Below are 143,714 nucleotides of genomic sequence, written 5' to 3'. Positions count from 1 at the left end.
GTCCTTACGGGCCTGCAGTATGTCTTTTGTTAGGAATTAATTGATACTGCATTCTCAATACCATCAGCTGCATGGCATTGACGCATTCCTTATTTTTAAGGGGCTGGGAAGGTGGCTCAGTGGTAGAGTGCTTGCCTTGCATGCATGAGGCCCTGGGTTCAATTCCTCAGCACCACATAAGCAGAAAAAGGTGGAAGTGGCACTGTGGCTCAAGTGTAGAGCACTAGCCTTGAGCTGAAGAGCTGAGAGACAGTGCCAGGCCCAGAGTTCAAGCCCCATGACCGACAAAACAACAACAACAACAAAAAAACATTACTAGTCGATTTACAATGCAAGGCCCTACTGTGAACACAAGTACCAGAATGATAATGGGGCCAACAGAGTGGATATTAAGGTGGTTATCCAAGGGGAATAATTAACCATGATTCAAACCATCCTTCTTGTTGTTCTCTTTCTCGTTTTGTTAGTCCCTCTCTTACTTTAGCTAAAGACTCTTTTACAACTCCAAAGTGATTAGTGTAGAAGCAGCATTCTTCCCCGAGGGCAGCGCATAGACTTCTTTGCTGTAAGAAAATTAAGTCCAGCCCTCGTTTGTTCTGTAACACTACCTGGGCTAAGGAGTCATGGGATTTTTTTTTTTTTTGTCGGTCATGGGGCTTGAACTCTGGGCCTGGGCGCTGTCCCTCAGCTCTTCAGCTCAAGGCAAGCGCTCTACCACTTGAGCTACAGCGCCACTTCCGGTTTTCTGGTGGTTTATTGGAGATAGGAGTCTTACGGTCTCTCCTGCCTGGGCTGGCTTTGAACCGCGATCCTCAGATCTCAGCCTCCTGAGTAGCTAGGATTACAGGCGTGAGCCACCAGCGCCTGGCTAAGTCATGGGATTTTTGAAGGTAGGCTATAGAGCTTTCCAGGTTTTTGATATCCTCATCTATAGCGGCACGAAGGCTAGCATAAGATGTTCTCTGAGTAATTAGGGATGCCACCCCAGTTCCTAGTCCAGCTAAGCCCACTAGGACCCCGATTGTTACTGCTGTTATTATTTCTCTTTTAGCTCTTCTGGGCCAATAGCTTGCTGCGGACATTTTTATCATAATGTCTTCCTGAGAGCAGTCGTGGGATAAGTTGTACCGTGACACAAAAGCTGTTCGTCCTGTTTAAAACTTCTAAGTGGACGCAGGGGATTAGGCCATTTTAACATGCCCACCAAGCATCTTGGAGAGGTATCCTTCCCCTGGAATCCATTCTTGGGACTGATTACATAAGTGAGTAAAGTTAGTTGGTATTTATCCCACACATAACCCTTGTCCTATAATTGCCTGCAGAGTGAGTTTTGCTTCCTTTGGTTCCCACCTGCATGATTTACTTGTTTTAGCATTACTTCCATTCTGTACCACTGCAATACCCTCATAAAATGGAGGCCTCATATCATAACACATCCAACAAGAACTTGGAATATCAGCATGGGTCTGATTGATCCCAGCTGCCATAGGGAGTCCTCCAGCAAGGGGATGTTCTCCCTGAGAGGGTTTCCTTTTTTCAGAGGAGATGGGGTCACTACAACCTGGGGCTTTTTCTTTTCACCTGCTATGGGTTTTATGGCAAAGACTGGTTTTAAAACTGTGTTTGGTCCCATCGTTGAAGGCTGTGGCAATTGCTTGTAGGCTTATGAGAATGCCATCATGTGTCTCTCCCCATCTGTACAATCTTAGTCCCCAAGTCTTTCCTAATTCCAATCCTAGGGCTTGTTTGCCCTTGTCTGTGAACTGAACTTCCACTCTGACATCAGATTCCTGGGAGACCCTAATTTGTTGGTGCACAGGCATCCCATTAAACGGGATGCCCACTGGTCCTGATTTGATGGATGTAACAAGGTCTCCTCCCTTTCCTTTCCATTTTCCTGAGGTACTTGTTTCGCAGCCCCAGCTCTTACAGTAAAAGTCCTCTGGTCCTCCACAATTATAGTCCTCCCTTCCCCTGGGCATACACACCAGTGTCTCCATCTACATTCCATCAGCCTAGGTCCTTCCCACACTCCATCAGTGAGCTGGCACAAGTTAAATGTAAGCTTGTCTGGAAACTATAGGGACAGTCCCTCTCTCACAGCCAGAGGGAAATGTTTACCCATTTCCTGATTACTAACAGTCCAAGTCCAATTATATGGGCTATGAGGATTGCTGGCACTTACTATTATGCTAATACAATTTCCAAGTAAGGTAAACATAAACAACCATTTCATGACTAAGTCTTTTTACAGCTCAATTTGAGCTTTAAAGGATTGTCTTTGGAGTGTGAAACTTGCCACTCTGGGTTCTCTACAAAATCCACTATGGGATCTGCAGGCTTCACATGCGAATGGTGGATCCAGGTAGCCATGCCGTCCTCTTTGAGGGCTGTTGGAGTCATCAAGATGACCACATAAGCTCCTTTCCACCGTGGCTCCAGGTTTTCCTGTCGGTGTCTTTTTACCAGGACCCAGTCACTGGGGCGGAAGTGATGTGGGATGAGTGGAGGGCCTGACTTGTACAGCTCCCTCAGTCTAGGCCAGACATCAAGGTGGGCCCTCTGCAGGGCTCTGAGGGAGAACAAAAGTTCAGACTCATCATCTTCTCTAAGCAACTGTTCTGACAAATTAGGAATTATGGGAGGGGGCACTCCAAATGCAATTTCATAAGGAGAAAGACCAATTTTAAAAGGGGAGTTGCATACCCTGTATAAGGCAAAGGGAAGGAGAGTTACCCAGTCACCACCAATCTCCATGGTCAATTTGGTCAGAGTCTCTTTTAGAATTCTATTCATCTTTTCTACCTGTCCTGAACTTTGGGGGTTATAAGCACAATGCAATTTCCAATCTGCAACAAGAGCATTTGCAAGTCCCTGACTTACCTTGGACACGAAGGCTGGTCCATTATCTGATCCTATCATAAGAGGGAAGCCAAACCTGGGTAAGATCTCTTCCAGCAACTTCTTAGCCACCACCTTTGTAGGAAAGGCTTCTACCCATCCTGAAAAGGTATCTATAAAAATTAACAGATATTTATATCCATACTCGCCAGATTTGATTTCAGTGAAGTCCACCTCCCAGTAGGTTCCTAGTCTATCTCCTCTTATACGACTGCCTGGTCCCGTCTGGTTTTTCCCTGCATTAGTCAGTTGACATGCCTTACAGTCCCTGACAATCTGTTCTATTTTAGCATGGCTATTTTTGATCCTAAGTCCAGTATTTCTCACCAGATCTTGCATCTTCCTTGAACCCATATGGGTGCTCCGATGCAACTTGAGCAGTATTTTACTCCCTAACTGCTCTAGCAAGATAATGTTGCTCTTGGAGTCTCTCCACCAACCATTTAGGCATTGTGCTATTGGTAGTTGATCAATCCACTTCAAGTCTTTTGTGGTGTATTTTGGAGTGTCCGAGAGAGTTCTTGCACCAGGGTCTGGAAGGTTTACCATCATTATAGAGTCTCTTTGTAATGTCACTTCCTGGGCTGTTCTGTTGGCTAGGTTATTGCCTTTACTCACAGCATCTTTAGGTTTTTGATGTCTAGGGCAATGAACAATGGCTACCTTCTTAGGCAACCAAAGAGCAGTAATTAAGACCAAGATCTCATCTTTATTTTTGATGGTCTTTCCCTCTGCTGTCAATAATCCTCTTTCTTTGTAGATAGCTCCCTGTATATGAGCCATTGCAAATGCATACCTACTGTCAGTGTACACAGTCTTTTGTCCTTTCTCAGTGTTAGTGCATGGGTCAGGGCTATTAACTTGGCTCTCTGGGCTGATGTGCCCACTGGTGGAGGTTCAGCCCAAACCACATCAGTCTCAGTCACTACAGCTGCTCCCGTATACCTCTGTCCCTGATGAACAAAGCTGCTCCCATCTGTAAACCACATGAGTTCAGCGTCCAGTAATGGCTGATACCTTTTTTTTTTAATTTTCATTTTTATTTTTGTGAACATACTGTACAGAGGGGTTACAATTACATGGGCAAGATAATGCGTACATTTCTTATCAAGCATTGCAGCCTCCTCCTTTGTTTACTCTTCACATCCCTTTCCAGCCTCCCCCCAATGGCTGATACCTTAAGTCCTCTCAGATGTTATGAACTTGTGCCAGGATCTCTAAGCAATCATGTAGCGGCATGTTTAGGTTGGATCTGGTAGCAGAGTCGCCAGGTTGAGAGCGGAGGGAGCCTGGAAATTAATTCTGAGAGGATTGAGTAGCAGTCCTTGGTAATGGGTTAGTCGGGCATTGTTGAGCCATCGATCTGGTGGCTGCTTTAATACACCCTCAATAGCGTGGAAGTGGTCACATAGTTTATCTGCATCTTTTACCATTAGAGCAGTAGCTGCTATCATTCTCAGGCATGGTGTCCATCCTGCTGCCACTGGGTCTAATTTCTTTTATAGATAGGATACTGGTCTTCTCCACAGGCCTAAATATTGGGTTAGGACTCCTTTCACTATCCCATTATGTTCAGCCACATACAGATAAAAGGGTTTAGTAGCATCAGGGAGTCCCAATGCTGAGGCTGATAGTAAGGCAGTTTTTATCTGTCCAAAGGCTTGTTCAATGGGGGGGGGGGGGGGGGGGAGGCTGGGAAGGGATGTGAAGGGTAAACAAAGGAGGAGGCTGCAATGCTTGATAAGAAAGGTACTCATTATCTTGCCCATGTAATTGTAACCCCTCTGTACAGTATGTTAAAGAAAAATTAAAAAAAAAAAGGCTTGTTCAGCCTCCTCTGTCCATAAAAATGGCTGCTCTTCTTTGGTATCCTCATAAAGAGGTTTAGCCAGCTCCGCAAACCCAGGAATCCACAGACTGCAAAAGCCGGTCGATCCCCAAAACTCCCTTACTTGGTGCTGTGACTGGGGTGTTGGAATTTTAAGGACAGTTTCTTTTCTTGCTTTTGTGAGCCACTGCTGCCCCCCTTTCAATAAATAGCCCAAATAAGTTACCTCCGATTTGCAGATTTGAGCTTTCTTGGGTGATGCTCTATAACCAAGGCTTCCCAAAGTCTGGAGTAAATCCTCCATTCCTCGGATGCACTCTCTTTCAGTTTCACCCCCAATTAATACATCATCCACATATTGCAACAAAGTCAGGCCAGGGTGGCTTCCGTTAAACTCACCTAAGTCCTCATGCAGGGCTTCATCAAAGAGTATTGGTGAGTTTTTAAATCCTTGAGGAAGTCTGGTCCAGGTCAGTTGTCCATTAATACCTGTTTCGACGTCTGTCCAAAGGTGAAGAGATCTTGACTTTTAGGTGCCAAGGGTAGGCTGAAAAAGGCATCTTTTAAATCTAATACCATGTACCACTGTCAGAGGTAGGGTGCTCAGGAGGTTGTAGGGATTGGATACAGTGGGGTTAATGTCCATTACCCTTTTATTGACCTCCCTTAAGTCCTGAACTGACCTATATTCATTGGAGTTGGGCTTGCAGACCAGTAGCAGGGGAGTGTTCCACGCTGTCTGACAGGATTGCAGTATACCCAGTTATAGCAGACGCCTAATGTGGGGTGTTATCTCCACCCGAACTTCCATGGACCTAGGGTACTGCTGGACTCTGACTGGGTCAGCCCCTGGTTTTACCTCAATGAAGAGAGCTGGTCTAGCCGGGCGCTGGTGGCTCACGCCTGTAATCCTAGCTACTCAGGAGGCTGAGATCTGAGGATCGCGGTTCAAAGCCAGCCCAGGCAGGAGAGACCGTGAGACTCCTATCTCCAATAAGCCACCAGAAAACCGGAAGTGGCGCTGTACCTCAAGTGGTAGAGCGCTCGCCTTGAGCTGAAGAGCTGAGGGACAGCGCCCAGAGAAATCAAATCTTTGGGATTATCAGAAAATTTTGCATTTTGTGTTTTCCAATTATATAAGTCACTTGTGGAGAAGGGCCAATATTGAAGTTGGGGGTCTCTGGTTTCGCTGGTGGTCCAATTTCTCTGAGTGGCAGTGTCATGGTTGTGTCAGGGAGTCGCAGGCTGGCAGCCCTCTGAACGTGACCATGAGTTCTCCCTCTCGCCCTTCCAAGCTGCTACTGGCTCCTGACTCCTCACCTCCTGCCACCTCCCTTCTTCTAAGGGGGGGCAGAGGAGGCAACAGTGAAGGGTCGGGAGGAAGGTCAGAGTCTAATGAAAGAAGAAGATCCTCACTCCCTTTCTGTAGAATAGTTGACTTAACTTTTTTGAATGCTAAAATCTTGTTTTTATCGACAGGAGGGGGTAGAAAAGGAGACAGCCAAGTTGGTTCCTGCACCAAATTTTGCCATATCAGAAGATAGGGAATCTGATCGGGGTGCCCTGCGCTGTCTGGGAGAACTCTATGTTTAACTTTCCGAATCAAAAGTTCCTTCAGGGGGCCATCCAACCACAAAAGTAGGCCACTCCGACTTGCACAGGATAATTAATTTTTCCTTTTTAACTTCAACACCTAAATTGTTAGCTCTTTCCTTAACATCTTTAAAATTGGTTGTTAGAAAGGTAAGAGGGGTAAGAGGTGTACTTTGGTTTTTACCCATTTCAATGTATATCAATCCACACACAAGACCAGAAGAAAGGAGGAAAGCAATTACAAATGTCATAAAGCGAAACAAGCGGCGCTGTTGGGGATTTATGATATAACCACAGCTCAGGGTGTCCCAAGGAGAAAAGTGTGGATTGGCTGGTCTAAGATCCCAAAGGGGTAGACGGAGACACTTGACGATGTTTCAGCAGTGCCATCCGGTAGAAGACCGCCTGACTCCAGCTTTGCATCAAGTGGGCCAACTTTCTAAGCCAAATTTCACCCTTTGAAGTGGAAAACAAGAGTGTCTGAAAGAGAAAGTAATTATTATTGGACAAAGGACAGAATGAAGACTAACAGCTTTGAACTGAGGCGAACAGGGTTTCCAGGCATCAGTGTCAAGATGAATCTGAAGCAGGAAATGTTTTATGAAATTCACAATACAAACATACAAACATAAAGACAAGACACATTTAACAGCATGCGTGTGGTAGACTGTCAAACAGAAAGTGCCGGACTTCAGACGGTATAAATCTCAAATGTCCGCACTAGTGGACAGTCTACCCAGTAAACTACCAGACAGAAAGTGCCGGACTACAGATGGGCCCAAATGTCCACACTAGTGGATAGTTTACCTTCCCAGAGATCCAGGGGACATCTCCCACCAGTCCCGTTGGCTGCCTTATAGCGCGTCCACCAAGACTTCTTGCCAAGTCCAATACCAATCCTGCAGGCTACACAGATATCAGACAGTTACAAAGCGGCAATACCTTAACTTACCGGCCGTCCTTTGCAAACACTCTGATCAGGTGTCTGGGTGGGCTTATGAGGGAGATCCCGGACGAGCCCCCATCTGTTATACCTGCACTCGAAACCCCTCCTCCCCCCGAAGACCACCAGAGACCATGACCAATGCAAATTACAAAAGAGTCATTTATTGCGAGCTCGAGCTTGGTCCTCCTTGAACCCGGTAACCAGTGACACTAAGAGACCCCAAGCATAAAATCAGCACAGTTTTTATAGTATTGAACGAACAACCTTAAGGAATTGTTACATGAGAAATTACATGATTGGCTAATATTTTAAGCAAACTAAGCTACACATATATGATTGGTTATTATTATTATTGATGTGTTGTTGACGGGAACCATCTGGCCACTGGGTCACCATGTCCTGCATGGCCACCCAGTGTTTGGTCAATGCATCTGGAGAAAATTCCTGCTTGCCCAAGGATTATTTATGTCTCAGTTGTCTGGGAATTGTTTTCCTTTTTGTGTCATTTCTAGGTCAAACTCATGTTTTTTGTTTGTTTATTGTGAAAATACCGTACAGTGGGGTTACCATTACATGGGCAAGATAACGAGTACATTTCTTATCATTTCTTATCAAGCATTGTTGCTTCCTCCTTTGTTTCCCCTTCCCATCCCTTCCCATCCCCCCCCTTTCTATTCCCCCTCTCCCCCGCCAAAGTTGTAAAGTTCGTTTTTTGACATAATGATTTGTACATCTCATTGTTGCAATGGGTCCACCTGTATCCCTATTTAAATGATTTGTTTTTTTTCCTTCCCCTCCACAAATCATACCAACATCAAATACAGTGAAAGCAGAGGTTATACCATGGGGGAGGGACATACAAAGCAACACAGAAATCATCTTATAAATATGTTAGAGGGGCTGGGAAGGTGGCGCAGTGGTAGAGTGCTTGCCTTACATGCATGAGGCCCTGGATTCGATTCCTCAGCACCACATAGGCAGAAAAAGTCAGAAGTTGCACTGTGGCTCAAGTGTAGAGCGCTAACCTTGAGCTGAAGAGCTGAGGGACAGCGCCCAGGCCCAGAATTCAAGCCTCACCACGGGCAAAAAACAAACAAACAAACAAAAAAACCCCAGTAAATATGTTAGAAACAATTGCATGAAAGCGAAAACATTTGAATACTTATCTTGGGGTTCATTTCACCTAACCTTTTCTGCTTGCCTCAGACATATACTAGTTATTGCAAATAAGGGAAACCATGGGACCTATGTTTCTTTGGGCCTAGCTTACTTCACTTAATATAATTTTTTCCAAGATCTTTCCATTTCCTAACAAATGGGGCAATGTCATTCTTTCTGATGGAGGCATAGAATTCCATTGTGTATATATACCACATTTTCTTGATCCATTCATCTACTGAGGGGCATCTGGGTTGGTTCCATATCTTAGCTATGGTAAATAATGCGATAAACATAGCTGTGCTGGTGGCTTTATTTTATTTTAATTAATTAATTTATTTATTTATCTTGGGTCCAGTCATGGGGCCTGAACTCTGGGCCTGGGCGCTGTCCTTCAGCTCTTCAGCTCAAGGCTAGCACTCTACCGCTTGAGCCATAGCACCACTTCTGGCTTTTTTTTTTTTTTTGCTTATGTGGTGCTGAGGAATCGAACCGAGGGCCTCAGGCATGCAAGGCAAGCGCTCTACCACTGAGGCACCTTCCCAGCCCCATGCTGGTGGCTTTAGTATGGTCTTGTTTGTGATCATTTGGGTAAATGCCCAAAAGTGGGATTGCTGGGTCATAGGGGAGCTCTATGTGGAGTCTTTTGAGGAACCTCCATACTACTTTCCAAAGTGGTTGAACAAGTTTACACTCCCACCAACAATGCAGTAAGGTTCCCTTCTATCCACATCCCCTCCAGCATCTGTTGTTATTAGAGTTCTTGATTATAGCCATTCTAACTGGGTTGAGGTGGTATCTCAATGTTGTTTTGATTTGCATTTCTTTTATGGCTAGAGAGGTTGAGCATTTCTTCATGTGTTTATTGGCCATCCTTTCCTCTTCAGAGAAGTTCCTCTTTAAGTCTTTAGCCTACTTATTTATCGTGATTATTTTTATAATCCATATCTCACAAGATAGTTGCTAATCTGTAATGGAGTTACTTAGGCCTTTATTGTGCCTCTTTAAGCCTTAGGCTCTTCACTGGGCTCTGTCCCTTAGCCTCTCTGTGCTCAAGGCTAACGCTCTACTTGAGCCACAGCACCACTTGTGGCTTTTTCTGTTTGTGTGGTACTGAGGAACTGAACCCAGGGTTTCATGCATGCTAGGCAAGCAGTCTACCACTAAGCCACTTTCTCAGCCCTAAGATTGAATTCTAATCTAGGCTACTGCTGGGCACCAGTGGATAGGTGATAGAGTACCTGCCTAGCAATGAACTGTAGATCTGTCAAAAATCTAAGTCAGGTGCTGGTGGCTCATGCCTGTAATCCTAGCTACTCAGGAGGCTGATATCTGGGGATTATGGCTCAAAGCCAGCCTGGGCAGGAAAGTCTGTGGAGCACATGGGCCCTAAAGATGGTGCAGAGAGGGAGTTGTGTGGGCAGAGCTCGATTTGTTTACATTCAGTGAGTAAACAGCTCATGGAAGCTTAGGTGATTGATAGGGTGTGACCTTTACAGTGATTGGTTGGTTCCTTTTCCTCCCCGTGCCACCTGGTCTTTTTTGCTTTTAAAAAGTGCTTGCTGTGTGTTAATAAACGAGCTCCTGCTTGACTTGACTCCCCACTGCATCTGATTGTCTCCTGGGCTAAGAGAGGCATCTGATTGTCTCCCTGGTTAAGGAAAGCTGGGGAATGGGTGAGCAGTGCACTTACCTTTCCTCGGACCCTGTGCCTCTTTCGTGGGATGGAAGAAGACCCGACAAAGTCTGTGCAATTCTTTTTTTTTTTTTTTTTTTGCTAGCCCTGGGGCTTGAACTTGGGGCCTGGGGACTGAGCTTCTTTGCTCAAGGTTAGCTTTTTCTGTTTATGTGGTACTGAGGAATCAAACCCAGGTCTTCATGCATGCAATGCAAGCACTCTACCTCTAAGCTACATTCCCATCCCTGTCTGTGAGAGGCTTATCCCCATTAACCACCAGAAAACTAGAAGTGGTAAAGTGGTAGAGCACCAGCCTTGAGCAGAAGAGCTCAGGGATAGTGTCTAGGTTCTGAGTTCAAGCTACATAACCTACAAAAAAAAATCTAGGCTATCAATTCAGGAAATGCCATAGAACTTCTGGATAGGGTGTTTTTGTCCTGAGACTTTTTTTTTTTTTTTTGTCGGTCTTGGGCTTGAACTCTGGGCCTAGGCCCTGTCCCTCAACTCTTCAGCTCAAGGCTAGTGTTCTACCACTTGAGCCACAGTACCACTTCTGGTTTTTTTGGTGGTTTATTGGAGATAAGAGTTTCATGGTTACCTTGCATGCATGAGGCCCTGGGTTCAATTCCTTGGTACCACATAAACAGAAAAAGCCAGAAGTGGTTCTGTGGCTCAAGTGGTAGAGTGCTAGCCTCAAGCTGAAGAGCTGAGGGACAGCACCCAGGCCCAGAGTTCAGGCCCCATGACCAACCAAAAAAACCAAATCAAAACAAGAAACACAAAATACAAAAACAAACAAAAAAACAGAAAAGAATTTCATGGACTTTCCTGCCTGAGCTGGCTTTGAACCTCAATCCTCAGATCTCAGCCTCTTGAGTAGTTAGGATTACAGGCATGAGCCCCCAGCACTGGGCTTGAGACTTTCATAGGAAGGACTAAACAACCTAGAGGTGCAGAAACCTCAGTGAGCTCACAGGAAATGTTTTTTCTCAGGGATTATCTCATTTCAAAGGAGTAAATAGTTTGAAAGTGACTTGCAGATTGTAACAGAGAACAGAGACTTAAAGGCTTCACCTTTTCATAGGTAAACAAGGGCATCATCTGTGGAAGCCAGAAGAAAATGTTAGATCTTCCTCAGCTCTGTGGGAAAGGAAGTCTCTCATGTGTGTGTGTACAAGTATTGGGCTTGAACTCAGGTTCTCATGCTCTTGCTTAGCTTTTCTGTTGAAGGCTAATGCTCTATGAATTGATCCATACCTCCCTTTCCAGCTTTTTGCTGGTTCATTAGAGATAAGAGTTTCATGGGCTTTCCTGCTAAGCCTGGCTTTGAAACCTCTATCTTCAGATCTCAGCCTCCAGAATAGCAAAGATTACAGGTATGAGCCACTGGTCCCTGGCTATAGCAGCATTTCCCTATACGAACGATTTATTTATTTTATTTTTATTTTTTGTCGGTCGTGGGGCTTGAACTCTGGGCCTCAGCGCTGTCCCTCAGCTCTTCAGCTCAAGGCTAGTGCTCTACCACTTGAGCCACAGTGCCACTTCCAATATACTAACGATTTATTGAGAAAGCAATCATGAAAGGACTCTTATTCATAAGAGCTACAAAAAATAAAACACCTAGGAATAAATTTAAACAAAGTAGAAGACTTCTATAGAAGTTACAATACACAGATAAAAGGAAATCATATAAAAATGGGAAAACTTGTTACATTTACGCATTGGGAGAAATAATAAAATGTTCGCTAGGCACCAGTGACTCATGCCTGTAATCCTAGCTCCACTGGAAGCTGAGACCTGAAGACTTCAGTTCAAAGTCAGCTAGGGCAGCAAAGCCCATGAGACTCTTATCTCCAATTAACCACCACAAAGCTGGAAATAGAGTATGGCTTAAGTGGTAGAGTGCTAGTGAGGCAGGATGGACTAGGGAAAATGAGGCATAGTAAATGACTGCCTGAATTCAAAAAAATTTAAGCTTAAAACAAATACAGTAGCTATTTATTCATATACTTCCCTTATGATTAAGGGACCAAAGTCATTTTAGGGGAAAATGAGGCAAGATGGACTGGAAAAAAATGAGCCCCAGTGAAGGTAATTCAGAAACTAGGTATTTAAAAGCTCAGAAACACTATCTTTGCTTCTAAGAGAGACAACAGTATGCTTTCCTTATCTCAATGATAAGCATGTTTTATGGCCAGATGCATTCTTACCTGGAAGAAATGCCCAAAACATCCAAAAACTCAGAAAGTATATCACCAGGAATGATTAGAGCAAAGATAAAACACCTGTCTTTGCATGACTTTGAAGTCAGCCCCAGGCCTTTTGTTTGTTTGTTTTTGGCCAGTCATAGGGCCTGAACTCTGGGCCTGGGTGCTGTCCCTCAGCTCTTCAGCTCAAGGCTAGCGCTCTACCACTGGATCCACAGTGCCACTTCCAGCTTTTTCTGCTTATATGGTGCTGAGGAATAGAACCCAGGGCCTCATGCATGCGAGGCAAGCCCTCTACCACTGAGCCACCTTCCCAGCCCAAGCCCCATGCCTTTGACAGGCCTTTGTCAGGCCCCTTAAGCCTGACAGAACTAAGGTCATTTTTGTTCCCCAAAGGAAAAAGGCCCCTAACCTCCAGAGCTGTTGTTTGCTTAGCAGTTCTGTGAAAAACAAGTTGTTTGTTCAGTGTGTTCTGTAAACCCACTGTGAGCCCACCCCCCAAAAAAATGTTCCATCCCTGTAAGTCTAAATTTACTATTAATGCTCGGTTTTGCTTCAGTATGCTTCAAAAAAAAAAAAACCCAAAAAACAAAAGCCTGTACTTCTTTATCAAAAGGGATGTAGTTATTGCCTTTAAAAGACTAGCTCTGAGCTGTCTCCAGGTTGCACAATTTGGAAAGTCTTTCTTTTCTTTTCTTTTTTTTTTTTTTTGTCGGTCATGGGCTTGAACTCTGGGCCTGGGCGCTGTCCCTCAGCTCTTCAGCTCAAGGCTAGTGCTCTACTACTTGAGCCACAGCACCACTTCAGGCTTTTTCTGAGTAGTTTATTGGAGATAAGAGTCTCATGGACTTTCCTGCCTGGGCTAGTTTGGAACTGTGATCCTCAGATCACAGCCTCCGGAGTAGCTAGGATTACATGGGTGAATCCCTGGTGCCCAGCTCTGAAATTTTTATTCTGCAATCAAAGTCAAGGACCCTAAGTGAAGAGTCCCTGCTTTAAAGGAAAACTTCACAAACCTTCACCGCATCTGATGACACTAGCCTTGAGGGGGGGAAAAAAAGCTCAGGAACAGTGGCCAGGCTCTGAGTTCAAGCTCCAAGTTTTCACCAGCCAAGGTGACTTACAGATTCAATGCAATCACCATCAAAATAGCATGACATTCATAGAACTAGGAAGCATAAGCCGGGCCCTGGTGGCTCACACCTGTAATCCTAGCGACTCAGGAGGCTGAGATCTGAGGATCAAGGTTCAAAGCCAGCCCGGGCAGGAAAGTCCATGAAACTCTTATCTCCAATAAACCACCAGAAAACCAGAAGTGGCACTGTAGCTTAAGTGATAGAGCACTTGCCTTGAGCTAAAGAGCTGGGGGACAGCGCTCAGGCCCAGAGTTCAAGCCCCAGGACTGACAAAAAAAAAAAACCAAAAACTAGGAAGCATAATCCTAAAGTTCTCCTATAACTACAAAAGACCCCAAACAGGAAATGCAATCCTGAATAGGGCACTGATTTTATCTAAGGACTAAGAGGTTGAAATCTTTAGATCATGGTTTGAAGCCAGCCTAGCAGACAAATCCAGATTCTGATCTCCAGTTAGCCTACAGAAAAAAAGCAGGAAATAGAGCTATGGCTCAAGGGGTAGAGTACTAGCCTTGAGGAAAAAAATGCTAGCCTGGCACCAGTGGCTCACACCTGTAATCTTAGCTACTCAGAAGGCTGAGATCTGAGGATCTCTGTTCAAAGTCAGACCAGGCACGAAAGTTGGCCACACTCATATTTTCAATTAACCACCAGAAAACCAGAAGTGATGCTATGACTAAAGAGGTAGGGTGCTAGCTTTGAGCAGAAGAGTGTAGGGATAACACCCAGGTCCCATGACTCTATCTCTCTCTCTCACTCACACACACACACACACACACACAAAGCTAAGGGAGAGTGTTGCTATGTGGTAAGAAACAGAGAAGCCACCTTTTGAGAGATGGAATCCAGAGTCTATTAGAAAGCCAGCACCTGGGGGTTGGAAATGTGGCTTAGTGCTTGCCTAGCATGTATTAAGCCCTGGGTTCGATTCCTCAGTACCACATACACAGAAAAAGCTGGAAGCGGTGCTGTGGCTCAAGTGGTAGAGTGCTAGCCTTGAGCAAAAGAAGCTCAGGGACAGTGCTCAGACTCTGAGTTCAAGCCCCAGGACTGGCAAAAAAAGGAAAGAAAAAGAAAAACAAGTCAGCATCTTCAGGCCAACTCCTGTCTCCAAGACTTGTAGCCCCAAACAAAGCCAGCATTGATTTTTCTTTTATTTATTTTTTATTTTTTTTGCCAGTCCTCAGGCTTGAACTCACCAGAGCTTCTTTTGCTCAAGGCTAGCGCTCTACCATTTGAGCCACATGGCCACTTCCAGCTTGTTCTGTTTATGTGGTACTGAGGAACCGAACCTAGGGCTTCAGACTTGCTAGGCAAGCACTCTACTACTATGCCACATTCCCAGCCCCTAGTACATAGCTTTTTTGTTGTTGTTGTTGGTCATGGAGCTTGAACTCTGGGCCTGGGAGCTGTCCCTGAGCTCTTTATAGCTCAAGGCGAGTGCTCTACCATTTAAGCCACAGCACCACTGCCAGTTTTCTGGTGGTTAATTGGAGATAAGGGTCTCTCCGACTTCCCTGCCCTGACTGACTTTGAAATGAGATCCTTAGTTCCAGCCTCCTGAGTAGCTAGGATTATAGTCCTGAACCACTAGGTGCCCAGCTAAGCCTGGGCGCTTTAAAAGACGAAAACCACACGTTGCCAGTGTCGGTGGCTCACGCTGGTGGCTCTTTATTCTTGGACTCTTAGAAGGGGTTTATTTAGTTACTTCAACATACATCTCACAGTTGTGGGACAATGCTGCCATCAGGTGGTGAAATCTACTTCATGATTTTGAACCTGAGACACAAGACTTCTACATTCTAGAGCTCTCTGCTGGAACTTCCTGCCTGCCTTCCTGCCTTCCTTCCTTCCTTCCTGCCTTCCATTCTTTCTACTTTCTTTTTTTATTTTCTGTGTTAGTCCTGGAGCTTGAACTCAAGTCTTAGGCACTGACCCATTCCCAGGCTTTCTTTACTACCCTCCTCTTCTTTACAATTCCTTGAGTTTCTTTGTGGCTAGAGTTTAAAACTGCCCATTTTTCCTTTGGTTTGCAGAACCAAGTAATCTCAGAACAGCCTCAAGGCACCACCGGGATGGAGAAGCTTGCTAGATTTTAAGGCTAAGAGCAGGGCTGGATCTCATTCCTTTTACTACCTGCCTTGATAACACACACTCAGGAGCAAGCAGATTATTACCATACCAGAGCCAAACTAGGCTGTGACTATAGAGTGGATTTCCAGTCACTATGCCCTGAAGTGCCTGAGGCAAGCCAGTGATATTCTTGTTGCCAATATCCACTGTGGGAGTAGAGAAAGTTACTGGATATCACCAAAAAAATGTCCCACTGAAGAGCCTGAGGCCTGGGTCCATCTTGAGCTAGTGATCATCTTCTGAGGTATGAGTTATGCAGCTGACCAGGAGCCCGACCTGGGAATGAACAGAAGAAACAATTCCTAAGAACATAAACAACCCTTGGGAAAACCACAAGCAGGCAGGTGCTGGAGGTCATGGTGACAGTCAGGCCTCAGGTGGTGTTTGTTGAGAAAGGAACCCTGCAGTTTAGCACGCATCTCCTTGAGACTCCCCTGTGGTGCAAGCCAACCAGTTTAAAGTACATCAGCCCTGAGATCTAATCAACAACTTGTTTCTGGTCCTTTCCCGCTTTGTAGTGCACCAATCATACTATAAAATTGTTTTATGATTTTCCCGTGATGTGTAATGATTTGTTACAGGGTACTATGGTGTATGCAAAGCCCTTGCCTTCCCTAAAAAGTGTATAAAAAGTGCTGTAACCCTGGGCTCGGGGCCTCTTAGCGTCACCAGTTACCAAGTGCGCGGAGGACCGAGCTTGAGCTTGTAATAACCGACTCTTTTTGCCTTTACATTGATCTTGGTCTCTGGTGGTCTCGGGGGTATGGGGGGGGGGGGTGTCTCGAGTCCAGGTCTTTCACCACAAGATCTTAGTTTTGGCAGCTTTCAACAGGGAAGCAGTCTCAGGTGATGGAATCAGGCAGGAGTTCAGTCTACTTTTACTATGGTTGGAGGTGGTCTGGGTGATGATGTAGATTTCCTCCAGGTGATTGTCAGGCTGTCGTTAAACTTTACCCATTAGAGTGTGCTGCTGCAGCACTCTCTCAGTGGCTCCAAGGGACTGTCACACCTTGTGCTGGGCTGCAAATTCCTACACAGACTGGATAAGGATACAGTACATAGACCTGGCAGGCTGTGACCCCACTAGTTTTTAAGACCATTTAGACAATAGCCCAGGACAATTTACCAAGATGACAACTTTTTAAACTAGATAGTTTTTTTTAATAAGGCTAGGATTTTCTAGGCAGATATAGAGGGCTCAGGCCTGTACTACTATTTCCCATGCCTTTTCCTTCTGTCTATTTTGCCACATTTTTTCAAAAGTGACTTGTTCTTTAAAGGGGATGATGGGTGAAGATTCATCTTCTGTCACTTCTTCAAGCTGACTCAGGGGTGTTGATCCTACCTAGCCAGGAACCTATAACCTTAGCCTATTTTACAAAGAGGTTTCCAGGGTTAGATGTCAGTAAGAACAATATTTTAACTCTTGACAACTGCACAGACCTTTTCTCTGGCTATAGCAGTGTAGCTTGTTTAGCACTCTGGTTTGCAAAAGCATCTTTCTGGATGGCTTAGGAATGTGATCTCTAGTGACCCTAACAATGCCTAAGTTACCTGTGCAGGCCTTCAGACAGATATCAATAGAAACACACTCTCAGGTTTACAAACTTTTTTCCTGAGCAGATGAATTTCATGTAGCTGGTGTCAGCTCAAAAGTTACTGCTAATTAGGGCTTTTGGCACATACAGGGGTTGGGATTTAAACTATCTTCCACATTTTACAACCTTAGCTTTTTAGTACTATCACAGATGACTGACAAGTTCCTGTCCCTTCCAAGGTAGATAGTCATGGACATTAGGCATGCTTACAAACTATCTTCCCACAACCTCCTGGCTCTGACCAATTTTTGAAGGGCCACGCACAAATGACTCTAGGATCTGACATTATTTCTGCCATCTAAGCAGTGGCTTACTGCTTCTGGATGCTCCTCCATTGCTTTTGTCCCACGAATGTCTTCTCCACACTGGGAAAAATGCCTCATTGGCATTTCCCTTAGTTGGTTGCTGGACTTGAACTCAGGGCCTGAGTGCTGTCCCTCAGCTCTACAGCTCAAGGCTAGCACTCTGCCACTTTGAGTCCTAAAGCAACTCTGCTTGCTCTTTCAGTCTTCTGCTGGCTGGTAGAGGTGACAGTCTCACAGGGACCTTTTTCAGCTCAGGCTGGTTTCGAACCAGTTTGCAAATCAATGAGTCTCATGAAAGGCCACTTTACTCCAATTAAAAGCAACAAGGTGGTCAACATAGAAGTAGCTTTTAAGTATGCTCTTACCTGAAACCTATTAAGAGCCAAAGTTACATCTGACAAACTTACAAGAATCCTCACTCCTTTTTGTGGGCCTGCTGGGAACTGTTACCAAAAAAACTATAAGAGTGAACTGAAATAGGAATTAAGTAATTATTTTGGTAATCTTAATTTTTCCTTTTTGCACTTTGAGGCAAATGTTTAGAACAATTTTACTTTTAAACTTTATATATAGAAATCAATTCCTAATTTTTAAGCCTCCTATAATCTCTGTTTTAATATTCTATACTTTAGATTTTAGTTGCATTTTGAAAAATCCCTTGAACTCATGAGGCAAGGTGTCACTCATTTCCTCTTGGCTGCTTGTTTTAAAACAGATAAACATTAAAACTTTTAAATGCAAATGACAACTTTTCCTTAATGTAAGAATTACAATCACTATCACTGTACCAAAAAGCTAAACTTAACACCATTATGCTTTAAAAAAAAAATCCAATTGCAGAATATCATTGAGAGCAAATCACATTATACAGATAAACTTTTTTAACCCTCTTCTTAAGGCCTTCTTAATCTTAATTTTAACACATCCAAGGGGCAGTTTTAGCAATGCTATCAGATCATCACATCACTGTTTTTTTTGTTTGATTGTTTTTGTTTTTTGGCTGGTCATGGGGCCTGAACTCTGGGCCTGGGCGCTGTCCCTCAGCTCTTCAGCTCAAGGCTAGTGCTCTATCACTCAAGCCATAGTGCCACTTCTGGCTTTTCTGCTTATGTGGTGCTGAGGAATCGAATCCAGGGCCTCATGCATGCAAGGCAAGCACTCTATCACTGAGCCACCTTCCCAGCCCACATCACTTATTTTTACCATTATATTTCCAGTGTCTATCTGCAGGGAAAAGGGACAAAAAAAAAAAAATATGGGCCACTTGGCCCCTCCTATGGAATGGGCGCGTACCAAAACCGACTCTTTAGAGTTAGATGAACTGCGTTTGTGCCAGTTTGCCTCTTTCACCATGCGTGGACTCCTCCCAGGGCCTGTTCTACCATGCATGACCAGCTGAACTGCATTTCAGCCTGTTCACCCCTCACTCCTAAAGATAGGTCTTCTGTTGGCTTCTAAGTTTCTCCTTTTTTTTTTTTTAAAGCCAGATATCTTAATTACAGTGTAAACAGCCTTATGCATTCTAGAATATCAGATTTTCTAATTTTCAAGTTAAAGAATCCTTAATAAGCCATTTAAAACAATGTAAAAATTCTTTAAAATTTTTTGGTGATGTCAAACCTTATAACCTTTTGCAAGGCAAGTGCTCTACCACTGAGCCACCTTCCCAGCCTTAAACCTTATAACCTTTTGAATTTTAAGCTTAAACTCACCCAATTGTTACAGCTTGTTGACAATTTTTATCTTGAACATATTCACAAACACATACAAAGCACACTCACACAGATCTTAAAAGCGTGCAAAACTCAAAATCAGTTGTACATACATTTTCTAAAGTTTTTAAACAAAAATTTAAGACAATATTTCTTTTAAACTAAGTACCTTTGTTGAGCTTCATTTTCCCAGGGCTTGCTTGTTTAACAAGGCATTTCACCAATTGGTCTTTTGAATCCCTTCTGTTGGAGGAAGGCTGGGGGTGGGGGGTTACCTGAAATTCCCCCAGAGATGTTCAAATGAATAACAGAAACACAAATAAACACAAAAAAACAAGGATCCACATTTAAACTGGTACCAATTCTAAAACAAAACTAGACAACAATCAAAGGCTGAGTTGGGGACTAATGGGCCCCAGTTTATCCCTACCAGAACTCTGTGCCATTCTCACTCAGCAAGCTGAGTCCAGAGTCTGCTAAGTGAGCCTGCCACTCTCACCCAGAACTTTCCTACCTCAGAAAACATAGAACAGAGACCACACCAAAGTAAACAAGACAGACAAGTGATCACAAGGATAAGTCAGGTCTCAGTGAATGGGGTGACATCTCACCAACATTTACAAGTGGGGCTCAAATCCCATCAACCCCTTCTACTCACCTCCAGAGGATTTTACTTTTAGATTCCTGCAAATGTTGACCCAGGAGCCTTCCAAGGTGGAAGAGAAGTCCCAGTCATCTTGGGGCAAGGGAAATAAGTCCCTAGCGACTGTCCCCTCAGACTGACAGATTCTCCCCCATACTCAGACCCCCCTGGGCCAAGGCCTAAGGTTAAGATAAACCACAAATGACAAACAGAACACTCAACACAAAGACACAACTTAAGACAGACATGCTGTGTGTTGTAAATTGCCAACCAGAAAGTGCCAGACTACAGGCGGAGAGTTTCCCCAAAAAATGTTCACACTGAACAGACCACCGATGGAGAGTTCCCCTCCCCCCCCCAAAAAATGTATGGTACCAGACTAAAGATGGAAAACTTCCCAATACAGATGGAAAATTTCCCAAATAATGTCCACACTAAACAGCAATTTACCCAGAGGGTCCTGGGGACATCTCCTCACAGACTCCATTGATAGTCTTTTAATGCATCCGCCAAGACTCTGCCAACCAGAATACAGAACCTACAGGCAATCAGATTACAGATACAGGTAGCAATGCCTTAACTTCCTGGCCTGGTTTTTGCAACTCTGTGGTGGGGCATCTGGATGGTCTTATGAGGGGAATCCTGGACGAGCCCCCAGAAATGTTGTACACAAACTCAGGATGCCCGAAAGGACCACCAGAGACCACATCCAATGCAAACAGCAAAAGAGTTGTTTATTTGCAAGCTCCAGCTTGGTCCTCTGCACACGGTAACCAATGACGCTAAGAGGCTCCGAGCACAAAATCCGCACAGCTTTTATAGTATTGAACAAAAAAGTTTACGGGATTTCCACAAAAGCAGTTACATGATTGGTTAATATTTATAAAGATTGCATAGTCATTTTTTATTGGCCCATGTATAGAGGTTTGAGTCCACCCTAACCGCACTGCCCTTTTTCTGAACTATTGGTCCACGTTTGACGGTTTGATGGTTGCAAAACCATTATGTTCTGTTCCTGGAACACTTGGGCAATTGTTCTGTTTCTTAAGGGTGGGCAGGGTTGGTGGCAACCTGTGGTTTATCTGAGAGTTGTCTTTTTTCTCTCTCTTGGGGTTACTCTGAGGGCAGCCCAGCACAAGATGGTGGGGTAATCTCAAAATGGATTTACTTTAGTTCTTCAGGTATTGATAACTTCTTGAGCCTGTCTTGAACTTGCCAATTTCCTGCCTCTGCCTCTGCAGAGGCAGAATACAGGCAGGAATTACCAATGCCCAACTTTTATGGATGTGTGTGTGTGTGTGTGTGTGTACTGGAGCTTGAACTCAGGGCTATACACTCCTGGTTAGCTTTTTTCTTTTCCTTTTTCTTTTTGCTTGTCCTAGGGTTTGAACTCTGGATCTAGGTGCTGTACATGAGATTTTCTGCTCAAGGCTAGTGCTCGGCCACTTGAGCCACAGCTCCACTTTTGGCTTTTTAGTGGTTAGTGGGAGGTAAGAGGTTACAGGCTTTCCTGCCCAGGTTGCCTTTGAACTGCAATCTTGAAATCTGAGGAGCTAGGATTACAGGCATGAGCCACCAGCACCCAGCTTGTCCTGGGTACTGTATTGTTCAAGGTTAGCACTTTATCACTTGAGCCACAGCTCCACCTTTGGCTTTGTCTCCTGCCTCGGCCTCCCCTCCCCTGCACTCCCCTGTCCCCGTTATGGGGTTTGAACTCAACTCCTGGGTGCTGTCCCTGAGATTCTTTTTCTAACGCTTGTGCATTACCACTTAAGCCACAGCTCCACTTCCAGTTTTTCTGAGCATTTTATTAGAAGAATTTCAAGGACTTTCCTAGGCTGGCTTTGAATCTAGATCTTCAAATCTTAGCTTTCTGTATAGCTAGAATTATAGGTATAAGCCATCAGTGCCTGGTTTGGCTTGCTTGATTGCTTGCTTGTTTGCTTTCCTTCCTTCCTTCCTTCCTTCCTTCTTTCCTTCCTTCCTTCCTTCCTTCCTTCCTTCCTTCCTTCCTTCCTTCCTTCCTTCCTTCCTTTATTTATTTTGGTGGTTAATTGGACATAAGAGTCTTAGGGACTTTCCTTCCCAGACTGGCTTTGAACCATGATCCTCAGATCTCAGCCTCCTGAGTAACTAGGATTACAGTTGTGAGCCACTAGCACCTTGCTATCCTCACCTAGCCATTCTCACCTAGTCCTCATCTGGAATGTGTCATATGCAGAGGAGAGGCTCGTGCAGTCCTTTTTCTCTCTAAACTCCTTCTGAGCTCTGACCCATACTTGAGAACGTTTCATGAACAGCTGATTTTTTCCCATCTTCTCCAGTTGTGCCTACTGATTCAATTTCCCTAAGCTTTAACACAATCTGTGTTATTTGTTGTTTGTTTGTTTTTGTTCCAATCCAAGGGCTTAACCTCAGAGCCTGAATGCTGCCCCGGTTTTTGGTTTTGTTTTGTTTTGGGGGAATTTTTTGCTCAAAGCCCATGCTTTACCATTTGATTCAAAACTCCACTTCTAGTTTTTTTGGGTAGTTTATTGGAGACAAGGCTTACAGACTATCCTACTCAAGCTGGCTTTGCCACAGCACCACTTCCAGTTTTCTGAGTGGTTTATTAGAGATAAGAGTCTCAGGGATGGGAAGATGGCTCAGTGGTAGAGCACTTGCCTTGCATGCCTGAGGCCCTGGGTTCTATTCCTCAGCACCACATAAGCAAAAAGAAAAAAAGCCGGAAGTGGAGTTGTGGCTCAAGTGGTAAAGTGCTAGTCTTGAGCTGAAGAGCTGAGGGACAGCACCCAGGCCCAGAGTTCAGGCCCCACGAACAGACCCTCCCCCCCCCCAAAAAAAAAGTTTCACAGCCTTTCTTGCCTGAGCTGGCTTTGAACCGTGATCCTCGGATCTCAGCCTCCAGAATAGCTAGGATTATAGGCATGAGCCATGGACGCCCAGCTGCAAATATATTTTGTTAATAGACACTAGATAATATTTCTAATCCAATGTATGTGCAGAGGGAGATAAAGTTTTATTTATATATCTGTTTATTTATTTAATTAATTAATTTATTTTTGTCAGTCATGGGGCCTGAACTCTAGGCCTGGGTGTTGCCCCTCAGCTCTTCAGCTCAAGGCTAGCACTCTACCACTTGAGCCCCGGGGCCACTTCTGGCTTTTTCTGCTTATGTGGTGCCAAAGAATCAAACCCAGGGCCCCATGCATGCAAGGCATACATTCTACCACTGAGCCATCTTCCCAGCCCCTTTTCATTATTTATTTATTTATTTATTTATTTTGGGTCCGTTCATGGGGCCTGAACTCTGGGCTTGGGCCCTGTCCCTCAGCTCTTCAGCTCAAGGCTAGCGCTCTACCACTTGAGCCACAGCGCCGCTTCCGGCTTTTTTCTTTTTGCTTATGTGGTGCTGAGGAATTGAACCCAGCGCCTCATGCATGCCAGGCAAGCGCTCTACCACTGAGCCACCTTCCCAGCCCCTTTATTTATTTTTATATGTGTGCCAGTCCTGGAGCTTGAACTCAGGGTCTGGGGCCATCCCTAAGTTTTTTTGCTCAAGGCTAATACTCTACCACTTGGAGCTACAGCACCACTTCCCATTTTCTGTTGTTAAATTAGAGATAAGAGTCTTACAGATTTTGCTGCACAGACTTTGAACTGCAGTCCTCAGATCTCAGCTTTCTGAGTATAAGGTCTGCCCCGTGTCATGCAGGCCCTGTACAGACACTTCCCTACCTCTTGGCTAAGTTTCTACCCAGTATCAGTGTGATCTAGGTAGCTGGCACACCTGGAAGCAGTCACCTCCTCCCCGTCTTAGTCACATCCTGGGCCACCTCTGGTCATGCCTCCTATCTGACCAGAGGAGAGTCCCAGGCCCTCAGGTCACACCCAGATTCAGTGTGGCCACACCTGTCCCCCACTTGGCCACACCTCTTCCTATCCTTGGCCTAGATAAGTCCTGTCCTGGGAGTGGGTCTCCCCTTTCAGCCATGTCTCTCCACCATGCATGGTGGGGGCAGCAGGTTGGTAAACAAATATCTTTTCTTGCCTGAATACCACGTAGTGTTCTCTTCATTGGTTACCTAATGAAACCTACCTATTATACCTTACTCTGAATAGCTAGGATTACAGGCGTGAATGACAGGCCCAAGGCTTAGCAATAAGTTTTTTTTTTTTTTTTGGTCCAGTCGTGGGGCCTGAATTCTGGGCCTGGGCGCTGTCCCTCAGCTCTTCAGCTCAAGGCTAGCGCTCTACCACTTGAGCCACAATGCCACTTCCGGCTTTTTTCTTTTTGCTTATGTGGTGCTGAGGAATTGAACCCAGGGCCTCATGCATGCAAGGCAAGCGCTCTACCACTGAGCCACCTTCCCAGCCCTTAGCAATAAATTTTTTACAGTGAAACTGTTGTACAATTGTCTAGTGTCTTTGGTCCCCACCTGCTAAAAGAGATGTCCCACCAAATTCCTCCTCCTGATACCTAAAACGGAGTTTTAGAAATTTCCAATTTGCTCTCTAGGGGGCAATGCTGTCACCACAGAGAATAGCTTGTGGGAAATCAGAAGTTCAATGTTGTTGTCTGGGAGGCTGGCCTTACCATCCACAATAAAATGAATGTGTGTGTGTGTGTGTACACATATATATATGTATATGTGTGTGTGTGTGTGTGTGTGTGTGTGTGTGTGTGTGTGTGTATATATATATATATATATATATATATATATATATGTTCCCTAGGGAAATCAGAAATAATGCTGGGGGCTTTACATATACAAATGTCTAGGATTACACTTGACAAGTTTGTAAATTTTCCTAGTTGTTTGTCTGGAATAGAAAGTTAGAGACAAATAGGTTGGGATCGTGGTTCAGCAGTAGAGTTTTTACTGATCATGCATAAGTGTTTACTCCAGCACATCAATGAAAGAAATAAAACTCCAAGAAAACAGCTTCCATTTCGATTGAAACAAGATTTTCTTTCCTTCCTCTCTTCCTCTCACTCTCTCCTCTCTTTTTTGAAACACAGCCCCATTTTCTGGCTTTTTAGTGATTAACTGGCGGTAAGAGTCTCACCAACTTTCCTGCCCTGGCTGGCTATGAACCTTGATCCTTGATCTCAGCCACCTGAGTAGCTGGAATGACAGCATGAGCCATCTGAACCCGGCTTGAAACAAGTCTTTTGTATCTAGTTTGGCATCTGTATACCATCATTCCCTAAGTCCCAGCCCACAAGATTATTTAATTCCTTTTGTGCCCATATAGAGCTTGAATTCAGGGCCTCCTGTTCTGATTTGGTGTTTCTACTCTAGGCTGTTGCCCTACCTCTTGAGCCATGCCTCTATGTCTGGCTTTTTGTAGGTTAATTGGAGAGATAAAGAGTCATGAACTTTCCTGTTCCAACCAATTCAAACCATGATCCTTAGATCTCAACCTCCTGTGTAGTGAGAATTACAGAGGTGATGTTACGGGGAAGAGTCCACCACACAGAGACAGCCTCATGTAAAAAGATGACTTTATTGGAGAAGTGAACAGCTGACCGGCCAGGGACGGAGCACAGACTTGGGGGCAGAAACTGCAACCCCAAGTGGCCCACAAGCCTTAAGCAAAAGAAACACAGGGACAGAGTTCAGGTTGCAGAGTTCACACACACTCTAATTGGAGGGGTTAGAGGCATAGCTCAGTTGTTAGAGCACCAGCCAATGAGAAAAAGTATCAGGTACCAAGTTCATGTCTTAGTCTTGGACCTGAGAGAAAGAGTGAGTGAGTGAGTGAGAGAGAGAGAGAGAGAGAGAGAGAGAGAGAGAGAGAGAGAGAGAGAGAGAACCCTAATGGAGACTTCACCATTAAGTTAGTTTAATAGTCATTTTCTCCCTAGATTGCTGGTTCCAATCATGAACAGTAATTCTCTGCCACTTGGGGCAGTAGTAGTACAGTGTGAAAGAGTCCTATGTCTCACCATGCAGGCCTGGAGAGAGCATGACATGAGCAGCTTGTGCCTTCTGAACTGAGCTTCCAGGCTCTGTTCATCTTTGCATGAGGTTCCTGGGTCAGGAAGGCAAGCAGGGAGTGGCAGGATGGCATTTTCTGGCAGGTGGCAGGAAATTCAGTAACAAGGTTAATCCTGTTGGTGATGCAGACAGTGGCAAGATGGTTTACTTTTATTTTTCCTGGTCCTGGGGCTTGAACTCAGGGCCTACACGCTGACCTTTTGTGCTCAAGGCCAGTGTTCTACCACTTGAGGTCCACTTCTGCTTTTTTGCTTTTTGTTGTTGTTGTTTTTGCGTGTGTGTATATGTGTGTGTGTGTGTGTGTGTGTGTGTGTGTCTGTGTGTGTGTGTGTGAGTGTGCCAGTCCTGGGGCTTGATAGGGCTTGAACTCAGGCCTGGACACCATCCCTGAGCTTCTTTTGCTCAAGGCTAGCACTCAACCACTTGACCCACAATGCTACTACCAGCTTTTTCTCTTTATCTTGTACTATGCTAGGCAAGCACTGAAACCGCTAAGCCACATTCTCCCAGCCCTGGTGGTTAATTGGAGATAAGAATTCCTTGGACTTTCCCTTCTGGGCTGGCTTTGAGCCTTGATTATCTGGTCTCTGCCTCCAGAGTAGCTAGGATTATAGGTGTCAACCTCTAGCTCCAGGCTGCAAGGATATCTTATCCTGGAAAAAACAAACACCTGGCAAAATTACTCCTCTTAAAAAGATATTCAGAAGTTTTACTTTTCTCAAGGACTGACACCTGTGCTGAAGGGAGTTGGTGACAAAAATCCATCTTTTTTTTTTTTTTTTTTTGCTAGTCCTGCAGCTTGAACTCAGGGCCTGGACACTGTCCCTGAGCTTCTTTTGCTCAAGGCTAGCTAGCACTCTATCACTTGAGCCACAACACCACTTCTGGCTTTTTCTGTTTTCGTGGTACTGAGGAATTGAATCAAGGGCTTCATGTATGCTATGCAAGCACTCTACCACTAGCCAAATTCCCAGTCCCCCAACCTTTTTTTTTTTTTGGAAAGGATGTCCAGACTTCAATGACCAACGTTTAACAAGCTAGTCAGTCTTAAAGTCTTTGAGCCCAACTGATAAAATGTAATAATGTATTTTAGCCAAACCTGGACCTCCTTTCTACCATAAATATCCATGATGTTAAAACTCCCAGTGTACCCAGATCTGGTGATATATTAGCTTTCTATCTTCCCTTCCTTTCCCTTTACTAATAAACTATCTTTGTCTCTACTTTTATATGTCTTCATTTTTTTAAAAAAATGATAACAAGAATTCAGTACAAGCTGGGTGCCAGAGGTTCATGCCTGTAATCCTGGCTACTTGGGAGGCTGAGTATCTGAGAGTCAAGGTTCATGCCAGCTCGGGCAGGAAAGTCCTTGAGACTTTTTCCTTTGATCGTGGGACTTGAATTCTGGGCCTGGGCACTGTCCCTGAGCTCTTCAGCTCAAGGCTACACTCTAACACTTGAGCCACAGTGCCACTAGCGGTTTTCTGGTGGTTTATTGGAGTTAAGTCTCTCAGACTTTCCTGACCAGGCTGGCTTTGAGCTGTGATCCCCAGCTCTCAGCCTCTTGAGCAGCTAGGATTACAGGCGTGAGCCACCAGCGCAACGCTAATCCTTGAGACTTATCTCCAGTTAACCACCAAAAACTGAAAGTGGATCTGTGGCTCAAGTGGTAGAGTGCCAACCTTGAGTAGAAAAGGCTCATGAGTTCATGCTTCAGTACCAGAACAACAACAACAAAAAGGAACCTGCAAAATGTGTCATTTTATTGATCAACTGTGTTTTCATTTCCACTTAGTTCTTGGCTTTTATGTCAAGAGTTATACTTGTAATGAATCTCATTATCTATAGTATTTATTTATATTCTTGTGATCATCCTCAATGCAACAAGATGATCACAAATTCCTAAATATTTGTCAAATATTCTAGCCATTTTTTTTAATGTGTGCTGACCTTAGGGCTTGATCTTGGGCCTGGGCACAGTCCCTGAACTTCTTTTCAAGACTAGCACTCTACTACTTGAGCCATAACTCCACTTCTGGTCTTTTTGGTAGTTTATTGGAATTAAGAGATTCATAGACTTTCTGCCTGGGCTGGCTTAAAGCCATGATCTTCAAATCTCAGCCTCCCAAGAAGCTAGATTTACAAGCATGAGCCACCAGCACATAGGCTTATTATAGACTCTTTTGTGTGTGTGTGTGTGTGTGTGTGTGTGTGCCAGTCCTGGGGCTTGAACTCAAGGTCTGGGCACTGTCCCTGAGGATTTTTGCCTAAGGCTAGGGTTCTATTACTTGAATCACAGCTCTACTTCTAACTTTTGATGGTTATGTTTACCTGCCCAGGCTGACTTTGAACTGTGATCCTTAGATCTTAGCCTCTTGAGTACCTAGGATGACAGATGTGACCACCACCCTGGGCTCACTCTTTCTTTCTTTCTTCCTTCCTTCCTTCCTTCCTTCCTTCCTTCCTTCCTTCCTTCCTTTCTTTCTTTCTTTCTTTCTTTCTTTCTTTCTTTCTTTCTTTCTGTCATGGGACTTGAACTCTGGGCCTGGGCATTGTCCCTCAGCTCTTCAGCTCGAAGCTAGCACTCTACCACTTGAGCCCACAGTACCACTTCTGGTTTTCTGATTGATTTATTGGAGATAAGAGTCTCACAGACTCTCCTGCCCAAGCTGGCTTTGAACTTCTATCTTTAGATCTCAGCCTCCTGATTAGCTAAGATTACAGGCTTGAGCTACGGGCGCTCAGCTCTTCTGTTTATCTCATAAAGATATTCAGCAGGGCTGGGAAGGTGGCTCAATGGTAGAGCGTTTGCCTTATATGCATGAGGCCCTGGGTTCGATTGCTCAGCACCACATAAGCAAAAAGAAAAAAGCCGGAAGTGGCACTGTGGCTCAAGTGGTAGAGCACTAGCCTTGAGCTGAAGAGCTGAGGGACAGTGCCCTGGCCCAGAGTTGACGCCCCATGACCGGATCCCCTCCCCCACCCCCAAAAAAAGATATACAGAAAACACTAAGAAATGGCTGTGTTACTCTTTTAATTTTCCTATGTACAAAATGTGGGCATTCATCAAAGTTCTATTACCTAAAATAAATACATCTATGATTATTGCTTAATCCCAGCCTTGTTTTGGTCTGATAGACACTACAGTCCCTGAGTTCTGTTTTGCTGAAATACACAACAGCTGAGTCATATTTTGGTCAACATCTAATGAACCAATGCTGAATGAAATAACATTAGATATCTGTTTTTTTTTTTTTAACAGAAGGAAATTTGCTTAAAATATAATTTCCTTTTTTATATTTGTTTAAACATAAGCCACATGATTTTTATTTATTTATTTATTTATTTTGGTGCTCATTCTAGGGTTTGAATTCAGGGCCTAGGCATTGTTCCCTAAGCTTTTTTGCTCAAGGTAGAGCTCTACTACTTGAACCGTGGCTTCACTTTGGCTTTTTTTTTTTTTTTTTTTTTGTCAGTTGTGGGGCCTGAACTCTGGGCCTGGCACTGTCCCTCAGCTCTTCAGCTCAAGGCTAGACCTCTACCACTTGAGCCACAGTGCCACTTTTGCTTTTTCTGCTTATGTTGAGCTGAGGAATCAAACCCAGGGCCTCATGCATGCAAGGCAAGCACTCAACACTGAGCCACCTTCCCAGCCCGACAAAGTTTATTAAAACATCATATGCTTATAAATGGCATAGGGTCATAGAAAGTAAGTCTGTAGTCATGGGACAATCATGAGACAGAAAGTTGACCTTAAGTTATTTTGGGGGAGGGCTGGGAAGGTGGCTCAGTGGTAGAGCGCTTGCCTTGCATGCTTGAGGCCCTGGGTTCGATTCCTCAGCACCACATAAGCAGAAAAAAAAAAAGCCGGAAGTGGCCCTGTGGCTCAAGTGGTAGAGCACTAGCTTTGAGTTGAAGAGCTGAGGAACAGCGCCCAGGCCCAGAGTTCAGGCCCAAGACTGGACCCAAAAAAAAAATTATTTTTGGGGAATGTGGACAATTAGCAACCTTTCATCAGTGAGCAGGAGAGCTGTTCAAGATAATAAAAAAGGAAGCAAGGTGCAGGTGGGGTGCCATTAAAAAAACAAAAAAGGAATCTTGAGGCATTGTTCTACATGGTTAACTAGGAGGAGCAAGAATGGCACTTCCAGCAAACCATCACCTGAGTCTGGCACTGGGGTGCAGGACCCTTGCCCCGCATGGAGGAAGGGGCGTCCCTTTTCCTCCCACAGAGGGAATGTATGCTAGCATGCACCCTCATGGCACACTGGAACTCCGATGGGGTCATGCGAGCCGATGCCTCTAACAATAAAGGTGATCTACAAAGGAGTTAGAGTTACATAAGTCAGGTAAAGAATACTGTTATTTTATTGTTGTTGTTGGCCATGGGGCTAGTGCTCTACCACTCTGAGCCACAGCTCCATTCCAGTTTTTTTATCTAGCATGCATGAAGCCCTGGGTTTGATTCCTCAGTGTAAGGTCTACACAGGGACACCTCCTTGTAAGGTCCGCTCCTGGATGGCGAGCAGACTCCACCCTCCTCGCAGTCAAGTCTCCACCCAGCACCTGCGTTACCTAGGCAACCGGGACACCTGGAAGAGGTCACATCTGCATCCGCTGAGGTCACATCTGAATTTGATGTGGCCACACCTTTCTCCGCCCATACCCTAGATAAGGCCTAGCGCAGGCCCAGACACTCTCTCTTCTCGTTCCCAGCTCTCCCTCTTTCCCAGCTCTCCCTCTTTTCTAGCTCTCTTTTTCCCAGCTCTCTCTCTTTCCCAGCTCTCTTTCCCAGCTTTTTTCCTCAGGTCTTTTTTTTTGGTCAGTTGTTTGCCTGAACTCTGGGCCTGGGCACTGTCCCTCAGCTCTTCAGCTCAAGGCTAGTGCTCTACCACTTGAGCCACAGTGCCACTTCCGGCTTTTTTCTTTTTGCTTATGTGGTGCTGAGGAATTGAACCCAAGGCCTCAGGCATGCAAGGCAAGTGTCTACCACTGAGCCACCTTCCCAGCCCCTGTAACAATTTTTTTTAATTTGAGACTGGGACTCAAGCTTTGATTATAAGCATAAGCCACTGGTGTCAGGCCTGGAATACTTTTGTTTTTTTTTTTAATTAAAAAATTAATTAATGCTGGGTGTGGTGGCTCACACCTATAATCCTAGCTACTCAGGAGGCTGAGATCTGAGGATTGTGGTTCAAAGGAAAGTCTGTGAGACTCTTATCTCCAACAAACTACTCAGAAACCTGGAAGTAGCACTGTGGCTCAAGTGGTACAGCACTAGCCTTGAGCTGAAGAGCTCAGGGACCATGCCCAGGCCCCATGACCAACCAAAAAAATTAATTAATTTGCTGGACACTTGTGGCTTACATCTGTAATCCTAGTTATTCACCAGGCTGAGATCTGAGGATCCAGGGTTTGGGGTTTTTTTTTGTTGCTGGTCGTGGGGCCTGAACTCTGTCCCTTAGCTCTTCAGCTCAAGGCTAGCGCTCTACCACTTGAGCCACAGCACCACTTCCAGCTTTTTCTGCTTATGTGGTGCTGAGGAATCGAACCCAGAGCATCATGCATGCAAGGCAAGCACTCTACCACTGAGCCACCTTCCCAGCCTCAGGATCCAGGTTTAAAGCCAGCCTGGGCAGACAAATATAAGAACTCCAATTAATCAGCAAAGATCTCTAAGTAGAGATGTAGCTCAAGTGGTAGAGCATTCACCTTGAATGAAAAAGCCAAAGGACAGCACCTAGGCCCTGAGTTCAGGTCCCAATGTGAAGCCTGTACAAAATATAATATAGACATTCTAAGTTTAGATTCCATTCTGTTAAGGCACTATAATAAACTCCAGGAACTGTATCAGCAACTCCTCTGGAGCCCAAACTCCAGAACTCCCTTTACGATAAATCCCACTAACTACAGCTAAGGTCCAAATGTTCCTGCAAGATAAAGACCACTTGGTCACAGCTCAGATCATCTGCTTTAGCCAATCATTTTGAAGAGCAACAGCCCCTTGAACCAGCCAACCCCCAGTCCCTGGTTGGTTCCCGCCACTGGTTAAACCAATCATCTTTCAGAATTATTTTATGAATTTCCCGAGATGTGATATGATTTGCTAAGTGATGTTGTGGTGTATAGAATGTCCCTGAAACCCTATAAAAACCCTGCTAGAGGAAGAGTCAGGGCTCTCAACTCTGCTGCATAGGTGACAGTTTTGAGTCCAGGCTTGAGCTTGTAATAAACGACTCCCATGTGCTTACATCAGTATCGGCTCCTTAGTGGTCTTTGGGGATCCTTACCTGGGCATAAGACCAACACTGGCACTAAGCAACAAAAACTGATGAAAAAAAACCAACCTCAAAGGGAAAATAGCACAGATGGAAGAAATAAAGTAAATAAGTGAATCAATGAATGAATGAATGTAATGGCTGAATGCTTAAGTTAACTAAGCATGTAGATTGAAAAAAATAAGAGATGGTGGCTGGGAAGGTAGCTCAGTGGTAGAGTCCTTGCCTTGCATGCATGAGACCCTGGGTTCGACTCCTTAGCACCACATAAACAGAAAAGGCCAGAAGTGGCCCTGTGGCTCAAGTGGTAGAGAGCTAGCCTTGAGCTGAAGGGCTGAGGGACAGCGCCCAGGCCCAGAGTTCAAGCCCCAAGACTGACCAAAAAAAAAAAACAACCCAAAACAAAACAAAGAAATGAGATGATATTCCCTTTTATCAGTCAAATTAGTGGTGGGAGTTAGAAAAGGAATTGCCTTTGACCCTGATAAAGACTTGTCAGGTCTACACAGGGACACCTCCCTACCTCTTGACTAAGTTTCCGACCAGTATCTGTTACCTAGGTAACTGGCATACCTGGAAGCAGTCACCTTCCCTGGTCACAGGCCTTGCAACTGATCTCAAAAGGGTCCCAGACCCTGAGGTCACATCCAGATCTAGTGTGGCCACACCTTTCCCCCACCTGGCCACACGTCTTCCTGTCCCTGGCCTAGATAAGTCCTGGCCAGAAGTGGATCGCCCTTTCCTTTTCAGCCATGCTTCTCTACCATGCATGGGGGGTGGCAGCAGTTCAGTAAATAAACTTCTTTTCCTGCCTGAATAGCTCGTGGTGTTCTCTTCATTGGCTACCTAATGAAACCTACCTATTTAATATACCTTACAACGGCTTTCTAGAAAAGAGTTTATTTGCATTCCAATTACTATGGCTTAGTATTCCAATTGCTAAACTTTCAAAACCCACACTCTCTTTGACCTAGTAAGTTTTCTTGGAGAAAGTTCTTTACAAGGTCAGACTCCCACAATAGAAATGATTGCGATGATTTCTTTTAAATTCTTTTTTGTGTGCTTGCTGGACCTGGGGCTTTGAAATGTAGTAGGAAGACCCCTTACTCAGGCAAGCAAGCCCACCCGGTCATCCCAGACACAGCCCACCGCAACAGTAGTTAACAAAGAAGCAACTTTATTGAGAAGGTTCCTACACGGACAGGCCAGGGCAGAAGCACAGGCTCAAAACGACCCTGAGTGGCCCAGGTACTTTGTTCTTTTTTTTTTTGTCGGTCATGGGGCCTGAACTCTGGGCCTAGGTGCTGTGCCTCAGCTCTTCAGCTCAAGGCTAGCGCTCTACCACTTGAGCCACAGCGCCACTTCTGGCTTTTTCTGCCTATGTGGTACTGAGGAATCGAACCCAGGGCCTCATGAATGTAAGGCAAGCACTCTACCACTGAGCCACCTTCCCAGCCCACAACTTAGTGGTTTTATGGGTCAGTCTTTAACTCAATAATCAAGGGTGGGTTAGGTTGTTAAGGAGAGGGGGACCAGATGCATTTTTTTTTTTTTTTAAATTCTGGAGCTAGGCCCATCAAGTCTAAAATCCCTAAAACAAAGGCAAAGCACAAAATGGAATCAGACCAGCTTGGGCCCCATCTCAGGGTCCACTTCCGAAACAGCCTGAGCAACAACACTAAGCTTTCTCTGCTCAAGGCTGGTGCTCTACCACTTCAGCCATAGTTCCACTTCTGGCTTTTTGCTAAATAACTTAATAACTTAACAGTCTCATGGATTTTCTTACCCAGGCTGGCTTTGAACTTCCATCTTAGGTTCTCAGTCTTCTGGGTAGCTAAGATTTCAGGCATGAGGCATCAGCTCCTGGCTTCTTCTTCAGTTAAGAACTGAAATTCTTTGCTTTACATGGTAAGAATTCTATTATTGCATGCAAAAAGATAGTAAAGGTATCAAAAGAAAAGTGGTGTCACTAGTTAAGAAGGTGTTGCTATGAAAATAGGTGCTGATGGTTCATACCTGTAATCCTAGCTATTCAGGAGGCTGAGGTCTGAGGATTGTGGTGGAAAACCAGCATGGGCAGGAAAGTCTGCAAGACTGTCATGTCCAATTAGCCACCAAAGAGAGAGAGAGAGAGAGAGAGAGAGAGAGAGGGGGGGGGAAGAAAGCAAGCAAGCAAGAAAGAAAGAAAGAGAGAGAAAAAGAAAAGCCAGAAGTAGATCTGTGGCCAAAGTGCTAGAGCACAAGCCTTGAGCACAAAAGCTCAGCGACAGTGCCCAGGCCCTGAGTTCAAGCCCCAGGACCAACACTAGAAAAGACAATTAAAAAAAGCTGAGCACTAGTGGTTCATGCCTGTAATCCTAGCTAGTTACTCCAAAGGCTAAGATCTGAGGGTGACAGTTAGAAGCCAGCCCAGGCAAGAAAGTCCGTGAGCCTCTTATCTCCAATTAAGGATCAAAAAGCTGGACGTAGAGGTATGGCTCAAGTGGTAGAGTGCTACCTTGAGCAAAAGTTCAAGCTCCAGGATTAGAAAGAGAGAAAGAAAAAGATATTGCTATTGTCCAAGAAAAAGAAACAGCTGGCCTGGACTGAATGACTGCAGCAGGGGTAGATGGACTGAAGATTTATTGGAGAAAAGAAGGAGAGGGGAGATAGTTGAAGGCTGGATGTGAAATAGGAAAAAAAAAAAAAAGGAATTATGAATCAATTTTAGTTTAGACTTGGGCAACTGGCAAGATGGCTTACTATTCTGTTCAGTGGGGATGTCGGGGAGTTACCACTTAGTGGGGTGGTCTGTCACCTGCTTAGATATATTAATTTTGGTTATAATTAGTTTTGAACATATTAATTTTAAAATACTTTGGAAGTATCAAAGAGACTTTTTTTTTTTTTTTTTGGTCGGTTGTGGGGCTTGAACTCTGGGCTTGAGCACTGTCCCTGTGCTCTTCAGCTCAAGGTGAATACTCTACAGCTTGAGCCACAGCGCCACTTCCAGGTTTCAAGTGGTTTATTGGAGATAAGAATCTCATGGAGGGCTGGGAAGGTGGCTCAGTGGTAGAGTGCTTGCCTTGCATGCATGAGGTCCTGGGTTCGATTCCTCAGCACTACATAAGCAAAAAGAAAAAAGCCAGAAGTGGCACTGTGGCTCAAGTCGTAGAGCATTAGCCTTGAGCTGAAGAGCTGAGGGACAGTGCCCAGGCCCAGAGTTCAGGCTCCACGACTGGACCTCCTCCCGCCCCCCCCCAAAAAAAAAGAATCTCATGGACTTTCCTGCCAAGGCTGGCTTTGAGCCTAGATCCTCAGATCTTAGCCTCCTAGGATTACAGGTATGAGCCATCAGTGCTTGGCTGAGACTGTTTGATTAAGATCAGAATTGAGAAGACTGTAGGGTCAGACGCTGGTGCTCACACTTGTAATCTGAGGTACTCAGGAGGCTGAGATCTGAGGATCATGATTGGAAACTAAACCGGGCAGGAAAGTCTGTGAAATTTATATATATATATATGTAATTATTTTTGGTTGTTCGTGGGGCTTAACTCTGGGCCTGGGCACTGTCCCTCAGCTTTTCAGCTCAAGATTGGTGCTCTATCACTTGAGTCACACTTCCGGTTTTCTGGTGGTTTATTGAAGAGTCTCATGGACTTTCCTGCCCAGGTTGGCTTTTTTTTTTTGTCAGTTGTGGGGCCTGAACTCTGTGCCTGGGCACTGTCCCTCAGCTCTTCAGCTCAAGGCTAGTGCCCTACCACTTGAGCCATAGTGCCACTTCTGGCTTTTTTTTTTTTTTTGCTTATGTGGTGCTGAGGAATCAAACTCAGGGCCTCAGGCATGTGAGGCGAGCACTCTACCTCTGAGTCACCTTCCCAGCCCCCCAGGGTGGCTTTGAACCATCATCCTCAGATCTCATCCTCCTGAGTAGCTAGGATTATAGGCATGAGCCACCAAAGCCAGGTGCCTGGGAAATCCTTATCTCTAAATACTCAAAACAAAAGCTGGAAGTGTAGCTGTGGCTCAAGTGATAGAGCACTAGCCTTGAGTAGAAAAGCTCAGGGACAGCACCCAGGTTATGAGTTTAAGCTCTAAAACTGGCACAAAATAAGAAAACAAACAAAAAAAGAGATTGTGGGGCAGGTATGAGTTTCCTCTGGAAATCATTCACATAGATAGTATGTAAATCCTTGGAAACTGCCAGGCAGATGTGGCTCATGCCTATAATCTGCACTACTCAGGAGGATGAGACCTGAGGATCTCAGTTTGAAGCTAGCTGGGGCAGAAAAACCCTTGAGACTCCTATATCCAATTAACCAGCAAAAAGCTGGAAGTAGAACTGTGGTTCAAGTGGTAGAGCACTAGCTTTGAACAAAAAGCTAAGTAAGAAAATGAGGCCCTGAGTTCAAGCCTCAGTGCCTACACACACACACACACACACACACACACACACACACACACACACACAAAGAATAAAATAAGGGTGTTTTCTAATGTGGGAATGTAAAATAGTACAGCAGCTCTGGAGGTTCCTCAAAAATCTAAACATGGATTTTTCCCACGACACAACCACATACCCCTGGGCATCTACCCTAAACATTACGAGCCAGGATATGATAAGGACACCTGTACATACATGTTCATTGCTGTACAATTCACAATAGTCAAGATATGGAAATAACCCAGATGCCCCACCGTAGGTAAGTGGATCCAAAAAACATGGTACCTATGTAGAATGGAATTTTACATAGCCATTAGAAACAATAAAATAATGTCATTTGAAGGGAAATAGATGAAACTAGAACAAATCATGTTAAGTGAGGTCAGCCAAGAACAGAGAGACAAACAGCCCATGTTCTCTCTGATATGTGGAAGTTTGATCTAAAAACGAACTGGGTTATGACAAATGGTACAGAATTCTAGATACATACACTGAGACCAAAAGAGAATACTCAGAAGAAAATCACAAAGGTGCAATGCTTAAGTTCCTCTTGATATTTGTATACAATAAAATACATACTGAAATGAACTCCAAGGTACAAAAGACTTTTTTTTTAAAGTTTTTGATGATTCTGTCTCCTTTACCTTTTACACGGTGTGTTCACGTGCATATCTTCAGGGGGATGGAAGGAGGGCACAGAACTCGAGGAAAAAGGGTGAAAAAGTGCAGCAGTGGCGCTCACTGGACACTGATGAAAGTGGACTCTACAACTTCTCGGAAGGAGATGGGAAGGAGGGACTGGAAGGCAGTGAGGGAGGAATTGTACTCATTACCTGACTCAGGTAATTGCAATCCCTCTGCACATCACTTCTAAGAGAACCATAAAGTAAGCATCTTACAAAGTCAGGATGTGTTGACAAGAAACGCTAGGAGTAACGATCGTGCCGGGAGGGGAACTGGGAAGCATTTTCTCTGTGCACACAGAACCCGTGAGAACCCGTGAGAAGCTGAGCTGGAAGAGCTGGGAGACGCCAGCGGCCGGCGGCTCATGCCTGTCATCCTAGGTCCTCAGGAGGTTGAGACCTGAGGATCTGGGTTCAAAGCCAGCCGGGGGCAGGAAAGGGGCAGGAAAGTCCGTGAGACTCTCATCTCCAATTAATCACAGAAAAAAGCCCGATGTGGCGCTGTGGCTCCCAGTGGTGGAGCTCTGGCCTGGAGTTCAAGTCCCAGGGCCGATGAAAAATAACGAAAAGCAGCTGGGTGCGGCCGGAGGCGCGTCGCGGAGGCTGCCGCGGGGTGACGGCCAGGGCGGGGCGGATCGAGGCCCGGGGGCCCGGCCTCGCAGGTGCGGGGCTCCGGAGGCGGCGCGCAGCCGGGGTGGAGGGGAGGGGGAGGGCGCTCCGCGGGGTGGCGGCCGGCGGAAGGTGCGGGTCCTGGGCGGGCGGGAGCGATGCGGGGCCGGCCCCCGGCGTCACCTGGCGGGGGGACTCGGAGGGCGGGCTCCGCTCCGGCCGGGCCTGCGGTCCCCCTCGGTGGGGGGGGGGAGGCTTCCGTCCGGTCCGCCCGTCCCCGGCCTCCCCGCCCCCTGCGCCGAGCGCGGGCCCGGAGCCAGCGGCACTGCATCATTTCTTTCTTTCTTTCTTCTTTTTTTTTTTTTTCCAAGGCTGCGGCAGGGCCCGCGGGGAGCAGGTGGAGAGAACCGAGCCGGCGAGCGGGCGCGCCGGACCCAAAGGAAGACTGCAGTGACGCGGGGGCCCGGAGACATGGCGGCCTCTGAATAAGCAGAATCCCGAGGCGGCCCCCGCCCCGCCGCGCCCCCCGCCCTCCCCGCCCACCCCGCACCATGCCGGGCGGGTGCTGAGCGCAGGCCGGGCCGAGCCTCGGCCCCGGGCGGGGAGCGGCGGCCCCGGGCCCGGCGTCGGCCTCGCCCGTGCGTCCGTCCGGAGCCCCGTCCCTCCCGCTCCCACCGCTGCGGTCGCCGCTCCCGCCCCCTCCCCCGGCCCCGCACCTCGGCGTCCGCACCCCGCGCCTGGACTATGGCCGCTGAGGAAGCCGTGCAGACGGCCGAGCACTACCGGGCGGAGGTGGAGCGGCTGAGCCGCGAGCTGGCCGAGACCACCCATGAAAAGATCCAGGCGGCCGAGTACGGGCTGGTGGTGCTGGAGGAGAAGCTGACGCTCAAGCAGCAGTACGACGAGCTGGAGGCCGAGCACGACGCGCTCAAGCAGGAGCTGGAGCAGCTGAAGGAGGTGAGGGGAGAGGAGCCGGCCCCCCACTGCCCGGGGAGAGAGGCCGCGGGGACGGCGGGGTCCGGAGACGCCATCGAGAGCCCTTTGTTGGTCGGAGATAAATGAAAGGGGCCATTGTGACCCCCACCCCCTGCGCGCACACACACACAAACACATATACACATATATACACACACATATGCACATACACACATACACATATACACACATATACACATGCACACACAAAAACACATACACACATATACACATACATATACACACATACACACATGCATACACATACACACATACAAACACACACACACATATATACACATACACACATATATACACATACACACATATACACATACACACACACACACACACACACACACACACACAGGCCAAGAGAAAAATAATAGCCTAAGAAATGAATGATGTCTACGCCTGAACTGGGCAGGCTGAGGCAGGGGGGTGGGGTGGGGGTGGGGGAGGCTCTCCTAAGTCCTCCGGTCCCCCTGCTCCCATTATAGGTTGCAATACAGCAATCAAACTTCCCCAAATTGCGGTGGCTCGCGCCTGTCATCCTAGCTTACTCTGGAGGCTGAGATCTGAGGACCGCAGTTGGAAGCCAGCCTGGGCAGGAAGGTCCATGAGACTCTCATCTCTCCAGTTAGCCAGCAAAAAAAGCTGGAAGTGGAGGTGTGTGTGGCGCAAGTGGTAGAGTGCCAACCTTGAAGAGAAAAAGCTAACGGACCTCACTAAGTCCCAGCACAAAATACAACACACACCCACACACACCCTGCTGTGATTTCGCTGATGATCTTATTATATACCCAGGTTTGTAATTGTGGACCCAGAATTTCAGGCTGGTTGAAATCTGGCATGTAATGGTCTTTGCTGATAACTGCTTTTCGAGGGGACTAAACAGTGTTTGGAGAGCCCTTCCATCCAGTTTGACAAAGGTGATCTGCTTTGCCTTCCTGTCATTCTTGTCCTAAGGCTGAGGACACTCATTAACTTGGCTGGCTGATTTTGCTGTCTTGATGGTGTCTCTGAGCCAGGCAGGGCCAGGCCAAAGTCCTATGAAGTCACCCTAACCAAGGCAAATTGAACTCCTCCCTAGATGGCCTGAAGGAACCTGACCTAGGGAGCTCTGTATTTGAAATGAGTCTCTTCAGGTTGAAGTGACTTCTTAAACATCACACAGCACCAAAGGGCTGTGGTGAACATTGTTCTTTTGGTATTTGGTGGTGGTTGTTTTGTAAAGATTGGCTATCAGCTACTTAAACATAATTTTTAAAAAACAAAATTTGCTAAGGCAATAGAAGAAAATAAGGTGTTTGGATTTTCCATTAAGCATTTATAAGACTAGACGTATTATCAGAGTCTTCTTTATCTGCTTATGGAGGCACAATAACAAGTAACCAAGAATAAATTTGACGTATGCACTGCTTTTCTGAGTGGCAATCTTTCAATTAATTACTAATTATTTATTAAGTTTTAAATGCATACTGGCATTTAATATTGTCATATAATATACCAAAAAATCTTTTTTCTTTTTTTTTTTTGGGTCCGGTCATGGGGCCTGAACTCTGGGCCCGAACGCTGTCCCTCAGCTCTTCAGCTCAAGATTAGCGCTCTACCACTTGAGCCACAGCGCCACTTCCGGCTTTTTTCTTTTCACTTATGTAGTACTTAGGAATCGAACCCAGGGCCTCATGCATACAAGGCAAGCGCTCTACCACTGAGCCACCTTCCCAGCCCCCAAAAATCTTTTTTCTTTGTAAATTTGCTCTAGAGGGAAGGAAAGGTCATGTTTTGTGTGGTTTTGCTGAAAAGACATGATTTTTGAGATTCTAATAAATCTGCCTTCTGATGTAATACAGATAGGGTAAATATATTTTCAAATGTCCCATTTTTGTTCAGAGATTAAATATCAAAAAGAGTCAATGTACTAAAATAAGTCAAAAGGAGAAATGTAATTTTTTTTCTTTTTTCTTTTTGTTTTGTTTTTTGTTGGTCTTGGGACTTGAACTTTGGGTTTGGGCGCTGTCCCTATGCTCTTCAGCTCAAGGCAAGCGCTCTACCGCTTGAGCCACAGTGCCACTTCCTGTAATTTTTTTTTCCTCTTGCAATACTAGGCCACAAGTTCTAGCTTCTTTTTTTTTTTTTGGTTGGTCGTGGGGCTAGAACTCTGGGCTTGGGCTCTTCAGCTCAAGGTGAGCACTCTACCGCTTGAGCTACACCACCATTTCTGGTTTTCTGGTGGTTTATTGGAGACAAGAGTCTCATGGTCTTTCCTGCCCGGGCTGGCTTTGAATCATGGTCATCAGATCTCAGCCTCCTGAGTAGCTAGGATTACAGACATGAGCCACCAGCGCCTGGCTTCTAGCTTCCTATTTTTCTTTCTAGGCTGATCTTCCCATCAGCCAGATTTGTTTATGTTTTGCAGTCACATTAACTTTTAGACTGGCATTTATTTATTTATGTGTGGTGCCAGTCCTGGGACTTGAATTCAGGGTCTGGGCACTGTGCCTGAACTTTTGTTGCTCAAATCTAGTGCTCTACCACTTGAACCACAGATCCACTTCTGGCTTTTGTTTTGTTTTGTTTTTGTAGTTTATTGGAGGTAAGAGTCTCATGGATTTTTCTGCTGGGGCTGGCTTTGAACCATGATCTTAAGACTCCAGCTTTTTTGCTGCTTAATTGGAGATAAGAGTCTCTCAGATTCATCTGCCTCCTTGATCCTCAGATCTCAGCCTCCTGAGTAACTAGGATTACAGAGGTGAGCCACAGGTGCTCTGCTGATGTTCCCTGTTTGATCCACCATAGGAGCTCTTATTCAAGAGGATTTTCCACCCACCAGCTGATGCTTACCTGGTGTATCCAAAAAAAAAAAGGAAATTCAAAATAATTGTGCAGGTGATGGAGGCGTGGCTCAGGTGTTAGAGTACCAGCCAATGAGCAAAAACATCAGATGAGTTTTAGTATCTGAGTGTGCCCATTGAAGTATTCCAATGTGGATGCCATACAGAAGCTTTTTTTCTCCCTTTTTTCTTTCCCTTTTTTTCTTCTTCTGTCAGTCTTGGGGCTTGAACTCTGGGCCTGGGTGTTGTTTCTGAACTCTTCAGCTCAAGGCAAGCAAGTACTCTACCACTTGAACCATAGTGCCACTTCCCAGAAGGTATTTTTTAATATATATTTTTTTATTGTCAAGATACTGTACAAAAAGATTACAGTTACATGAGTAAGGTATGGTAGTGAGTACATTTCCTATTGAGCATTGTTACCCCCTCCTTTGTCCCAGAAGCTATTTTTTGAGCCAGTTGCTTATGTATTTAATTTTAGATTCTTGGGAAGTAGAGATTGGGATCGTGATTTGAGGCCAGTTTGGACAAAATAGTCCATAAGTTCTCATTTCAATAGGCAGAAGTTGGGCTTGGTGGTATGTGCCTGTCATCCTGGCTGCCGCAGAAGACATAAATAGGGAGATCATAGTCCATGCTGTCCAGGTAAAAAGTGAGACTATCCAACAAACAGAGCAGAAAGGACTATGGGGATACTTCAAGTGCTAGAGTGTTCCCTATCAAGTGCAAGTCCTTGAATTCAAATCCCAGTGCCAGGGCTGGGGTTGTGGCTTAATTGTAGAGTGCTGGTAATGCACTTACAAATATGTTTTTCAATTCCTTTGTCTTTTGTAGTGGTACAGGGATTATTTATTTATTTATTTATTTATTTATTTGCCAGTCCTGGGGCTTGAACTCAGGGCCTGGGCACTGTCCCTGAGTTTTTCTTGCTTAAGGCTAGCACTCTATCACTTGAGCCACAGGGCCACCTCTGGCTTTTTCTGTTTTTGTGGTACTGAGGAATTGAACTAGAGTGCTAGGCAAGTACTCTACCACTAAACCACATTCCTAGCCCCAAGTGCATTGTTTTTACAAAGGGAAGTTTTGTTTATTATCATCAGGAGTTACAGTAAATGTTGTTGTATTATATCTAGAAAGCTGAGGAAAAACTAAGTGCTGGGGACTCATACCTGTGAACCTAGTTTCTTGGGTGGCTGAGATTTGAGAATGGAGGTTTGAATCCAGTTCAGGCCATCAAAAATTGAAAGAGAGCTGAGCACTGGTGGCTCACGCCTGTAGTCCTAGCTACTCAGGAGGCTGAGATCTGAGGATCATGATTCAAAGCCAGCCTGGGCAGGAGTCCGTGAGACTCTTATCTCCAATAAAGCACTAGAAAACCGGAAGTGGCGCTGTGGCTCAAGCAGTAGAGTGCTTGCCTTGAGTTGAAGAGTACAGGGACAGTGCCCAAACCCAGAGTTCATGCCCCATGACCAACAAAAAAAAGAATGTGTGGGCTTGAGTTCAAATCCCAGTATCAGCACACATGCAAAAGTACTTCATAGTCAATGTTGCTATTGAATTATAACTATAAATCAACAAAGAAATCTGGGAATCATTTGTAAGTTCTTTTACCAAATATGATTCATTGAAAAGTAACAGGGCCAATTTATGGGAATGTCAGCAAAAAACTATTGCACTAAATTCAAGTGCGACATTAGTAATTTTCTGTTCATTGGGTTTTTCTTTCCTTCCTTCCTTCCTTTCTTCCTTTCTTTCTTTCTTTCTTTCTTTCTTTTTTTGTGCTTTTACGAGGGCTTGAACTCAGGGCCTGGGTGCTGTCCCTAAGCTTTTTTACTCAAGGCTGACATGCTACCATTTTAGCCACACCTTTATTTTCAGGTTTTTGGTGATTAATTGGAGATGAGTTTCATGGACTTTCCTAGTTGGGCTGGCTTTGAATTGTGATTCTCAGATATTAGCCTCCTGAGTAGCTAGGGTTGCAAGTATTAACCACTGGCTCTTATGGCTCAGTCTTTGTAGATCACTCTGGTGTTTGGGGTCAGCATCTCAGAGAGTTGTTCTTTATTTCCAAGGTTGAACACTGATGAAAAGGCCAGGAAACAATGTATTCTGAGGATGTGCAACATTAATAACATGAAATAATTCAGTGATGTTTTTCTAATTATTTCTTTCCTTGGCCCTGTTACTTTTTGGCCTAGCTTGGTATTGTTTAGGAATTTGCTTTATGCTTCATTACATGGACCAATACAGTCTTACATACTTGAAACGAAAATGAAAGGGATCTGAAGAAGAATGACTTTTTCCCAACACACACAATTGGCTACTTTGTTCATGGCTATTACTGTTCCACCCGAAACATGCCTCCAGTCCAGTATTTTGCTAGTTAGAGTTGAAGTCCTGAAGACTTTTCTGCCCTGATCCTCTAGATCTCAACCCCCTCAGTAGGTAGTATTATATGTGTGAGCTAGGTACCTGGCAGAATTCTTGCTTTTTTTTTTTTTTTTTGTCAGTCATGGGACCTGAACTCTGAGCCTGGGCACTGCCCTTCAGCTCTTCAGCTCAAGGCTAGCACTCTACCACTTGAGCCACAGCACTACTTCTGACTTCTTCTGCTTATGTGGTGCTGAGGAATCGAACTCAGGGCCTCATGCATGCAAGGCAAGCACTCTATCACTGAGCCACCTTCCCAGCCCCACCCCGCCCTTTTTTTTTGCCAGTCCTGTGTCTTGAACTCAGGGCCTGGGCACTGTCCTTGAGCTTCTTTTGCTCAATGCTAGACTCTACCACTTGAGCTACAGTGCAACTTCTTGCTTTTTCTGTTTAAGAGGTACTGATTAATCAACCCAGGGCTTCATGCATACTAGGCAAGTACTCTACCACTAAGCCACATTCCCAGCCCATTTATGGGCCACTTATAGGGGCCTGGTTGGTTTTGTATATTTGGAATGTTGTATCAGTCAGAAAATGACAAAAATCCATACACACATAAATACCTTAGATTTTACTTTGTTGTTGTTGTTGTGGGGCTTAAACTCAGGACCTGGACAATGTTCCTGAGCTCTTTTGCTCAAGGTTAGCGCTCTACTTTGAGTCATAGCTCCATTTCTGTTTTCTGATTGTTAATTGGAGATGAGTCTTATGGACTTTTCTGCCCAGTCTGGCTTTGAACCATGATCCTCAGATCTCAGCCTTCTGAGTAGCTAAAGTTACAAGTGTGAACCATTGGCACCTAGTTTTAGATTTCCGGTTTAAAAAATTGAATCTGCAATTAATTAGTATCTTAGGCCTCCTGAGTTATTCTACAACTGAGCCATACTGGTGGTTGTCTAGATTTTTTTTTTTTACCAGTTTGTGAATAAACATGAAAAAAGTTATAAATCAATCTAATTAGGCTATTTTTAGAATCTCCTAATGTTTTTCATTCATTCATCCATTATTTATTAATCAGTGTATTTATTATGTATTGCCAGTACAAAGGTTCGTACTCAGTGTCTTATGCTTGCTCAGTTTTTTGTCCTTGGTTTGTACTCTACCATTTGAGCTACTCCTCCAGTCTAGCTTTTTGCTGGTTGTTTTGAATATGGAATCTCCTGAACTTTTCTGCCTTGGCTGATTTTGAACAAGATCTTCCTGATCACAGCATCCTGAGTAGCTGGGATTACTGGTTAGAGCTGTTAGCACCTGGTTTTTTGCTGTTCTTGTTCTTTTGTTTTTATAACCCTCCCCCCCCCCCCCCCCCCGCAAAAAAAAAAAACAGTCATGTCCTATCTTGTAACCTTGCTTTTTGTTGAGAGTATGCCCTTTTAAAATGCAAGTTTTATGAGCTAGGCACTAGTGGTTCATGCCTGTAATCCTAGCTGCCCAGGAGGCTGAGTTCTGAAGATGGTGATTTGAAGCAGGAAAGTCTATGAAACTTACTTCCAGTTAATCACAAAAAGCCAGAAGTGGAGCTGCAGTTTAAGTGGTAGAGTGCTAGTTGTGTGAGCCCAAGAGCTCAGTGACAGTGCCCAAGCCCTGAGTTCAAACCCCAGGACCAGCACAAAAAGAAAGAAGAAAAACAGGAAGGAAAGAAGAAAAAAAGGAAGAAGGAAGTGGTGGAAGGAAGAAAGAGAGGGTTCAGTTTCAACATCTCCCCATAGCAGGTTTGTAGCTGGTACTCAGGGGGGAGCCAGTCCTGGGGCTTGAACTCAGGGCCTGGGCACTGTCCCTGAGTTTCTCAAGGGACACTCTCAAGGCTAACATTCTATCACTTGAGCCACAGTACCACTTCTGGCTTTTTCTGTTTATGTGGTACTGAGGAATTAGAGTGCTAGGCAAGCACTCTACCACTAAGCCACATTCCTAGCCCAAGACAAATACTTTTAGGGGTGCATTAGTGCTGTTGTCTCCTTGTCTGACTGGCTGGTCCCAAGGATATGGCCGTCAGTACCTGGCTCACGTCCACAGCAGCAGGAACCAGTCCTGCAGTGATCACATCCTGTCCATTCTAGAGCATGGTGTCAAGCCAAGATGACTGCGACCTTTGGGCTTCTCCATGTTTTCCTTTCCTTACCCTCTGACTGCTTGAATTTTGAGATACAGTGTTTCAGATCACAGACAGAATCTCACAAAGGCTGTTTGATTGCATTGAGGGAGGTCTGTAGCCTCTAGAATCTTACTTTTTACACACATGGAACACATACATGTATATGTACATGTGTGTAACACATGTGTGCTAGGTCTGAGACTCGAACTCAGGACCTCTTGTTTAGTACTCTCGCTCAAGGCTAGTGCTCTACCACTTGAGCCACAGCTCCCCTCCTAGCTTTTTGCTGGTGAGAAGGTTCTCACAGATTTTCCTGCCCAGGCTGGCTTTGAACCAGGATCCTCTGATCTCAGCCTCCAGAGTAGCTAGTATTACAGGTGTGAGCTACCAGCATCAGCATCTAATTGAGGACACATTGGTTCTAGCCTGTAGAAATTTGGAACATGAAAAAACAAAAAGTAGCTGGGATTACAACTCAGAAGGCTGAGATCTGAGGATCACGGTTCAAAACTAGCCAGGGCAGGAAAGTCTGTGAGACTCTTATCTCCAATTAACTACCAGAAAACTGGAAATGGTGCTGTGGCTCAAGTGGTAGAGTGTTAGCCTTGAGCTGAAGAGCTCAGGGACAGTGCCCATGTCCAGGGTTCAAACCCCATGACCGATAAAAAACAAAAGTATCTGGGATTACAGGTAGGAGCCATGAAGCCTGGTCTTGAGGTATTTTTTTTTTAAAGTTATTGTTTTGGGGCTGGGAAGGTGGCTCAGTGGTAGAGTGCTTGCATGCATGAGGCTCTGGGTTCGATTCCTCAGCACCACATAAGCAGAAAAAGCTGGAAGTGGCATTGTGGCTCAATTGTTAGAATGCTAGCCTTGAACTGAAGAGCTGAGGGACAGTGCCCAGGCCCAGAGTTGATGCCCCATGACCAGCAAAAAATAAAATAAAAGTTAACCAGCAAAAAATAAAAGTTATTGTTTCTTTAGTTATGTGTATTTTGTTGACTTTTTTCTGGTTTGCAATTTTTTTTTTTGCAAGTTTGTAAATAGAACATTAAAAAAGGATTTCTTTGGTTTTTTACTTAAGGGTTATTTCTGGTTGTTTTTTCCATTGTGTGTACTTGATGTTTTCAAACATTTTAAGGAGGAAAAAAAAGAAAAGCACTACTCCAAAATGTGATATTTAACTGCCTGGTTTCTGACTTTAAATTGAGAGTTTTAAATGCAAATGCGATTACCAAGAGGGAGGAAGGCAGTGACAGTGGCAATTTCCTGAGTGGAATGTTTTGTTTCAGAGTGAGGCGTGGGTCTCTAGTAGGACACTGAGAGGCTGGTTCTTTGTTTTGTATACTGCCGACCTCTGGGGAATCAAATGCCATCACTAGAGCCTTAGCCATCACTTTTTGAAGTTGAAAAAGGTTTGGATTGTACCATGGATGGGCCTTGCTGATTGTTCTTTGATTTTTCTTTTGTGTAGAACTGGGGCTTGAACTCAGCCTCATGCTTTTGCTTAGTTTAGCGTTTTTCAGCTTAAGGTTAGTGCTCTATGAATTGAGCACTGCTTCTGGACTTTTGATGGTTAATTGGAGATAAATCTCACAGACTTTCCTGCCTGGGTTGGTTTTGAACCATGATCCTCATATCTCCTGAGTAGCTTCAGGAGATATTTCAGGCATGAGCCTGAACCAGCATGTGGCAGCTGTGAGTTGAGTCGTATACATGACTTGGCCTACATGTCTACTTTCTTTCCCTTCAAATCCCAAACTTGGGGGCTGGGAAGGTGGCTCAGTGGTAGAGTGCTTGCCTTGCACGCATGAGGCCCTCGGTTCAATTCCTGAGCACCACATATGCAGAAAAAGCCGAAAGTGTGGAGCTGTGACTCAAGTGGTAGAGCACTAGCCCTCAGGGGAAGAGCTGAGAGACATCACCCAGGCCTACAGTTCAGGCCCCACAACTGGCCAAAAAAAAAACAAAAACAAAAATCATGAACTTGTTTTCATACAAGGCTGTGTGTCCAGAGCCTTTAAGCTGAAAAATCTCAAGAAAATAGACTTAGTTGGGGCTTGGAATGTAGCTTAGTGGTAGAGTGTTTGCCTAGCATGTATGAAGCCCTGGGTTTGATTCCTCAGTACCGCATAAACAGAAAAAGCCAGAAGTAGCACTGTGGCTCAAGTGGTTGAGTGCTGGCCTTGAGCAAAAGAAGCTCAGGGACAGTGCCCAGGTCCTGAGTTCAAGCCCCAGGACTACCCTCCACTCCTCAAAAAAAATGAATCATTGGAGAAAGAGAGAAGAAATAATATGTCCTTGAATCATTTATAAATAAGTTTTCAGTTAATGGCTCTTAGGATTACTTAAAAACAAAAAACAATTGCTTGGTGTTGGTGGCTCACGCATCTAATTCTAGTCAATCAGAATGCTAAATCTGAAGCATTGTGGTTTGAAGCCAGCTTGGGTAGGAAGGTCTGTGAGATTCCCTCTCCAAAACAGTTAGCAAAAAGCAGGACTGGAGGTGTGGCTCAAGTGGTAGAGCACTAGCCAAACAACTTTAGCAAGCGGGAAGCTAAGTTTAAACCCTGGTACAGGCAACATCAGTAAATATATAATTTTTTCCCCTGGAGTTAATTTTTTGTTGTTTGTTTTGGTTGGTCGTTGGGCTTGAACTCTAGGCTTGGACGCTGTCCCTCAACTCTTCATTTCAAAGCTAGTGCTCTACCACTTAAGCCACAGTGACACTTCCGGCTTTTCTGTTTATATGGTGCTGAGGAATAGAACCCAGGGCCTCATGCATGTGAGGCAAACATTCTATCACTGAGCCACTTTCTTAGCCCCCCTGGAGTTAATTTTGATAAAAATTTTTTCCCAGAGATTTCTTTATTGAGATTAATTAACTACATAAATTTCATAGTACCAAGGTGTAGTTACACTTAGCTAAGGTCACAAACACATTTTAACCTTCACAATGATAATCATCATCATTCTAATCTACAAAACTTATGAATTCTTATCAACAATATCAATAAAACTATTTCTTCCAGATCCAGTGATAGGCATATTTCTTTCCTTTTGCTTAGTATCAGCTGTTCCCTCTTTCTCTCTGCTCTGCTCCCAACTTCCCTCAGATGTTCACGGGTGTACTCCATATAAGAGGTAAAGAATATACAGTCATCTAAACTGATAGGACAAATTAAGACGAGGTCCTTTGTTTCCTTATTTTTGGGGTTCTTTTCAGTCTGTATATTATTTTATGTAGATATGAAGCTGTGCTTGGGTATTATAATTTGGTGTTTTTCTCCCAAGGCTGACCTCTTTTGGTTTCACTGTGTATGGGTATTTTTACTTTGTCATATCTTGTTTTGAATCTAACATCCACATATCAGGGAGACCCTATGCCATTTTTCTCTCTTATCTTGGCTTATCTTGCTCAACATGATTTGTTCTAATTCTATCCTTCTCCCTGTGAGTGCCATTATTTTATCCTTTCTAATGGCTGCATAAAATTCTATGTATATAGATCCCTCACTTTTAGGATCCATTCATCAGTAGTGGGGCATCTGGGCTGTTTCCATATCTTGGCTATTATGAACAGTGCTGCAATGAACATGGAGGTGCATGTGTCCTTGTAGCCTGGTTCCTGTTGCTCAGGGTAGATGCCTAGGAGTGGCATGGCTGGGCCATAGAGTATGTCTATGTTTAGTTTCCTGAGGAACCTCCAGACTGCTTTCCAGAGTGGCTGTATTAATTTACATTCATAAATACAACACTAATAAATACATATTTTTTTTTTCAAAAAAGGAATCAGGAAACTTTATTTGAGAAAGTGCTGAAGAGGGAGAGAAAAGAGGATTGAGGAGGAAGAAGCAGGCTACAGCGCGAAGCCTGCAGGGACTCACGTGTGAGCATCTGTTTGGTTGAGGTAGGGATGGATGAACTGGCCTGGGAGAGAGGTGAGAAGTGAGCCAAGAGAGGTTGTTTGGGGCCAGATGGTGAAGGCCTGTCATTTCCTTCTAGTAAAGGACACACGCTGCTGACTGTAATGAACTTGGTCCCAGGAAGACTCTGCCACGTGTGCCAGGCCTGGGGTACTGGAAAAGAACTTGAATCTAATGGGGTCTGGATTTGCTGCTATTTGCATGCCCTCCTTCTGTGTGTGAGAAACCTTGGGAATTAAAAAGTGACTGCGTGAGCTGGGCCTGCTGGCTCACACTGTCATCCTACCTACTCAGGAGGCTGAGATCTGAGGATGGAGGTTTGAAGCCAGCCCAGGCAGGAAAGTCCATGAGATTCTTACCTTCAATTAATGACCAGAAAAAGCTGGAAGTGGAGCTGTGGCTCATGTAGTAAGAGCACTAAGCCTTGAGCAAAAAACTCACAGTGCTAGCCAGGCGCCGGTGGCTCATGCCTAGCTACTCAGGAGGCTGAGATCTGAGGATCAAGGTTCAAAGCCAGCTCGGGCTGGAAAGTCCGTGAGACTCTTATCTCCAATAAACCACTCGAAAACCGGAAGTGGTGCTGTGACTCAAGTGGTAGAGTGCTTGCCTTGAGCTGAAGAGTGCAGGGACAGCTCCCAAGCCCAGAGTTCAAGCCCCATGACCACCACCACCTCCACCACCACCAACAAAAAAACCTAAAAAACCTCACAGTGCCCAGGACCTGAGTTAAAGTCCAGACTGGCACCAGTAAACAATAAAGTAGGTTGGTGCAGATGGCTCATGCCTATAATCCTAGCGACTCAGGAGGCTGAGATCTGAGGATCATGGTTCAAAGCCAGCCTGGGCAGGAACGTCCATGAAACTCTTATCTCCAATTAACCACTAGAAAACTGGAAGTGGCACTATGGCTCAAGTGGTAGAGCGTTCGCCTTCAGGTGAAAAGCCGAGGGACAGCGGCCCAGGCCCAGAGTTCAAGACCCATGACAACCCCCCCCCCCCCAGAAAAGTGATAGCTTGCTAGGCTCTGGTGGCTTGTGGCTTATGTCTATTATCTTAGCTACTTAAAGGCTGAGATCTGAGGATCCCAGTTTGAACTAACATCTTCGGATTCAGCCTCCTGAGTAGCTAGGATTACAGACAGGAGCCATCAAGTCTGGCCTGTTTGGACTATTCTTTTTCATTGGTCTGTACCCTACTGTCTCACTGTCAGAGCTTTATTGCAGTGGTTCTGGATAGCTGTTGGAATCATTCTTCTTATTTTGGGAAGTCTGCTGTCCTAACTCTTGGTTTGGAAAACTTGCCACTGACAGCGATGTGGATTGGGCCCACCATAGTATATTTCCATTTTTGAGCTCTAAGCAGGGTTTGGGGGAGGAGGGACTTCTGGTGATTGCATTAGAGGTTGTTTCTGTTCTTATAAGCAAAGCAGGCTGGCTCCAGCAGAACTCAATTGTCTAATTAGGGGCCTGTGATCTAATTTTTTTTTTTTTTTTTTTGATCACGGGGCTTGAACTCTGGGCCTAGGTGCTATCCCTCAGCTCTTCAGCTCAAGCCTAGCACTCTACCACTTGAGCCACAGCACCACTTCTGGTTTTCTGGTGGTTTATTGGAGATAAGAGTCTCACGGGCTTTGCCGCCCAGGCTGGCTTTGAACCACGATCCTCAGATCTCAGCCTCCTGAGTAGCGAGGATTACAGGCGTGTGCCACCAGCGCCTGGCTGTGATTCAATTCTTGAGAAGTCATTTTTGAAGAAAAATAGCATTTACTCTGTGTGTGTGTGTGTGTGTGTGTGTGTTTACTCTGTGTGTGTGTGTGTGTGTGTGTGTGTGTGTGTGTGTGTGTGTGTGTGTGTGTGTGTGTGTGTGTGTGTGTGTGTGTGTGTGTGTGTGTGTGTACTGGGGCTTGAACTCAGGGTCTAGGTGCTGTCCTCAAGTTTCTTTTGCTCAAGGCAAGTCCTTTACCCTTGAGCTGCAGCTCCACTTTCAGTTTTTTAGGTGGTTAATTGGAGATAAGAGTCTCATGGACTTTTCCTGCCTGGGCTGGCTTTGAACTGTGATCCTCAGATCTCAGCCTCCTGAGTAGCTATGGTTACAAGTGTGAGCCACCAGCACCTGACAAGTCATTTTTCTTCTTATGAAGTAAAGCAAACTAGAGCTTGGCCTATTCTTGTAACATTCTGTGAGATTCCCAATCCTGACATGAAAATAGATGTTGGCATTTTCTTAAGCCAAGGAGTAAAGAGTATTATTTGTAGGAGGCAGTATGTGTGCTCTTGATTAGGAACATGGAGAATGGAACATAACTGCATCCTGAAACTGGAATTAAAGGGGGAAACAAAGAGTGGAGTTTGGAAGACTTTGTGGATGTCACTAGATCATACCATAGTTTCTAAGGGCCAGGCAAGCAGGGTGATAGACAGGGTAGAAAGCTGTCATAAGCAGGATTCAGTGGCTCATGCCTGTAATGCAACCTACTCAGGAGGCTGAGATCTGAAGATCGTGGTTAGAAGGCAGTCTGGGCAGGAAACTCTGAGACTCTTATCTCCAGTTAACCAGCAAAAAGCTAAGAGACAATGCCCAGGCCCTGAGTTCAAGGTCCAGCACCACACATACATAAAAAATACTGGTCCTAAAAATGCTGTGGGCATGTGACAGTTTCCAGAGTCTTCTGCCTGGTTTCTACTGCAGGCAGGAGTGTGGTGCTATCTGGGCCTGTGACCAGGATAGCCTGGGGCTTACTGAAATTAAGTCAACAGGAGACTCTAAGGAGGCTTCTCCCCGCAGGGTAAGTGTAGAGCTGCAATACATACCATGGTACTGTGTGGGGATGGATTTTTTTTTCCTGCATGAGTCGTGATTTAACCACAGGATTCTCTGATCTTCTTCCAAGAAGCTCCTAGTTTTCTTGAAAATAAGTGGCAGATCCACTCTTTTTCTCTCTGCCTCTCTGGCTCTCTTTTGCTGGTATTGGGGGTTGAACTAAGGGCCTGGCTGCTGTTCTTCAGCTTTTTCATTCATGGTTAGCACTCCACCACTTGAGCCACACCTTCACTTCTGGCTTTCGACTGGTTATTGGAGATTAACCAGTCTCATGGACTTTCCAGCCTATGCTGACATCAAACCACAGTCCTCAGATCTCAGCCTCCCGAGTAGCTAGGATTATAGGTGTGAGCCACTGGCGCCTGGTTTTGAACACAGTAGACTTTCAATGTTTGTACCATACCAAAAGAAAAATTACTATGTGAAATGTGATGTCTGTATTAATCAGCTAAGTTTAAGTATGCCATAATGATAAACAAGAATATCACATTGCACCCCACAAATGAGTACAATTATTCTTTGTCAATTAGAAATAAACAACAAAAGAATATATCTTTGGTGGGGTACCAGGTGCTTATCCCTATAATCTAGCTACTTAGAAGGCTGAGCTCTGCAGGTCATGGTTCAAAGCTATGGAAGGTAGAAAAGATCCTTGAGATTTCATCTCCAGTTAACAAGCAAAAAGTCAGAATGGAGGTTGGATCAAGTGCTAGAGGGCCAACTGAGCAAGCTGGAGGCCCCAAGGAAAGGAGATTATTGCATGTGAATCTGAACATCCTCTTATTCTTTCTTCTATAGCTTGAGTTTTTGTCTCCAGCCAAACTTTGCTTACCATATCTGTCCATGTTCTGTCACTCTTCCTTTTTTATTTTGTGCCAGTTCTAGAGCTTGAACTCAGGTCCTAGGTGCTGTCTCTGAGCTTTTTTGCTCAAGGCTAGTGCTCTACCACTTGAGCCACAGCTTCACTTCTGGCTTTTTGCTGCTTAATTAGCGATATAAATCTCATGGTCTTTCCTGTTCCAGCTGGCTTCAAACTGAAATCATCAGATCTCAGCCTCCTGACTAGCTAGGATTACAAGCATGAGCCACCAGCACCTAGGGTTTTTTTTTTTTTTTCCCTATTGAAATAGTTAAACCGTTCTTCATCTATCATTGGTCTTGCCTGTACTTTTCACTGATCATCCTCGATTCTGCTCATTCCTGCTTGAATACTTCAGTAAGAAAGAATAGATTTTGGGTTGGGAATGTGGCTGAGTGGTACAGTGCTTACCTAGCATGCATGAAGCCCTGGGTTCAGTTCCTCAGTTGAAGAATTGAAGTGGTGCTGTGGCTCAAGTGGTCGTGTGCTAGCCTTGATTAAAAGAAGCTCAGGGACAGCGCCCAGACCCTGAGTTCAAGCCCCAGGACTTGCAGAAAAAAAAAGAATAGGTTTTAAAAATATACCAAGATGGGGGCTGGAATGTGGCTTAGTGGTAGAGTGCTTGCCTAACATGCATGAAGCCCTGAGTTCTATTCCTCAGTACCACATAAACAGAAAAGGCCAGAAGTGGTGCTGTGGCTCAAGTGGTAGAGTGCTAGCCTTGAGTAAAAGAAGCTCAGAGACGGTGCTGAGGCCCTGAGTTCAAGACCCAGGACTCGCAAAAAAATAAATTAACCAAGATGGGATCACAAATGACTGCTCAGTAAATAAATAAATGCATAAATGCATAAATGCATATATATATGTCGGTTGTGGGGTCTGAACTCTGGGCCTGGGTGCTGTTCCTCAGCCCTTCAGCTCAAGGCTAGTACTCTACCACTTGAGCCACAGGGCCACTTCCAGCTTTTTCTGCTTTTGTGATGCTTAGGAATCGAACCTAGGGCCTCATGCATGCAAGGCAAGCACTACCACTTAGCCACCTTCCCAATCCAGTAAATATTTTTATGATGTGATGATTCTCTTTTTATATATATGTATATATTTTTTATTGTAAAGATACTGTACAGAGGGGTTACAGTTACATGAGTCAGGTAATGAGTCTATTTCCTATGGAGCATTGTTCCCCTCTCCTTTGTTTTTCCCCTACTATCCCTTCCCTCCTCACCTCCCCAACTCCTCCCTTCCCCTCAAAGTTGTAAAATTCATTTTCGACATAGTATCTTGTACATCTCATTGTTAAAATGGGTCAACCTGTATCCTTATTTCAACCTTTTGTTCCCTTCCCCAACTTAGAAAAATGTATATACAAGATGCAGGACACTGGAATCAAATACAGTGAAAACAGGGGTTATATACCATGGGGGAAGAATATACAAAAGAAACAACAACAAAACATCACGTAGTACATTATAAGTACATTAAAAACAACAGTAAGAAAGATAAAACCTCTTGTGTCCCTATCTTGGGGTTCATTTTGCTTAGTATCATCTTATATGGTCATATGTACATAGCTTTTTTTTTTCAGTAGGTCGTTGGGCTTGAACTCTGGGCCTGGGCACTGTCCCTCAGCTAAAGGCTAGCGGTCTACCACTTGAGCCACAGCACCACTTCTGGCTTTTTCTGTTTATGTGGTGCTGAGGAATCTAACCCAGAGCCTCATGCATGCAAGGCAAGCACTCTACCATTGAGCCACCTTCCCAGCCCCAAATCTCAATGTTCTTTTGAGTTGCTTTTTTTTTTTTTTTTTTTTTTGTCGGTTGTGGGGCTTGAACTCTTGGCCTGGGCGTTGTCCCTTAGTTCTTCAGCTTAAGGCGAGAGCTCTACCACTTGAGCCACAGCGCTACTTCCGGCTTTTTCTGCTTATGTGGTGCTGAGAATTCGAACCCAGGGCCTCATGCATGAAAGGCAAGTGCTCTACCACTAAGCCACCTTCCCAGCCCCTGATTTGCATTTATTTTATGGCCAGAGAAGTTGAGCATTTCTTCATGTGGCTATTGGCCATTCTTATTTCCTCTTCAGAGAAGTCTCTAAGTCTTTAGCCCACTTATTAATCAGGTGGTTGTTTCTTTGAGGATTTGTTGTTGGGGGATGATGTTATGATTCTCTTTGTAAGAACATCTGCTTTTATAAGCTGTGTATGGAGCGGGGGAGGGCAGTACCGGGGCTTGACCTCAGTGCTTCTCACTCACTCAGCCTGTTGCTCCAGGCTGGCAAGATACCCCAGTTGCATAGTTTTTTTTTGTTTGTTTGTTTTTGGTGGCACTGGGCTTTGAACATAGTGTCTGGAGCTTGGTAAGCAGACATCTAGCCACACCTTCAGCCCTTTATGACTATTTATGTAAATAAATGTGTTATCATCTTGAAACCCAGTATAATTAAATGGCATCTACAGAAGCTTGAGTTGGTAAGTTACTCGTTCTTTTTTTTTGGTCAGTAGTGGGGCTTGAACTCTGGGCCTGAGCGCTTTCCCTCAGCTCTTCAGCTCAAGGCTAGCACTCTACCACTTGAGTTACAGCGCCACTTCCGGTTTTCTGGTGGTTTATTGGAGATAAGAGTTTCACAGACTTTCTTGCCCGGGCTGGCTTTGAACCGTGATCCTCAGATCTCAGCCTCCTGAGTAGCTAGGATTACAGGCGTGAGCCACTGACACCAGGCTGGTAAATTACTCATTCTGATGTAAATATTAACATATCACTTTAGCTATTTTACTAGAGAAATGTAAGATTTCTATTTGCCCACATGTAAAAACATTTTTGCAGGGCTGGGAAGGTGGCTCAGTGGTAGAGTGCTTGCCTTGCATGCATGAGGCTTTGGGTTCAATTCCTCAGCACCACATAAGCAAAAAGAAAAAAGCTGGAAGTGGCACTATGGCTCGAGTGGTAGAGCGCTAGCCTTGAGCTGAAGAGCTGAGGGATAGCACCCAGGCCCAGAGTTCAGGCCCCACGACCAGATCCCCTGCTCCCCCCAGACCTCCCCCCCCCCCAATTTTTTTTTTTGCTTAAGTAGTAATCATTGTCAACAGGTATAAAGCACACACCTGTAATCCAGGCTGTTCAGGAGGCTTGAGATTGGAGGATTCAGTTCAAAGTTAGCCTGGGTAGACAAAACCCAAAGACTCTTATCTCCAGTTAACCAGCGGAATGCCTGAAGTGGAGGTGTGGCTCAAGTTGCAGTCAGCCTTGAGTTGAAAAGCTAAGGGAGAGTGCAAGGCCCTGAGTTTATACCCCTGTACCACCATCATCACACACGCACACACACACACACACACACACACACACACTATAGACCCCTCTGAGGGTCGTAAATGTCCAACACTATGACTTAAACTAATAAAATACACCATTTTAGATCCAAGAAGCATCTTGTCAAATAGCCTCTGACATCATCTGTGCCGCTAGATGAAGAATCATGATAGATGGCATAAAGAGAAATTATTCCACTTAGTGGTAACAGTGCTTAGTAATTGCTTCCATTAATCACACTAGGTTAATATACTTTCTACCTGCATGTGAAAGTCATGAAGGCTATTTTACTAAAACCTGTGTGTGTGTGTGTGTGTGTGTGTGTGTGTGTGTGTGTGTGTGTGTGTGTGTGTGTGTGTGTGTGTGTGTGTATGTGTGTGTATGTGTGTGTATGTACTCACGCACTGTCCCTTAGTTTTTTTATTCAAGGCTGGTGCTCTGCCATGTGAGCCACAGCTCCACTTTTGACTTTATGGTGGTTCATTGGAGATAAAAGTCTCATAGCCTTTCCTGCCCAGGCTGGCTTTGAACCGTGATCCTTAGATCTCAGTCTCCTGAGTAGCTAGGTTTATAGGCATGAGCCACCAGTGCCCAGCAAAGGTAGGATTTCGACGGTAAAGATGAATCCTCTACTGGGAAGGTGGCTTAAGTGTTAGAGTGGTAGAGTACTTGCCTAACATGCATGAAGCCCTGGGTTCGATTCCTCAGTACCAGAAAAAGCTAGACATAGCCTGTGTCTTAAGTGGTAGGGTGCTAGCCTTGAGCAAAAGAAGCTCAGGAACAATGCCCAGGCCCTGAGTTCAAGCCCCAGGACTGGAAAAAATTTTAAAAAAAAGGAAAAAAATAGATGAATCCTCTCATCCCTCCAACATAAAACCTCTCAATGTCTTTTTCCTCTTCTTGGTGTTTCAAATCCACGCCAACATCACTTCACCACCTCTAGCTGTGGGCACTGAATGGATACATGTAACATTGTGACTCACTTAACCTCCTTCTTTGTCCCTTGCTGGGTCCTCATCAGAAGCAAATCCACAGCATGTCATAGTCCTATCCAAAGTGGTAAAGTATGCAGAGATAATATATGCACAGTGATGCTCATGAAAACATCGAAAAGAAGGAAAAACTATTGCTTTCAAGAAATCCATGTCTCCTCCTAGTTCCCTGCATGTGATTTGACCTCCAGGAGAAACCCAACTCTTTCCTAAATAAGAGATGGTGGCACACACCTGGGCTGGCTTTGAATCTCGACCCTCAGATCTCAGTCTCCTGAGTCGTTGGGATTATAGGCATGAGCTACCAGAGCGCAGCTTAGAGTAGTATTTTTAAATTTCCATTTCAGCTGCCAGAAAAGAGAAAGAACTCCATGGATCTAGCTGAGATCTGCTGTTTTCTGTGAGCCCACTTTCTATAGCCAGAGAGAAAGATTTTTATAACAGACATGATGCCTGAGCCCAATCTTGAAAGAAAAAATAAGGCTCTGAGCCATATTTGAATAAGTTCTCCTGTTTGTGGAGTTATTTCTGTAGGTACATCATAACCTTTCATCTATTTTTCTTTCTTTTTTTTTTTTTTTGGGGGTCCGGTGGTGGGGCCTGAACTCTGGGTCTGGGCACTGTCCCTCAGCTCTTCAGCTCAAGGCTAGCACTCTACCACTTGAGCCACAGCGCCACTTCCGGCTTTTTTCTTTTTGCTTATGTGGTGCTGAGGAATTGAACCCAGGGCCTCATGCATGCAAGGCAAGCGCTCTACCACTGAGCCATCTTCCCAGCCCTCATCTATTTTTCTTTTCTCTTTTTTCATTTTTTTGGGGGAAGAGGTCCGGTCGTAGGGCCTGAACTCTGGGCCTGGGTGCTGTCCCTCAGCTCTTCAGCTCAAGGCTAGCGTTGAGCCACAGCGCCACTTCTGGCTTTTTTTGTTGTTGTTGTTTTGTTTTGTTTTGGTCCGGTCGTGGGGCCTGAACTCTGGGCCTGGGTGCTGTCCCTCAGCTCTTCAGCTCAAGGCTAGTGCTCTACCACTTGAGCCACAGCGCCACTTCCAGCTTTTTTCTTTTTGCTTATGTGGTGCTGAGGAATCGAACCCAGGGCCTCATGCATGCAAGGCAAGTGCTCTACCACTGAGCCACCTTCCCAGCCCCAACTTCTGGCTTTTTTCTTTTTGCTTTATGTGGTGCTGAGGAATCAAACCCAGGGCCTCATGCATGCAAGGCAAGCGCTCTACCACTGAGCCACCTTCCCAGCCCCTGTTTTTTTTCTTTATGCAAATCCTGCCTTTTTTCTTTTGGGGCTTGACTCAGGGCCTGGGTGTTGTCTCTGAGATTTTTTATTTTTTTATTCAAGGCTAGTACTCTCTCACTTGAGCCACAGATCCACTTCTGGCTTTTTGGTGATCGATTGGAGGTAAGAGTCTCATGACTTGCCTGCACAGGCTGGCTTTAAACTATGATCCTCAGTCTCATCCTCTTGAGTAGCTAGGATTACAGGCATGAACTGTAGGTGCCTGCTCAACCTGTTGTGAAATTTCTTTCATCCACAGTGTAAGGTTTTTTTTTTTTTAAGTCAGTGCAGATTTGCCCCCACCAGCAGCCACTCTCATCTCACTGTGTTGTTGAAAGGCATAAGCAACTATTTGCACTTGTTATTACCCAAGGGCTTTTCAAACTGTTACCCAGACGCAGCCAACCCTGGATTCACCATCTGTGCATGGTAAAACCAGAAGGTGGAGAGAGTGAATCTAATTAATATGCAAAGGAAGGATTTCAGCTGTCCAGCTATGGAGATTAAAATTCAACTTCAGTAGGCTGAGGGTTTCAGCTACATTTTTGTGTGTGATTTAAGTGATTACATAATTTCACAAATTTCACAGTATTAAGAGGTAGTGATGCTTAGTTAAGGTCACAAACACATTCTAACTCTCATGGGGCAAATTGTCTATCATGGTCTATAAAGTTTATGAATTCTATGAGCTTTGGCAATACAGTTATTTCTTTCACATCGGGTGATATATACATTTTTTTCCTTCTGCATAACGTCAGCTGTTGCCTCTTTCCCACTCATTCCTGCCCTCCCATCCCTGTCATTGAGTTGCTTAGTTGGTTTTGATCAATGTCCAGTGCAGCTGATGGGTCCCACTGTTGTATGTTTTTCCCTGATTCCCTCTAGTTCTGTGTCCTCCTCCTAGTTTCCCTCTGGTGTGCACATATACACCATATATGTGTTCAGCAGCATGGGGTTATTTAGTAGTGATTCGACCAGATGAGTGGAGGTCCTTTGTTTCTCGAGTCTTGTTTACTTTGTCGTATCACCTCATCTTTTGGGTTTAGCATCCACTTACCAGGGAGATCATGTGCCATTTGTCTCTTTGCTCTTGGCTTACCTCATAACAGGATTTCTTCTAGTTCCACCCATTTCCCTGCACATGCCATTTATTTTGTCTTTTCTAATGGCTGCATAATATTCCACTGTGTATAGATACCACAATTTTTGGCCATTCATCTGTGGTGGGGCATCTGGGTTGTTTCCATATCCTGGCTATTGTGAACAGTGCTGCAATAAACATGGAGGTGCATGTGTCCTTGTATACTGGTTCCTGTTGTTCAGGATAGAGTCAGCTACTTTTTGTTTTGGACATAGGGCTTGAACTCTGGGCCTGGGCACTGTCCCTCAGTTCTTCAGCTCAAGGCTAGCACTCTACCACTTGAGCTATAGTGCCACTTCCAGTTTTCTGGGGTTTATTGGAGGTAAGAGTTTCACAGACTTTCCTGCCCAGGCTGGCTTGGAACAGTGATCCTCAGATCTCAGCTTCCTGAGATTACAGGCGTGAGCCACTGGTGCCCCGCTCAGCTACATTTTTTTAAAACCTTAATTTTCGCATTCTTTTTTTCTTTGGGGGAAGGGGGTCTGGTGGTGGGGCCTGAACTCTAGGCCTAGGCGCTGTCCCTCAGCTCTTCAGCTCGAGGCTAGTGCTCTACCACTTGAGCCACAGTGCCACTTCCGGCTTTTTTCTTTTTGCTTAATGTGATGCTGAGGAATCGAACCCAGGGCCTCATGCATGCAAGGCAAGCGCTCTACCACTGAGCCACCTTCCCAGCCCCGTTAGTATCCTCACCTCCATTTTTTGTTTTTTGCCAGTCCTGGGGCTTGAACTCAGGACCTGAGCACTGTCCCTAAGCTTCTATTTGCTCAAGGCTAGTGCTCTACCACTTGAACCACAGCACCACTTCAGCTTTTTCTGTGCATGTGGTGCTGAGGAAGCGAACCCAGGGCCTCAAGCATGCTAGGCAAGCGCTCTACCACTGAGCCACCTTCCCAGCCCAATTTTCACATTCTTAAAGAGAGAAATAGAACTCTCTTGTAAATAGAAACAGGAATATCTCAAAGTGTTTGTGCTGTGTGTGTGTGTGTGTGTGTGTGTGTGTGTGTGTGTGTGTGTGCGCGCGCGCCAGCCAGTGCCAATCCTCGGGCTTGAACTCAGGGCTTGGCATTGCCCCTGAGCTTCTTTTGCTCACAAAGTAGCGCTATACCACTTGACACAGCTCTCTTCTAGCTTTTTGGTAGTTTAGTGGAGATAAGAGTCTTAAGGATTTTCCTGCCCAAACTGGTTTCATTCAAATCATGATCCTCAGATCACAGACTTCTGAGTAGCTACGATTACAGGTGTGAGTCACTGGCACCCAACTGAGAGTATGATCTTTTTAAATTATTTATTTATTTATTTATTTATTTTTGCCATTCCTGGGTCTTGAACTCGGGGCCTGGGCACTATCCCTGAGTTTTTTTTTGCTTAAGACTAGCACTCTACCACTTGAGTCACAGTGTCACTTCTGACGTTTTCTGTTTATGTAGTACTGAGGAATTGAACCTAGGGCTTCATGCATGCTAGGCAAGCAGTCTACCACTAAGCTATCTTCCCAGCCCCTTTGGGATACATTTTTATTTTTAATTAGTTATTTTATTTTTTCCCAACTGCCATGTGTCCATTCATTTATTTATTGTGCCATTATTGGAGCTTGAGCTCGGGTCCTGAGTGTTGCCCCTTAGCTTTTTGTTCAAGGTTGACCATGTGCCACTTGAGCCACAGCTCCACTTCTGACTTTTTTGGTGCTTCACTGGAGATAAGAATCTCACAGACTTGGACTGGGAAGGTGGCTCAGTGGTAGAGCGCTTGCCTTGTATGCCTGAGGCCCTGGGTTCGATTCCTCAGCACCACATAGGCAAAAAAGAAAAAAGTCGGAAGTGGCGCTGTGGCTCAAGTGGTAGAGCTCTAGCCTTGAGCTGAAAAGCTGAGGGACAGCGCCCAGGCCCAGAGTTCAGGCCCCATGACCGGACCAAAAAAAAAAAAAGAATCTCACAGACTTTCCTGCCCAGGCTGGCTTTGAACCACGATCTTCAGATCTCAAGTACCTAGAGTTACAGGTGTGAAGCACAAGCTTTGGGCAACACTTATGACAGCAGTCTGGCAGTGAATGGCAGGACAAATGTGTCTGGATGGGTGAGTCAGACAGGAGGTCTCTTTAGCATCTTTCATTCTCTATCCTGGGATGAATTAAGGAGACATTGCCGGGCACTGGTGGTTCCTGCCTATAGTCCTAGCTACTCAGGAGGCTGAGATCTGAGGATCATGGTTCAAAGTCAGCCCGGTCAGGAAAGTCCATGAGACTCTTAGCTCCAGTGAACCACCAGAAAACAAGAAGTAGCACTGTGACTCATATGGTAGAGCTCTAACCTTGAGCTGAAGAGCTGAGGGACAGCCCCCAAGCCCACAGTTCAAGCCCTATGACTGACAAAATAATAATAATAATAAAAAAATGGAGACATAGCCCAGGCAGCCTTAGCTGGGGCTCAGGTTCCAAGCTATCATGTTCCCAAGCTGTTAAGATGGTGCTGATAGCTAGGCACTGGTGGCTCATGCCTGTAATCCTATCTAACCACCAGAAAATCGTAAGTGGTGCTGGGACTCAAAGTGGTGGAGTGCTAGCCTCCAGCAAAAGGAATTCAGAGACAGTGCCCAGGCCCTAAGTGAAAGTTCCATGACCGATCAAAATAAATAAATAAATAAATAATAAAATAGTGCTGATGTTAATGGAAAGAAACCACAGCCAGCTTATATTGCCTCCAGAAGAGGCATTTGGGAGAGACTTGCTATAGAATTTCGGGAGATATTTAGGTCAGAAACCAAGATCATTCCCTCAACAACTTCAGATTTGAGGTGCCTACTTTCAAATTTCTTTCTTTGTGTGTGCTGGTACCAGGGATTGAACATAGGGCTTCATGGTTTTGTTTGTTTTTTTTCCCCCAAGCCTGGTGCCCTGCAATTTGAGTCACAGCTCTACTTTTGACTTTTGGCTGGTTAATTGGAGGTAAGAGTCACTGAGGTTTGGCTACCCAGGCTGGCTTTGAATTGTGATCTTCAGATCTCAGCCTCCTGCGAAGCTAGGATTCTAGGTGTGAGCCAGTGGTGTCTGGCACAGCTCCTTGGAATTTAGTATAAAAATCTGAGTGGCCTTGGTATGCAGTGACTACTTGAAAATTGTTCTAGTGACTCATATTCCTTCATGCAGCTGTTCAGGGCTTACAAGTAAAAGGTACAAGACACCTCTTGCTTGTTCATTTTGGAACATTTTTACACTATTAGGTTTAAGGTATTGTGTACATGTGCATACATATATCTATCTACCTGTTTTACTCTGCCTTATATTAAAATTTAGATCACATGAAAGTAGTCAGGTAGCCAACATCTGTAATCCTAGCTGTTCAGGAGACTGAGATCTGAGGCTCGAGGCTCAAATCCAGCCCAGGTAGAAAAGTCCGTGAGACTTTTACCATTAACCAGTAGAAAGCTGAAAGTGGAGCTGTGGTTCAAGTGGTGGAGCATCAGCCTTGAGTGAAAAAAGCCAAGGCCTAGACAATAGAGTCTCAATGAGCAATATCTTAATTTTCTGCGTAGAAGGTATAATTACCTATGCCCATAATCAGTTTAGACCTAGCACACAATGACTGAAGTGTAAATACCTTCAGACTCCCCCAAATCCAACTGAGTTCAAGCCCCAGTGCTAATACACACACACACACACACACACACACACACACACACACACTTTTTTTTGGTTCTAGTCCTTGGACTTGAACTCGCACTGTCCCTGAGCTTCTTTTGCTCAAGGCTAGCACTCTACCACTTGAGCCAGAGCCACTTCTAGCCTTTTCTGTTTATTTGGTACTGAGGAATGGAACCTAGGGCTTCATGTATGGTAGGCAAGCACTCTACCACTAAAGCATTCTCTTTGCTCCAGGCTAGCACTCTGCTTCTTGAGCCCCAGCTCCACTTCTGGCTTTTTTTGGTGGTTAACTGAAGGGAAGAGTCTTGTGGGCTTTCCTGCCCCGGCTAGCTTTGAACCTTAATCCTCAGATCTCAGCCACCTGAGTAGCTAGTATTATAAGGTGACCCACCAGTGCCAGCACTAGCATAATTCTTAAATTATTTCTTTTTTTGGTCAGCTGGGGGTCTTGAACTCTGGGCCACTTCAGCTCAAGGCTAGCGCTCTACCACTTGAGCCACAGCGCCACTTCTGGTTTTCTGAGTGGTTTATTGGAGGTAAGAGTCTCACAGACTTTCGCCTGGGCTGGCTTTGAACTGCGAGCCTCAGATCTCAACCTCCTGAGTAGCTAGGGTTACAGGTGTGAGCCACCAGTGCCCAGCTTCTTAAGCCATTTTTAACAGTAGAGTCACAATGAACAAAATCTCAATTTTCTGCCTAGAAGGTGTAATTACCTATGCCCATAATCAGTTTAGACCTAGCACAGGAAGACTGAAGTGTTAATACCTTCAGACTCCCCCAAATCCAATCTTGAACTGACTTGCTGAGGCCCTCACATGTTAAAAGATCTCTTTGGTAATAATGCTGAGTGGTCATTCCCCCCCTTTCCCCCCCCCAGCCCCCAGCCAAGCAATGGCAAAATGTAATAACAAATGAAAGCACATTAGTGAAATCAATATTCAGCCAAGACACAGGCTCCATTACCGACACGTCAATATGACTGATTCCTTTCTTCAGGTCTGACATCAGACTTTCCTTCCTCTTGAGGACATGGTAGTTCTGCTTCCCGTTAACTTCTGGATAGGAGCCAGAGCCAGAAAAAAAAAAATCTTTGGATGGTTTCCCTTATCATTACTCTGATCTAAATTTATCTTTTTTTTTTTTGTCAATTGTGGGGCTTGAACTCAGGGTCTAGGTGCTGTCCCTGTGCTCTTTTGCTCAAGGCCAGCTCACTACCATTTTGAGCCACAGTTTCACTTCCGGGTTTCTGGAGATGAGACTGTCACAGGCTTTCCTGCCCAGACTGGCATTGAACCTTGTTCCTCAGATCTCAGCCTCCTGTGTAGCTTAGGATTACAGATGTGAGCCACTGGCACCTCGCACAAAGTGATACTTTTCTCTATTTCCTGCACATTTTCTTATTATATATATATGTATATTTGTGTGTATGTGTGTGCATGTCTTGAGTTGAAAAACTAAGCAAGAGTGCAAGGCCCTGAGATCAAGCTCCAGGGATAGCGCGCGCGCACACACACACACACACACACACACACACACACACACACACACACACACACACTAATAATAAAGTTAAATCATTGAGATTTACGACTTGGTATGTTGAAATAGCTTGTTTTAATTATCTGATAAGTGATAGAATTTATCTTGTCTACCAATGATATTGATTTTCTACTTAAAAAAAAATCTTGGCAGGCTTAATAGATAGGCTATTATACCCCATTTCTCATTCATGCACTTAACAACCATTTCTTTGCACAGTGTAAGCTGGAGATAAATTAGGATATATGGTTCAAAGTGGAAAGACTAGCCTGGTGCCAGTAGCTCACTCCTGTAATCCTAGCTACTCAGGAGGCTGAGATCTGAGGATTGTAGTTTGAAGTCAGCTTGGGCAGTAAAGTCTGTAAGACTCTCATCTCCAATTAACTAGCAAAAAGCGGGGCTGGGAAGGTGCCTCAGTGGTAGAGCACTTGTCTTGCATGCATGAGGCCCTGGGTTCGATCCCTCAGCACCACATAAGCAAAAAGAAGTGGCACTGTGGCTCAAGTGGTAGAATGCTAGCCTTGGCTGAAGAGCTGAGGGACAGCACCCAGGCCCAGAGTTCAGGCCCCACGACTGGACCCCCCCCAAAAAAAAAAAAAAAAAAACTAGCAAAAATCTAGAAGTAGTGGTGTGGCTCAAGGGGTAGAATTCTAGTCTTAAACCAAAAAGCTCAGGGAAGGCACTCAGGCCCTGAGTTCAAACCCAGCTTTGCCACACACACACATACAAAATTGAAATCCCCTTTGATACTACATGGATAGTTTTGAAGAGAAAGATTATTCTTCAAGGACTTTAAATGACAAATATGAATCCATTAGCACTCTAATAGACTGCCTACTGGGGGACAGTTGAAAAACAAAGTGGATTTTAGGAGGTCACAGGAGCCAATTTGTCAGTGTTTGTGTTCTTTCAAATTCTTCTTCTTATTTTGTGTGCTGGTACTGGAGCTTGAACTCAGATCTGGGATCTGTTTGTTAGCTTTTCCACTCAAGGCTAACAGTCCACCACTTGAATAACACTTCTACTTCGAAGACTTTTTGTTGCTTAATTAAAGATAAAAATCTCATGGACTTTTAGGCTTGGGCTGGCTTCAAATTGGAATCCTTGGCTCTTAGTCTCTTGAGTAGCTAGGGTTACAGTAAGCTACTGACACCTGGCTCAGAATTGTTTTTAATGACCACTATGCCCTATGCCAGTATAGTTGAGCTGTTGAGTAATGAAAGGGGTAGGGGGATATTTAACTGGCACTGTCCTGCCTTTGTTTTGGCAAAAGTAAGTCTCTGGGGAAAGATTCAAGAGGCACCATATAAAATGGACCGAGTCTTCCTGGAGAGGCTGAAGTTCTTATTAGAGATCAGAGGAATTACATTAAAGATGAATTAGGAACAGGGCATAGTTGCACCTGCCTGGAACTCCAGTGATTGACTGCTGCAGGTCAAGGCAGGAAGATTTTGAGTTCCAGGCCAGCCTGGGGCATAGATAATACTGCATATAAAGGGGAGAATAACTCTCCTCCTCTGACAGTAGAAATTAGATCATTTTTTTTTTCAGCTTTTTCTTAGACTTCCTAAATTTTTAAGCTGTTTTAGTCTCATCAACACACACACACACACACACACACACACACACACACACACAGTATTGACTTTCAGAATTTTAATATTTGTTTTTCCCTGCTCCTTAACTATTTTCTCCTATTTTTTCTGATTTCCTCTCCATTTCATTACATATATTTCTCTGCATGCTACAGCAGATGTCTTTTTTGGTAATAAGGCAGGATATACATTCAAAAAATAAAAGCTGTCTAAGCAGCTTATGAACAAAAGCTTCTTGAGACATTGTCTAAACATCACTTGTGTATGGTGATCTGCTTCCGTACTTCTCCCAGGAATATCCAGGACTTAGTTCCTCAGATTCTACTCTGCTCTTCAAGAGTTTCAGAACTTATACCTTGCATGCGCGCAGGCAAGGTGTAGCTTTACCTATTGAACAGTTAGTCCCTAAGTAGGCCAACATATGATTATATAAGCAACATTTGGCAAAAGGGCTTGATCTCCCTCCCTCCCTCCCTCCTTGCCTCCCTCCCTACCTCCCTCCTTCCCTTCCTTTCTTCATCTCTTCCTCCCTTCCTCTCTTCCTCCCTTCCTCCCTTCTTCCCTCTCCCTCTCCCTCTCCCTCTCCCTCTCCCTCTCCCTTTCTTTCCTTTCTTTCCAATCCTGGGACTTGGAACTCTGGGTCTGGGCCCTGTCCACGAGCATTTTTTTTTTTTGTTCCAGGTTGGCACTCTACCACTTGAACTACAGCTCTACTTCCAGCTTTTTGATAGTTAATTGGAAATAAGAGTTGTGCAGACTTTCCTGCCTAGGCTGGCTTTGAACCACACAATCCTCAGATCTCAGCCTCCTGAGTAGCTAGGATTACAGGAGTGAGTACCAGTAGGAGGCTGAGGTATTCACATTTTCAACAGGGATTAGCAGATCACTGATTTTATCATTTGAAGTGACAGTAGAGATTGTCTAGGCAGGTGATTCTCAACCAGAAAGATGTTTGCTGGTTTTCTGGTGTGGCTATTGCTGGCATGTAGAGATAGGGGCCAGGGATGTTGCTAAACAGCTAAGAATGTGTGGATACCATATGCATGCAATTTCTACACCCAACGCAAACACTTCCAAGATTAAGAGAGACCCTATTTATAACAGACCAATGGTCTTTCAGATAAACAGAGTTTCAGTAAACATCCTCCATTTATGAAATTTTCAATAAATGTACTCAAATTCGTTGATTTGGGGCTTGAACTCGGGGCCTGGGCACTGTCCCTAAGGTTTTTCTCCCAAGGTTAGCATTTTATCACTTGAACCACAGCTCCACTTCTGTCTTTTTGGTGGTTAATTGGAGTTAATAGTGTCCTGCCTGGCCTGGCTTTGAACCACGATCCTCCTGAGTACCTAGGATTGCAGGTGTGAATTACTAGTACCTAGCCAGCTGACAGTTTTCTTCAAAACATATGTTGGTTTTTTTTGACTATTTACTTGCAAGAAATATTGGCCTGGATAAATGAATGTGAACTTTTTAGGGTTTTCTTATTCCATAAGTGATTTCTTACTAAGATTTTGGACTAAAGAAATAAAGGAAAATCTGGGCACTGGTAGCTCACGCTTGCTAGCTATTTAGGAGGCTGAGATCTAAACATGCTCAAAGCCAGCCTGGACAGGAAAGTCTGTGAGACTCTTAGTTCCATTTAACTAGCAAAAAACTGGAAGCAGAGCTGTGGTTCAAGTGGTAGATCACTAGCTTGAGCAAAAAAGCTCAGGAACAGTGCCCAGGCTCTGAATTCAAGCTTCAGATCCCCCCGCATCACCCCCCCGGCCCCCCCCCCCCCCCCCCGTCACACACAAAAGAAAAAGAACGAAAATATTTTCTACTTTTCATATAGTTTCTAAAATAGCCTTCCCATAATAATCTTGAACATACTTTCATCTTTTTTTATGGCAGAAATGAAACATCATCACATTTTTTCCTTTTTGGGTAGTTTATTGTTTCCCTTGTTTATAGGCAATCTTTGTGTTCTAGGGATTTTATCACTGTGTTGCAAATAGTTTTGCCTTCTTTGCTCCTTTTATTTTTTTCATGTGTTGTTTTCTTACAAAAATATAACTATACAGTTGTTTTCTTGCTAGTGATTCTTCTCCTTTTTAAAATTTTTTTTGATGGTTTTGAGACTTGAATTCAGGGGCCTCATCTTGAGATTATTTGTTTATAGCTGGCACTGTACCACTTGAGCCATGCCTCTACCCTGGCTTTATACTGGTTAATTAGAGATAAGAGTCTCATGGACTTTCCTGACTGGGATGACTTTGAATCATGATCCTCATATCTCAGCTTCCTGAGTAGCTAGATTAGAGGCATGCACAACCAGCACCCAATTTCATTGTTCTTTAAAGGCCACTGAAATGTGAATAATCTTTTTTTGGGGGGAAGGGGGGAAGGTGGTCTCTGCTTGGCATTTCTCTGGGTGAACTGATGATTTGACTCTATGTAGAAGCTACAGCCTCATCTCAAGTAATGAAGCTGTTCTATGGGAGAACCCATTTTGAGCAAGGTTTGATGTCCTTTGTACTGTCCCCAATTCTACGCATGTTTTAAATCAATGAGTATCAATTTCTTTTTTTTTTTTTTTTTTGGGGGGGGGGAGGGGGTCCAGTTGTGGGGCCTGAACACTGGCCCTCAGCTCTTCAGCTCAAGGCTAGCACTCTACCACTTGAGCCACAGTGCCACTTCCGGCTTTTTTCTTTTTGTTTATGTGGTGCTGAGGAATCGAACCCAGGACCTCATGCATGCAAGGCAAGCGCTCTACCACTGAGCCATCTTCCCAGCCCCGAGTATCAATTTCTTGATGAAGAATATCTCACAAAGTTAGAAACATTGCCTTGTTGATATGTTTATAGCCACTCTATCTTAACTATTGAACCTGACAGAAAAATATTGATCCCTACTTAAAATAGGTAAAACACATTTTGAGTTTGTTTTCTTATGACCAAGTGCTTAAAAACCAAATGACGTGATGGATGAAACACTAAAGGAATCTAAAATTCTACTCTTCTTTTTTTTTTTTTTTGGTCAGTCATGGGGCTTGAACTGTGGGCCTGGGTGCTGTCCCTGAGCTCTTCAGCTCAAGGCTAGTGCTCTACTATTTGATCCATAGTGCCACTTGTGGTTTTCTGATGTTTAATTGGAGATAAGAGTCTCTTGGACTTTCCTGCCTGGGCTGGCTTGAACTGCAGTCCTCAGATCTCAGCCTCCTGAGTAGCTAGGATTGCAGGAGTGAGCCACCCGCCTTTTCTTTTTTTGTACCATTCCTTGGACATTGACACTATCCCTGAAGTTTTCTGCTCAAGGTTACCACTTGAGTCACAGCTTTACTTTTGGCTTTTTGGTAGTTAGTTGGAGATAAGAATCTCACAGCCTGGGGCTGGGAAGGTGGCTCAGTGGTAGAGTGCTTGCCTTGCATGCCTGAGGCCCTGGGTTCGATTCCTCAGCACCACAGAAGCAAAAAGAAAAAAGCCGGAAGTGGTGCTGTGGCTCAAGTGGTAGAGCACTAGCCTTGAGCTGAAGAGCTGAGGGACAGCGCTCAGGCCCAGAATTCAGGCCCCACAACCGGACCCCCCCCCAAAAAAAAAACAACAACAAAAACAAAACAAAACAAAAAAAAGAATCTCACAGCCCAAGCTGACTTTGAACTCTGTTCCTCAGATTTCCTTACCAGCTAGGATTACAGGCATGAGCCACCAATCCCTATCTAAAGATAGTTGAAGAAAGTTTCAAAGTTTCAAAAAAGTGCATTTTATTTATAAATTGATAATTTGAATTGAAAAACCCCTTGTACAACAATTTAAATATAATTTAAAAAAATTAAGTGGAAGAGCCAGAAGACCCTGGCTTACGCCTGTAATCTTAGCTGATACTCAAGAGGCTGAGATCTGAGGATTGTGTTCAAAGCCAGCCCAGGCAGAAAAGTCTGTGAGACTCTTATCTCCAATTAACCACCTGAAAACCAGAAGTTTAAAGCCAGCTTGGGCAGACAAATCCATGAGGCTCTGATCTCCAAATAACCAGCAAAAAAGATGAAAGTAGAAGTGTGGTTCAAATAGTAGAGAGCCATAGCCTTGATCAAAAAAGCTCAAGGATAGGGCTGGGAAGGTGGCTCAGTGGTAGAGCGCTTGCCTTGCATGCTCAAGGCCCTGGGTTTGATTCCTCAGCACCACATAAGCAAAAAAAAAAAAAAAAAAAAGCCGGAAATGGCGCTGTAGCTCAAGTGGTAGAGCGCTAGCCTTCAGCTGAAGAGCTGAGGGACAGTGCCCAGGCCCAGAGTTCAGGCCCCATGACCGGACCCTAAATAAATAAATAAAAAGCTCAAGGATAATGCCCAGGCCCTAAGTTCAAGCCCCAGTATTGTACACATACACATATACAAATGAAAAATAAAGGAAAGGCTAGGAATGTGGCAAAGTGGTAGAGTGCTTGCCTAGCATGCATGAAGCCCTGGGTTTGATTCCTCAGTACCACATAAAGAGAAAAAGCTGGAAGTGGCGCTGTGGCTCAAGTGGTAGAGCTCCAACCTTGAACATAGAGAGGCTCAGGAACAGAGCCGTGAGTTCAAAGTCCATGGCCAGCAAACAAACAAACAAAAAATAATCAAAGAAAAGTCAAGTGATTCATGCCAATAATTCTAGCTACTCAGGAGGCTGAGATCTGAGGATTTAGGTTCAAAGCCAGCCTTAGCAGGAAAGTCAGTGAGACTCTTTCCTCCCATTAACCACCAGAAAACTGGAAATTGGGACTGTGACTCAAAGTGGTAGAGTGCTAGTCTTGAGCAGAAGAGATGAGAGAGCACCCAGGCCCTGAGTTCAAGCTCCACGACTGACCAAAAAAATAAATAAATTCCCATGCCTGTTTGTAGTTTTGCGATGCACTTCATTGTCTCCCTCTTTCTTCCCGAACACTGCAGGCATTCGGGCAGTCCTACTCCATCCACCGGAAAGTGGCCGAGGATGGAGAGAGCCGAGAGGAGACGCTGCTGCAGGAGTCAGCCTCGAAGGAAGCCTACTACCTGGGCAAGATTTTGGAGATGCAGAACGAGCTGAAGCAGAGCCGGGCTGTGGTCACCAATGTCCAGGCGGAGAACGAGAGGCTCACGGCTCTCCTGCAGGATCTGAAGGAGGTGAGGGGAGCAGTTCCAGTCACCTGCTTAGAGACAGAATGAAGTCATGTGTTCTCTCTAGGAGACAGGTGTGCATAGGTGGCTGACCTTAGAAAGCCCTGACTTTTCTACCTTTTTAGAGAAATGATGATGTGTGTGTGTGATGAGCTTTTCCTTCTCTCTCTTTTTTTTTTCAGGGAATGGGATGGGGTCGTCCTGGGGTTTGAACTCAGCACCTGGGTGCTGCACCTGAGCTTTTTGCTCAAGGCCAGTGCTCTAGCACTTGAGTCACAGCTCCACTTCTGACTTTTTGGCACTTAATTGTAGGCAAGAGATTTACAGACTTTGCTGCCTGGATTGGCCTCAAACCACAATCCTCAGATCTCAACTTTCTGAATAGCTAGGATTACAGGCTTAAGCCACTGGCGTGCTGGTCGTAGGGCCTGAACTCTGGGCCTGGGCACTGTCCCTCAGCTCTTCAGCTCAAGGCTAGCACTCTACCACTTGAGCCACAGCACCACTTCCGGCTTTTTCTGCTTATGTGGTGCTGAGGAATCGAACCCAGGGCCTCATGCATGTGAGGCAAGCACTCTACCACTGAGCTACCTTCCCAGCCCAAAAAAATATTTTTAAAGAAAGTTTTTATGGACAGGTGTGGCTCATGCCCTGCTACTTAGGAGGCTGAGATCTGAGGATCCCAGTTCAAATCTAGTTCAGATAGACAAATCTGAGGGACTCTTATCTCTAATTTACCAGCAAAAAGCTGGAAGTAGAGCTGTGTCTCAAGTGGAAGTGCACTAGCCTTCATGGAAAAAATTAAACAAGAGCACAAGGCCCTGAGTTCAAGTTTCACCTTGGACACACACTAGAGAAAGTTTCTCTGAATTATGTACTTGAAAATTGGCTTTGCTAGTTTTGTCAAGGGTTTAAAAAATACAAGAATCCTCATGTCACTATCTCCCCATTACATGGCTTAATTCCAAATGGAGAAGACCATTGTGTTCTGCCATGGAGTGGTGTAAATTCAGTTGACAAAGAGTGTTAGCTTGGGCTAGGAAGGTGGCTCAGTGGTAGAGCCCTTGCCTTGCATGCATGAGGCCCTTAGCACCACATAAGCAAAAAATAAAAAGCCGGAAGTGGCGCTGTGGCTCAAGTGGTAGAGTGCTAGCCTTGAGCTGAAGAGCTGAGGGACAGCGCCCAGGCCCAGAGTTCAGGCCTCACGACCGGACCCAAAAAAAAAAAAAAAAAGAGTGTTAGCTTGGGGCTGAGAATGTGGCTTAGTGATAGAGTGCTTGCCTAGCATACATGAAGCCCTGGGTTCAATTCCTCAGTACCACAAAAACAGAAAAAGCCAGAAGTAGCACTGTGGCTCAAGTGATAGAGTGCTAGCCTTGAGCAAAAGAAGCTCAGGGACAGTGCCCAGCAGACCCTGAGTTCAAACCCCAGGACTGGCAAAAAAAAAAAAAAAAAAAGCCAGGCGCCGATGGCTCATGCCTGTGTCCTACCTACTCAGGAGGCTGCGGTCGGAGGATCATGGTTCAAAGCCAGCCCAGGCAGGAAAGTCCGTGAGACTTATCTCCAATGAACCACCAGAAAACCAGAAGTGGTGCTGTGGTTCAAGTGGTAGAGCTAAAGAGCTCAGGGACAGTGCCCAGGTCCAGAATTGACGCCCCATGACCAGAAAAAAAAAAAAAAAGAGTGTTAACTCAAGAGTCTAATCCCTTGGAAACAACACAGTGTTCTAGAAGTGTCTGGTAATGTGTGCTGGTTATAGAAAAGGCAGGAAATTATAACTTAGATGAATTAGGTCCAGTACCATTGATGTTGGGGCTTGAACTCAGAACCTTGAACTCTGCTTGGCTTCTTCCCTCAATGCTGGTGCTCTATCACTTGAGCTACACCACCATTTCCAGCATTTTGCTACTTAATGGGAGGTAAGAGTCTCCTAGACTTTACTGCCCAAGCAGACTATAAACTGTGAACTTCAGATCTCAGCCTTCTGAGTAGTTAGGATTACAGGCATGAGCCATAGGTCCCAGCTTGTTGCTTTTTTTTTTTTTTTAAGTAACCCTAGGATTTGAACTAAGTTTGTTTTCTGGTTACACAAGCACTCTACCACCTGTACCACTTTCATCTTTCTTGTTTTTTTGTTTTTTTTTTTTATCTTTTCCAGATTTTTTTTTGTTGATGTTGGTTGTGGGGCTTGAACTCTGGGCCTGGGCACTGCCCCTGAGCTCTTCAGCTCAAGCTAGCACTCTACCACCTGAGCTATAGCACTATTTCTGGTTTTCTGGTGGTTTATTGGAGATAAGAGTCTCATGGACTTTCCTGCCCATGTTGGCTTTGAACCGCTATCCTCAGATCTCAGTTGCCTGAGTAGCTAAGATTATAGGTGAGCTACTGGCAGCTGGCTCCAGATTTGTTTTAATTGTAGACTTGGTATTATTTATTTTTATTTTTTGGGTCCGGTCATGGGCCTGAACTCTGGACCTGGTGCTGTCCCTCAGCTCTTCAGCTCAAGGCTAGCGCTGTACCACTTGAGCCACAGCGCCAATTCTAGCTCTTTTTTTTCTGCTTATGTGGTGCTGAGGAATTGAACCCATGGCCTTATGCATGCAAGGCAAGCGCTCTACCACTGAGCCACCTTCCCAGCCCTTATTTATTTTTGAACTCTGTACATTGACTGATGTACAGTGGTTGGAAAGAGAAAGTATCCATACAAGATGGACAAAGATAACCAAAATGTACTGGCAAAAGTGTGTGTGCTTATGTGTTGTGTGCAATATAATATAAGATGAATTAGGCCCAGTATGTTGATACTGGAGGCTTGAACTCAGGGCCTTGCACTATGATTTGACTTTTTTGCTCAAGACTGATACTTTATCACTTGAGCCAGAGCTCTACATTGGACATTTGGTGGTTAATTTGAGGTAAGAGTCTCACAAACTTCTGCCTGGGCTAGTTTCAAACCATGGTTCTTAGATCTCATCCTTCTGAGTAGTTTGGATTACAGGCATGGGCTACCAGCACCTAGCTCCACTGTGGGGTTTTTGTTTTTGTTTTTGTCAGTTGTGAGGCTCGAACTCTGAGCCTGGGCATTGTCCCTGTACTTTTCAGCTCAAGGCAAGCACTTTATCACTTGAGCCACAGCACCACTTCCTGTTTTCTGGTGGTTTATTAGAGGTAAGAGTCTCATAGACTTTCCTACCCGGGCTGGCTTTGAACTGCGATCTTCAGATCTCAACCTCCTGAGTAGCTAGGATTATAGGCGTGAGCCACCTTGCCTGACTCCATTTTGTTGTAATTTGCATCTTCCTAATGGAGATGCAAATACTGAACATTTTTCTTTTCTTTTCTTTTCTTTTTTGTCGGTCGTGGGGCTTGAACTCTGGGCCTGGGCGCTGTCCCTCAGCTCTTCAGCTCAAGGCAAGCGCTTTACCACTTGAGCTACAGCGCCACTTCCGGTTTTCTGGTGGTTTATTGGAGATAGGAGTCTCACAGTCTCTCCTGCCCGGGCTGGCTTTGAACCGTGATCCTCAGATCTCAGCCTCCTGAGTAGCTAGGATTACAGGTGTGAGCCACCAGCGCCCGGCTCCATTTTTCTTTTCTTTTCTTTTTTTTTTTTTTTTTTGGGTCCGGTTATGGGGCCTGAACTCTGGGCCTGGGCGCTGTCCCTCAGCTCTTCAGCTCAAGGCTAGCACTCTACCACTTGAGCCACAGCGCCACTTCCGGCTTTTTTCTTTTTGCTTCTGTGGTGCTGAGGAATCGAACCCAGGGCCTCAGGCATGCAAGGCAAGCACTCTACCACTGAGCCACCTTCCCAGCCCCTACATTTTTATTTTCTTAAGGAAAAACTTTGTGGTGTCAGGCTGAAGAATCTTGTAGAATCTCCAAGTAATGAAGAATTTCTCCTGAATTTTTCAAAGCCTTGAAGTTTTTATGAATGTGTGTGTGTGTGTGTGTGTGTGTGTGTGTGTTTTGCCAGTCCTGGGGCTTGAACTCAGGGCCATGGCACTGTCCTGAGCTTCTTTTGCTCAAGGCTAGCACTCTACCACTTGTGCCACAGCACCACTTCTGTTTTTTTCTGTTTATGTGGTGCTAAGGAATCAAACCAGGGCTTCATGCATGCTAGGCAAGCACTCTACCACTAAGCCACATCCCCAGTCCCTGCAGTTTTTAATTTAGATATATGCTCTACTTTGAATTAAGTTTTCTATGAGGTAGAGGTTTGTTTTTAAATTAGTAGATATTAATTGCATAAAATAAGCCAAGCACAGTGGCTCACACTTGTCATCGTAGCTACGTAGGAGGTTGAGATTGGGAGGCTCACGGTGTGAAGCCAGTGGAGGCAGAATGGTAGAGAGAGAGACCTTGTCTCAGTCAGTAAAAAGCTAGGCATGGTGCTGTAGTAGCTTGACATTTCAGCTACATAGGAAGTGTAGATAGGAGCATTATAGGCCAGGTCAGCCTGGGCAAAAAGCTAGACATTATTAGAAAAATGAGGAAAGCAAACAAGGGCTGGAGGTATGGTTCAAGTGGTAGAACATGGGTATGGGGGGTTAGTTATTGGGGTTGTGAACTCAGGGCCTTGCACTTGATTATTATTATGAGTGTGTATGTGTGTACATGGGTGTGTGTGTGCCTCTGTGTGTGTGTGTTTGCCTCTGTGTGTGTGTGAGAGAGAGAGAGAGAGAGAGAGAGAGAGAGAGAGAGAGCGTGAGCACTATTGGGGCTTGAACTCATGGCTTCACATTTTTTTGTGTGTGCTGCTCCTGCAACTTGAAATCAGGGTCTGGGCATTGTCCCTGTGCTTTTATGCTCAAGGATAGCTAGCATTGTACCACTTGAGCCACAGCGCCATTTATAAGGCCTTGTACTTTATAGAAAGAAGTGTGAGGTGCTATCTGAGGGAAGAAAAAAATCTAAAAGCAAGAGAGCAGGAGGTGGCTCAAGTGCTAGAGCACTTATCTAGCAAGTACGGCCTGGCTTGCACAAAGCCTCTAACAGGTGGTCCTATGGGGTGCCGGTGGCTCACACCTGTAATCTCAGCTACTAAGGAGTGTCAGGTCTTAGGATCACAGTTCGAAGCCAGCCTGGCCAGGAAAGTCTGTGAGGCTCTTATCTCCAGTGAAGCAGTAAAAAAAAGCCAGAAGTAGAGCTGTGGCTCAAATGGTAGCATGCCACCTTAGAGCAGAAAAGCCAAGTGAGAGTGGGAGGCTCTGAGTACAAGCCCAAGTACCAGAAGAAAAAAAAAGCCCAATAATTATATGCCTATTGCGCATGCCAAGACTTAATTAAGCCTGGACATTGTGGAGAACAAGTGAGGAATGAATGCCTGGGAGAAATGACGTGGGGGAAGGAGGTGATGCTGGGCAGGCAGTAACAGGAACCCAAGTGGCCCTGGAGAGATGCGATGCTGGAGAGGGCGTAGAAAAGAGCTGTTCTCAAGTGAACCCTCAAGTCCAGTGTCAGGCCGGCAGGATTGAGTATCACCTCTGAGTATGGGGGAGAGAGATGCCCCTGGTGTGAGGTTTCTCTTCCCGGAAGGCAGGCCTGCACAGGCGCCTCTGTGCATGCATTAGGATGCCTGCAAAATCCCAGTGGACAAGGAGTCAGCATTGATTGGTCAGTAGATCCATGCGTTCTTGTAAGAAGCATGTACTTTTAGTTTCTCTATGAAGAGATAGACAGTAGTGTTTTCCATTTTCTGATTCATTCATTTATTCATTTATTGCCCTGGTTGTGGGGCTTGAATTCAGGGTCTGTGCACACCAAGATTTTTCTTTTTCTCTGTGTGTGTGTGTGTGTGTGTGTGTGTGTGTGTGTGTGTGTGTGTGTGTGTATCTGTTTGTCTGTTTGTCTGTCTGTCTCTCTGTCTGTCTGTCTGTCCTGGGGCTTGAACTCAGGCCTGGGGGCTGTCCCTGAGGTTTTTGTTTTTGTTTTTCTCTTTCTCAAAGCTAGCACTCTACCATTTGAGCCACAGCTCCACTTCTGGCTTTTTTTTTTCTCTTTGCCAGTCCTGGGGCTTGAGCTCAGGGCCTGGGTACTGTCCTTGAGCTTCATTTTTTCCTCAAAGCTAGCGCTCTACTACTTGAGCCACGGTGCTACTTCTGGCTTTTTCTGTGTATGTGGTATTGAGGAATTGAACCCAGGGCTTCGTGGTTGCTAGGCAAGTACCCTGACTGTAAGCCACATTCCCAGCCCACTTCTGGCTTTTTGCTGGTTTACTGGAGGTAGAGGCTTATGAACTTTCTTGTCTGAGTTGACTTTAAATTGTGATCATTAGATTTGAGCCTCCTTAGTAATTAGAATTACAGGCATGAGCCACTGGCACAAGGCTTGGATTTTTTTTTTTTAAATGAGGATATTGAGGCTTAAACTCAGGCCCTCATGTTCTCTCTTAGATTTTTTTGCTCCAGGCTGTCACTCTACTACTTAAGCCATACCCTCACTTCTGTCTTTTTGCTGGTTAATTGGAGATAAGAGTCTTTTGCATTTATCTGCCCAGGCTGGCTTTAAACTAGGATCCTCAGATCCCAGCTTCCTGAGTAGCCAGGAGTACAGGTGTGAGCCATCAATGTTTAGCATATGATTTGGAAAGTGGGGTTACTATTTTCTTTTGTTGATGTTGTTGGTCATGGGGCTTGAACTCAGGACCTGGACACTGTCCTTGAGCTCTTCAGCTCAAAGCGAATGCTCTACTACATGAGCCACAGCACTACTTCCTGGGGTTACTATTTTTGTCCTTGAGAACTAATCAGCTTTTTGATAGATCAAAATGATGCTGCATGGTCTTCTAAAAATACCTTTCATATTTTTGAGCTTATTGTGGATAGTTGTAAAGATCTGAATCTCTGTAATCCCAACTACAAAGGGGGAAAATGTTCGTGTGTGTGTGTGTGTGTGTGTGTGTGTGTGTGTGTGTGTGTGTGTGTGTGTGTGTGTGTGTGTATTTATAAGTGCTAGGGCTTGAACTCAAGGCTTGAGTACTGTCCTTTAGTTTTTTTAGTCAAGGCTGGTTCTCTACCAGAAGAGGCCACAGCTCCATTTCCAGCTTTTTGCTGGTTAATTGGAGACAAGAGTCTCATCGACTTTCTTGGGGACTGACTCAGATCTCCTAAGTAGCTAGGATTACAGGCATGAGCCTCCAGCACTTGGCTTCCAAATTTTAAGCCATATTGAAAATATTCCCAGCATTTAGATATTTGGGCATCATTTGGCTGTAGCTTCAAAATCCTAACCTTTTTGTTGGTGGCTGTGATTTCTGCCTTGGACAATGAGAGGGAGCGTAGAGTTCTGGCCTGTTATGACAGGTCCATTGATTTCCTGCCCCTCTGCAGTCATTAAATCACTGGCCAATCGAGAATTTAAAGGGGAGTCTGCAAGAAAAGTCAAGTTAAAGTTAGACTCGTTGAGAGAGCATTGCTTAGAATACAATGTAAAAATGGTTACTGGAGTTGTGTTTTTTTTCTTTTTTAATCTTTTAGGATAATTTGCATAGTTGGTATTTTCTCAAGATCATAAAGTTTTCATGTGTTATCACTCAGCATTTACAAACACAAAGCAGTAAAAGGCAGCCTATTTTTTATTTATTTATTTTTATGCCTTTACTGGGTCTTGAACTCAGGGCCTGGGCACTGTGTGTTGGCTTTCTTTGCTCGGGGCTGGCACTCTACCACTTACTTAAGCCACAGCAACATTTCCAGCTTTTTTGCTGGTTATTTGGAGACAAGATTCAGATTTGTTTGCCCTACCCACTTTGAAATGGGATCCTCAGATCTCAGTAGCTAGAGTTACAGGTGTGAGGCACCAGTGCTTGGCAAGGTAGCCTACTTTTCTTTTCCTTTCTTTCTTTCTTTTTTTTTTTGCCAGTCGTGGGGCCTGAACTCTGGGCCTGGGTGCTATCTCTCAGCTCTTCAGCTCATGGCCAGCACTCTACCACTTGAGCCACAGTGCCACTTCTGGCTTTTTCTGCTTATATGGTGCTGAGGAATCGAACCCCGGGCTTCATGAATGCAAGGCAAGCGCTCTACCACTAAGCCACCTTCCCAGCCCAAGGCAGCCTATTTTTTAAAATGAAGAACTGGCAGCCAGATGCTGATGCCTCACACCTATAATCCTAGCTACTGAGAGCTGAGGATCTTGATTCAAGCCTTTGAGACTCTTATTTCCCAAAAAAGCCAGAAGTAGAGTCATGGATCTAGTGGTAGAACACTAACCTTGAGTAAAAAGCTAAGTGACAGTGCCCAGGCCCTGAGTTCAAGCCCTACGATTGGTACAAAACAAAATAAAAAAGCTGGCATGTACCTTTTTTTTTTTTTGCCAGTCCTGGGGCTTGAACTCAGGTCCTAGGTACTATCCCTGAGCCTCTTTGTACTCAAGGCTAGCACTCTACTTCTGTCTTTTTCTGAGTAGTTTATTGGAGATAAAAGGCTCATGGACTTTTTTGTACAGGCTGGCTTTGAACCTTGATCCTCGGACCTCAGCCTCCTAAATAGCTAGGATTACAGGCAGGAGCCACTAGCACCACTCCTGGCTGTCTTTGGGGATTTCTTTTCCCATGCTTCCTTTCATCTTTCTACCTCCTCCTCTTATTATCTTTCTTTCCCTTCTGCTTTTTCTTCTCTAGTGGGTAGGGTTCCCTTCCTACCTCTTGGAAAAAAAGAAGGATCTTGTGCCCAAGCCATTTTGCACACATTGATTTAGGGGCTAAAAATAGCTTCATTTGATTTTAGACTTTCTCTCCTACCCCAAGTGTTGTTTTTCTGTTCCCTGCCTTGCCTGGGTAGATGGCCAGGTAATACAGTCAGCATTTCAGCTAGAATGCTTAGTGGACAAGTTTAATCTTTTTTTTTTCTTCCTTTTCTTTTAACATCTTGACCTCTATTTCCAGAGAACACCGGGATGGCAGGTCCAGCCTGATTAAGATTCTGCTCAGGCATTTAATTCTCCTAAGGGAATTTACAGCTTAATCTCACAGCCAAGGATACTCCAATCTACTCAGGACTGATTTTCTTCAAGGTTATAGAAAACTCATACTTGAGCTACTCAATGAGTACTAGCATAATGAATTTTCATGTACATTATCTCAAATTATACTTTTTTTTTTTTGGTGTCTATCCTGGGACTTGAATTCAAGGCCTGGGCACTGTCCCTGAGGTTTTTTTTTTTTTTTTTTTGCTGAAGGTTAATGCTCTATTACTTGAATTATACCTCCACTTTTGACATTATTTTGGTACTTAATTGGAGATAAGAATCTCCTGCAAGGAAGTGGTGCTGTGGTTCAAGTAGTAGAGTGCTTGCCTTGAGCTGAAAAGCTGAGGGACAGTGCCCAGGCCCAGAGTTCAAGCCCCACTACCTTAAAAAAAAAAAAAAAAAAAAAAAGAATCTTCTGCAAGTGGGACACTGGTGGCTCACACCTGTCATCCTAGCTACTCAGGTGGCTAAGATCTGAGGATCACGGTTCAAAGCCAGCCTAGGCAGGAAAGTCTGTGACACTCTTATCTCCAATAAACCACCAGAAAACCAGAAGTGGTGCTATGGCCCAAGTGGTAGAGTGCTAGCCTTGAGCTGAAGAGCTGAGGGACAGCGCCCAGGCCCAAAGTTCAAGACCCATGACTGACCAGAAAAAAAAAAAGAGAATCTTCTGGAGCCGGGCTTGAGCCACAGCACCACTTTCGGTTTTCTCATGGCCTTTCTTCCCCAGGCTGGCTTTGAACCGTGATCCTCACAGCTCAGCCTCCTGAGTAGCTAGGATTATGGGCGTGAGCCAGCAGTGCCTGCCTTACATCATTTTTTTTAAAACTGGTATCTTAACAAAAGACAACAGCTTGGATGGCTTAAAAACAACACAGACTGATACTCTTATAGTTTGGAAGCCAGAAATCTACAGATTGAAATTGACTGGGCAGCTTTCCCTATGTACACACAAGATAGATACAGATACATAAGATAGACAGACAGACGGACAGACAGACAGACACACACACACACACACACACACACACACACACACACGTGCCAGTGCTGTTTAACTGTCCTTTGCCAGCTCTTTAATTCATTGACACTCAGCCCTGCCCTCCATTTTTCCAAGCCCACAGCAATGTGGCTTCTTGCTATTACAGGGCACTTGTTAGAAAAAAAGCTGGGTTAAAATCAATAGGATTTAAGCCAGGTGCTGTTGGCATATGCATGTAATCCTAGCTACTGAGGAGCCAGAGCTGTGTGTCCCAGTTCAAAGCCAGCCCAGGCAGGAATGTCTGTGAGACTGAGCTTCAATTAGCCAGCTAAAAGCTTGAAATGGAAGCTATGGCTACCCTGCAAGATCCTGAAGCCTGAAGCCCTAAGTACCAGCGTGCACGTGCGTGCACAAACACACACACAAACAGTATTTGCAAGAGTAGAGTTGGCATGGCCATTTCCCTGTGGTATTTTCACCCCTCTCCCCCTTTTTTTTGCATTGCCCTCTCTGCCTGGTCCAGTCAGCAGAGAAGGCGGTGAATGAGTCACTCGAAGGTCAGACAGTGTCATTAGCATGGCATTGTCAAGGCCAAATCCACCCTTAAGCTTCTGATTGAGAGAAATACTATTGCGCTGACAAATGCTTTGGATGTGTACGTGCAGCCAGCCATAGGTGAGCACGCTTTTCCAGATGAATGGGGATTCCCGGCACTACTTCCACCCATCCACATCTTCTCCTGTAGGAAAGAACTGCTCAGAACACATCCTACCCAGTGTGGCCAGTAGCTGACTTCATGACAGACTCACAGCCCTGTCCCCCATGGGGACCCCTCCTGGTGTGGGACCTGAATCGACAGGAAACACCTGCCCCACATCCTCCAAATACCAGCCTCATGGGTGCCCTTTGATGTGGCTAGATACAAGTTGGCTTTCTAGCCTGACAGAAATGGTATTAATTCAGGACTTAATGCCAGGTAACTGGTTTGTTTGATTTAGTAACTAGTTCATTTGTTGATTGAGACTAAATCTTATTAGATAAACCCAGGCAGGCTTCAAACTTGAAATCCTCCTGCTTCCACTTCCTGAGTGCTGGGATTATAGGCATGCACTCCCACACCTAGCTCTTCTGTTCTTCTTATTTATTCACTTATTTTTAAGTTCTTGATATGAAGATGTACAGAGGGGTTACAGTTACATAAATCAGGTAATGAGTACATTTCCTTTTGGACAATGTCACCCCCTTCCCTCGCTCTTTCCTCTTTTCTCTCTTTTTTTTTTTTTTGGGTCCGGTTGTGGGGCCGGAACTCTGGGCCTGGGTGCTGTCCCTACTTGAGCCACAGTGCCACTTCCGGCTTTTTGCTTATGTGGTGCTGAGGAATCGAACCCAGGGCCTCAGAGGCATGCAAGGCAAGCACTCTACCACTGAGCCATCTTCCCAGCCCCTCTTTCCTCTTTTCTTTATTTTAATGTACTGCCTAGAAAAACCGATTAGGAAATAGATCCGATTTCTCTATTAGCAACCTGGGATTTGCACCTTGATCTGAAATAAACAGAGTCAGGATTATCGCTATGGTTTGAATAAGTCATCTCACCCTCCCTGTCCCCCCCCCCCCCCCCCCCCCCCGCAAAAAAAAGTTCACGTTTTGGTCCAGTTCACATCAAAGATGGATCCTAGCCAGGTGCTGGTGGCTCACCTCTGTAATCCTAGCTACTCAGGAGGCTGAGATCTGAGGATCGTGCTTCAGAGTCAGCCCAGGAAGACCTGTTCATAGGATACTTTTCTCCAAGTAACCAGCACAAACCTGGAAGTGGAATTGTGGCTCACATGGTAGAGAGCCAGCCTTGAGCAAAAATAATCCAAGCAAGAGATTGAGGCTTTGAGTTTTAAGCCCTAGTACCAGAACAAATGGGAAGGAAGGTGGGGAAGGGAGGGAGGGAGGGAGTGAGGAAGGAAGGAAAGGAAAGGTAAGATGAGTCCTAGACGCCATCTAGGCTCAACAAGTTATTCTGAGACAGTGGGATCAGCCTGCTGGCCTAGGCCAGGAAAGCCAGAGCTCTCCCTGCTGCCTGTGTGCAGGGCTCCATCTGCACCTATGCTGCTGTTTGGAGAAGTCTCCTCCCCTCTGGTACCCCTGCCTTCACTTTGCTTGATGGGCAGCTGTTTCTTTCTTTCCTTCCTTCCTTCCTTCCTTCCTTCCTTCCTTCCTTCCTTCCTTCCTTCCTTTCTTTTTTTTGTCGGTCGTGGTGCTTGAACTCTGGGCCTTGGTGCTGTCCCTAAGCTCTTCAGCTCAGGGTTAGCGCTCTACCACTTGAGCCACAACGCCACTTCCGGCTTTTTCTGTTTATGTGTTGCTGAGGAATTGAACCCAGGGCCTCATGCATATGAAGCAAGCTCTACCGCTGAGCCACTTTCCCAGCCCCGATCATCATGGTCAGCTTGGCACCAGTTTCCTGCCTGCCTGCCTTCCTGCCTTCCTGCCTGCCTGCCTCTTCCTTCCTTCCTTCTTTCCTTCCTTCCTTCCTTCCTTCCTTCCTTCCTTCCTTCCTTCCTTTCTCCTGCCTGCCTTTTCCTTTTTCTTTTTTCCCTTTCCTCTCTTTTCCTCTCCTTTCCTCTCTTTTCCTCTCCTCTCCTTTCCTCTCCTCTCCTTTCCTTTCTTCTCCTTTCCTCTCTTCTCCTCTCCTCTCCTCTCCTTTCTTTCCTCCCTCCCTTCCTTCCTTTCTTCTTTTCTCCTGTCTTCTTTCTGTGCCAGTTCTAAAGCTTGAACTCAGGGATTGGGTGCTGTCCTGGAGCTTTTTTGCTCAAAGCTAGCACTCCACCACTTAAACTACAGCTCCACTTCTGGCTTTTTGATGGTTCACTGGAGGTAAGAGTCTCAAGGATCCTTTTGCCCAGACTAACTTTGAACTGTGGTCCTCAGATCTCAGCCTCATGAGTAGTTAGGAGTACAGGTATGAACCACTGGTGCCCATCACTGACTGTGTTTATTGGCCATGTGGATTCCTTTGCCTTTACATTTCAGAGAGGTCTGTTTCCACACCTTCACCCCTCTTTGTTAGATTTACCATATTCTTGGTAATGCCAGGAGTTTATGCTAACTGCTACATAAAACAAGGTGAGGAAAGCCTGGCCCTCCTTGCCTTCTGTGTCTACCATTTGTCGGATTGAAGTTCCCCACTGGACTTAGCTGATTGCATTTTCTGTTTTCTGTGTCAGAAGGATTCATTGTATGTACATTTAATTGAATTATAATAGCCCTCAGAAGAACCAAGGAGATACATATTTTCTTTTGCCTGTACTGGAGTTTGAACTCAAAGTTTCAAACTTAATGAGCTTGCTTGTTAGGCTGGAGTTCTACCACTTGAGTCACACCTCTGGTCCAGTTTTTTGCTAGTTATTTGGAGATAGAATCTTATGAACTTTTCTACTTGTACTAGCTTTGAATCAGATTCTCCGTGTCTTTGTCTCCTGAGTATCTAGGATTACAGTGATGAGCTACTAGTCTAGTACTTGGCGTGCGTGCGTGCGTGCGTGCATGTGTGTGTGATGAAAATATATTTCTTTCAAGAGCAAACATTTAAAAATTCTTCTTTTCTTTCCTTTTTTTTTGGGGGGGGCGTGTTAGTCATGGGGCCTGAAATCTGGGCCTGGGTGGTGTCCCTCAGCTCTTCAGATCAAGGCTAGCACTCTAGCACTTGAGCCACAGCACCACTTCTGGCTCTTTTCTGCTTATGTGGTGCTGAGGAATCGAACCCAGGGCCTCATGCATGCAAGGCAAGCCTCTACCACTGAGCTACCTCCCCAGCCTTTTTTTTTGTTTTTTGTCGGTTGTGGTGCTTGAACTCAGGCACTGTCCCTGAGATTTTTTTGCTTAAAGCTAGAGCACTCTACCACTTTAAGCCACAGCCCCACTTCCAGTTTTCTGGTAGTTAATTGGAGATAAAAGTTTCACGGACTTTCCTGCCCAGGCTGGCTTTGAACCATGATCCATACATCTCAGTCTCCTCAGTAGTTAGGATTTCAGGCATGAACCACTGACACCTGGCTACTGCAAACCTCTTGTGGACAGGAACACACCTGTCTCCCTCACAGCTGTATCTCAAGCATCCAGAAGAATGTCTGGTAATTGAAGATAGTCAGCAAATATTTGCTGGGGGAAATGTTTGCTGAATAAACAAAAGGAGATGTTGGGCCACGGTTTGACACACTGCTTTGTGAAGTCTATTTGGAAATCCACAGCCAGCACAAGCAAATAAATAAACATGGGCTTCTCTTAAGAACTTTCATCTCTGTTCAGTGGGCTGCTATCAAGAGCAACGCAGGCTAGGGGCTTCTGGCTCACACCTGGAATCCTAGCTACTCAGGAAGCTGCCATCTGAGGATCACAGTTTGAAACCAACACAGACAGATAAATATGAGATTTTTTTTTTTTTTTTTGCCAGGGGGGCTTGAATTCAGGCCTGGGCACTGTCCCTGAGCTTCTTTTGCTCAAAGCTAGTGCTCTACCACTTGAGCCATAATGCCACATGGACTTTTTCTGATTATGTGGTACTGAGGAATTGAATCCAAGGCTTCATGCATGCTAGGCAAGCACTCTACTGCTAAGCCACATTCCCAGCCCTGAGAGACTCTTATCTCCCATTAAACAGCAAAAAGGTAGAAATGGAGGTATGGCTCATGATAGAGCACTAGCCTTGAGGGGAAAAAAGCCAAGTGGAGAGTGCAATACCCTAAGTTCAAGTCCTACTGTGTACATATGCGTGTGCGCATGCCTACACACACACACACACACACACACACACACACACACACAGAGCAATGCTATTGCTTGTGACACTGTCCATTCTGTTGAGACAGTCAGGGTGTCTTCTTGTTGAGTTGAGCCTTTGAAGAATCAGAGGAACAGAGTCTGGGCCCTGGGCTGGGGAATCAGTGGGCTTCATTGTCCACTTTGCCTGTGGGACAATTAGGGAAGAACAATGGACCAATAGACAGCACTGTCTGAACAGCAATGTCCTTCATGATTCCCTTCATTTAATGAGTCTGTTTTCTTCTCCTTGAGCTCTAGAGACACATTGTTAATGTGTCTGCCAAAGCAGAAGCATTAAGATGAACAGAGGGACTCAGTCCTTTCACCGAGCTCCCTCATCTGGCTTGATCAGAGCTTGGCCTGCTGGAACTGCCACTACCGAATGTCCAAGCACCACCACATGGCACAAGTTCATGCACTGCCAAGTATCCACATAGTACCACATGGCACAAGTTCACATACTACCAAATGTCTACACACCACCACACGGCACAGGTTCACGCACTGCCAAATGTCCACACACCACCACATGGCATGAGTTTACACCTTGTAATTCTGGAAGCCAAGAATGCTAAGCTTCTGATGCCCAAGGATTGTTTTATTTATTTATTTAGTTACTTATTTATTTTGGTGCCAGTCCTGGGGCTTGAACTTGCATCCTGAGCCCTGTTCCTGAGTGTTTGCTCAAGGCTCTGTTTACAACTTGAGCCACAGGTCTACTTTTGACTTTTTGTGCTTAATTGGAGATAAGAGTCCCTTGGGCAAGCCAGGCTGGCTTCAAAATGTGATCCTCAGATCTCAGCCTCCTGACTAGCTAGGATTACAGGTGTGAGCCACAGGGCCCAGCTTTGCCCAAGGTTCTTAATGGGGACCTATATCATCTTGCTTGTGACAGCCATCTGCAAGGGAGATATAGATAGCACAGAGACCATGCATGGGAGCTCTCTGGTGTGTGTGTGTGTGTGTGTGTGTGTGTGTGTGTGTGTGTGTGTGTGTGTGTGTGTGTGTGTGTGTGTGTGTGTGTGTGTGTGTGTGTGTGTGTGTGTGTGTGTGTGTGTGTGTGTGTGTGTGTGTGTGTGTGTGTGTGTGTGTGTGTTGGTCCTGGAGCTTGAACATAGGGCCTAGACATTGCCCCTGAGCTTTTGTACTCAAGGCTGGTACTCTACTACTTGAGCCATACCTCTGCTTCTGACTTTTTCCTGTTAATGGGAGGTAAGATTTTCACGCACTTTTCTGTCTGGGGTGGCTTCAAACCTCAACCTCAGTCCTTAGCTCTCAGTCTCTTGAGTAGCTAAAATTACAGGCCTGAACCACTAGCACCTGGCTGCCATGTGCTTTTGTAACCTCCTTACCATCACACTCTCTCACATAGTGTATGCACCCAGTGAACCTTTGTTTAATAAAGAGAAGAATGATTATATGTTCACAATATCTATTCCATTAAAAATAAAATGCATAGGCTGGTGCTGGTGGCGCCTGACTTTAATCCTCACTTACTCGGGAAGTTGGGATCTGGAGGACTGGTTGGAGGTCAGCCCAGGCAGAAAGGTTTGTTTACACTCCATCTCTGAATTAACCATCGAAAAAGAGGGTGGGCCCGGTGCTAGTAGCTCATGCTTGTAATCCTAGCTACTCAGGGAGCTGAGACTTAGTCAGCCTGGGAAGTTCAAAGCCAGCCTGGGAAGGAAAGTCTGTGAGATTCTTATCTCCATTTAACCAGCCTGGGAAGTTCAAAGCCAGCCTGGGAAGGAAAGTCTGTGAGATTCTTATCTCCATTTAACCACCAAAAATCTGGAAGTGGAGCTGTGGCTCAAGTGGTAGAGTGCTTTGAGGGAAAAAGTTCCTGGACAGCATCCAGGCCCTGATGTCATTCCCCAGGACTGGCACACACAAAAAACCCAAAAAACAAAACAAAAAAAACTTGGGAGCTGGGACGGTAGCTCAGTGGTAGAGTGCTTGCCTTGCATGCGTGAGGTTCGGTTACTCAACACCACATAAATAGAATAAGCTGGAAGTGGTGCTGTGGCTCAAGTGGTAGAGTGCTATCCTTGAGCTGAAGAGCTGAGGGACAGTGCCCAGGCCCAGAGTTCAAGCCCCATGACCGACCCAAAACAAAAACCAGCTTGGAGGTTTGGCTCAGATAGAGGAGCACCAACCTAGAAAGAGTGAAGCCTTGAATTCAAATCTTACTACCATAAAAAAAAATCAAACACATAGAATTGACTGAGCTCTAATGTTCGTTCCACTAAAAATTTGCTTTGAGAAAATAACTAGAATCTTAAATTTGCCGAAGAGCTAGGAAGATATGAAGAGAGGAGGAAATGACTGTTGGTGAGAATTTTGGAACTATATTTTAGCCCCTGGCCAACAGAGACTTTGTCCTGAGTTACTTTGTAGCTCCAGCATTTACATGATGCTTGCTGCAAGTTAGATTTACACCAAGAAAAGGTTCAAGGAAGCCTATCAGGAGATTGCTTGAGTTCTCTCTCCATGTTGCATTTCCTTCCCAGCATTCCCTTGTTCATCCACCCTCTCATCACCTAGCTGGCCTTTGGAATCCTCTGGGTTTCCCTTCAGTGCCTTTATAGTTCCTACATTGCCTCCCAGTGGAAATCTGGGGGTTTTCTTCCTGCTCAGCGTGTCCATTTCCCATCTCCCAGAGATAATCCTACAAGCCTGAACATAGCAGTTTCATCTGTTTTTATACCGTTTCTAACTATCCATCTTGAAAACTTGTAAGTCCTTCGTTTGTTACTTCCCCATGGCTAAGTACAGAAGTCCACGTGCAAGTGTGGTTGTTCAATGACACAGAGGAAGGCCAGGCTTCATGGTGCATGCCTACAAATCCAGGTTGAAGCAGGAGGGCCTCAAGTTCAGGTTGATGGTAGCCTGGGCTATATAGCAAGATACTTGACTCAAAGAACAAGAGGAAGAGAGGGAGGGAGGGAGAGAGAGAGGAAGGAAGAGGAAAGGAGAATACATGTGAGTTTGCGACTATGTTACAATGTCATTACTCTTTGCTGAAGACATTTTGTCTCAGCAACCTGCTTCAAGAACAGACTCTTGGCTTCCTGTTGGAGTGAGAGAGTAGAGGCTGGAATTACGAAGCATGAAGAATGCTATCACCTGCTCCCAGTTGGGTGTCTCAGAGCTTGCTAGATAAGATGACGAATCAGGTGGCATTTTTTTCTCTTGTGATGATACTGTGGCTTGAACCCAGGGCTTAGGTGCTATCCCTTAGCTTTTTTACTCCAGGCTGGTTCTTTACCACTTGAGCTCCACTTACCTCTTTTGCTAGTTCATTGGAGATAAGCATGGACTTTCCTGTCCAGGTTGGCTTCGACCCACAATCCTCAGGTCTCAGCCTCATGAGTAGTTAGGATTACACGTGTGTGCCACCGATGGCTGACTTGAGCTTTGAATGATGCTACCTGTGTATTTCCTTGCCTCAGCAAAGAAACGATTTCTGTTTAGCTCATTTATATTGTCAGCCATTTCTCCTTCAAGATTACAGCCCTGTGGCATAAAATAACCAATGGTTACAAGATGCTGGAGTAGTGGGACAAAGGAGGTAGAAGGACAAAGGAGGGAGCTCCGGCATCAGGAAAGTACCTTGTACTTATGGACTGAAAGTTCTGGATTTTTTTTTTCTTTTTAGCCAGTCATGGGGCTTGAACTCAGGGCCTAGGAGCTATCCCTGAGCTCTTTTTTGCTCAATGCTGGTGCTCTATCACCTGAGATACAGTGCCACTTCACATTTTCTGGTGATTAATTACAGTTAAGCATCTCATAGACTTTCCTGCCTGGGCTGGCTTTGAACCTCGATCCTCAGATCTCAGCCTCCTGAATAGCTAGGATTACAGGCACGAACCACCAGTGCCTGCCTAAGTTCTGGGTTTAGAAACATGCTTCCAGCCAGGCACTGGTGGCTCATGTCCATAATCCTAGCTACTCAGGAGGCTGAGATCTAAGGGTCGTGGTTTAAAGCCAGCCTAGAGAAGAAAAAGCTGGAAGTAGAAATGTGTCTCAAATGGCAGAACACCAGCCTTGATTTAAAAAGCCAAGTAAGAGTATGAAGACCTGAGTTCAAGTCCCAGTACTGGCACAAAAGAAAAAAATATATAAATACCGTTTTTCACAGAATGTACTTTTGAAACCTGTCTTGTCCCATATGCACCAAAAGTTCCTTTGGCTTTGAGTGACTGTCAGTGTGTAATAATGGCCACTGCCTCCCTGCATGGACTTAAGTGCAGTTGCCCGTTTCTCTCTCTCTCTCTGAGTCATTTGTTGGATTGGTGCCTACGATGTTAATTGGAATTCTGGCCCGGAAAGCAACCCTGCTTTTGTGTAGAGATGGATGAAAACCCTGATTCTCACTGGGCCCGCTTCAATAAAGGCCTCTCTTCTCTGCACTCCACCAGGGCCCTTGTGTTGATGTGTGGGGAGTGGGGTCTGCAGGCCACAGCAGAGGGAACTGTCACTCTCCTGCCCTTCTGGCTCTTTTCCCTGGGAGCTCACAGGCTGGTGGAGTGCTTTCCCAGGGCTGGGGGAAGGGAGACAGCCCCCACAGCCCTTTGATGGATTCTGAGTCTCTGCAAGTCTCTTCACTTACATTTATTTTGGTGCCAGTCCTGGGGCTTGAACTCACGGCCTAGGTGCTATCCCTGAGCTTCTGTGCTTAAGGCTAGAACTCTGCCACTTGAGTCACAACTCCTCCACTTTCTACTTTTTTGGGGGGGTAGTTCATTGGTGATAAGAGTCTTATAAACTTTCCTGCCAGGCTGGCTTTGAACCATACTCCTTAGATCTCACCTCCTGGGTAGCTAGGATTACAGATGTGAGCCACCAGCACCTGGCCTTATGGAGTCTTTTTATATCCTTCCAGAATTTCATTTCCCCTCCCTCTCCCATCCTGAATTTGAGACCTATCTTTTAGACAAATAAGACTTTACTCAGTGATTGAAGGTGTGACTCAGTTTTTCTGTTTTTCACGGGAGTTAAAGTTTGGGGACCCCTCCCCGCTTTTAGAAGTTTCTCTCAAATTTGTCTGCCCAGGCTTGCTTTGGACCGTGATCTTCAGGTCTCAGCCTCCTGAGTAGCTACGATTACAGGTGTGAGCTACTAGCATAAATTCCTTTCTTGAGGTGACTCCAAAGTTCTGTTTCCAAGCAAAAGTTTGGAATAGCTGATAGTAGGAAGACCTTGGCAAGAACAGTTGGCTTGGTTGTGTTTTGTTTTTTGTTTTTTTGGCATGTATTGGCATCCATTTTAAGGGTTAGAAGGTAATGGTGACATGAATTGTTAGAGGTAGATTGATTACTTTCTTGAATTGTTTTAGACTTTTTTTGGGGGGTCCAGTCATGGGGCCTGAACTCTGGGCCTGGGCACTGTCCCTCAGCTCTTCAGCTCAAGGCTAGCGCTCGACCACTTGAGCCACAGCGCCACTTCCAGCTTTCTTCTTTTTGCTTATGTGGTGCTGAGGAATCGAACCCAGGGCCTCAGGCATGCAAGGCAAGCGCTCTACCACTGAGCCACCTTCCCAGCCCTAGACTTTTTTTTTTAGTCTAAGACTTGAACTAGGTACCTGACACTTTTGCTCATTGGCTATCGCTCTGCCAGCTGAGCCATGTCTCCATCCCCTAGGTTTCTAAGATAGTTGTCAAACACTGGAATGGCAACTAATGTAAGATAGATCAGTCATTCTAAATCTGGCACTTTCTGTCCTGCACGTGCTGCTCCTCAGGCTTGAATTCAAGGCCTGGGAACTCTCCCTGAACTTTTTTTTTTTTGCTCAAGGCTAGTGCTCTACCACTTGAGCCACAGCTTTGCTTCTGGTTTTTTTGGTGGAGGTCAGCATCTCATGGACTTTTCTGGCCAGGCTGGCTTCAAACTGAGATCCTCAGATCTCAGCCTCCCGAGTAGCTAGGATTACAGATGTGAGCCACTAGGCACACTGCTTAAATCTATCACTTTTTTGTTTTTGTTTTGTGCTGGTGTTTGAACTCAGGGCCTTGCTCTTTCACTTCACTTTTTCACTCCAGGCTAGCACTCTACCACGTGGGCCACATCTCTACCCAAAGAAGGATCCAGATTTTACTCACTTTTCAGCCAAAGAAACAATCTGTGAAGAGACAAGAAAGGAGCTTGGCCTAGGAATGGTAAATTGTGAAGAAAGCTAGCAGGAGTGAAGGGTTAATTTGGTAGGAGCTTGTACAGATCTAGCTGAGCAACAATCTAGTCTGTGATCGTGTGTTTTTTGTTTTGTTTTTTCCTTCCTGGCACACCTCCCTCTCTGGGAAATACTGAGGCCTGTTTTTAAGTAGAAAGGGGGAGAGCTCTTGCTGTCTCTCTATTGCCTTCTGCTCAAAATAGAATTCCACAGTGGCATATTTGGGGATGAGGTAGCCTAAATTCTTCACATATCTATCTACTCACTGACTGCTATTAGAACTTGCCTATCTTGTTCTTCAGTGTGTGTGGCTCCTGGGACTTGAACTCGGGGCCTGGGTGCTGTCCCTGAGCTTCTGTGCTCTAGGCTACTGCTCGACCAGTTGAGCCACAGCTCTACTTCCAGCTTTTTGGTGGTTAACTGGTGATAAGAGTCTCATGAAGTTTACTGCGTGGGCTGGCTTTGAACCATGATCCTCAGATCTCCTGAGTAGCTAGGATTATAGGCATGTGCCACCAGTGCCCAGCTTGTCCTGCCTTTTTAAAAAAATTTCTCTAGTCTTCTGATTTTGTTTCATAGCATTATTTACATCTAATCTCTGCAGTAGGAAGAGGTGGAGGGTAGTTCTAGTTTCCCCACTTTGCAGATACTAGCTTTTTCTACTGCTTCAGAGTAACAGTGGGTTTTTGTTTTGTTTTGTTTTTATTCCATCTATGGATTGTTTCAAATGCTCCTTTAGAAGCAGATAAAAGGTTTTGTGGTCAAATAAAGTTGGCAAATGGTGCACACCATACCTTACTCTTAGAAGATCTTAATGTTTAGCTGGGTGCTGGTAGCTCACACCTGTAATCCTAGCTACTCAGGAGGCTGAGATCTGAGGATCATGGTTCAAAGCCAGCTGGAGCAAAAAAAATCCATGAGACTCTTATTTGCAGTAAACCAGCAAAAAGCCAGAAGTGGAGATGTGGTTCAAGTGGTAGACCATCATCCTTGAGTGAGAAAGTTAAGAGCAGGATGCCCTAAATTCAAGCTCCAGTCCCCACCCTCATCAATAAATACATAAATAAAAAATAAAAACAAGAAAAAGAAACCTGTGGGAAGCTTTTCTGCAGTGATGTCATCCTTTGAGATCTGAAGGAAAAGACAGCAGTTTGAATCTGGAAATGCCAATCCCAGCAGAGAAGACAGCTGGTGTAAAAACTCTAAAGCAAGACCCAGTGTGAGGGCTTTAAAGATCCAGCAGAATATCTGGGAGCAAACTTAGTAGAAGAAGATTCTAATGAGTTCCTGGAGTGAAGCCAGAGAGGCCGCAGAGGATTTCCTTATGCCTGGCGAAAGATTTGAGACTCATCTACACACAGGAGTATATTTCAAGCTCAAAAGCCCTGGCTAAATCCAGAGGACAGAAAAGAACTCTCTAGAAGAAAATCTCAAACACTCACATGCACAGGCTCAAGGCTAATGCTCTTCCACGTTGCATCACAGTTCCACTTAGAGTTTTCTAGTGTTTCATCGGAGATAAGAGTCTCACAGACTTTCCTGCCCAGGTTGGCTTTGAACCATGATCCTCAGATCTGTCTCCTGAGTAGCTAGGATTACAGTCTTGGCTCTTTTCTCTAATTCCTTTTAATAATTTTATTATGCCCTATATGAATGAATATGTGATAATTTCTTTCATTATTCCCTCAATAGCTAATATTTAGATTATTTCCAACTCAAATATACATATGGATTTAGTTCTTGTTTTAAATATCTTTATGAGATATATTGAAGAATTGTTTGTGTTTGTATGTGCTACTCCAGGGGCTTGAACTCAGGGCCTGGGTACTGTCCCTAAGATTTTTTTTTTTCTTGCCCAAGGATAGTGCTCTATCACTTGAGCCACAGTACTACTTCTAATTTGGTCGTTAATTTGAAATAAGAGTCCCATGGACTTTCCTGGCCTGGCTGGCCTTGAATTGTGATCCTTAGATCTCAGCCTTCTGAATAACTAGGTTTATAGGGATGAGCTGCCAAGGAAGTTCTGTAAGATCATTTGTTTTGTTGTTGCAGAACAATGAGATGGTGGAGCTTCAGAGAATCCGGATGAAGGATGAAATCCGTGAGTACAAATTCCGGGAGGCCCGCCTCCTTCAGGACTACACGGAGCTAGAAGAGGAGAACATCACACTGCAAAAGCTGGTGTCCACATTGAAGCAAAACCAGGTGAGCTTTCTGACAGCTAATGTTTAGTTTCCTCTTTCTTAGAAAGAAGCTTGTCAATTAATGTTTATGGCCTTAGTCTTCTCTCTGCAATATTTGTGCTTTACAAAATTCTCAGCCTTCCTATTTGACCTGAAATGTTAAAAAAAAAATACACCTACAAGTAGTGTAATTGCCAATAAAATCTAAACAAATTAATATTGAGTAAGAATAATAACTCTACTTATACTGTAGGGTATTTTTGTTGTTGTTGTTGCTGTTTTGCCAGACCCAGGGCTTGAACTCAGGGCCTGTCTCTGAGCTTCTTTTTGCTCAAGGCTAGCATTCTACCACTTGAGCCACAGGTGCCACTTTTTCTGTTTTTGTGGTACTGAGGAATCGAACCCAGGGCTTCATGTACGCTAGGCTAGCACACTATCACTAAGCCACATTCCCAGCCTATACTTAGTTTCCTATTAATTTTTTTTAGAAGGAAGTTTAAAAGATCATAATAAATTTAACCTGACAACTTCTAATTATAAGCCAGGTCTATAAACTTGGTTTTTGTTTGGTTTCGTTTTGTGCTGGTCCTGGAGTTTGAACTTAGGGCCTAGGCACTGTCACTGAGCTTATTTTTGCTTAAGGCTAGTACTTTACCACTTGAGCCACACCTCTACTTCTGGCTTTTTTGCTGGTAAATTGGAGATAATAGTTTCATGGACTTTCCTGCCAGGGCTGGTTTCAAACCCTGATCCTCAGATTTTAGCCTCCTGAATAGATAGGCTTACAGGCGTGAGTCATCAGTGTCTGGCTGAATATCACAGTTTCAAATGCCTTTTCCCTCTCCATCTTGGCTCTTCTACATTTTGAGGGTTGCAGTCATACTGTTACTAAAATCAATAAGATTTCAGGAGCAATCTCTAAAAGGGAAAAGGCCTTTCTTTGCCTGGCCCTTGAGTCCCAAATTCATGATGTTTTGTGCAGGAAGGAATTTTGGGATCTGTTGAGGAGAGAGACCATGAAAGGTTATGGGTAGGTGGGTGCTTGTGGCTCATGCCTGTAATCTCAGCTCTTCAGGAGGCTGAGATCAGAGGATCATAGTTCAAAGCCAGCTTGAGCAAGAAAGTCTGTGAGATTCTTTTCTCCACTAAACTACAAAAAAAAAAAAAAGCTGGAAATGGAGCTGTGGCTCAAGTGGTAGAGTGCTAGCCTTGAGTACAAAAGCCCAGGGATAGCACCAGAGTTCAAGCCCCAGGACTATCGAGAGAAAGCTGGGTGTGGGGGGGAGGTAGGTTATTTGGTAAAGCAAAGGAACGATAGAAAGATGGCAATGATCCAGATGTGGATGCCAGCACATCTGCTAGTGCATAGGAGGAGAAATAACATCACAGGCTTGGGGGTTTGCCTCATGTGTTCCCCTTTCACCTGACACTTGCTATATTTAGTCATTTTTGCTGTTGCACTGTTTCATCAATTGGGCCTAGAGATTTCAAGGTTGATTTGCTCATAGATGTCTGAGCATTCTTCAGAACAAATTGGCTGGGATGTCCTCTTTAAGATAGGTGCCCATCCCTGACAGAACCTTTTCCTTTTCAAATGCTTTTTGTGCCCAGAGGACTCATTTCCCCAGTAATTCTCCCCAACTCCCCCCAGCAGTTAATTATTTGAGCAAGCAGATAAGAGCGAGGACTGCTGTTTTTTCCCCTTTGGGTTTTTGTTTTTTTTTTAAATCTTTATCTTTTTTTTTGGTCAGTCTGGGGCTTGAACTCTGGGCTTGGGCGCTGTCCCTCAGCTCTTCAGCTCAAGGTGAGTGCTCTACCACTTGAGCCACAGCACCACTTTCGGTTTTCTAGTGGTTTATTGGAGATAAGAGTCTCATGGACTTTCCTGCCCCGGCTGGCTTTGAACCGAGATCCTCAGATCTCAGCCTCATGAGTAGCTAAGATTATGGGGTGAGCCACCGGCGCCCGACTTTTTTTTTTTTGGAATACTGCTACCAGGGCTTGAATTCAAGGGCCTAGGAGCTGTCCCTGAGCTTCTTTTGCTCAAGGCTAGAGCTCTTATCATTGAGACACAGCCCCACCTCCATCTCATGAACTTTTCCACAATGGATTGCAGAATTGTGATCCTCAGATCTCAGCCTCCTGAGTAGCTAGGATGACAGGTCTGGTGCTTTTTACATTATTTTCTCTCTCTCCTTCCTTCCCTTCCCTTCGTCTCTCCCTCCCTTCCCTCCCTCCCTCCCTCCCACTCTCCCTTCCTCCCTCCTTCCCTCCCTCCCTCCCTCCCTCTTTCCCTCCCTTCCTTCCTTCTTTCTGTTGTGAACTCTGGGCCTGGGCACTGTCCCTGAGCTCTTCAGCTCAAGGTCAGTGCTCTACCACTTGAGTCACAGCACCACTTCTGATTTTTTGGTGGTTAATTGGAGATGAAAATCTCATGGACTTGGGCTGGGAAGGTGGCTCAGTGGTAGAGCACTTGCCTTGCATGCCAGAGGCCCTGAGTTCGATTCCTCAGCACCACATAAGCAAAAAGAAAAAAGCCGGAAGTGGCGCTGTGGTTCAAGTGGTAGAGCGCTAGCCTTGAGCTGAAGTGCTGAGGGACAGCACCCAGGCCCAGAGTTCAGGCCCCACAACTGGACACAAAACAAAACAAAACAAAAATCTCATGGACTTTCCTGCTCAGGCTGGCTTTGAAATGTGATCCTCATATCTCGGCCTCCTGTGTAGCTAGGATTACAGGTGTGAGCCAGCAGCACCCAGCATTACATTATTTTCTAGCCTGATATTAGATTCTTTTTCAGGATTTAAGGCCACTAGAGTGTCCAATGGCAGTTTTGTAAGACCCAAATTTTAGTTTTATGAATCTTCTCTAACCTATCTAATACAGGTTGAATATGAGGGCTTAAAGCATGAGATTAAACGATTTGAAGAAGAAACGGTCCTGCTGAACAGCCAGCTAGAGGATGCCATCAGGTTGAAAGAAATCGCTGAGCACCAGCTGGAGGAGGCCCTGGAGACATTAAAGAATGAGAGAGAGCAAAAAAACAACCTGCGGAAGGAGCTGGCCCAGTACATCAATCTCAGCGACAACCACATCAGTCTCTCAGTGGACGGACTCAAGTTCTCCGAGGAGTCTGGCGAGCCGAATAACGACGAGAAGATGAATGGACATATCCACGGGCCTCTGGTGAAGCTGAATGGAGACTATCGGACCCCAGCCTTAAGGAAAGGAGAGTCCTTGCACCCAGTCTCAGATTTATTCAGTGAGCTGAACATTTCAGAGATACAGAAATTGAAGCAGCAGCTTATGCAGGTAAGACCTTGGCCTGGGGCTAGTGGTGGGATTTTTAAATTTTTTGTTTATTTTGTGGTGGGTCCTGGGGTTTGAACTTAGGACTAGATGCTGCCCCTTAGTTTTTGTGCTCAAGGCTAACACTCTACTACTTGAGCCACAGCGCCACTTCTGTCCTTTAGGTAGTAACTCGGAGATACGAGTGTCCTGGGTTTTTCTGTCTGGCCTGGCTTCAAACTGTGATCCTCACATCTCAGCCTCTTGAGAAGCCAGGATTACAGGTGTGAGCCACCAGTGCCTGGCGGGTTGAGAGATTTCTGGTTTGCATGTTTTAGTCCCAGATTATTTATTTATTTATTTATTTATTATTATTGTGTGTATATACATGTGTCTGAATATACCAGTACTGGGACTTGAACCTAGTGCTCTTGATTTGCTTTTTCCCCCTCAAGGATGTCACTTGAGCCACACCTCTATTCTCAAGGTTTTTTTTTGCTCCAGACCAGGCCTCTAATATCTGATGTTTACACTGTACACTCATTTGAGAGCAGGCCTCGAATATGTCATTAGCTTACACTCTATAACTTAAACCACAGCTCCATTTCCAGCTTTTTACTGGAGATAATTTTAATAATTTTAATTGGAAATAAGAGACTCATGGGCTTTCCTGCCTGGGCTGGTGTGGAACTGTGATCCTCAGATCTCAGCCTCCTGAGTAGCTAGGGCCCTGGCTGACTTCCAAAAACTTTATACAAGGAAAAAGGCAGTAAATGCCTTTCTCCATTGCAAACAACTATACAGTTCCAAGTGGCTTTTCCTAGGAACACTCTTAAGCTTTAAAAGGCACAAAAGAAGCTGGGAGGCTGAGATCTGAAGATTACAGTTTGAAGTCTGCCTGGGCAGGAAAGTCTGTGAGATATCTTCAATTAACCACCAAAAAGCCAGAAGTAGAGCTGTAACTCTAGTAGGAGAGAGCTAACCGTGAGGGGGGGAAAAAAAGCGCAGGAACAATGCCCAAGCGGGGCCCTAAGTTCAAGCCCTAGGACTGGCACAAACAAACCAACTCCAAAAAAGGCACAAAAAATTCCTAGATATAAATTAGCCAGGAGACCTACAATTACAAATACAGGTTGAAAATCTGAAGCCAAAAGGTTTTAGATATTCCAACATGAGCTAAGTCTTCAATTTTTAGCATCTTCCAAACAAATACCTTATGAATGTTCATTCAGACTTTTAACTTTATCTTAGTAAACTGTCTTTTGTTGATGTTGGTGATGTTGGTGGTTGTGAGGCTTGAACTCAGAGCCTGGGCACAATCCCTGAGCTCTGTTGATCTAGGCTAGTGTCCTATAACTTGGAGCTACAGCTCCATTTCTGGTTTTCTGGTAGTTAATTGGAGAAAAGAGTCTCCTGGACTTTTCCTGCCTGGGCTGGCTTTGAACCGCTATCCTCAGATCTCAGCTTTCTGAGTAGCTAGGGTTACAGGTGTGAGCCACAGGCACTGGCCTATGTCTTCTTAAGCTTTTTGTTTTACTGCTAGTCCCTAATCAAATGCTAATGGAAATCTTCTCTGCCAGATTGTGGCTTCACTGCCATCTGGGCTTTAAATGTTCTGCAAATTACAGGACTCCTATAGATTTACCCAACCTGGAACCAGTTTAACAAACATAGTAGGTGATTAAATTTGAAGCTTACTCTTCAATTGCAATATTATCCCTCCAAAATAGCTGGTAATGAGAGGCTTAAGACTTGGCCAATCATTTATTTTTTGAGGAAGAAGTTTCTAAGAGAGTATTTGCTTTCTTAGTATTGAATTTGGTTTCAGAGATGAGCATATAATCCTAGCTCCTCAGGAGGCTGAGATTTGAGAATCATGGTTGAAAGCCAAGCCCAGGCAGACAAATTTGTGACACTTTTACTCCAGTTAACCAGCAAAACAGCCGAAGTGGAGGTGTGCTCAAGTGGTAGAACACAGACTGGAATGAAAAAGCCAAATGGGGGTGCAAGGCCTTGAGTTCAAGCTCTGGTGCTAGCAGGAAAAAAAAAAGAATGTTGAAGAATAAGAATAAGAAAGTAGCCCTCAACAGTGAGATTGACATGTGGGAATGGGACCAGACCTCACTGTAGCTCTCCCAAGTTACAGGAGGCTCAGCATCCCTAGTCCCAACTCTGCCCCACCCAGTAAGTACCAGTTATATCACCTTAGTCAATAGGATGACCAACAGTTCCCACACATTCCAGCTGACTGCGGGTCAGCTGCTAGCTTTTTTTTTTTTTTGAGGTTTAACACTTGAACTTCCTATAAAATGGGATTATGAGAGCCCTGTACTGATATTTCACATCTGTAATCCCAGCTACTCAGGAAGCTGAGATCTGGAGGATCACAGTTCCAAGCCAGCCTGGTATAAGAGTCCATGATACTCTTATCTCCAATGAATCACCAAAGCCAGAAGTGGTGCTGTGACTCAAGTGGTAGAGCGTTAGCCTTGAGCACAAAAGCTCAGGGACAAGCCAGGTGCTGTTGGCTCACACCTATAATCCTAGCTACTTAGGAGGCTGAGATGAGGATCATGGTTCAAAGCCAGCCCAGGCAGGAAAGTCCATGGACTCTTATCTCCAGTTAACCATCAGAAAACCAGAAGTGGTACTGTGGCTCAAGTGGTAGAGCACTAGCCTTGAGCTGAAGAGCTGAGGGATAGTGCCCAGGGCCAGAGTTCAAGATTCAAGATTGACCAAAAAAAAAAAAAAAAAAAGCTCAAGGACAGTGCCCAGGCCCCTGAGTTCAAGCCCCAGGATACACACACACACACGCATGCACGTGCGCACACACACACACACATGCACACACAGGAACTATTATTTTTTACCATTTAATTTATAAAGCACCCTGAGTTCAAGCCCCAGGACACACACACACACACACACACACACACACACACACACACACACACACACACACACACACACACACGAACTATTATTTTTTACCATTTAATTTATAAAGCACCCAACTTTTTTACCTGTTGCTAGTCTTGCTATTATTATTTTTATTTTTATTATTACCACCACCAATACCAGGGCTTGGAGTTCAGGGCTTATTCTCTCACTGCTGGCACTCTACCACTTGATTCATGCTTCTAGTCAGGCATTTTACTGGTTCAATAAGAGTCTCTCAGATTTTTTTCTGCCTGGGGTTGTCTTGGGACTGTGATCTTTTGATCGCAGCCTGCTGAGTGGCAGGCTGTCCCTGGGAGTTAGTATACAACATTTCTTTCCAGTTTTTGAACTCTGACTTGTAGTTGTTACAAGCCTGGCATTGCTGCCACTTCTAAGTCCTGTGGGGCCTCAGCTTATTGGGATGTGATAGCTGGTATTTTCATAGTTCCCAACTCTCAAGATTTCTCTGGGCATGAATCCAAAATATTATCTAGTGACAGCTGTGTGCCTGTGCATAGTCATTGTGGACAGTTGTTGACAACATTAAGGCACACAGACCAGGATATAGCATCCTAAAGGAAAATAGAGACAACATTTTTGTTTTTGTTTTTGTCAGTGGTGGAGCTTGAACTCGGGGCCTGCGTGCTGTCTCTGAGCTCTTTTGCTCAAGGCTAGTGCTCTACCACTTTGAGGCACAACACCACTTCCATTTTTCTGGTGGTTGACTGGAAGTAGGAGTCTCATGGCCTTTCCTGCCCAGGTTGGCTTTGAACCATGATTTTTAGATCCCAGCCTTCTAAGTAGTTAGGATTATAGACATGAGCCAACGGTGTTTGGCAAAATGGAATTTTATTTATTTATTTATTTATTTTTTTGTTCGGTCGTGGGGCCTGAACTCTGGACCTTGGCACTGATCCTCAGCTCTTCAGCTCAAGGCTAGCTCAAGGCTCTACCACTTGAGCCACAATGCGACTTCTGGTTTTCTGGTGGCTTATTGGAGATCTGAGTCTCATGAACTTTCCTGCCCAGGCTGACTTTGAACCATGATCCTTATAATCTCAGCCTCCTGAGTAGCTAGGATTACAGGTATGAGCCATTGACACTCGGCAAAATGGAATTTATTTATTTATTTATTTAGGTTGTGGGGTCTGAACTCTGGGCCTGGGCATTGTCCCTCAGATCTTCAGCTCAAGGCTAGTGCTCTACCACTTGAGCCACAGTACCACTTCTGGTTTTTTCTACTTATGTGGTACTCAGGAATCGAACCCATGGCCTCATGCATGCAAAGCAAGCACTCTACCACTGAGCCACCTTCCCAGCCCATCGAAGGGGTTCTTAATTGGGGGAGAAAAAAAATCTTAAAAATTTTCCATTTTGGGGTTGGGAAACCAAACAACAGCAACAACAAAAAAAAACCTTTGATGTTGGGCGCTGGTGGCTCATGTCACCAGCAAGAGCACTACCTTGAGTGGAAAAAGCTAAGGGATAACACCTAGGCCCTGAGTTCAAGCTCCAGTACTGGCACACACACACACACATACACACACACACACACACACACACACACAACTAAAGCAATGTGTTTTTTCCTTCAAACCCACTAAGAAAGCAGATTTTTAAACTGAGAAATATATGAGGCCATGCATATGTTAATTAGTTTAATTTAGCCATTTCACAATGTATCTCTATTTCAGAACATTCTGTTGCACATGTCAAATATTACTTTTATCTGTCAATTAAAGTTAAATGTAAAGCTGGACACTGAAGACGCACACCTGTAATCCTAGTTACTTAGGAGGCTAAGAGCAGAGAGGAGAGTGGTTCAAAGCCAGCTTGGACAGGAAAGTCCATGAGAATCTTATCTCCAATTAACCAACAAAAAGCCAAAAATGGATTTGTGGCCCAAATAGTCAAACACCAGCCTTGAGAGAAAAAGCTAAGGGATAACACCCATGGTCTGAATTTAGGCCTCATTACACACACACACACACACACACACACACACACACGAATTTTAAAGAATTATTTCGAAGATAGCAAACCTAGGTTGTACTTTGTTGGTCTTTTTTTACCTTGTAAGACTCTATATATATATATTTTTTTTTTTTTTTTTTTTTTTTAACCCCCTATGTTCTTAGCCTGGCTCTGGTGGCTCACACCTGTAATCCTAGCTACTCAGGAGTCTGAGATCTGAGGATCTCAGTTCAAAGCCAGCCCAGGCAGGAAAGTCCATGAGACTCTTATCTCCAATTAACTATCAGAAAACCAGAAGTGGGGCTGTGGCTCAAGTGATAGAGTCCTAGCCTTGAGCTTAAGAGCTCAGGGACAGCACCCAGGCCCAGAGTTCAAGCCCATGACTGACCATAAATATATAAATAAATAAGAATAAAAATAAAAATAAATTATATTCTCTGCTTGAATGTTAGCACATACAGCCCCCAATACACCAAGTCAATGTTATACTGCCATCTGCTGGGAGATGGTAAGAATAAGGCTCAAAATCTAGCTGAGCAGAAGTGAATACCTGTAGTGTCAGGCTTTCTGGCGGCTGCAGCAAGAAGATTGCTTGCGTCCAGGAATTCAAGGCAGTCTGAACAACATGACCCTCATCTCAGAAACATAGTGAAACTTAAAACCCTGGAGCAAGCTCTTTCTAGCTTTGGAGAATTGTTAGTATCTAAGTGGAAACTGCCATCAGTTTTTAAGGTGTCAAGTAGGTTCTGCTATCATTTTATTAAACATGTCATTGAATAGATGAACCACAGAAAGGGTGCAGAAGGCAAGGGATAGTAGACTGGTACCTATATCAGCCTTTATATGAAGGTGTGTATGTGTGTGTGTGTGTGTGTGTGTGTGTGTGTGTGTTGGCACAGGAGCTTGTATTCATGACCTTGTACTTTGCCTAGCTTTTGTGCTCAAGGTTAGTGCTTTACCACTTGAGCTTCACCTCCACTTCTGGCTTTTTAGATCTCAGCCTCCTGAGTAGCCAGCTAGGATTATAGGCATGAGCTACCAGTGCCCAGCTAGAGGGTGTTTTTTTTTTCCCCAAAGAAATTTGAGATGAATATTTTACTTCATTATGTCTTCCTGGGTTTTGGAGTAATCATTAACAAAACTTTAGATTTTAGTTAATTATGCTAATTTTCATGTAACACTAGAAATACAGTTAAAATACATTTTATTCATCTGAGCATCTTTATAAACTTGTCAAGAGGCTTTGGTAATTACCAGAGCATTTGATGCCAGCCTGTATTTACCAAAGTATGCTTTAGGTTGTTGGGTGTTTTGTTCTTTTGTTTTTGTTTTTGTCAGTCATGGGTCTTGAACTCAAGGCCTGAACACTGTCCCTGAGCTTTTTTGTTCAAGGCTAGCACTCTCCCATTTGAGCCACAAGCGCCACCTCTGGCTTTTTTCGGTGTATTTGGTACTGAGGAATAGAACCCAGGGCTTCATGCATGCTAGGCGAGCACTCTACCGCTGAGCCACATTCCCAGCCCCTCACTTCTAGTTTTTCTTGTGGTTAATTGGAGGTAAGAGTTTCATGGACTTTCCTGGCCAGGCTGGCTTCAAACGGCGATCCTCAGATCTCAGCCTCCTGAGTCACTAGGATTACAGCCATGAACCACTAATGCCTAGTGAGCCTTAGATTATTATTGAAAAATCGTTTTGACTTTTTGGTCCCCTGAAGACCTCACTGATTCAAATAGACCATAGTTGATGTTTTCCAGTGACAATCAAGTACCTTAATTAGTTTTATTAGAATGAAAATAAGTAGTCTCTGACTGGAAAAACCAGCTAAATTACTTAATCAATTTAAAGAAATCTTGAATGCTGGTGATGAAATTTCTTCCTTCAATAAGCAGCCCTCTGTTTAACTTTACATTCACACAGTCTAACCAGAGAATCTCCTCTTCCTCCTCCTTCTCTTCCTCCTTCCCTTCTTCCTTTCCCCTCCCTCCCCTCTCCTTTCCTTTTTTTTCTCAACTCTCCTCTCCTCTATTCCCCGCTTCTTCCCCTTCTCTCTTCCCACTGATTATATAATTTTATAGGTGAATAGCACTAGTGGCTCACAAGGGTAATCCTAACTTCTGAAGGAGATGAGCTACAGAGGATGGAGGTTCAAAGCCAGCAAAGCAGTCAAATCCATGAGACACTCCAGTTAATCAACAAAATGCTTGGCTAGAGGTGTAGGTCAAGTGGTTAGAACACCAGCTGTGAGCAGGAGAGATAAGCAAGAACTTCAGGTCCTGAGTTCAAATCCTATCACTGCCAAAAAAAAAAAAGTAACGATAATTTCACATGTAGTGTGAGAAAACAATGTTTCTGTAGAATATAAATTAGTGTTTTGTTGTGGTCTGGTTGATAATGGAAGAAATGGATCCATGTTATATTTGGATGTACTCCAATAAAAACAATTTTAATTTTTTCTGTAAAAATCGTCAGAGGTGTGATGGAAATTTGCTATATATACTATATAGTGTATATATATATGTATATATGTACACTATATAGTGTATAGTATGTATATATATACTATATGTGTGTGTGTGTGTATATATATATATATATATATATATATATATATATATATACACACACTCCATTTAATTGTAGCAGTTGTATGGAGTAGGTTTTGTTGTTGTTGTTGTTGTCTTTGTCCTGGGGCTTGAATTCAGGGCTTAGGCACTTGTCCCTAAGCTTCTTTTGCTCAAGGCTAGCACTCTACCACTTGAGCCACAGTGCCACTTCTGGCTTTTTTCTGTTTATGTGGTACTGAGGAATTGAACCCAGGGCTTCATGCATGCCAGTCAAGTGCTATACCAAAAGCCACATTCCCAGCCTGTTTTTTGTTTGTTTGTTTGCTTGCTTTTGTGCTAGTACTAGAGCTTAAACTCATGGCTTTGTGCTATCAGTAAAAAGTAAATGAGAATTCTCACTCAAGGCTCTACTACTTGAGTCACAACTCCACTTCCAGCTTTTTTCTGATTCATTAGAGATAAGAGCCTCAAGGACTTTCCTGCCTGCCCTAGCTTAGAACCGAGATCCTCAGATCTCAGCCTCCTGATTAGCTAGGATTACAGGTGTGAACCACCAGCACTTGGCCTATTTTGAGTTCGTACCCAGCTGACTGACTTGAGCCTCTGGGTGTGTTCATGGGAGATTTCCTTTATCTCTGTACTCCAAAGTCTAGACTCTTATGATTGATGGATTCCTTCCCCTGGTATTTCTTTGTTCTCTGAAATCTTCCTTTACAGAGTTCTCCTCTATAAGGGCCCACTCAGATACGCATCTCCCAAACTTGCTTCCTTTCAAGCAAAGAATATTATTTGCATATTAATTCTCTTTGCACATACTGATAAGAACTATCCTTAGGTTGCTATAAGAATGACACTGATCATTCAGGTGTCAGGTTGAGAGTCAGATGACTCAACAAAACCTAAACATAGAATTGCTGGTGACTCATCAGTCCTGCTTCTGGGGATAGATCCAGAAGAATTGAAGTCAGTGCCCAGGAGAGACGCCTGTCTGCATTGCCTTGTTATTAGACTAGCTAAGATGTGGAGGCAAGCAAAGGCAAGGAAAATGCAGGTTAGGCATGTTAGCGCACTACCAACAGCTAGGAGAATTGAAAATTTGAGACTAGCCTGGGTTGCATACACCGACTCCAAAGGTTAAAAAAAAAAGGCAGAGGGAGGTGAAGGCCTGGTGCTGGTGGCTCACACCTGTATTCCTAGCTATTCAAGAGACAGATCTGAGGATTGGAGTTCAAAGCCAGCCCAGTCAAGAGAGTCTGTGAGACTCTAATCACCAATTAAGCACCAAAAAAGCTGAAAGTGGAGCTGTGGCTCAAGTGGTAGAGCACTGGCCTTGAGCACCAAAGCTTGGGGACAGCACCCAGGCCCAGAGTTCAAGCCCCAGGACCAGCATACACCCAAAAATATGAGTTCTGATTATCTTTTCTTTGTTCTTTCATGAATCTATCCAGTTACATGCAAATATATTAACAATAAACCAGTGAAATTAAAATAACTTCAGAAGGATATATTAACAGCAGTAATGGCTAGCATATACTGTATTCTTAGGCTATATTTTACATGCGCCACATAGGTTTTCTGGCCAAACAACTGGCAGTACCCCTAAAAAAAATTCCTCAGTTCCAGAAAGAACTCTATAAAGGAAGAGAAATCAGTAGCTATTCTTAGTCACGATATAAGACTATAATTAACTCCTCAAGTATCTTAGATACAAGTCTGTTAGTCTACAGACAGAGATTAAAATAGTGGCACTTAAAATATAAAGTTGTTTTCAGCTTTAAAGTGCTCTGCACTTGTTCATTCAAAGCACAAGGACGCTGAAATGGTCTGAACACTTGCTCTTCAAAATCCAAATCTAATTTAGGATACATAATGCTGTAATAGAATGCTGGAAATTTATACATTCATCTGTAACTTAGTAATTTAATATTATTTTTTGGCCAGATCACCTTAATTTTCTAGGGAAGAGGACTCAGTCTATCATATATATCATATAATATATATCTATGTAATACATAAATATATTGTATAATATATAGTATATAATATTACATATATCTATATATTGCATATAATATATGTGATATAAATATGCTTATGTTGTATATAATATATGCACATGTAAATATATATTTCTATTTATCATAATTTTATTTATTATTTACTACATTTGTATAAGTAAATATGTATATAATTGATAACATTTATATATTGTATATAATTATATATACTCTACATATGTTCATATATCAATGTCTAATATACACTAATATAAATTTTATACTCAGTTGATTTTTATTTTTATTTTTTATTTATTTATTTTTTTGTTAGTCATGGGGCTTGAACTCTGCCATGAGTCGCCAGTGCTCAGCTCCCATGCCCAATATATTTCTGATAAAATCAGTTGAGACCAGGTACTAGTGGCTCATGCCTGTAATCTTAGCTACTCAGGAGGCTGAGATCTGAGAATCACGATTCAAAGCCAACTCAGGCAGCAAAGTCCATGAGACTATTACTTCCAATTAAACACCAGAAAACTGAAAGTGGAGTCATGGCTCAAAGTGGTACAGTGCTAGTCTTGAGCAAAAAAGCTCAAGGATGGGTTGAGGATTTAGCTCAGTTGGAAGAGCACTTGCCTAGCAAGTGTAGGACCCTGAGTTTTTGTCCTGAGTTTGATCCTCAGCTCTTGGGGGAGAGGGGATAGCTCAAGGGCCGTGCTCAGACCCTGAGTTCAAGCCCCACAACTGACAAAAGAAAAAAAAAAAGAAATTTATTGGGCATTGGAAACAGGATTGTATCTAGTACACACATGAAAGAGAGGAGGCTTTCTTCATGTATTACTTGTGAAGAAACTGGTAGACTTTTGTCCTTTCAGCCATTGAAAATGTGTGTGTTAAAATATGAACTGTCAGCCAGCATATGGACCAAAAGCAGTTCTAAATACATTACCACTTTGTTGCGTGTATGCTAGTATTGGGTCTTGAACTCAGGGCCTTGTGCTCTTGCTTGTCTTTTTTGCTCATGACTGGTGCTCTACCACTTGAACCATGCCTCCACTTCTAGGCTTTTTGTTGGTTAATTGGAGATAAGATTCTCAGAGACTTTTTTTCCCCAGTCTGACTTTGAACTGGGATCCACAGAACTCAGCCTCCTGAGTAGCTAGGATTACAGATGTGAGTCGTAGTGCTGAGCATGTTACTTCATTTATCAGAATACTTTTCCCTCTGAAACAACCTTGTGCCACAGTTCATTTTGGTTTGATTTTTGTCTTTTTTCCGAAGGCTTTTCCTATTGAAGGGCTTTTGAAAACAGCGTTGTCATGTCCACTAATGAAATAATATTGAGGCTCTTAGAGGAAGGTCATTGAAGTTTCAAGGAAAAAAACAGCAAAAACTCCTGGACTCCATTTCTATTAAGATTGATCATAATGCCAGTAATTGAATATTTAGATTCTCCATTTCCTTTATGAAAAATTCAAATGGATTTGCTTTCCATCAAATACCATATTGTGAATTATATACTTTTTAGATTGACTTATCAAAATTGCTGAATAAGCCTGGTGCTGGTGGCTCAAGCCTGTAATCCTAGCTACTCAGATCTGAGGATCACAGTTCAAAGCTAGACTGGGCAAGAAAGTCTATGAGATTCTTATCTTGAGTTGATTAGCAAAAAGCCAGAAGTGTACCTGTGGCTCAAGTGGTAGATTGCTAGCCTGAAGCAAAAAGCTAAAGGAACAGTGCTCAGGCCCTCAAGTCAAGCTCCAGTACCAGTACAAAGAAAGAAAGAAAAAACTTGAATAAGAAACCTACCCTAGGGCTGGGAAGGTGGCTCAGTGGTAGAGCGCTTGCCTTGCATGCATGAGGCCCTGGGTTCGATTCCTCAGCACCACATAAGCAGGAAAAAAAAAAGCCAGAAGTGGTGCTGTGGCTCAAGTGGTAGAGCGCTAAGCCTTGAGCTAAAGAGCTGAGGGACAGCGCCCAGGCCTAGAGTTCAGGCCCACGACCAGACCCAAAAAAAGAAAAAAGAAACCTACCCTAAGTTAATTTTATTTATTTATTTATTTACTTTGATCCGGTCGTGGGGCCTGAACTCTGGGCCTAGACCCTGTCCCTCAGCTCTTCAGCTCAAGGCTAGCGCTCTACCGCTTGAGCCACAGCACCACTTCTGGCTTCTTTCTTTTTGCTTATGTGGTGCTGAGGAATCGAACTCAGGACCTCATGCATGCAAGGCAAGCACTCTACCACTGAGCCACCTTCCCAGCCATTCGTAAGTTGTTTTTTGTTTTTTGGGTTTTTTTTTTTTTTTTGGTCAGTTGTAGGGCTTGAACTCTGGGCCTAGGCGCTGTCCCTCAGCTTTTCAGCTCAAGGCTAGCGCTCTACCACTTGAGCCACAGAATCACTTCCAGCTTTTTTTTTTTTCTGCTTATGTGGTGCTAAGGAATCGAACCTAGGACCTCATGCATGCAAAACAAGCACTCTACCACTGAGCCACCTTCCCAGCCCCTCTAAGTTAATTTTATATCATGGGAATATTGGATCTGCTATAGGTTTTTAACTTTTATTTTATTTTTTGTGCTAGTCCTGGGGTTTGAACCCAGGGCCTGTTCCTCAGCTGCTGTTCCTCAGCTTTTATGCTCAAGACTAGCACTCTACCACTTGAAGTACAGCTCCACTTCCAGTTTTTTGCTGGTTCACTGGAGATAAGAGTTTCGCGAACTTTCCTGCCCAGGCTGGTTTTGAACCTCGATTCTCAGCTCTTAGACTCCTGAGTAGCTAGGATTACAAGCAGGAGTGCTGGCACCAGCACTACTACAGTCGTTTGGTTTTTTGTTTTGTTTTGTTTTTTTGCTGGGCCTGAGGCTTGAACTCAGGGCCTGGGTGCTATCCCTGAGCTGCTTTGTGCTTAAAGCTAGCTCTCTACCACTTGAGTCATAGTGCCACTTTCAGCCTTTTCCATGTACTTTATTGGAGATAAAGAGTCTCACAGCCTGGCACTGGTGGCTCACACCTGTAATCCTGGCTACTCAGGCTGAGATCTGAGGATCGTGGTTCAAAGCCAGCCCTGGCAGCCCAGTCCATGAGTCTCTTATCTCCAATAAACCACCAGAAAACTGGAAGTGGCACAGTGGCTCAAGTGGTAGAGCACTAGCCTTGAGCTGAAGAGGTCAGGGACAGTGCCCAGACCCAGAGTTCTAGCCCCATGACCAAACAAAACAAAAAAGAGGGCTGGGAAGGTGGCTCAGTGGTAGAGCGCTTGCCTTGCATGCATGAGGCCCTGGGTTCGATTCCTCAGCACCACATAAGCAGAAAAAAAAAAAAAGCTGGAAGTGGTGCTGTGGCTCAAGTGGTAGAGCACTAGCCTTGAGCTGAAGAGCTGAGGGACAGCGCCCAGGCCTAGAGTTCAGGCCCCACGACCAGACCAAAAAAAAACAAAAAAGAGCCTCACAGACTTTTCTGCCCAGGCTGGCTTTGAATGGTTATCCTCATCTCTCAGCCTCCTGAGTAGGTAGGATTACAGGTGTGAACCGCCAATACCTGACCTGCTGCAGTTTTTTGAACATGCAGGTGTTAACTGGACCAAGCTCCTCATCCCATTGAAGCCATTCAGAGACTGTCTTTTGCATTGCAGGTAGAGAGGGAAAAGGCCATTCTTTTGGCCAACCTGCAAGAGTCACAGACCCAGCTGGAGCACACCAAGGGTGCGCTGACGGAGCAGCATGAGCGAGTACACCGGCTCACGGAGCATGTAAATGCCATGAGAGGCTTGCAGAGCAGCAAGGAACTGAAAGCAGAGCTGGATGGCGAGAAGGGCCGGGACTCCACAGAGGAGGCCCACGACTATGAGGTAGACATCAATGGCTTGGAGATCCTCGAATGCAAATACCGGGTTGCGGTCACCGAGGTGATTGATTTGAAAGCAGAAATTAAGGCCTTAAAAGAGAAATACAATAAGTCTGTGGAGAACTATACAGAAGACAAGGCTAAGTATGAGAGTAAGATCCAGATGTATGATGAGCAGGTGACAAACCTGGAGAAGACCACCAAGGAGAGCGGCGAGCAGATGGCACACATGGAGAAAGAGCTGCAAAAGATGACCAGCATCGCCAATGAAAATCACAATACACTGAACACGGCCCAGGATGAGCTGGTCACGTTCAGCGAGGAGCTTGCTCAGCTTTATCATCATGTGTGTCTGTGTAACAATGAGACTCCCAACAGGGTGATGTTGGACTATTATAGACAAAGCCGAGTCACCCGGAGTGGCAGTCTGAAGGGGCCAGATGACCCCAGGGGACTCTTGTCACCACGGCTCGCCAGGCGCGGGGTGGCATCTGCAGTAGAACCCAAGACCTCATCAGATCCAGGTCCCAAAGAAAATGCTGAGGCCAGCAAAGAGCCGAGTCCAACGAAAACCCCCACAATCTCTCCCGTCATCACCGCGCCCCCCTCCTCTCCAGTGTTAGACACGAGTGACATTCGCAAAGAACCAATGAACATCTACAACCTCAACGCCATCATCCGGGATCAGATTAAGCACCTGCAGAAGGCAGTGGACAGGTCCCTGCAGCTGTCTCGTCAGAGAGCAGCGGCTCGGGAGCTGGCCCCCATGATTGATAAAGACAAGGAAGCCTTAATGGAAGAGATCCTCAAGCTCAAGTCCTTGCTGAGCACAAAGAGGGAACAGATCGCCACCCTTCGGGCTGTACTTAAGGCCAATAAGCAGGTAATTCCTGTCTACCCATGTCAGCATGTTAGGGCAAGAAGGCTGAAAGTCCCTAATTTGATGGAATTCCCAGGATGATCAAGATAAGAGTTCAGACTTCCTGGTCATGGTGGCTCACATCTGTAATCTTAGCAACTCAGGAGGCTGAGATCTGAGGGTCTAATTCAAAGCCAGCCTGGATAGAAAAGCCCGCGAGACTTTATCTGAAAAGAAGTCTGAAATGGAGGTGTGGCTCAAATGGTAGAGAGCCAGCCTTGAGTCGAAGTCTGAAATGGAGGTGTGGCTCAAGTGGTAGAGGGCCAGCCTTGAGTCAAAAAGTCCAGAAAGAGGTGGGAACCGGGCTTATGCCTAAAATCCTAGATACTCAGGAGTCTGAGATCTGAGGATCACAGTTCAAAGCCAGCCTGGGCATGAAAATCTGTGAGACTCTTATCTCCAGTAAACCACTCAGAATACCAGAAGTGGCGCTGTGGCTCAAGTGGTAGAACAGTCGCCTTTGAGCTGAAGAGCTGAGGAACAGTGCCCAAGCCCAGAGTTCAAGCCCCACGACTGGGTGGGGGGCGGGGGATGGGGAGGAAGAGCACAAGGTCCTGAGTTCAAGTCCCACTACTAGTACCCCCTGTTTCTCCTGCCACCACGCACCATCACCACAAATTCACTTGATAAAAATGCAAGCAATGTGGTCTGGGAAGGTGGCTCAGTGGTAGAGTGCTTGCCTTGCATGCTCAAGGCCCTGGGTTCTATTCCTCAGCACCACATAAGCAAAAAGAAAAAAGCCGGAAGTGGCGCTGTGGCTCAAGAGGTAGAGCGCTAGCCATGAGCTGAAGAGCTGAGGGACAGCACCCAGGCCCAGATTCAGGCCCCACGACCGGACCCAAAAAAAAAAAAAAAAATGCAAGCAATGCTAAGAAACAGAAGGGGGAGTGATAGGGACTGAGAGAGAAGGTAAATGTGTGTGTTGTTGTTGTTTTTTTTTTTGCTGGACGTGGGGCCTGAACTCTGGGCCTGGGCACTGTCCCTCAGCTCTTCAGCTCAAGGCTAGCGCTCTACCACTTGAGCCACAACGCCACTTCCAGCTTTTTCTGCTTATGTGGTGCTAAGGAATCCAACCCAGGGCCTCATGCATGCAAGGCAAGCACTCTACCACTGAGCCACCTTCCCAGCCCCATAGAGAAGGTAAATGTTTTAGTCAGAGCTCCTCTTGCTGTCCCCGGATCCTTACATGACTCAGTGCGGCTTTCTGGTTCCCTTCATCTGTTCCCCAAGTTCCCTAAGGTATCCTTACCCTGAGCGGTACTATGGCTTACACTATAAACATCTCATATACATACCTAAGGATAAGGTGGAACTTTATTTTGTTCATCACCTTAATGGAGTAGAAAGTGTTAGAGTATCTAGGCAGTCCATGTTACAAAGTTTGGTTTGGTGTTTTTTTTGTAGTTGTTGTTGTTTGTTTTTTTGGTGGTAGTCCTAGGGCTTGAACTCAGGGCCTAGGTGCTGTCCCTGCGTTTTTGTGCTCGAGGGTAACACTCTGCCACTTTGAGTGAGGCACAGTGCCGCTTCCAGTTTTCTGGTGGTTAATTGGAGATAAAGAGTCTCATGGATTTTCCTGCCCGGGCTGACTTTGAACTGCAATCCTCAGCACGGTTTCCTGAGTGGCTAGGATTACTGGCAGGAGCCACTGGCACTATTTATGTCTTTTATTCTGTTTAAGGCCATATAGCATGGCACAAAAATGTTTGGTTTGTAATATATTTCATTAGGAATATGTTCTCTCTGTCTTTTTTAACTTGTTAATCAAATCCTTCTTGGATGAAGTGTAATTTTGGCTCTCTCCATAGCTGAAGCCCTTACCCTTTCATCAACCTGCATGAAGCGTTGATTGAACTACTGTCCTGACCATTGCCTCTGCTACTGATTAACTGACAGCTGGGCAGTTTCTAGGGCACTTTAACACATTATCACTTAAAGCATGATTTGACATTTAAAAAGACCTTCTTTGCCAGATGCTGGTGGTTCGTACCTGTAATCCTAGCTACTCAGGAGGCTGAGATCTGTTCAAAGCCAGCCAAGGCAGGAAAACCTGTGAAACCTTTTTTTTTTGGTCGGTCGTGGGCGCTATCCTTCAACTCTTCAGCTCAAGGCAAGCCCTCTACCACTTGAACTACAGTGCCACTTCCCGTTTTCTGGTGGTTTATTGGAGATAGGAGTCTCATGGTCTTTCCTGCCCGGGCTAGCTTTGAACCATGATCCTCAGATCTCAGCCTCCTGAGTAGCTAGGAATTATAGGTGTGAGCCACCAGTGCCTGTTTTGAAACTTTTATCTCTGATAAACTACTCAGAAAAAGTCAGAAGTGGCGCTGTGGCTCTTGAATAGAGCACTAGCCTCGAACAAAAGAAGCTCAGGGACAGCCCTTAGGCCCAGAGTTCAAACCCCAGAACCAGCAATAAATAAATAAATAATAAGACCTTCCCTGCAGGGCACTGGTAGTTCAACCTTAGTTCTTCAGGCAGCTGAGATCTGAGGATCCAGATTCAAAATTAACCCTGGAGAGTCTGTGAGACTCTTATCTCCAACGAAACACCAAAAAGCCAGAAGTAGAGCTATGGCTCAAGTGATAGAGCTTAAGGCCAGTGCCTTAAGCGCAAAAGCCTTAGTGTAAGGTACAATGTTCAGGCCATGAGTTCAAACCTCAGTACCGGCACAAAAGGAAAAATTGACAGCTATCCTCTATGTCCAGTGTATGTATATGTGCTTATTAAAATCTAAGTAGCTTCCCTTTTCCCTTGATGAGAGCAACTAGCAGGCCCCGTGAATGTGCACGCCTGACAGGCTGTCCTGGTGGGGTTTTTCTGCTCCAGACCGCCGAGGTGGCACTTGCTAATCTGAAGAACAAATACGAAAATGAAAAGGCAATGGTGACTGAAACGATGACGAAACTCAGGAATGAGCTGAAGGCTTTGAAAGAAGATGCGGCCACCTTCTCATCCTTGCGAGCCATGTTCGCCACAAGGTAACTGACTTCCTTCCTGTCCTTTTTCGGTGACACCCAGGAGGGAGACTGCCAAAGCCGTGGGTGTGTCTTTGCATACCTGCAGGGCATTGGGTGTGTGCTCCAGGGCAGAAAAGCTGGAAGAAAATGTATGAGATTTGACTCTGCTAAAGAGTCGCATTTTCCAGACCTCATTTCCAAAGCCCTGTGCTGAGCACACGGGATCAAACAATTCTCTTATATAAACATGTTTTTAAACTGGCCACTGGTGGCTCACGCCTGTCATCCTAGCTACGCAGGAGGCTGAGATCTGAGGATCATGGTTTGAAGCCAGTCTTGGTAGAAAAATCTGTGATATTCTTACTTTAAGTTAGCCATCAAAAACCTGGGAGTGGAGGTGTGTCTCAAGTGGTAGAGCACTAGCCTTGAGCAAAATAAGCTAAGGAAGAGCTCAAGGCCCAGTACCAGCTCTCCGCCCCCCCCCTTACCCCCCATGAGTTAATACAGCTCTTACTTTTTTTTTTTGGTACTTCTCCTGGAGCTTGAACTCAGGACTTTGGCACTATTCCTGAGCTTTTGTGTTCTAGGCTAGTGGTCTACCACTAGAGCCACAACCCCACTTCCAAATTTTATTTTATTTTTTGTAATTTATCAGAGATAAGAGTCTCACAGGCCCTCCTGCCCAGGTTGGCTTTGAACCACCATCCTCAGCCTTCAGCCTCCTGAGTAGCTAGGATGACAAGCATGAGCCACTGGTGCCCGGCACAGCTCTTTAATATTTTGGGAATGTAACTCCATGCAGGTGACGTCAGATCCCTGAAATCGCAATCGATGGAAACTGAACACTTTGACTTCAGATCCAGTCCTGTTTCATGTTTCCTCCTGACCCACTGTTCTGTTTGGGGTTCCAGGTGTGATGAATATGTCACCCAGTTGGATGAGATGCAGCGGCAGCTAGCAGCTGCAGAGGATGAGAAGAAGACGTTGAACACTTTGTTGCGCATGGCCATTCAGCAAAAACTCGCCCTGACCCAGCGGCTGGAGGACTTAGAGTTTGATCATGAGCAGTCTCGACGCACCAAAGGCAAACTTGGAAAGAGCAAGCTCGGCAGTCCTAAAGTAAGTGAAGCGGTGTCAGCCACCCTGCCCACCGTACACACTTACCCCCTGCATAGGCCGCACCCACAGACACCCAGCTCGAGGGGCAGCAGTGGCACTCAGAGGAAAAGGTATGCCTGAGTGATTTTCACACTATGATGCGGTGGCCAGGCTTTGGTTAATGGGGTTCTTATTGTGGAGGATGGAGGAGGGGGAAAGAAAAGAGAAACGGGAACTGGACTATCAGTGGGATTTACTTGTGTTGGTGGCTCCAGATGAAAAGCATGGAAGAATTATGTTGATGTATGTTCCTTTCTTGCCATTCCCAACTCATGATTAACCATAATACAGTATTCAATCGCCTGTTCCTATGTTGACTTCTGTCTGTAAGCATCAAGAGTATCTTCCTCTTGTCTCAACTTAATGATGAATAGGTAAAGATGAATGTGTAACAGGAATCAACCTGTTGGCTGGGTGCTGGTGGCTCACGCCTGTAATCCTAGCTACTCAGGAGGCTGAGATCTGAGGATCGTAGTCTAAAGCCAGCCCGGGCAGGAAAGTCAGTGACTCTTATCTCCAATTAATCAGTAAAAAGCCACAATTGGAAGCGTGGCTCAATGGTAGAGTGCTAATCTTGAGCAAAAAAGCCAAGCAAAAATGGTAGGCTGTGTAATTCAAGCCCCAGTACTGGCACTAATAATAATAGTGATGATGATAATAATAATAATAATCTATAGTCAACACAGGCTATCATTTTAAATGTCATTGAACCCCCTGCCCCCCCTGAAATAGTAATTATTTATTCTCCTTAATGGAGAGGATATGAATCTGTTAAGAGAATTCTTGTCTATACCACTCAAACTACTCTGATTTTAAAAGTATGCTTATGTTTAGGTAAACTGGAATATGGATAGTTCTTTTGATAAGAACAAGTTTTTATGTCTTTCTTTTTTTGGTTTTGTTTTTGTGCCAGTCCTGGGGTTTAAACTCAGGGCCTGGGCACTGTCCTGAGCTCTCTTTGCTCAAGACCGTATGCTTTTTTTTTTTAATTTGGCATGTGAATATTGCTCAGAGAAGCACTTGCAAGCTTTTTAATGACTTGATTTTGTGATGCCCCCCCTCCCCTACAAAAAAAAATCCTGGCTATTGAGTTATATGCCTTGTTTTTGCAGTTTAGTATGCTTCAGAATTGTTTATTTTAGGGCCTTTCCTTTTTAAAAAATCAAAGAATACCAGTAGTGGTGGTTCAAATTGACTAACTTATACTAAGTCACTTTTCCAGCATATATATATGTGTATATATATATATATATATATATATATATGCCAGGAAAAAAAAGGAAGTGGTATAGCACCAATGGCTCATGCCTGCAATCCTATCTACTCGAAGCCTGCAATCTGAGGATTGTGGTTCAAAGCCAGCCTGGGCAGGAAGTCCGTGAGATTTTTTTTATCTCCATTTAACTAGCAAAAAGCTAGAAGTGGAGCTGTGGCTCAAGTGGTAGAGCACTATTAGCCTTGAGCAAAAAAGCTCAGGGACAGCTCCCAGTCCTTGTGTTTAGGTCCCAAAACTGGCACAAAATTTTTTTAAAAAAAGAGTGGCAATATAAATAATGTTATCACCAATGAGGCATCGAAAGGTAATTAAAGTAAAACTTTTTTGTTTCCTATATGTATTTTTCTTGGATCTCCTGCAAGACAATTTTCACCTTCCCTTTGTGATCAGAGCCGTCCCAGGACTCCGGGGGCTCCTTACCTACAGAATTTATTAAGAGTTGCCCCCGACCCCACCTCCAGTGAGTCATTTCTTCTGAAAGGCCCCCCTTCCATGAGTGAATTCATCCAAGGGCACCGACTCAGCAAGGAAAAAAGGTTAACCGTGGCTCTACCAGGTAAACATTTTTTCCTTGGGTGCATGTGATGCAATTGTAGTTGGATAGAAGCCTCTCTCCTTCCTTCCAGCCCCTGGCCACCTCTCCCTCACCCCACCCCACCCCCCCCAATCCAGAGAGTCAGACCTTCAGGACTTGCAAATTCCTTCTATTGACTGAACTCAAAACTTTTGCCCATGGGACTTTCTAGAAAGTCTTGACCATGGCTGCGAGAAATCCTCAGGGGCTTCCTACCTAACAGCCAGGGAGGAAAAAGTTGCAAGAAATGGGAGAGAGGACTGGGCAATTGAGCTACCTAACCATGCAGGACAGGACAGACGTGGTCAGATTTTTGTGTTTCAGTCTTGTCATCTGTACTGTAATTTCAGTGAAGGGAGCTCAGGTTGTCACGGGCCTTTTGCAATGACTCAGCCTGTCTGCTGCTGGTCATGTATGTCATTGGCCTGGCTCAGTCATAGGCTGGCTGCTACTATGAGAGCCAACGCTGCCCTTTGCCAGAGATTCTACTTGTACCTTGTAGACTCCCGGCCTGCTGTATGTTTTTCTATTCTCTCCAGGCCTTTAGAGTAGCCTTTGAGTTTTCCACCTTTGCAATAGTTAACCAGTGTTGTTGCTTTTTTTTTTTTTTTTTGATTTTTCTTCCTACCTCTTTTCTTTCAATTTGACCTTAATTTTTCTTTTTAGAAACCTGAGCCTTTAACACTCTAGTACTTTTTTTATGTGACACTTGAAATCCAGCTTCATGATTGGGATTAAAAAGTAGGTGGTAGGATAACTTACACCACAGAATTTATTCACTCTTAATGTTCTCACAGAAGGAGGAAACAGGAATGATAAATACATTGGGATGGCCTTACAGGCCAAGTAGTTGTATGCGTGCATGCATACAGGAACACATACACATGCACACACGCAAGGACACACACAAGCAGTTCCTCTCCCAGCTATGTCTGCCTTCAGAATTCCTTATGGTTTTAGATCCCTTCAGACAGTATCTGGAATATCCTGTGAACTACCAAAGTGTTAATGATGAATCAGGGCATCTAACTTGGATAAAACCACAAAAATCATTTTTAGTGTTCCACATGGGTTTAACAGTCCTGTCTACTTGCCTTTAGGATAGACAATGGTATGATTAATAAATGATTTCTATTGTATTTACATTTTGTAGCCTTTAATCTTATTGGCCCATCAAAATGGTTAAGATGAATAAATATTAACAAAGCATCTTCGTTTGGTTTATGTTTGATCTCTTTGGTCCTTGCCTATATAAACATCTGTTTGACATCATTATCATTGCATTGTCAAAAGCCATTGATATTGTCTTATAAGCTTTTCCCCTTTTCTACTTCCATCTTTTTATTTCCATTTATTCTACTTTAAACTTTATTCTGGGTCACTACTCGCTAGGTGATTGGGCTCTGCTGGAGGTGCCTCTCCCACCTTCTGCTCATCTGTTCTGTCTCTTCCACAAGACTGACATCACAAGTTAGAAGTTAAACATCTTTATGGTTTGGGAGACATTTTGATGTTGTCAAAAAGAGGATAATAGAGCCAGGAGCTGGTGGCTATACCTGTAAGCCTAGCTGTTTGAGAGGCTGAGATCTGGAGGATCATGGTTTCAGGCAAGACCAGACAGAAAAGTCTAAGAGAATCCATCTCCCAAAATAACAGCAAAAAGCAGGGTGGGAGGCATGGCTCAAGTGGTAGTCAGCGCCCTAATGGAATACATGGTCCTGAGTTCAAATCCTAGTACTCCCCACAAAAAGGGAAGAGATATATTAGTGAAGTAGTTAACCTCACAAAATGTTTTTCCTATTTTCCATTCTAAATCTTTCTATTACTCTATATGTACTATAAGTGCCTTTCACTCTAAGGGTAGTTAGCACAGGTGAATGGGTGTTTAGTTATGTAATCTTAAATTCTTTACTGTTAGCTGGGTGCCAATGGCTCATGCCTGTAATCCTAGATGCTCAGGAGGCTGAGGTCTGAGGATCGCAGTTCAAAGCCAGCCTGGGCAGAAAAGTCTATGAGATTCTTAATCTCCAATAAACTACCTACCTTTCCCCTGCCTCCCTCCACCCACCACCCAGAAAAACAAACAAAAGCCAGAAATGGAGCTCCAGCTCAAGTGGTAAAGCTCTAGCCTAGGGCAAAAGAAGCTCAGGGACAGTGCCCAGGCCCTGAATTCAAGCCCTAGCTTGAACTAGCACAAAAGAAGAAAAGAAAAAAAGAGAATGAGAGAGGGAGGGAGAGAGAAAAAAGGAAAGGAAAGAAAGAGAGAGGAAGGAAGGAAGGAAGGAAGGAAGGAGGAAGGAAAGGAGGGAGGGAGGGAGGGAGGGAGGGAGGAAGGGAGGAAGGAAGGAAGGAAGGAAGGAGGAAGGAAGGAAGGAAGGGAGGAAGGAAGGAAGGAAGGAAGGAAGGAAGGAAGGAAGGAGGAAGGAAGGGAGGAAGGAAGGAAGGAAGGGAGGAAGGAAGGAAGAAAGGGAGGAAGGAAGGAAGTGACATATATACTGTCTAGGTGCCTGTGGCTCACATCTGTCATCCTAGCAACTCAGGAGGCTGAGACCTGGAGGATGGAGTTCAAAGTCATCCTAAGCAGAAAAGTCTGTGAGACTCCATCTCCAATTAACTAGCAAAAAGCTGGAAATGGAGATCTGACTCAGTGATAGGGTCCTAAACTGTGCATGAATAAAAAAGCCAAGTAGTCTGTGTTTAAGCCCTAGTACTGGCACAGTACATAAATAGAAGACCAGGCACTGGTCTAGCTACTCAGGAGGCTGAGACAGGAGGATCACTATTCAAAGCCAGACAGGAAAATCTGTGAGATTTTTTTATAATTAACCACAAAAGAGCTGGAGGCTCAGCTATGGCTTAAGTGGTAGAGTTCTAGAATAGGACAAAAAAAAAATCTCAAGGACAGTGCCCTGAGTTCAAGCTCCAGGAGCAGCGTGCCCATGCGCGTGAACACGTGCACACACATGCATACACACACACAGATAGGGCTGATCATGTAGCTTAGTGGTAGAGCACTTACCTAGACTTACCTACAATGTATAAGGGTACAGATTTGTGAGCCAGTGGCTTACACCATAATTCTAGATACTCAGAAGGCTGAGATCTGCCCGGCGCAGGTGGCTCACGCCTGTAATCCTAGCTACTGAGGAGGCTGAGATCTGAGGATCACGATTCAAAGCCATTCCAGGCAGAAAAGTCCGTGAGACTCTTATCTCCAATAAACCACCAGAAAACCGGAAGTGGTGCTATGGCTCAAGCGCCAGAGCGCTCGCCTTGAGCTGAAGAGCTCAGGGATAGCACCCAAGCCCAGAGTTCAAGCCCCATGACCAACAAAAAAAAAAAAAAAAGAAGGCTGAGCATCACAGTTCAAAGTCAGCTCACGCAGGAAAGTCCATGAAATGCTGATTGCCAATTAACCACCAGAAAGCCAGCAGTGGAGCTATGGCTCAAAGTAGTGGAGTGCTAGCCTTGAGCAAAAAAGCCCAGGGACAGTTCTCAGGCTCTGAGTTCAAAGCTCAGAACTGGCACAAAAACAAACATAAATTAGTGAATAATTCATATTTTTAAAGTGTAAAGTTGGGGCTGGGAAGGTGGCTCAGTGGTAGAGCGCTTGCCTTGCATGCCTGAGGCTCTGGGTTCGATTCCTCAGCACCACATAAGCAAAAAGAAAAAAGCCAGAAGTAGCACTGTAGCTCAAGTGGTAGAGTGCTAGCCTTGAGCTGAAGAGCTGAGGGACAGCACCCAGGCCCAGAGTTCAGGCCCCACGACCGGACCCCCCCCCAAAAAAAAACGTGTAAAGTTGTAAAGATGCAATATAACTATTTCATTTATTGCCCTTCTAATAGCACCTCTCAGCCACAATTAAAGTCACTAATAAAGTCTAAGATCACAAATTAAATTTTTTTTATATACCTATAAAAGTCCACATTTTTCATGGTTTTGGCTGTTACTAAACTGTACTAAATTCCAGGGCGTTTTCTCTTTTCTTCTTTTCTTCTCTTTTCCCTTCCTTCCTTCCTTCCTTCCTTCCTTCCTTCCTTCCTTCCTTCCTTCCTTCCTTCCTTCCTTCCTTCCTCCTCCTTTTTTTTTTTTTTTTTTTGACATTTACCTTGTTTTGTCACTTCATTGTGCCTTGCCCAGCACAGGGGCTATTCTCATATAACTGCTTTAGCTTTAGAATGTTCTCAGGACATGATTAGATTTGTCATTGCTCCTCTTAAAGAACTGGTTTACAGGAAACTTCCACAATTTCATAGCCCTCCATTTAAAGATTTATATCAGAATATGGTCAATGATTTATTTGTTTTAGGACTGTAGCCTAGAATAGGATCATCATTTTAATTAACCTTGTTTTTTCTAGTACTGGGGCTTGAACTCAGGGCCAGGAATTCTCTTAGGTTGTTGTTTTTTTGTTTTTTTGGCTCAAGGCTGGCACTCTGCCACTTGAGCCACACCCTTACTTCCAGCTCTTTGCTAGTAAATTGGAGATAAGAGTCACATAGATTTGACTGCCTGAACTGGCTTTGAACTGTGATCCTTAGATCTCAGCCTCCTGAGTAGCTAGGAATATAGCTATGAGCCACTGTTATCTGGCTGAACTCATTTTCAATGGATCTAAAATTGGAGCCTCTCTTAGTTGGAGAGGATGCATTTCCTCATGCTGAGGACTTGTTTTTGCTTCTCTGAGGCCTATCATCTACTGTGTTTATTCTAAACAGAGCCTCACCACCCAGTTCTTCATTGCATTTAAGATAACATCTAATACAAATAGCACAACCACTGTGTGTTGGGTGTGTGTCTTCAGCACTTACAGTATAAATTGAAGATAGGAATAGGTGCTTTTTGCTTTCCATTGAATGATACCATCTGCTTCTAGTCAAATGGTACCATCTCCTTCCGGTTGGATAGTACCATTCTGCTTCTGGTCCAATGGTATCATTCTTCTTCTAGTCCCATAGTACCATCTGCTTCTGGTGAAATGGTATAGCATCCTCTTCTGGTCAAATGACACTATCTGCTTTTAGTCCCATGGTACCATTCTACTTTGTACCATTTTGCTTCCAGCCCAATGGTACCATCTGCTCCCAGTATAATGGTACCATCTGCTTCTGGCATAATGGTTATCTGCTTCCAGCCAAATGGTAACCATATCCCTGGTGCAGATATTCCAATGAGTATGCTTCAGAGTGCACAGCAAACTTTTGTTTGTTTGTTTCTGGCTGCCCAGATGGTCCTTACCTAATCTTTATTCATAACTTCCTTTGAAAACCATACAATAGGTATTTACAGAATAAGTCATTATATTAGTGACATTAGAATCAGATAAACATCAATTTTTTTCTCTTTTAATGCACTACTTGACATCAAAAGCAAAAAGAGGTAAGTTGGCGATAAACTTGTTAGGTAAACCTTATTTTCCTTAGATTTATTCCTAAATAGGTTTGTGCTTCAATTAAGTTTCTACAAGTCAAATCCTTTTACATTAGAATGAAGCTTTTTATTGTAAATCCGTTTGTTTACCATTTTTTTTCCTTGAAAAAGGTTACCTTCTGTAAACTTAGATTTTTAAGAAATAGATACTATTTAAACATAGTTATCTTTCTTTAAGTTATGGTTTAATTTACATATAGGAACACAGAACACTGTGAAATACTTGGTTTAGTTTTGGAGTTTCTGAATGGTTTCCTCCAAAAAATGTGGATGACATGTTATAAAGACTTTTCTTAGCCACGCACTGATAGCTCACGCCTGTAATCCTAGCTACTCAGGAGGCTGAAATCTGAGGATCTCAGTTCAAAGCCAGCCCAGCCGGGACAGGAAAGTCCTTGAGACTCTTATCTCCAATAAACCACTAGAAAACCAGAAGTGGAGCTGTAGCTCAAGTGGTAGAGTGCTCGCCTTGAGCTGAAGAGCTGAGGGACAGTGCCCAAGCCCAGCAAGCCCCATGACCCACCAAAAAAAAAAAAAAATTCTTTTCTTAAAAAAGAAGAAAAAAGTAAAGAAACAATTGACAATGATGAAAATCTATGATTTGCAGATCCATCCATTTAAAGAAAAGAATATCCTGAACTTCTCAGAATATTTAGCATGATTTATTTTTTTGGCCATGCTTAAAAAAAAATCAAGACCATCTTGAATAAGAAAAAAATCAAAACACATTCCATTGAGTTGTGTCTCAAATTTTTCTTGTCTATTGTAACAATTCAAGTTTTCAGTGGATTCTTGGTTATGGTTTGGTTAACATCTCTTCAAGTCTTGTGGATGATGAATGAATTATGACATTTGAAAGATGCGGCTGGGCTTTGTGTATGCTAATTGGTTTAGCTTATGAGAGACAGACCAGCATTCTATCTTGAGTTAATTCTGCTAACTGGCATTTGTCTTGAGAAGGTAATTTCTGAACACAAAGTCATGTTTTAAAAGGAATATAATTGATCTGGGCATTGGTGGCTCGTGCCTGTAATCCTAGCTACTCAGGAGGCTGAGCTCTGAGAATTGAGGTTCAAAGCCAGCCTGTTAAGGAAAATCCATGAGACTCATATTTGCAATTAGTTACCACAAAAGCTGGAAATGGAGCTTTGGCTCAAATGGTAGAGTGCTAGCCTTGAGCAAAATTGCTCAGTGACAATGCCCAGGGCCCTGAGTTCAAGCCCTAGGACTCCACAAAACCAAGGATAATTGGTATAAGAATCTAGCAACAAAATATACTTTTACTTCTTGGTGTCATTGTCTTAATTCTCTTCCAGTTTATGGTCTGTGTCTCTCCTGCCTTCAGCCATTGATATCAGAGGTGTTCATGGTTAACTCATGAACTGATTAGAAGCAGAAAGGCTAATTTTACATTTCTGCAAGATTTGAAAGAAAAAAAATCACTTTTCTAAAAAAAATATTGCTTTGTTTCATGTGCCAGTTCTATAATAACAAATATACAGACTGAGTGAAATTTTATCTAATCTATTATCACTGATAAGTCTAAAAAAAAAAAAGCCTTTCAACCTGACTGCTGGTGGCTCTTGCTTGTAATTAAGATTGTTCAGGAGACTGAAATCAGAGGATTAGGTTTTGAAGTCAATCCAGGCACAACAGTGTTTGAGACTTATCATCAGTTAACAGGCAAAAAGCCAGCAATGGAGACGTGGCTCAAGTGGTAGAATGCCAGCCTTGAGTGGAAAAAGCCAAGCCTGAATGTAAGGCCCTGAGTTAAAGCCACAAAACCAGCATAGTCTTAGGGTTTGTGTGTGTGCACACAGACACACACATATATACACACACAAATTCCTCTCTCCTGCTGAGTGTGTCAGACTCTGATTCTTCATGGCTGAAGGTCATTTTAATGCTGTTCACCAAAGTGTTAAAACCATACATACTTATTTCTGGAAACAGAGTCAGATGCTTTAAAGATTTGTCCTGGGTTTTGTTTCTTGCTTGATCTATATTGAAATCTTTTCATGTGTTTCAACAATTCTGTTGCATTATTCTCTGCAATCTGTAAGTAAATGATTGTTTCGCTGAAGGATATAAATGTATTATCAAATTTGTTCTGTTGCACAATGATGTAAAAAGAAGACTAAAATGTCTGGAGATATAAGTTAGGCAAAGCATATCCTGGAAAGTTTGGAGATTATGCCCTTCTATCTGAGGATACTTTCCAAGAAACTAAGGTGTCAGCTGGATGCTGGTGGCTCATGCCTATAATTCTAGCTATTCAAGAGGCTGAGATCTGAGGATTGCAATTCAAAGCCAGCCCAGGCAGGAAAGTCCATGAGACTTTATTCTCCAGTTAACCACCAGAAAACCAGAAGTGGCGCTGTAGCTCAGAGTGGTACAGCACTAACCTTGAACAAAAATGCTCAGGGACAGCACCTAGGCCATGAGTTCAAACCCCAGGACTGGCACCAAAAAAAAAAAAACAACACCAGAAAAACCAAAGACATATGATGTGTTTGGCTAAAGGGCTGAGATAGCCCGTTCAAGTTCCTTGATTACAAAATGTTCAAGGGCATTGTGGCCACCCATACTCATTAATGCCAACTGTTTCTAACTACTATTAGTATCTATGTGTTTCTATCACATTCTCTTATTTTTTAATGTATTATTTCTATCTCATGTTTGTCTCTGTTCCCCCTAAATTCTCAATTCTCTGTCTTTCTATTGTATTTATTTAGGAATCCATAAAACTATTAAATGTTTAGGTTACTACTACTTGGAGAATGTTCTTCCTCCAAGAACCTTTCTGTTCTATCATTAACACATTGTTAATCATTTTTGTGGATTTAGTGAGGAATGATTTAAGTATTAAAGTTTCTTGACATTTAAAAATTACTTTGCTGACATACACATTGAAGTCTTAAGTTGCTAATTGCCAAAAAGAAAAAGAAAAGTTGATTTTAGAACACAAACTTTTAAAATCTTTCTTTCTTTCTCTCTCTCTCTCCTTCTCCCTCTCTTTCTCTCTCCCCCTCTCTTTCTTTTTTCTGCCAGGCCTGGGGCTTGAACTCAGGGCCTGGGCACTGTCCCTGAGCTTCTTTTCCTCAAAGCTAGCACTCTACCACTTGAGCCACAGCGCCACTTCTGGCTTTTTCTGTTTACGTGGTACTGAGGAATTGATTGAAATGCTTGGCAAGCACTGTACCACTAAGCCACATTCCCAGCCCCATGAGTATATTTCATACACTCAGCGTGTCTGGAAACTGACAAAAGCTAGTACTAGTTCATCCAGAATGGCTTTAAGAGACTATTCTCATAGTCTCTCCTCACCCCCCTCTTTTTCCTTCCCTTCCTCCCTTCCTTCCTCCCTCCTTCCCCCCTCCCTTCTCTCCTAGGATTTGAACTCACCCCTCAGTGGCTCTTCTACTTGATTGCAATCCTCATTTCCCCCCCCCCCCAATGTTTTTCTTTAGTTATTTTTCAGGTATTATTGTCTAGGTCTAACATAATCAGGATGTCTCATGTAGCCGAGATTGTAGCCATGCATCACCACAATTGTTGGCCAAAGTGGGGAATCTTACTAACTTTTGGCCCAGGCTAACTTTAAATCATCCTCTTCCTGTAGCCACTCAGTGAATTCTAGTCAGAAAAAGACTTAACCTATCTTCCTGGCAAACACACCAAATATGCTACCAGAAAGTTTAAGGCAACTAAAGAACCTCATCCTTGTGTCTGGAAAGAGAAGAAATCCAGGCAGATGTAGACATAGTTGAAGGTGATAGGAACGTTTATTCAAGAAGAAATATAGCAGAGCAAGGGAGAATGCAGCATAGAAATGGCCACCGGAAGGCAGCCCTTCAGCGCACTGCAGCCATCTTGGATTGTCTTCCTCATTACAGAATTTGGCCTTGCATTAAATAGGGAGAAATTAGAGTCCTTGAAGACAGCTTTCTGATGGGTGGGCCTCCTTCCTGTTTTCTACAAGATTGGGAAGCCAGAGATTCAGCATCCTTGTCCTTGTCTCCTCATCCTTTTGTACTTTTACTCCCTCATTCTCTTGTAGCCACCTTTCCCCGTCAGCCCTGTTGTTGTCGGTCTGGTTTTGGTTTATCAGCGTATCCTGCCATGTGTAAGTCATATGGGCTGCAATTCCCTGACTGCCAGCTTTAGTACTAAGCCATCTCAGTCAGTCAATGCCACGTAGTGTCAGCCTGTCCTTATTGAAATATGTCATCATCGCCACCATTGTGATTTGGTATTGTAAGTGCCCATACAGATGGATTTGTCTTCCTCAGTCAGGCCTGGACCATATCTTCTCTGATTCCCATTTATCCCCACTGGCTCAGTTTGGGGATAGATGGAGTTTAGGAACCTGATTGTTGAGTGGTTGAACAATCCTTGTAGCCAAAATACCAGCCATGGCTGTGGAGTTTCTGTAGCACCTGCTCCATAAGTTACAAGAATTGTCATCTGTTATTGTTTCAGAGCAGTGAGATTTGCCAGGTGCTAGTGGCTTGTACCTGTAATCCTAGCTACTCAGGAGGCTGAAATCTGAGGATGTGAAGCCAGCCAGGCAAGAAAATCCTTGAGACACTCATCTTCAATTAACCAGCAGAAAACCGGGAAGAGGAGGCGTGGTTCAAGTGGTAGAGCTGCCAACCTTGAGCCAAAAAGCCATTTGAGAGTGCAGGGACCTGAATTCAAGCCCTAGGATCAGTCTAAATAGAAAAAGGAAAAAAGAAGAGTGTAGTTTATCCTTTACTAGCAATATGAAAATAGGATTCCTGTGTGGTTTGCCAAGTGTTTTATTTTTCCAGGTGTTTCTTTCCATACATGCACTAACCCAAAGATACCAGCAGAGGGCAGAATACCTGCATAACTTGCAAACTACATATCTGGTGTTGGCCTAGCAAATTCCAGTAGCTGCCTAAATTGGTCCAAAATATACCCAAGTGACAACACACATAGAAAAGCTACTGGAAAATACAGAAGGAGCTAAGATGCATGCATGCGTGTGTGTGTGTGTGTGTGTGTGTGTGTGTGTGTGTGTGTGTGTGTGTGTGTGCATGCACGTGTGCGTGCACGTGTGCATGTGCACACTAGAACCGAGGCTTGAACCCAGGGCCTGGGCACTCTCTCTGATTTTTCTGCTCAAGGTTGGTGCTGTACCACTTGAGCCACACCTCTACTTACAGCTTTTTGCTGGTTAGAGAAAAGAGTCTTAAAACCGGCACTCGTGGCTCTCTGTAATCTTAGCTACTCAGGAGGCTGAGACCTGAGCATCACAGTTCAAAGCCAGCCCAGGCCAGAAAGTCCATGAGATGCTTATCTCCAATTAAATACCAAAAAGCCAGAAGTAGAGCTGTAGCACAAGTGCTAGCCTTGAGCTAGCTCAGAGACCAGTGCCCAGGTCCTGAGTTCAAGACCTAGGCCTGGCACCAAAAAAAAAAAAAAAAGTCTTACAGAGTTTTCTGCCCAGGCTATCTTTGAACCTCTATTCTCAGATCTCAGCCTCCTGAGTAGCTAGGATTACGGTCATGAACCACTGGTACCTGGCTAGATCCTTTGTTTTTAGAGGCATCAAAGCACCAAATATGAATGTCCTCCTGTGTCCTTAATGTATTTGAGAAATCTTGCTGCTAATTTTGTGTCACTAATTTTTCATGCTGTATTCAATTAAGAAAACAAAATGGGCCTGTCTTTTCTATTGGACCTTTCTTGGGGGTGGGGGAAGGGGCTTTTTAATCCAGATGTTGCTGTGTCAGTGAACATTCCTCACTAAATCTCAGGCAGCTGCTTAGCGACTGTCACTAACCCCTGGCTCTGTCGTCTCTTTGTATATATGTCTAATTTATCAGTTTCTCGTAGATTGTCAGCAGCCTGCTGCCGCCGTACCGCCACAGTGCGCACAACTAACTGCAAGGCCAGACTGCCCAACAGTCAGGTAAACTCACAGCCCTCGCTTCTTCCACCCTGCTGCATGTCTGACCCCCAAAGGCGTGGACGGAATGACCTCCTACTCTGTGTTATCTCACAGCTGGGGCGTGGGGGTTGGGTGTGGGGGGAATGCAAGAGAGTGAGCATTCAGGTCTCTTTACTGCTCGGAGATAGGTTAGAGGCCTTTGTGCCCCTCGGATAGGCAGAGTGTAGGTGTTCACATCCAGGGTGATTCACCAGCCTTCCAGTTGGAAACCTGGAGTTGTGCGGATATTAGTCCCACTTTGCTATTTGTTTCTCAGACAAGCAAAACCAGGAAGAGAATGGAGACCAAAGATACACAGTGTAGCAAAGGTCTGACCCAGGACAACTTTATTTTTTTAAAAAAAGAGCTTCTAAAGCTGGTGACTCACATCTGTAATCTGAGCCACTCATGGGGCCATCATAAGAAGATCACCAGTCTGGACAGAAAAGCCCAATTAGCCAGCTGGGCTGAAGCTAGGCATTGGTGGCTCATGCCTGTAATCCTAGCAGCTCTGGAGGCTGAGATCTGAGGATTGTGGTTCATAGCTAGCCTGGGCTGCCTACCCTGTCCATGAAATTCATATCACCAGTTAAGCACCAAAAAGCCATAAGTGGAGCTGAGGCTTAAGTGATAGAAGGAACAGTACTCAGGCCCTCAATTCAAGCTCCAGGACTGGTGCACAAAATGCTAGACTGGAGGCATGGCTCAAGTGGTAGAGCACCAGCCTTGAGCAAATAAAACTAAGGGACAGTACCTAAGGCCTGAGTTCAAGCCCCATCAAACTCTAGTACTGGAGCACACGTGTGGGCGGGCATCCACACACATACATACACATTGGTAATGAGTGAGCTTTTTAGATAAGATGATCTGAAAAATTTTAAAAGCAAATTTGCTCACTCCCTGGACAGGGACCTGGAGAGCTGACGACCATCCATGGTTCCTGGGAAAACTTGTGTGAAATCCGCTATGACTTTTCTTCATCCTGGCTTCCCTAACTCCTGTTGGAGCCATATGCTTTCCTAGTCTGTCTGCGTGTTGCTCATTCGTGCGTGTTGCTATATCTGTCACCCTCATTCCAGGGGAGACTTCTTTAGTCCTGAGTCTGTCTGAGGAGTAGGTGTAACTGCGGGCCACATGTGGGCCTGCATTGAGGAGCTAGTAAGCCACCAATGCAGGACTGTGGCAGCCAGGAGCCAAGTGTCACATGGTCCCTGGGACTAAAGTTGTATTGTTCCCGGCCAGGGTCATTTTATTTGTTTGTTTGTTTTTGTGCCAGCACTGGGGCTTGAACTCAGGGTTTAGGTACTGTCCCTGAGCTTCTTTTGCTCAAGACTAGTACTCTACCACTTGAGCCACAGCTCCACTTCCAGCTATCTTGGTGGTTGGAGATAAAGGCTCATAAGCCTATAGCATCTCATAGGCTTTCCTGTCTAGGCTGGCTTTGAACCATGATTCTCAGATCTCAGCTTCCTGAGTAGCAAAGATGATAGGCATGGGCCACCTGTGCCAAGCCCAGCCTGGATCTTCTGATGGTTCTTAGTCTGGGCTGTTCTAGCAACAGAGCTTTTATTCCAGAAAGGTTTTTTGCTAACCTGTTCGTGCTATGTGGTATTGGCAGTCAATCATAGAGCAGTTTCAATAATGGATGCAATTCAAATACATGGATAAGTATTCCGTCCATCTTGATGGAATTTTACAGGTATAATGTTAAGAATGTGACCTGTAACTGGGCAAGTGGCTCACGCCTATCATCCTAGCGATTCAGGAGGCTGAGATTTGAAGATCCCCATTGGAAATAGGCTCAAGCAGACAAATCTGAGAGACTCTTATCTCCGACTAACCAGCAAAGAGCTGGAAGTGGAGGTATGGCTCAAGTAGTAGAGTGCCAGTCTCAGGTGGCTCAGTGAGAGTGTGAGGCTTTGAGCTCAAGTCTCAGTACTGGTACCAAGCTACTTGGGGCTGTGATCTGAGGATCATGGTTAGACAGGAAAGTCTATAAGACACATCTCCAGTTAACTATCAAAAAAGCCAGAAGTGGAACTGTGGCTCAAGTTGGTAGAACTCTAGCCTTGAGAAAAAAACCAAAGCAAACAAAAACTCATGGACAGTGCCCAAGCCTTGAGTTCGAGCCCCAGGACCCGCACTAAAACCAAACAAGCAAACAAAAAATTCCAACTAAATATAAATAAAGACAAATAGGGCTGGGAAGGTGGCTCAGTGGTAGAAGCACTTGCCTTGCATGCCTGAGGCCCTGGGTTCGATTCCTCAGCACCACATAAGCAAAAAGAAAAAAGCCATAAGTGGCACTGTGACTCAAGTGGTAGAGTGCGAGCCTTGAGCTGAAGAGCTGAGGGACCCAGGCCCAGAGTTCAGGCCCCACAACCAGGCCAAAAAAAAAAAAAAAAAAAGAAAAGACAAATAAAAAGTTCAACGTACAGTCCATGCTCTACAGAGAAGCCCACACTCACGCAGGGTTGGGATGTGTGGCTGTGTAGCAGAGGTGCCAGAGGCATGGGTGAGTGAGTGAGTGAGGGGCTCTTTGTCCCCTCTTTGCAATGTGTGGGCTGGGATCCCACCTGTCACACCCCACAGCTGTGTGACCCTGAGGTTCCTTCTTCGGGCTTAAGACTCCTGTGAAGTGAGGAGATCCACAGACCCAGGGGGAGGAATTCAGTGAGGCAGGTCCACCCAGTGTCTGTAATCCACCTTCCGTAGCACCTGTCTGATTAGGCAGAGAAATCCAGTCCCTTTCCTAACCTTCCTCCTTTATTTGGGCACTGAGTAGAAAAGACAACTGCTCTAGGTGGTTTTTGTTTTTGCTCTTTTTGCTGCTCCTGGGGCTTGAACTCAGGGCCTAGACACTTCCTGCATTTTTTTGCTCAGTTAGTGCTCTGTCACTTGAGCCACAGCGCCACTTCTGGTTTTTTCTGAGTAGCTTATTGGAGATATTTCTCATGGACTTTACTGGCCAGACTGGCTTTGAACCAGGATCTCAGATCTCAGCCTCTTGAGTAACTAGGATTACAGGCGTGAACTATCAGTGCCTAACTTGCTCAGGGTGTTTCAAGAACAGAGATGGTCTCATCAGATGGTCTCGTTTTTGTGTGTGTGCCCATCCTGGGGTTTGAACTCAGGGTGACTAGCATTCTACTGCTTGAGCCACAGCTCCACTTCTGGCTTTTTGGTGGTTAATTGGAGATAAGAGTCTCACAGACTTTCCTGCCCAGGCTGGATTTGAACCAAGATCCTCAGATCTCAGTCTCCTGAGTAGCTAAGATTACAGACATCAGCCACCAGTGCCCAACTAGGGAAGACACTTTTAAAGCTTTATTACACCTGGCTATCGTGTGTGTGTGTGTGTGTGTGTGTGTGTGTGTGTGTGTGTGTGTGTGTGTGTGTGTGTGTGTACTCGTGCATGTGTGTGTGTATGCACATGCTGGTAATAGGCTTGAAGTCAGGGTCTCTTGCTCTCACTTAGCTTTTTTGCTTTAAGGCTGGCATTCTACCAATTGGGCCACAGCTCCACTTCTAGTTTTTTTGGTGGCTAATTAAAGACAAGAGTCCTTTAGATTTACCTGCTCAGGCTGGTTTCAAACTTGGATATTCAGATCTCAGGCTTCTGAGTAGCTGGGATGTCACCAGTGAGCCACCAACACCCAGCCCACCCAGCCTGGCTTTTTTTTTTTTTTGGTGGGGGGTGGTGGGGGTGGATAGGTTGCAGGGCTTGAAACTCAGGGTCCAAGCGCTGTCCTTGAGTTTTTTTGAAAAAAGCCCTAATTTTCTAGTGGTTAATTAGAGGAAAGAATATCACAGACTTCCTGCTTGGGCTGGATTCAAATGATAAACCTCAGATCTCAGCCTCCTAAGTAGCTAGGATTACAGGTGTGAGCCACCAGCACCCAGCACTTTTTTTTTTTTTTTTTTTTTGGTAGATCCATTCTGACTTAAACATTTAAATGACCCAGTTCAGTTGCTTATGCAGAGATGGCTGCATTTAGGCTACTTGCTTTTTCCATAGGTCGATTTACTTGAAATCAAAGCACTTTCATGAATTGCAAATGTTTCTCCTCCCTTGATGACAGCCTAATCTCAACCCCACTTCCACAGCTCATGTAAAGAAAAGAACAAATGTGTGGTGCTTCTGGCTCACACCTGTAATCCTAGCTACTCAGGAGACTGAGATCCGAGAATCACAGTTCAAAGCCAATCCAGGCAGCAAAGTCCAAAAGATTCTTCTTATCTCCAAATAAACCACCAAAAAAACTGGAAGTGGAGCAGTGGCTCAAGCAGTAGAATACTAGTCGAGTTAAAATGCTCAGGGACAGTGCCTAAGCCCTGAGTTCAAGCCCTAGGCCTGGCACAAAAACGAACAACACTGATAAGAACAGTCTGGGATGAAGAGTTTATATTACATTTCCCCGATGCGTTTCATTTTTCTTTGTCCTGTCTTGTTTTGAACGCCCCCCCCATGGTGCCAGCATGCTTTGGACTTTAATGGTGCCAGCATGCTTTGGACTTTAAACTATTTAAGTGTTTGTGAAACGTAATGGGTGTGATCTCTGCAGCCTGCGTGAGCCTTAGTCAGCGCGTTCTGCTGACCAGTGTGTTTCTGCTTTGCAGTCCTGATGGAGTGGCCCCTGAGGAGCAGCCACATTCCAGCTCGCCCTGCGTTCCTCTCCAGTGTCTCTCACCACCACCTCGCCCCTAAGCCTCACCGCCAGTGGACATTGGGGCACACCCAGGATACTGCCCAAGACCCAGCAGGGAGTTTTCTTCTCCGTAGTCAGATGGCATTGGATTCATCATCTGGGAAGAGGAAACATTGAGAAGAAAACACAAAGCATCTAGACTCCTTGTGCGATCAATGTGTTCTGATGAACTGCAATCAGTTGGCTCTAGTGCACTTCGATTTAAAAAAAAACAAAACATAAATCTCAGATGACTGGCTTTACCTCTATAGCAGAGTGTCCTATGACAATTTAAGGAGACATATGTTATAAAATTATCTTTCTTCATCCTCCAAATTCAGCTATACAGGAGGATTCCTTTTTTTTTTGGTCGTTGGTATTTATTTTGTTGGAGATTTTTTTTTTTTTTTGGCTATCTAATGTATGTCTATCAAGCTAATTTAATTTCTGTGAGAGGAGAATTTAATTTAATTCATTATTTTATTTTTGAATCAGCAATAGTTTGCTGAGTGAAATATGAGTTGTAATTTAGCTTGGGATCTGGAATTAGCCAGACTGGTTATTTTCCTTTCACAAAATGCTATGCGAGGTGCATTTGATCGTTAACAGTAACTCTATTTTGCTGTTACATTCATACTATGTATGCAAACTTTCTTTTCTAATTGGTCACTCATTAACTGCTGGGTTTTGTTTTTCTTTTTGTTTTTCTTATTAGCGTTCTTCACTGGACATCGTTAAGTAAATCTAAGAAAGAGACTAAATTATAATTCGTTGACACTCAAGTTTGGATGGCATCTTTAGCTTTTTTTGAAATTGCAATTTGAGTAGATGCACTGGTGCTGCTTGTGTGTGTGTGTGTGTGAGAGAGAGAGAGATGATATGATGTTAAAGTTAAATAATTTGAAGGGAAAAATAGTGTGTTTATTTAATGATCAGAATATATATATTTTTTTCTTCTTCCAAATTCAGGGTCCTACTATGAGTCTTTCCTGTTAAAAAGTATCAAGAATTAATTGGGAAGTATATACACAGATAGATGTAAGGTAGTCTTGGCTAGTTAATTGACCCAGAAGTGTTCAAATTTTGAGTCAGTTGTATGCTTTGTTGTCAGGTTTTTTTCATAATTAATCTTCCTTGCTAACACCACCCCCCCAACCCCAATAGGTTAAAAAAAAAAAACATAGCTCATTGTCTACTTTTGATCAACACTCAGGTGCCTATAATCATTTTAGATTGAGATAAGACATGTTCCTAGTTAATTTCCAGATTCTGCTAGGTAACTTTTATGACTTGATTTCACCGTGGATTTTCATAAGCAAAATTTATTTTGCACATCATCTGACAAACAAGGAAACGTGTTGAAACTTCTTGAGCTGTCAAGTCTTGCACGGGCTCTTTAATTTCCCAGGGCTGGTTCACACTGTTGCTCCTCATCTTGGCTCCTTGTCCCTGTCAGATAGCCTTAACTTAGTTAAAGACCCAAGGATTTCATTTTTCATGTAATGGAATCTGTAACTTGTTTTCAAAATGACTAGATCTTTATTGTTCATGTAAAGGACCATTAGCAATGTGGGGTGCTAAACCATAGGTGGGGTGTCTAGTAGAAGGAGGGCATTGTCAGGGAGTTGTCAGTCCTAATGTATACCCTGTCTGTTCTTGTCTATCATCTGCCAGTGAAGGTGCACTCCCTGTTAATTACCAAAGCCACCAAAAGGTTCTGTGTTCTTTCTAGAAGTGCTACTTTGATCCAGGTCCTTTCATAGGCAGCTTGGAGGAAATAATTGAGATCTTCCACAAAAATAGGGATTAGAGTTAGAGGACAGAAACAGATGTGTGTGTGTGTGTGTGTGTGTGTGTGCGCGCGCACGCGCGCGCGCGCGTGCGTGTGTGCGTGTGTGTGTGTGCGTGCACGTGCACGCGCGTGCATGTGTGTGTGCTGGTACTGGGGCTTGGACTGAAAGTGTCTCATACTCTTGCCTGGCTTTTGCTCCTAAGGCTGGCACTCTACTACCTGAGCCATACCTTCACTTCTGACTGGGTCATGGGAGATCAGAGTCTTTTTAAAGACTTCCCTGCCTGAGCTGGCTTTGAACTGTGATCCTCAGATCTCAGTCTTCTGAGTAGCTAGGATTACAGGTGTGAGCCACCAGTGCCTAGCTTAGAAACAGATTGTTATGCAAGTTCTAACCCCAGGACCCTCTTGCATTGTTCCTACATGCATTGTCTTGCTGTGAGGTCCTGTTTATTAGTGTTGCGTCTACCCAGTAGCAGGATGAAGGAGCAGGATGGGTTTTATTGGAGTCAATGAAAGAAATCTTCCATGCTCCTGTTGTGTGATTTTATTTTGTTTTGCCAAGTGGTTGTAGCGAATCGACTTTGTGCCTGAGGGAAATGGCCTTTTTAAACAAGTACCTCAGAACATCTTTCTTTTTGGCTGGTTTTTTGAGGTGGTGGTGGTGGGTGCCCAGTGGGATTCTTTAGGTAAATATAGGATGGGTGAGTATGGCGCCCCCTGTCAGGAGAGCTGGTACTGAATTCCCTCTCAATCCTTTAGAGCCCAGTCACATAGAAAACTCTTATTTCTCCCAATAGGAAACTTACCATGAAATCACTTAACTACTTTATTTCTGCTTTTTTAAAAAAAGTTATCTAAATAGAGTGGGACAGGCTTGCTTGCAAATATTAATCCTATAAAATGATTTTTAGCAAGACTTTGCCAAGGAGATAAACTTGGAGATGAATTAGCACAAAATTAGGTGATAATCCCTGAGCAGTAAAAGAGAAAACCATAGATTTATCTTGTGGTTGAGCCATATTTATAGTCACTTACAGATTTAAAAAATTTTTATTTATTTATTTATTTATTTTGTGCTGGTACTGGGGCTTGAGCTCAGGGCCTGGGCACTATCTCTGAGCTATTTTGTTCAAGGCTGGTTCTCTACCACTTGAGCCATAGCTCCATTTTCCACTTTTTGTTGGCTTATTGGAGATAAGAGTCTTACAGATTTGTCTGACTGGGGCTGGCTTCAAATCAGGATCCTCAGAGCTCAGCCTCTTGAGTCGTAGATAGGATGACAGGCGTGAATCACCAACCCAGGCCAAGGCAATTTTTTAAAGGAAGCACAGTTGCAATATGGAAGACTTGTGTATGGAGATGCTTTCCTACTGAGGATTTTTCTTAATTAAAAAAAAACAGTAAAATAAAGTGAAGCAATTAATTGCTTCTCATTCAAGTGCTTACACCTTGGTGGAATCTTCCTAATCAATTCATGTTTTCCTCAGATCTTGTTATATATTCCATTGTGGATTCTAAGAAAAGAGGAGAGGGGAGGTATTGTGATTTGGAGAACTTCTAGAAAACACAAAGCTATTCACTAATTTAAAAAATATTTATTCAGAAATAATACTTTATTTAGCCTAAGGAAGTAGTAATCCTTAAGAAAAGAGAATTTACTGAATACTTAGGTGGGCGCATTAAATTCTAACCCCCTTAAGGGTACATAACCTTTTGAAGTTGAGAAAAATAAAAAATTTAAAAATTTAAAAAAAAAGAAAAGAATTTATTTCCTCTTGTTAACAAAAAGACATAGCACAATGGCTACAAAAAGAAAGACTTCATTGAGAGAGGTTTTATATTAACTCTAGAAAAGAGATTTTTTTAACAGTGGAAAATTAAGCACTGGAATTTATAGTCATATGGAAGAATTATTATTATTATTACTACTATTTTGGTGCTGGTCCTAGGGCTTGAACTCAGGGCCTGGGCACTATCCCTGAGTTTTTAATGCTCAATGCTGGTACTCTGCCACTTGAGCCACAGCTCTATTTTCCAGATTTTTGCTTATTAATTAGAGATGTGTCTCATGGGCTTTCCTGCCCAAACTGGCTTTGAACCATGATTCTCAGATCTCAACTTCCTGAGTAGCTAGGATTATAGGCATGAGCAATAGGCACCTGGCACAATTAACAAAAAAAATTTTTAAATGAGTTATTATTGGTGGTCTAGTATGTATTCAATGATAAGACATCTCGATGTAGCGTATATTCTGAGAGCCATAATCCTATGATCCTTTCCTTAAAAAATTTAAAAATACTTTACAGTTTTACCAGTTAATCATAAAAAGGGTTCTATCCTTTCAAATGGGATAGCAATCTTTATTTCTTAAAGATATTTGTTCTTGAGAAAGAAGATTGTGATGACTGTTTTTCCTTGTAGCTAGATTTCATAATTTCTTTATAGTTTGTTCCAGAAAGTAGTCATTTTATTATTTTAAAAAAACCTCAAATGTCAAAAGTCTTAAAGAAAACAACTGTCCTCAGGAATATTTTGTGACTGGTAGATATTTGATCCCCTAAGAAGGAGGAATGCCTCTAAAATATGATCTTTATCTAAAAAGATCATGGTCTTTAACGTTTGCTTTTTCCATGCCATAGGGGGTACGTGTGTGTGTGTGTGTGTGTGTGTGTGTACACATGTGCATGCAAATGCACACACACACACACACACACTGGAGTTTGAACGCAGGGCCTAAGCACTGTCCTTTAGCTTTTATGTGCTCATGGCTGGTGCTCTACCATTTGATCCACAGCTCCACTTCTGGCCTCTTGGTGGTTAATTTAGTGGTGGAAATGAATCTTATAGACTTTTGAACTATCAGCCTCAGATCTCAGCCTCCTGAGTAACTAGGATTACAGGCATGAGCCACCAGTGCCTAGCTGGGGAATCCTCTTATATGGAAAGTGGTATATAATCTATTTCTCAGAAAAATGTCAATGGGTAGTCCGAGGGTATAGCTAAATGGTAGAGGACTTGTCTCTCTCCCCAGCTAAAGGTGGGTACACACACACACACACACACACACACACACACACACACACATACACACGAAAGAGGAAAGAGACCCTTGGAGAGCACCTTTTGTCAGCAAGTCTGGCAGGATATCCTTGATCCCTCACTCTAGATTATGACGGAAAGAGAGAGAGAAAAGGCCAGTTAAGTGCTGGTTCAACCCAAGGATGTCACAAATACATTGATAGCGCAGATATAAGTATACTTAGATTGGTCAGAAACAGAATTATGGTTTGCAATTTTTTAAAAAGTTTTATCTCTTATTTTTATTTTTTGGTGCTGGTCCTGGGCTTGAACTCCAGGCCTGGGTGCTGTCCTTGAGATTTTATGCTCAAGGCTAGTGTTCCACCACTTGAGCCACAACTCCACTTCCAGCTTTTTGATAGTTTCTTGGAGAGAACAGTCTCATGGACTTTACTGCCCCAGCTGCCTTTGAACCATGACCCCCAGATCTTACCCTCCTGAGTAGCAGCACTAGGATTAGTGGATCAGGTGTGATCCACTGGTACCTGGCTTCCTAATTTTTTGTTTGTTTTATAAGCCAGAAATAGTTCTTGTGTTTAGGATCACAAAAAAACTACTGTAGTAATATTTTCAAATAAAGGGAACATAATTTTTCAGACAGCTATTGAGCTGGAGGTAGGATTGGAAGTATGATCAGTGCTAATTTAATTATCAATTTAAAAATTGATAATTTTTAAAAATTTTAATGTCTATGGATATACAACTAGTCTAGCTCACTAGTGACTTTTTCTGTTCTGTGTAATGCTTCTAGATGAGTTATACCTGAGATTAAATTCATCTGGATTTGAAGATGAACTTGTTTGCCATAGGGTCTGAGCGTGTGTGAAGCTGGACTATGACCTTCAACTCAAAAGGTTTCATGGATACATTTCTTTTCAATCTGTTACTCATAGTTCCAATTGAGATATTTATTACTGAGATGTGTTCCCTACTGTTTGCAGAAGTACACAACTATTAAGAAGAGAATTGCTGGGTGCCAGTGATTTACGCCTGTCATCCTAGCTACTCAGGAGGCTGAGATCTGAGGATTGCTGTTGGAAGTTAGCCATGATAGTAAAGTTGATGAGACTTTTATTTCTAATTAACCTACAAAAAAGCTAGAAGTGAAGGAATGGCTCAAGTGTTAGAGTGCTAGCCTTGAGCAAAAAAAGCTAAGGGGCAGATTCCAAGCCTGGAGTTCAAACCCAGTATTGGCAGGAGACACGTGCGTGTATGCACTCTCTCTCTCTCTCTCTCTCTCTCTCTCACACACACACACACACACACACACACGCGCGCGCGCACACAGGCACACAGAAGAGCAACTAACTGTTCCCCTTCTTTAATATAAACACTAGACATCTGATTTCTCTCATGATTTCTGCATTAGGAATACACAGAGATTCCTGTATATTCAAAATATACAGAGATTACTTGTGTCCCTTTCTAAACAGGAATGCATGACTTGAATCTCATCTGTTTTTCACCCCTCTCTTCTCCATTTCTTGACAGTCTGCCCAGTTCCAGGGGAAGCTTGGATAATATTTCTGAGATAGGAGTTTTAAATGCTGTACCCCATTCATGGAGAACTTTATTTTAACTTTCATCTTCAGAATCAGTTTCTGATTCTAATTCTTTAATGAGAACACTGCAAAGTAAATTTTATGTGAATGTTTGCTTTTCCTTAAAAAAAAAAGTTATTTTAGTTTATTGTGTGCCAGTAATGGGGCTTAAACTCAGGGCCTCACTTTCTTGCTTGGCTTTTCCGCTCAAGACTGGTACTGTTACCACGTAAGCCACATCTCCACTTCTGGATAAGAGTTTCTTGGATTTGTCTGCCTAAGTTGGCTTCAAACTCTGATCCTCAACCCTCCATCTACTGAGTAGCTAGGATTATAGGTGTGAGCTCCCAGTGCTTGGCAAAAATGTCATTTAAAGACAAATTGGAGAGAGCTGCAAGGTAACAGAAAATGTCACCGCCTTGTTAACAAATCATAATTCAGTGCTAATGAGTGGAGATTCAGAATGAATCATTAGGTAAGGTTTTGCAGCAAAGGAAAGACATCATGTAAACATTGCCACAGAATTTTTAAGCTCAATGGTTCAATTAAATGAATCTTGGAAAACATTTTATGACATTTTTGTAATCTCCTGTTTTTATTTGCATGATTATGCACATATAATGAACCAAAATGATTCTAATATTGTATTTCTTTCCAGTAATAACATTTGTGTCATGTATGGCCAACCTTGATTTGTACACTGTATTTTATTGTTGTAACGAATGATTAAGCTAATTGTTTATATTTAATTGCCATTTGAGTACTATGCCTTTGGGGATTCAATGCTATGAAATATTTCCACCTAATAATAATATCATATGAAAATATGACTGAAAGATTGATCGAAAAAACCTAAAAGTTTTAGGGGGGTTGCTAATTAGTATTATTTTTTAATCCAAATGTCCACGGAAATGCTTTCTAAGACATGCCTTTGTTTTAACTCAAAAAAAGATTTCTATGCATTCATTATGGCTTGCTCTTTTTACTTTTCTTATGTAGACAATCCTCATTGAATGTCTTCTAGGAGAACCTGTTGGATACTGCTTGTATTCGTGTAATCTGATTATTCACCCAATGCTTGGAGAAAGCGCTCCAGAGCTGAGAAAGTCATCGGAAGCCAATCTAGCAATTCTTAATATCTTGATCTATGTTACTTACTAAATATCATGTCATGCATAACTTGTTTCCAGAAATAAACTGGCCATCTTTTGTTCATCAATATTAACTTTTCCTCAGTTTAGAATTGCTTTTTATCTTTTCTTTTCTTTTCTTTTTTGTCAGCCATGGGGCTTGAACTCAGCCAGGGTGCTATCCCTAAGCTTGTTTTGCTCAAGGTTAGCACTTAGCATTTTGAGCCACAGTTCCACTTTCAGTTTTTAGGTGGTTAATTGGATATCAAAGTCTTCAGCCAGGTGCTGGTGGCTCATGCTTGTAATTCTAGCTACTCAGGAAGCCGAGATCTGAGGATTGAGGATCAAGCCAGCCCCCCGGGTAGGAAAGTTTGTGAGACTCTTATCTCCAACAAACTATAGTACTCAGAAAAAGCCAGAAATAATGCTGTGGTTCAAGTGGTAGAGTGCCTTGAGCACAAACAGGCTCAGAGACAGAACCCAGGCCCTGAGTTCAAACTCCAGGATTGGAGGGGGGAAAAAAAAGTCTCACAGTCTTTCCTGCCAGAACTGGATTCAAACTACAGTCCTCAGGTCTCAGCTTCCTGAGTAGCTAGGATTACAGGCATGAGCCATAGTGCCATTTTGATTTATATTTACAAAAAAATGGGAGGGGAGAGTGATGGAAGTTTCTATGTGACCTATATTTTTATTTATTTTTTATTTTTGTCAGTCCTGGGGCTTGAACTCAAGGCCTGGACATTGTCCCTGAACTTCTTTTGTCAAGGCTAGCACTCTACCACTTGAGCCACAGTGCCCCTTCTGGCTTTTTCTGTTTGTGTGGTACTGAGGAATCAAACCCATGGCTTCATGCATGCTAAGCCAGCACTCTACCATTAAGCCACATCCCCAGCCCATGACCTACATTTTAATTCAAAGCAATAATGTCTTGAAGCTAAAACCTGAAGTTTATTTTGAATATTTCTACTCAATCCTGTTAATTATGTATCAAATTTTCCCTTCCTCTGCTTCTCTCCATTTATCGCTCTTATTTTCCTAAAAGAGTGTCTGGGTCAGAAAACCCCCTTAACTGAAGTTGATTAGAAATGTACTAAGTCAAAAAAAATGCCTGTTATAAAAAGGGA

General features: G+C 44.2%; 1 protein-coding gene across 5 annotated transcripts; it reads left to right on the top strand.

Moving 5' to 3' along the window:
- Positions 1-38,566: 38,566 nt before the first annotated feature.
- Positions 38,567-135,143, top strand: Bicd1 (BICD cargo adaptor 1). 5 transcript variants are annotated; one of them, XM_042677707.1, is made up of 10 exons: positions 38,567-38,793; positions 72,173-72,385; positions 95,354-95,506; positions 98,369-98,794; positions 111,874-112,968; positions 115,831-115,982; positions 116,873-117,080; positions 118,786-118,951; positions 130,265-130,340; positions 134,979-135,143. In XM_042677707.1, exons 1-10 carry the CDS (start codon positions 38,581-38,583, stop codon positions 135,064-135,066), a joined length of 2,790 nt encoding a protein of 929 aa, XP_042533641.1. In that variant the 5' UTR covers positions 38,567-38,580; the 3' UTR covers positions 135,067-135,143. The 5 variants fall into 5 exon arrangements, with proteins under 5 accessions (XP_042533641.1, XP_042533645.1, XP_042533643.1 ...); XM_042677711.1 differs by having other exon boundaries at positions 116,873-117,190; positions 118,758-118,951; XM_042677709.1 differs by lacking the exon at positions 118,786-118,951 and having other exon boundaries at positions 134,979-135,060.
- Positions 135,144-143,714: the final 8,571 nt, after the last annotated feature.

The sequence above is a fragment of the Dipodomys spectabilis genome, unplaced genomic scaffold, assembly GCF_019054845.1.
Source record: "Dipodomys spectabilis isolate Male_0828 unplaced genomic scaffold, ASM1905484v1 ptg000039l, whole genome shotgun sequence".
NCBI lineage: Eukaryota > Metazoa > Chordata > Mammalia > Rodentia > Heteromyidae > Dipodomys > Dipodomys spectabilis.
The sequence above is the reverse complement of the archived record's forward strand: the minus strand, read 5'-3'. Positions and strand labels throughout refer to the sequence as shown.

Bases quoted from the DNA above. Each gene is read 5' to 3' on its own strand.
- Bicd1 (XM_042677711.1), top strand. From the start codon at position 38,581: ATGGCCGCTGAGGAAGCCGTGCAGACGGCCGAGCACTACCGGGCGGAG. The intron at 117,191-118,757 runs GTATGCCTGAGT...ATCTCCTGCAAG, and splicing joins AGTGGCACTCAGAGGAAAAG to ACAATTTTCACCTTCCCTTT. The intron at 130,341-134,978 runs GTAAACTCACAG...TCTGCTTTGCAG, and splicing joins CCAGACTGCCCAACAGTCAG to TCCTGATGGAGTGGCCCCTG.